A 120,738-nucleotide genomic window follows, 5' to 3' on the forward strand; every position below is an offset into this window, starting at 1 on the left:
ATTCCTTTCACATAAATTCATCTCTTCCCTCATTCTCTCCCATCTAGTTCCAGAGATAAATTTCATTAATGTCCAGCAAGCCAGTGTGACCAACATTTCCCTTTTTCACCTTTCACTGTCTCACAAGAACAAACTGATACACAGATACTCAGTAATTTAAGTACTATTTAAGATGGACTAGGAATCAAAGATTTGACTCTCAAATATTAGGTGAGGAAAAAGGCGTTACATACTCATATATACTTATATGTTATATATATAATATATATAATGTGCTATGTATACATGTTATATGTATAATATATATATGTATAATATATATTATATATATGTATAATATGTATTATATGATATATGATATATCATATATATTATTGGTCCCCATTTATTGCTTTCTGTTGAGTAACATGTTGCCATCAAATTATCATTACATAATTATAACTGAAATCATCAAGGAACAAACTTGGAACTTAGAATTCTGTGGCCCATTGTTTTTAGCAGTTTCTGTTTTCCAAAACTTGGCCAACTCAGATAGCCTTCACAATATTTGTAAAGTAATAACACAAAAATAACTTGAAAATTATATCCAGCCATGGATAAGCAACCCATTATGATTCTCTGCATTCCTTAGCTGTTACTTCATAAAGACAATACAACTGAGTTGTACTTTGTAGCTTATTAAACCAATTCTTAAAATTCTAAAACAATATAGAAGAAGCAGAGAGGGGGAAGAAAGAAGAGAGGAAGGAAAGGGAAGAGAGAGGGACTGAAATCAGAGAGAATGGGGGAGATTATTTCACCAAAATCAATTGAGGAATAAGGAAAAAGAAAGATGTGGGAATGGAAATATACAAGTATGAAGCAAAATAAACACTATTGAGTATATAAAACATGGATCTTTTGGAAGAGGAAAATATTAATGAGTCATGATTAAGAAGAATAGTTACAGGTAGGAAGATAATGTACTTTAAAATTTAAAAAAAGCCCATTAACTCCGCTGCACAGGATAACATGTAGTGACCATGGCTTAAAGGTAACCTGGGAAGGAACATTAAGCGAATAACATTTCCAGTTAACCATTACAGAGCCAAAAGAGGAGCTGTGGCTCAAGTGTAAAGCACTAGCCTTGACCAAATGAATGAATGAATGAATGAATAAACTAACTAAGCGAGAGTAACCAGGCTTTAAGATCAAGACTCAGGACTAGCAACATAAAATAAGTTTTTAGGCAAACGATTAAGAAAGCACAATTCAAAAACTAGTAGCACTTAAAATATATTAGGGAGATGATTGGATAAGTGCAGTGTAAGCATGAAAATCCAAAGATATTGGAACAAAATTCAAATGTAGGTGGCTAAAAATTGTGACTGTACTATCATATGAGAAATGAGTGGGACTCATTTATTCATCAAATTGATTCTAACAATATAAACTAATATCTGATGGAAAAAGAAATGTAGAGTTTATTTGGCCTTCTATGTATTTAATCATACATTTAAGTTTCATCTTCAGGGTTTATTTCTCCTGGCACGTGTTTTGTCCTGAAAACCATGCAGAAAATTTCTATCTGGCCTTAACAATATGATGTAGCACTTGGGAGCAAAAATGCAGCCCAACAGCCCTGCACTGGAAGCCAAGATGGAGAAAACCTCTGTAGCCACCATGACTTTTCCTTTGGCACTGTGGTAGACAGGCAGGAAAGTGAACCAGATACTACAGAACACCAGCATGCTGAAGGTCAGGAACTTGGCTTCATTGAACGTGTCAGGAAGGTTCCTGGCCAGGAAAGCCCCAATGAAGCTGGCCAGGGCCAGAAAAAACAGGTATCCTAAGACACAGTAGAAAGCAGTGAGGGAGCCCTTGTTACACAGGATGATAATGTGGCCATGTTCAGAGTGTACATCTGTGTCAATGAAGGGAGGTGAAGTCCCCAGTCAAAGGACACAGAATGTCACCTGAATCAGAGTACAGATGGGAATGATGAAGTTAGGAGCCCCTGAGAGCAGTAACCACCTCATTCTTCTCCCTGGATAAGTGACCTTGAAGGCCAGAACCACAGTTGCAGTTTTGGCTAAGACAGCAGAAACAGCTACTGTGAATACAACTCCAAATGTGGTTTGCTGTAGAATGCAGGTGGCTGTGTTTGGACGGCCAATAAAGAGCAAGGAACAGAGAAAACAGAAGATGAGGGAGATGAGCAGGATGTAGCTGAGAACTTGGTTATTAGCTTTAACAATGGGGGTGTTCTGATGTTTCACAAAGACTCCAAGAACAATTGCTGTGAGTGTACATAAACAGAGAGCCATGCAGGCCACGGCAATCCCCAACGGCTCTTCATAAGCCAGGAAACTTACAGCTCTTTGGAGGCACTGGTTTCTCTCTGTGTTGGCATACTGATGATCTGGACACTTCAGACAATTCTCCACATCTGGTGAGGAATTCAAATAATCTTTTCAGTACTTAAAAGCAAATTAGAAAATCCCTACATAGAGAAAATTATAACATGTCATTACTTATCAGCATAAAAACAAAAATTCCCGAGTATTACCAGATATGTTCAGTATCATATTTCATATTGTATCTTCATCATATTCCCACACACTTTCCCACTTTCTCTTCTTTTATCCAGTCCTGGGACTTGCTTTGATGGCCTGCGCACTGTCCCTGAGCTTTCTTTGCTCAAGGCTAGCACGCTGTCACTTGAGCCACAGTGCCCCTTTTGGCTCTTTCTATTTATTTGATACTGAGGAATTGAACCCAGGACTTCATGCATGCTAGACAAACTCTCTATGTCTAATCTACTTTCATAATAACTTTATCTTTACGTGTCTAAAACACATTTTCTTTTACCATTTCTATTATCCCTAAATTTTTCCAGACCTCTTCATGTTGCCATAGCTCTTCTCAGCCTTGTGTTCACCACTCACACCTTTCATCGAAAAGTGTGCATCACAGGGTTTGTACTTCCCTCCATGACTCTGGACAATATAACTAAAAGCCCTATACACCTTCCTTGAAGTTGTCATATTGTCTGTCCCGCTTGCTTGTAATGCATGGGGCAACATCAAATCAAATCTCACTTTCAAGCTCTAAAGTCATGCTGTGCACAACCCTTTTGATTGCTTCTTATACATAAAACAATCACATCACTTGCTGTGTAGCAACAATATTTCTGGGCACTAGGAAATAAAAATGTGCAAGATCTCTTTTTTCTTTATTTTCTGAAGTCAATTTTGAAAAAAAAAAAAAAAAAAAAAACAGAGACCTTATCCTTTAACTAGCTTTGCGCTTAATATGATGGGCATTAAACTTACATTAGTGATTACTTGAACAAACATTCATGTGCGAGAGTAAAAAAATTAGTTCTATACATAATTGACAACCTGTGATCTTTTTCAAGAAGCAAGAACCTCTACAGTCACAATTAATTTATGAGTAAAATGGAAGACATTGGTGCTGCAATCCTAATACACACCTTTTGCATTGCATGCTTTGGGGACACTATTAGAGAATATAAATTTCTCCCCAAGTCATGAACTTACCTGTCCCATTAGCTATCTCATTCTCTGAGCAAGGGGTACAATCATAGCAACAAGCACCCTTTTCCTCCTGAGGGGTTTTCCGGAATCCTGGAACACAACTTTCACTGCAGACAGAGTGAGGAGGCTGAAGAAAATCAGATCTGTGTCAGTAACTGCTCAGTCTTTTACCTGACACTCCAAAAATTTCATTTTTTAAAGAACAGGATTATTAAATGTAGCATTTTATGCACATAAATCTGGTCAGTTAATTCAACGTTGGTATAGATTCCACATCATACCACAAACAACTTATTTTCTATCAGCTTGATCTCTATTTAGCCTATTGAACTCTTGAGAAGTGTGAGACCTTTAAAAGTGGATTAATGGTGAGAAAGTAAGTCCTATTTGTCAGAGCTATGGAGTTTCCTAGAATTCATGTCATTATTTGTTATTTCCTGCTATTTGTGAATGATGAGGAGTAAAGAGAAACAAATTTCTTTGAAGCTTGAAAAGTGTGCAGTAACATATTGCATAGGCCTTCTGTTTTAAGGTTATTTGAATACAAAGACTGTCACATTTATACAGTGGCCATGAGGTGAGAATCTTTTTGCTCAGGCTCTTTCACTGATTCATCTCACCAAAGATACCTAAGCAGTAGGCAAGTAATCATTGAATGGAACTTCCACAAGTGGGAGCAAAATAAACCCTTAAAACATATAAAGTGATTGCTCTGATTCTTTGTCACAATGTAGAAACTTGCTAAGAAAAATGCAATTTAATATTCCTAATAAACTTTTACAAACACTCTGCTAAATTTTTTTGGAAATGATCGTCGCACTTGAACTCGTAGTCTGGGCACTGACCTTGAGGTTTTTGTGCTGAAGATTAGCATTTTATTACTTGAGCCAAATCTCCAGTTGAGATTTTTTTATTAATTGAGATATGAGCATATAAGATGATGTTAAGCTAAATGAACCCAAAGATGGGGACATAAGTGGTTTTTTCTTTCTTGCTATTGTTTTTAATGTATTTATAATGTGCTATATGATTTTTGGTTGCTTTGTTATGTTCCTCCCCTATGGTATAGCCCCTGTTTTCACTGTATATAATTTTGGTGACCTGGGTCTTGTATGTACATTTTTCTAATTTGGGGAGTGGAAGGTAAAAAACAAAATGTTCAAATAGGTATACAATTTGACCCATTGTAACAATGAGATGTACAACACACTATGTTGAAAATGAACTTTACAACTTGGTGGGTGATGGGGAAGTTGCGAAGGTGGAGAAGGAATAGATAGTTGGGAAAAACAAAGTAGAATGTAACAGTGCTCGATAGGAAGTGTATTCACTACCTTATTCATGTAACTGTAACCCCTCTGTATACTATTTTTATAATAAAAAACAAAAAAGTCTCATAGAATATTCTACCCAGTTGAGCTTTAAACAAAACTATAATCTTAGATCTGAGGTAGTCATCAACCTGGGTAGATATAATTAGAAGCAAGAGCACCCTCACCCAAGTACTGTTAATGTATTCTATTACTTTTATAACCAACAATCAGTCAATCCAATTTCTTAGGTGGGAAATATTTTAAATGTCCACTACTTGGTTTTTAGTAAGCACATAGGGTATATATTTGTGTGTGCGTGCATGCATGTGTCTGTCTGTCTGTTAGTGTGTGTGTGTGTGTGTGTGTGTATGTGTGCTTGTGCACGCACACGCCAGAACTAAATCTTACAATGTGAGTCTGGGTATCTGAGGTTTGTTGCTTAATGTTAACACTTTAGTGCCTAATCCACAGCACCACTTCAGCTTTATTGATGGTTAATACGAGATTAGTCTCAAAGCATTTCCTGTTAGCACTGTTTTTTAAACATGGTATTCATATCTCAGCCAGCAAAATACCTAGTATTATAGGAGTAAGTTATGGCACCCAACCAGGTATAAATTTTAAGGGTGAAATTTTTTTACTTATATATCCTTAAAATCATTACTGTTGAATCCAACCAACCTCTGTTGTTCCTATGGTCCACTCTACTAGATCTTCAGATAAAGTCAGTTGATGACCATGAAGAGTATATGGAGAAAATTTTCCTACTTTCATCTCAAGTTGAAGACCTTCGGGAAAATTCCAAATGTTCACAATATCATACTCTGCCCCCAATTTCTTTTTCTCATCTAAAATCACTTGATCTCCAGCAGGATTGTGAAACTGGATGTTCTTCAGAAAAGGATGCAGCTAAAAGAGAAATATATGGTGAAATATATCCCAGAGTTAAGAAGGAAAACCTGAACCAAGAAAGGCTCTTGTTTGCCTTAAATTTTTGATTCAGAATTCAAGAATAGTAGAGGCACCTAGTGAGTTGCATAGAAGAAAACCTATCAGAGAATAAAAATATTCTTTCGGAATCCTGGTCACTCAGCAAGGAAATAGAAGGCCTCTCTTCAAGAGAAACCAATTTCATGTAAATAGTCAATAGTGAGAACGTTTTCATTTGCTTACTATAGGTTTCTACATCCACTAGTTTTGTGATCATCTGTAGTATGAACTTGGTAAAAATTTAATAGATAAAATAGAATAAAATTATCTCTTATGAAAAATATACGTAATTATGTGCAGGAGGTCATCATTTACACTTACTTAAGAAATGCAGATTTCAATGGTGATTTTGAAGTCTTCAAAATATTAGCTATAAACATGTTGGTTTATTTGTTACTAAACAGATTTTTAGAAATGTCCTTTTTCATGGCTGCTTTTCTTGAAAAGTACATAAAAACATTCCTAGAGAATCTCACACACAAATGAAGAAGTATAGTATCTTGGGTTTTCAGACAATACAAAAATTATTTAATTTCATAGTGTAAGAACCTCCCTAAAAAGTAACTTTCTTCCTAATGTGTGATGTACAACACAGAAGGCCTTACCTGTGCAGGGGAAGACATTATCCCATTTCTATTTCCCATTGTTTGTGTTTCTGTTTGATAAAGCAGCATATCATGGAGAGCCTGGGCCACAGAATACACAGCATTGTATACACTGTAACTGTCTCCAGACATACTCATGTCAAATATATGCCTAGGCAACCAATCCAAGGACGCATCATGAGGACAGTTCTCCCACAGTACACAGTCAGACACAGAATCTGAGCAATTAAAGGAGAGAAACCATAACCTAGCAAGAAAAAAGTCTTCTGGGTATTTGCACGGGTTAACTGATTTGAGAAAATCTGTGAATCCAGAAACATCTGGGTGATGGTGTGAAAAAACGAGAGGTACAAGGAATGAACCTAGAATGAAATATCTCTTTCTCATGGTTACATCCCACTCTGAGTTCATAATAAAAACTTTGCCTTTAATTAAAAATTGTTCAACACATGTAAATAAATGTCGTAGGAACTCATTATCAGCATACACAATGAAGATATTTGCTGAAGATTTATTTATCTGGTTATAATGTGCCATAATTTTGAAAATATTCGACATGGAATAATTTGGTAATGATAGCTCAAAGGCTACACAAACTCTGTTCTTGGCCATCTCTTCTTTGAATGCAGGAAGAATCCACAAACCATTCTCATCTTGTAAGGTTATCAGTCCCACCCAATTCCAGCTGAAGTGAAGTAATAATAAGACCATGCCATTGGCTATTGAAGTGTCCTTTGGAGCCATTTGATAGAGACCAGGAAACATATTATTGTCACTCAGAGCATGATCAAAAGGCCCAGAGGTCAGCTAAAGGGAATGAGAACAGGATGCTGCAAAAATGAGAAGATTTCCATCCATCCTAATTCCAGTCATGATATATATATCACATAACTATGTGCAATAGTTGGAAGGTAGGTTTTTCATTTAATTTTGGAAGAAATAAATTTAAATTTTTTTAATTATTTGACAATGTATTAATTTGTTTTTACAAAATCTCTTAATCATTGTCCCTGTTTCCATCAACTCCTGTAATCGATATCCACCCCACATATTCACTGACTTTGCTAGTTCCATTTTCACATATATGTGCATTGAATATTATAATATTTTTCTACTACCCATCTCTCCTTTCTCCTCTTCCATATTCCCTGAACACCTAAAAAGCCACCCTCATTGAAGATATGCTTCAGTTGCCTGGTATTTTTATGTACTGTCTCTTTCTCTGAACGGTTACATCATTCAATTCTACCCTGCTATGTACCATAATTTAGTCAGATTGATCATACATATATATATATATACATATCTGAGTGTGGTCCAGATATTTTTAATATTTCATTTTCCTTATTTAGACAAAATATTACATATGAGAGATCATATACTCCTTTCTTTTTCTAAGTCCAATATATTGCATTCAATGTATCTTACACATGAGCCTGCATATATGTGTGTGACTCTGTGTGTGTGTGTGTGTGTTAGTAAAGGGCCAGGAACTCAGGGCCTTATGTAATTCTTGGCTTTTCCCCCCCAAAGTAGCACTCTACCACTTGAACCACACATTACTGCATGATTTTTTCTAATTAATTAGAAATGATTTCTGAGTCACTAGGATTAGAGATGTGGTCCATCAGCATCATGCTCAACATATCTGGACATTTTAAAGTCATTTTCCATTTCCTAATTTCTTAAAGAATCGACATCAATTATAAGGCTTAAAATTCCAAAATAATACCTTTTCTCTATAATGTTTTCATCCCCTTTTTGAAACCCACAGGACTAGAAATATCACATTATCTTTGAGTACATACTCTTTTTTTCCTCTACATTTTAAAATATGCTTTGTATTGTAAAAAATACTGTACATAGGGGGTACAGTTACATGAGTAAGGTAATGAGTACATTTCCAATTGAGCATTGTTACCTCCTCCTCTGTTTTCCCCCTACCATCCCTTCCTTCTCCACCTCCCACACTCCTCCTGTCCACCTTCCTCTCTGCCAAAGTTGTAAAGTTCATTTTCACCAAAGTGTCTTATACATCTCATTGTTACAATGGGTCAACTTGTATCCTTATTTAAGCATTTTGTTATTTCCCTTCCCCTCCATAAATCAAATCTCTTCCTTTTGTCCTCTTCTAACACCTGAGATGGCACTAAAATAGGCATTCTTAATATCTCCCACCGCTCACACTCTCACCTGTGGAAAACTATAGAGGTCCAGCAGTGTCCCAATCTGTGAAGATAATGCTCCTGAAGGTCCTGTAAGTACTGCTATAGACTGGTTGTCTCTCATACAATTATAGTTTGGAAAGTCATATTTCCCAAAAAGGCAAACGAAGGGATTTTCAAATGATGTCCTTGATCCATATTGAACATCATAGATACTAAATCCCAGAGTTAAGTTATGTAAAAGATCAGGGTTTTTGTTGATCTCTTCTATAGCAAAAGCCAAGGCCAAAACACACTGGTAGTTCTTGAAGGTAAACCTGCATAATGAGCATAGAAATTCAGCAGGAGTATTTCAAAATTATGGCTTTTATGGAAGGAATGCTTGCGTTTCTGCTAATAAGTATGGTAAAATATTATGCCCAAGTAGGATGGAATATGAATACAATGTCTTGTGCTTGAATATAGGATTATGTAAAGATATGAAAGGAATTTGTCATGAATTACATTCAGAAACTTAGTTAAGCCAAGAGCTTGCTTTATCTCCACTACCATATACATGCAACATGCACAATTTTTCCATTAGGCATGGAGTAACTTGTGATGAGACACAAAATATTCTGTTGCCTTCACCTTGGGTAAATATGGTAAAACAGGTGGAGACCTGTGTGAAAAGCCTTCTGGTTCAGTCACCCAGTTGCTGTTAAGTGGTTATCTTGCAGGTTGAGCTAACTAACAATTCTTCAACTTAATAGCATCTTTGAGAAGGAAAGCATTATTTAATCAAGATTGCATAGCAAGCTTTGCTCACATACCCAACAAAATCAACAGCTCTTCCTGCAATATCAACCACAACAAAAGCTTAATAACAGGTGAGGTAATTTAGCTGTTATTTATGTAATGAGAACATAGGTAGTCAACCAACTCCAAGGTACTGAATATGGGGAAAGGAGCCTCCAATGTAGGTTATGAGGAAAGAATTGTGAGAAATCTTTACATTGAAATCCCCCATCCAAATCCACCATGAGGAATTACACTAATACTTAATATATTTGCTAGTGTATTTATCTTGAGATATAGAAAAGGAAAAAAACATAAAGTTGTAAAGAGGATAAAAATGCTTTCCTTTCTCTTTTGTGATATGTATGTGCAATGTTAAATCTGTTGTGAGAACATAAAAAAATTAATATAACGAAATCAATGTACATTGTTCAAAGAAGGACACAATGGAGACAACATGAAAATACAAATGATTCAAAATGGAGAGAAATAATCCATGAATATACAAGAAAAATGGCAAGTAAAGCAAGTTTAATTCTTAGAGAAAATGTCCAGGCTATGGGTCAGACAATGAAGGACCTAGAATATAGTTCTAAAATGCTTTAAGAACAGGTTGATTAAAATATGAAAAGAAAGAAAATGTACACAGGACAATTCCTGAGCATGATGAGACTAGAATTATTAGAAGAAGTCATGGCATCTATAAAGATAAAGGTAAATCTATATCGCAGATGAAAAGGAAACTAATAGTACAGATGAAATGAAAGTGTCTTCTCCTGGCAAAAGAATATAAGACACTGATAATTCCTGGGGGAAAAAAAGTAAAGGAGCATGCAAGAATTCGTGGGAGCCGGGTGGGAGGGGGCTGGGCTGGAAGGGGGGGATGGGAAGGAATGGTAAGGGGAAACAAAGGAGGAAGCAACAATGTTTGATAAGAAATGCATTCATTACATTGCCTGTGTAATTGTAACCCCTCTGTAAAGTATATTCACAATAAAAAAAAAAGCAACTAAAAAAAAAGAAATTTAGGAATCAACCAAAAGCCCTACTTTATGATTACATATTCATGAAGGAGGAGAGCAAGCAATAAAAAAAGATAGAAAATATATCTAATGGAATTTTATTAGAAACATTTCTGAGCATGGAAAAATAAAGACACATTCAGTAACAAAGAGTAGTAGAAGCCTAAGCAGTCCAGACCAGAAAAGAGCATGCTATTGCCCATGGAAAGGGTACTGGAAGATATTTGAGAGGAATAATTGATTATTTATGGAGGAAAAGCTGTCAGAATAAATACAAATTTCTCATATGAGATAGTGAAAGGAAGAATGCCTGAAATGATGTATGCCACAGTTTATAGGCAAACATCTACCAACCAAAAACAGTGTACCCAGCAAAATACTCCTTCATAACTAGTGAACAAATATAAAATTGCATAACAAGAATAACTGAAATAATTTTCCTCATCAATCCAGCAATAGAAAAATAGCTAAGGAAATACATATAGAAAATCAATCAGAATGCCATACTGGTGGAAAGAATATTCCTTATTAGAGAACCAGCTAAACATCATAGGAAAAGGTGAGGCACAGCCACCAAGTAGCTGAATAACATGTCAGGGGTTACAAAACACTTCTCAATTCTCAGCATGAATGACCTTAAATCTCCAAATAATTGGAACAGATTAGGGAGTTGGATCAAATAGCAAGACCCATGTATATGCTGTCCACAAGAGACCCATCTTGCCAACTGAAATGAACATTTTCTAATTGAATGCCTGGAATAATATATTTCAAGCAAATGCTCCCATAAACAGGGTGGAGTAGCAATCCTAATACCAGATGAAATAGATTTCAAATTAAAATTAATGGTAATAAACAAAGGAGGGCACTGCAGAAAAATAAATACAAGTCTCCCTCAAGAGCATACAACAATTCTAAATACCCATGCACCAAATACTGGACACCCAACTTCATTAAACAAATACTTTCTAATCTACAACTTATCTAAAAAAATAGATGCAAACACATTGATTGCTGGTGACACCAACATTTCACTGTTGTAGCTGGATAGATCATCCAGGCAAAAATTCTGCACAGGACCATTATACCTAAACAACTGCATTGATAAAATAGAATTACCATATAGCTAGCAAATAATTAACCCAGGAGCATCCGAATATACATTCTTTTCAGCCACTCAAACAACATTCTCCAAACTAGATCATCCGGTAACTCAAAAGGCACATCTGTGCAAATTCATAAAATGTCATGATTCCCTATATCCTGACAGATCATAATGGAAGAAAATTACAATTCAGCAGGCAAAGCTATTACAGAAAATCCTTTAAAACTGGTGACTGAACAACATATTGCAGAATGACCAGAAGGTTATTGATAAGATTAGAAGGTTGATTCTAGTTTTTATGAAGCAATAGATATGAATACTAAAAAAAAAAGTCAGCTACTTTGGGACACAATGAAGGCAGTAGTCAGAAGAAAATCTATACCTCTAAATGCCTACAGAAACAAATTGGAGAAATCACAAATTAATAATTTAATGATAAGCATTAAGTTCCTTGTACAAAAGGAACATGACCAATTCAAAACCACTAAATGGAAACTATAATATTAAAACCGGGGAAGGTTGCTCTGTGGTACAGTGCTTGCCTTGCATGCATGAGATCCTGGGTTTGATTACTCAGCACCACATAAGTAGAAAAACCTGGTAGTGGCCATGTGGGTCAAGTGGTGGAGTGCTGGCCTTGAGCTGAAGAGCTGAGCATCAGTGCCCAGGCCCAGAGTTCAGGCCCTATGGCCGACAAATAAATTAAAACAAGAAGTAAACAAAATAGAGAAGAAAATACCATAGAACGCATAAAAAATGAACAGATTGGTTCTTTGAATAAATTAAAAAATTGAGAGACCCTTAGCAAATCTGAACACAAAAGGAAAAGAACACACAAAATTATAGACAGCATTACATTCAATGGTGAAAAATTAAACCAATTTCCTCTAAAGTCAGGAAGAAGAAACAGATGCTCATTTTCTATTCTTTTTCTATATTGCAGTGGAATTTCTAGCAAGAGAAATAAAGCAAGAGAAAAAAAAGAAGTGGATCCAAATAGGAAATGAGAGCTATAACAATCCCTATTTGTAATTGTTTTCAGGGTACCATGGCATCTATTAGTCAGCCAAACCTTCATGGCTGAGGTGTCAGTTAACAGTTGGTACTAGCAACTTCTTCCCCAAGAAGCCCCTCCTCTGCCACAGAGCTCTAGTGTTTCCCATATTCTCTCCTGCAATACTTTCAGGATGTCTGGTGTTACATTGAGGTGTTTACGGATGGCATAACCCAGTATTGGAAGATACCTATAGCTTCCTTCCCCCAAACTAATCCAAAACTTTCGAAAAGTACAGAATCAAAATTAACCCATTAAAATCAGTAGATTTCTGGTGTGCCAACAATAAGAAGTTTGTGACTAAATTCAGGTAAACCACTTTTTTGTAATAGACTCAAAAAAATTGAAAAGACCCAGGAATTACCTTAACCAAAGATGTGAACAAAACCTGAAGAAAACTTTAACTGTCTGAAAAAATTAAAGCATTTATAAGTAAATGGAATACCTTTTTTTCCCCCGTCGGTTGTGGGGCTTGAGCTCTGGGTTTGGGCACTGTCCCTGCGCTCTTCAGCTCAAGGCAAGCACTCTACTGCTTGAGCCAGAGCACCACTTCCGGTTTTCTAGTGGTTTATTGGAGATAAGAGTCTCACAGAGTTTCTGCCCAGGCTGGCTTTGATTCGTGATCCTCATATCTCAGCCTCGTGAGTAGCTAGAATTACAGGTGTGAACCATTGACGCCAAGCTTAATGGAATAACTTTGATGCTCCTGAATGGGAAGGATTATCATCGTGAACATGGCAGCACTGCTCAGTTATTCTACACATTCAATGCAATGCCCATTGAAATCCCAACAACAATCTTGAGTGATATAGAAGAAATATGAAAATTTTTATGGACGGAAAATCATGACAAAGAGCAAAAATGGTCTTTAACATCAAGAACAGTACTAGGGGAATAACAATATCTATCTTCAAACTCTGAAACAAAGCCTTAGTAAGAAAAGATATTTGGTAGTGACCCATGAAAAGGCCTGAGAACCAATGGAATAGAAGACCCAGAAAGAAACCTGCATATCTATAGCCATCTACTATCTCATAAGGAAACAAAAAACACAAAATGGAAGAACGAAGCCTCTTCAATGAATGGTGCTGGCAGAATTTTGTATACATGAGCAGAAAACTACTAGCATCATTTCCAGATGGATCAGTGATCTCAATGTAAGGCCAGATTCACTAAAGGTATTACAGGAAGAGACGGTGAGACATAAAGGTTACATGATGGATATCACAGATTGAAACATCTTAGTCAAGTTCCAGAATCACAACAAATCAAGGTAAAATCTAGGTAAATTGCATTCACCCCCAAAAATATTTCTGCATGGCAAAGAACACACTTATCAAGATAAATACCTGAGAAAATGGGAGAAAGACTTTCTAACATGTATGACTTAATGTATGATGTTAGAAAACGTCATACATAAAATCTACTCAAAGGTCAAAATTTAAAAAAATACCCTCAATAAACAAATCCTCAAAGAAACAACAACTCTATTCATAAATGGTCTAAAGACATAAAGAGAGATTTCTCCAGTGAACAAATAAGAATTGCCAGTCAATATAGGAAGAGATATTCAAAGTCTCCGGGAATAAAAGGAATGCAAATCAAAAACATACCGAGAGCCCACCACAACCCTATGAGAATGTCCATTATCAAGAAAACTAACAATTTCAGATGCTGGCAGGGATGTGTCAAAAAGGGAGCACTACCACACTCCTCGTGGGAATGTAAACTTGTTCAATCACTCTTGAAAGCAGTATGAATGTTGCTCAAAAGAGTAAACATAGAGCTTCCCTATGACCCAGGATTGCACTCCTAGACATTCAGCCAGTAGAACAAAAACGAAGTTACAGGAAAGCTATCAACCCAATCATGTTTATTAAACATTGTTTACAATAGCTATGATATGGATTCAAAGCACATGCCTGTCAGTGTTGGAATGGATCAAGAGAATGTGAGAGTGTGGTGTATATATAACAAATATCATTATATTTTTTCATGTGAAAGAATGTATGGCTAACTAGATAAAGAAATGGAAATACTTGAAAAGATAATATTAAGGGAAGTAAACCAGATCCAAATTATAGTTTAAATGGTTTACCTCATTTTTATAAATAAAATAAGTTTATTATATATATATATATATACACACACACTATATTCATATATATATATGTACATACATACATACATACATACATATGTGTATATATATGTATATGTATACATATATATGTATATATGTGTACATATATATGTATATAAATGTATATATGTATATAAATATGTGTGCATATATATATATATATACATATATATGCACACTGGATGGTAAAAGACAAAAACTTACACTTGGACATGACAAATTTTACAGGCTTTGAAACACTCACATGGTGAGAGCAAATGTGGATAATCTCAGGAATGATCACATATGCTCAATAGCTATGTTTATATGATCTTAAAAAAGTTTATTAAAGTGCACTCCATAGAATTGGAAACGAGATTTTTGTCGTTTTGCTTTTTGTTTTGTTTCTTTGTTTTCTCCTTTGTCACTCTTTTTATTTCGCTATTGTGTGTAAGATTATCTATTTTACTGAGTGTTAGGGGGGGCACAGACATGGTAGTTGAAGGGGAAAATATTGCAGCAGTTAAACAGAAACTGGGTTGAAAGAAATATACAACTTCTTCTGGAGGGGATGTTAGGGAACTGAGAGAAAATGAGGAAAGAGGTGGCACTATTCAAAAAGAAAAGTACTCATTACCTGACTTAGGTAACTGTAGTCCCTCTGTATATCACCTTTACTAAAACAATTAAACATTGAAAAACAAGAAGTAGAATAAGGCAGTCCATGCAAACGAAATAAAAAACAGCAGTATCTATAACACAACACATAAGATAGACTTTAATGAAAGAATCAAAAAGTGACAGAAATTTTACATCATGATAAAGAGATCAAATTAGCAATATGAAATAATCCTAACTGTTTATTTCACACTACCAGAGCACTAAGCTATAAAATCAGACTGTGAGTTAGTCCTCAATACAACAAGAGCTGAAGATTTCATGGAGACATCTTCCAGGCAAAATTAGGGAGGCATGAGAATTAAATTTCACCCTTGGTAAAATGAGCACCATATACACCAAAAGAATATTTCAGCCAACCTCTATTGAATTATATATGGCTCATCAACATACTGGTCATTCTCCAGAAGAGATGATATGCCAGGATTAAACACTGCCAAGTTTTAATTTTTTGAAAATATATTTAACACACGTGTAGGTCATACTATAGTAATGTGAGAATTTAACAAGCAAAATATGCCCAAACATAAAACCAAAAGACTTTATTTTCCAACAATTATAAAATACTTAAATAATAATTAAAGTATTAAATGTAATTCATTAAAGATTAATGTGTGATAAAGTGAACTTTATGTTTTTTGGCCATGGGGGCTGAACTCTGGCCTGGACGCTGTCCCTCAGCTCTACAGGTCAAGGCTAGTGGCCTACCACTTGAGCCACAGAACCACTTCCGGCTTCTTTTCTGCTTATGTGGTGTAGAGGAATCGAACCCAGGGCCTCATAATTCGAGGCAAGCGCTCTACCACTGAACCAACTTCCCAGCCCAAGTGAACTATTTTTTACGACAAAATATAAGAAATAAAATGATCCTTAGAACAAATGAAAATAACAAGAGCTTACAATAAATCTATGGATATAGAAAATGGACGAAAGAAAAGAATATAACAACCCTGCTTAAATCAAGAGAGAATATTGTGGAAGAACAATTTATCCCGCAACTCAAGGAACTAGATATCCAACCCCCAAATTAGTACAAGGAATAAAATCAAACAGAAAAATAAATAGAGAATAAAAATAGTAGCAATAAGCAATGAATCGAAATCAGCTTGTACAAAAACAAAAGGTTGATAAGACTGAAGTAAAAGTCATGAACAATCATAGCCAAAATAACCACAATCACCCATGTAGACACATATCTCCCAGGATTCTGGATGAGCTGAATCAGTATGGTAAAAAAAATAAAGTCATGTTACAGAAAACCATCTACAGTTTTAGTACAACCTCCATCCCATTCCCTATCATTTCCATCGCAGAAACAGAAGAGTCAAGACTAAATTTTATGAAAAAGGAAATTGCCAATTATCTAGACCTATCTTAAGGCACAAGAACAATACTGCAGTATCACTATCTGTATTTTATACTGAGACAAGTAGCAGAAAAATCACTGTGTTGAAAACCAACAATATATCAATGAAATATAAGGCCCAGAAATAGTTGTAATCAAATACAGTTACCTGATTATTTGAGAAGTTCACAAAAAATGTCTGGCCTGGGAATGGGACCCTAAGAAAGGCATGGCACTGTACAACTGGGTGTCCATTTGTCCAGCAATGAAATTTGACCCTATTCTTCAATCTGTACTTTTTTTCAACTCACAAGTTGATCGCTTACTAATAAGGAATTAGAACTTTACAAGTAATAGAGAAATTGAGAGACAACATAACTTTAATAGAAGTCAAACTGCTCATAAAATAATAGCAAGAATAAGCTCTAAATTTCACTGAGTGGAAGAAAGCTTTTCATTCACAAGTCCCCATATTCCACAGTACAAAACAAAGTAGCCCTGGTTGCATCAAATTAAAATTTTCAGCACAATGGATGAAATAGTGGGATATCCAAATGAATGGTTGAAATTACTGGTACCTATTCATATCACAGAGGATTAATAGCATAGTATAAAACAACTCTAAATTTTAGATACCAGTAGGAAAAATGCAGTTACGGAACAAGCAGATTTGCAGACACATTAAAATTTAAAAACTACAAAGGGAAATCCAATACTGAAAAAAATGTTAAACTATTTGAGCAATCAGAACAGTAAAACTAAAAGATAAAATGAGTTACCCATCAAGCCAGACAAAAATTGCAGTTTCAATTGAGCTAAAATGTATGTGTGCAATGAGGGAATGTAAAATATTAAACTGAACATTTAGGGCCAGAGAAGTTTAAGTTGAATTGGAAGATGGCAGTGTGAGCAGAAGGAATGTGCATTTTTAAATCATAGTATCAAGATATAGTACCTCAGTAATGAGGTGGAGTAATGAGCTGGAGATACATGTTAGAAATATATAGTATTTAAATGTTGCTCCTCTGTGGCAGAAGTTAAGAAGGAGCTATGTCATATATGCTAATTTGTTAATTAATTGAATATCTGCAAGATACAGTAGAAAAAAACATTCTGTGAGGCAAAAACCTGCATATTGGTGCCTTAAAGTGTTCAATTGTGATAGAATGAGTTCATATTTTCAATGCTTATTACTGTCTCTGTTACATTTTCATAATGCTCTGGGAACTAGAGGCTTTCTCATTTTGGTGATGACTTTTCAAATGTAGTCATATGGATAATTTAAATTTCTATTTTTCCTTCATGCACATTTGTACCTGGATCTACCGTTGTACAAAACAAACAAGCTATTTCTTCACAGAGATAGTCTGGAACACAGAAATAGTTTCTGAAAATCATTCCTAAATTTCTTTAGTAGAAAAACCAAAAGAAGGAAGTAATTTTTTTATTTCAAATGTACTATGTATATGGAAATATCACAATGGAACCCATCATAATATGGTTTGTACACATTCATAAACATAGTATTTTTTCTAAAAATTCCCCAAAATTGCATTGTTGGTAATGATGTAGAGAAATCAAAGGTTGAAGATAGCTCTGAATTAAAATTGCCTGTGCTGGTTGCTCAATCCTGAAATTCTAGCCAATCAGGGGTTTGAGACCCATGGATCCTGAGTGAAAGCCAACTTGGGCAGAAAAATCCATGACACATTTATCTCCCCTTAAGCAACGAAAAGACAGAAGTGGTGAGCTCAGAGTTCTAGAGTTCTAGAGAAAGCCAATCAAGGGTGCAAAGCAAGCCAAATACCGGTGCCTCATTCCTGAATTCCTAGCTACACCAGGAAGCTGAAAATGAACAGAAGAAATGAGAAATATGGGAAAGGACAAAGGACATCAGAGAAGGTATAAAATTGGTTAAAAATAGAGTGAGTGACCATAATCTAATTTTATGATATGCAGGGTGGAACTACAATATGAACCTGTGGGTAACATCAGATATCACAGCCTGATATCTAATTGCAGTGGTCCACTTATCCACAATAAATACTTCATGAATAAATATTACTATCTGTTGTCAATATCATGCATAATACTTTACTAAACCAGACTGTAATTCTCTTTATGTCTGTAGATAGCTATGAAACTATACTAGCAAAGTAACAAAAGTAGCCAAACATGTTTTGGGAAATGAAGAGAAGGAAAAACAGCTAACCATGGGTAAATAATGAGGTAAATATTGGTGCTCATGCCTGAAGTCTTAGGCACTTAGGAGCCTGAGATTTCGGGATCATGTTTTGAAGCCATCTTGGACATGGATGTCTGTGAGCCTCTTCTCTCTAATTAATAAACAGAAAGTTCCAGAAGTGTAGCTAGCTTGAACAAAGAAGCTCAGTGACAGTGCCCAGGCCATTAGTGCCTAGGACAAGTACAGAATAAAAAATGATAACCAAACATACTAGTGGCATAGAAGATAAGGACAGATATATTCTATAGTAAGGAAGAGAGTAATTCCTATTGCTGCCATCTCTGCTCCCATGGGTGAGCAGGTAGCTCAGACTTTATTTCTCATACCAGGATTTGGAAAGGAGTACACATGGTAGAGGCAATAAGCATTTCCTCTTGGAGTAGGTATCAAATTGACTGCTAGAGTTCCTTTGAGTGTTGTAGAATCATTTTTCTTTCTTTCTTCCTTTTCTTTCATAGCCATTTATTAGTGATAACTTCGGATAGCGACAAATAGCCAATGATATGGATGTACACAATTAAAGAAGGTCTCATCTTGTATAGATAAAGTTCTCCCATAAGGGACCTTTGATAATGTTTTCTAACACCTCGATATGACATGAAATAGTGAAATAGTGATTAGTTTGAAAGTCACTGTTTGTCTAAAGTGAAAGATAGCAAGAGAGAGAGAGAGAGTGTGTGTGTGTGTCTAAGGGACTGAAATCAGAGACTGGACACTCCTTGAGCTTTTTTGCTCAACACTACCACTCTGTCACTTGAGTCACATCACCACTTCCAGGTTTGGCTGATTAAATGGCGATAAATCTGTCATATATTACCATGCCTGGGCTGACTTCAGACATTGATCCTCAACTTTCAGCCTCCTGCATAGATAGTATTATCCCCATGAGCCAGCAGTCCACAATAAGAATGTGTTTCAGAGACCTTAAGATTAAAGTGATACATAAACAAAATGTCTCAGACGATTTGCCTATGGGAAAGGAAATGTGTCTGTAGTCTTTTAGCACAGAACTCATGAAACTGACTTAATTTGTTTGTAATAATATCACTTCATCAACTCCAGTGAGATCTGGCATGGAATAAAGTAAAGTGAAATGCTGTTTCCCAGGAAACAGGAGTTACATGGAAGGAACCAGATACATTTTCTACCAGCATGCAGAAATTTACTCAACAGTAGATAGAAGAGGAAATAATGAAACTGAGCCATTTCTGGTGCAGTAAGTATGGATTTTCAGGCTAGAAAAGAGACAGTACACTCATCAGTACGCCCGGAGTTCCCTCAGGAGTTGCCTATCCTGACAAAAAAACAGTAAATAAAATTTAACTAATGAGTTACTTACGGCTTATTCTCTTCTTGTCCAGAAACATCACTGCTACTGAGATCTGTTCCTAAAGTGTAGAGGGGGAAAAACCCAGCAATCATCACATCTCCATTCGTGTGCGCTCGCTTCTTCATTGTAGAAAAGCAGTTAGTGCTAGGCAAGGCCCTAACAAGGAGCGGAAGCTGAAGGAGAAAGAATATGAAAGTCAAAAGAGACATTCCTGAAGCATCTGCCAAGCTGAAATCCTGACTGGCCGTGAAGCCAACAGTTTCAGGTATATATACATTCATGTATTTTCGTATATGTGTATATGTGTCTTTTTATTGACAGAGATGACTACTGTAGCCCCCAGTTCTTGGAAAGCTCTTGCAAGTCCCCAGGCAGAAAGGGTAAAACTCCTCCATGGGGCTCTGCATCTGAGACCCTGCATTGAGAAGGAAAACATAAGTTGGAAAACATGTTTACTGATTCCCCTTATTCAGCCCAGTTGCTAAGATTTCCTCTCAGAGTCTCTAGAGGTAAAGTTAACTTTGATATATTTGGTCCAACATCTGTAACAAGAAACTATTTGCATGAAAGCCATTTAGGATGATGTAACTGGATTGCATCAGAGGATGCCTAATCAGGTGCATGGTGAAATGTCCAGAAAAAAAATGTATGCCACTGGGATATCAACAAAAGCTATTAGGACATCACACACAGTGGGTCAGTTCACAAACTCAAGATCCAGAACAGCCACAGAACATTGCTTCTTGATCCAGGCAGGTTTCCATGAGAATTCCATGTGCACAGTCCTCTGCAAATGTACCTACTTACTATTTCCTGGGAAGCAGTGCTGCTGCTGAAAGCAGCAGTGTCATATTGAAGGCTCTGCAAAAAATTTGCTTCTCATGTATTTTGACAAATTCACAGATCAGTTCATCAAAAATATCCTCAATTAAGCAGCCTCAATAAGTCAAGTTCAATGCCCAAATTGAGGTTTACATTTGCATTCTGATATTTCACCTTCACATAGATAATTTTTACTAAACACAATCAAGATGTTTTTTTGACGGTTGTGGGGCTTGAACTATGGGCTTGGGCACTGTTCAGCTCAAGGCGAGCGCTCTACAGCTTGAGCCACAGAGCCACTTACAGTTTTCTAGTGGTTTATTGGAGATAAGATTGTCATGGTCTTTCCTGCCTGGGCTGGCTTTGAACCGTGATCCTCAAATCTCAGCCTACTGAGCAGCTAAGATTACAGGCGTGAACTACCGGCACCAGGCTAAGATGTTATTTTTAATAATGTACTTGTCTGAGAAAACGTGGTAATACAGGAAATTCTTGCTATGTCAAGTATAAATCAATATGAAACCATCTGTCTGTTTTCTACTTGTCATAATGTTAGACCCAAATTCCATGCAGAGACCTCAATAGCAGAGCTACTTCAGGGCGGTGAGCACACTCTGCACAAGGCTGCAGTGTTTCATACACATACATATCACAGTATAAATGAAGCTGAATATGTACTTTAACAAGCAGGAGGAAAAGAAAACCTTTCTCATGAGGTTTCCAGTGGATTTTATATTTGTATACTTTGAAAATACGCGGTACTATATTTTAGCTCCCCTGAGGCTTTATTTATACTTGTACATGTATGTGTAGAGTGAAACTCAGTCTCACAAAAAGTGGCAATGGTTCATGTCGTAAATCTATTAATAGTTTCGTGAGGAAATCACATACATTTCTGTAGTGGTTGCATGAAATGATATTGCCATGAATACGTGCTCCCTTTCACTTCATTCTTGCCATAATTGGTTATTGGTGTTCTCGAAATAGACATTGTCACTGGAATGTGATAAAATTTAATGTCCTTTGGCTTTACATTTCCTTAATGCCAAGGATTTTCAGTGATTTTTTTTTTCGGTCGTGGGGCTTGAACTCTGGGCCTGGGCGCTGTCCCTCAGCTCTGCAGCTCAAGGCGAGCGCTCTACCACTTGAGCTACAGCACCACTTCCTTTCAGTGATTTTTATTAGCCAATTATACTTCTGGATTTGAGAACTATCTTTAACCATATTTGCCAATGTGTTATTTGACATGTTGATTGCTTAAGAGTAGTTTTCTGAGTTTCCTGTATATTCTGCTTATTAATCACTTGCCAGATGTTTAGCAATCTGACTCTATAGGCAATCTATTCACTCTACTAACTTTTCCTTTGTTGTGCTGAAGGTTTTAATTCAATGTAATCCTGTTTGTCAGTACCTGTTCTTTTTTACTGAACTATTTGAAGATTTAATCAGGAAGTTACTGCCTCAACAAAATGATTCACTGATTTTGTTAACTGTAGTGTAGTGTTTTATCTTAAGTTTGAGCTCCAACATTTCTGGGATCTAGAAAAACAATATATGTTCACAATTTAGGGCCTACTGCAATACCCAGCCACAGAAAATGTTTGTAAATGTGGTCATAAGAAGAGAATCTGTGCATGAAATATTTAATAACCACATATGTTACCCTTGTGTATACACATGTTGATCCTTTGTAGCCAGCATATTCCTGCAAGGCTTATAGATTAGAAGCCTACTTACAGCCAGCATTTGTTTCCAGGACACAAAACGGAACATTGTAATTTGACATTCATGTATTTAGTGTTTCTAAGAATGAACCTGGTATTAAATAGTTCAAAACTTGTCCAAATAAACTAATAGGAAAATCAGTGCATTTCTGATCACAATAAGTAAAACAGGAAAGATTTTTACCTGTTATTTGAATAACAGATGCAGCACCTATATATCATTAGAATCATGGCATGTATCTATTACTGATCCCACTTGGGTGTGTCAGAAAAAAAACACTGCACACAGGTGAGCATTTTGTAAGGTTCTCTAGAACTAGACTTCAATCATTGGAATTCATGAAATGATTCAAAATATTAAATCCACCCATCCTCTCCATTTGCTGGAAATTTGTCAATACCAAATAGGCACTAAACTGTCTCTTCAAATTGTAATAACAATTCTATTTATGTGTAGGTGAAGCCTACACATTGGCTATTACCAGCTGTATGTGTTAGGTGACAGAGAGGTGCTAGCTTAGGCTGGTCCTGTGGAGTTTGATGTCCATGGCCGTTGGATCTTTTCTGTGCCTTTATTTCTTTATGAAGAAAACATTCTCTGATCCAGCTTCAATTATTTGATGCATGAGAAATTGAAGAATTATTTATTTATTTATTTTTAAACTTTAATCAAGTCTTTTTATTTTAGGAATATAAACTGGCCCTTCTGCAGTGCTATGGAAGGTATCTTCAACAGTTTAGTACCAATTTTGATGAGAATGGAGCAGATGTGAATCAATTCAAAACTATCTTCTTTCCAAAAGGTTTTGGAGATGAAACTTCTGGACTTACAGTAAGATAAAAGAAGCAGCAAAGATAGCTATGGTTTATGTTAGCTCTGTGTTATGCCCTTAAGTTGTCAGCGTCTGACTATCTTCATTGCTTAGCATGGCATCTGGCCACTTGTTCTAAGTCCTTTGACATATAACTTCAGGCATGGTTAAGAAAATGAACTTACTGAACTTCGTGACACTACTTTGGAGATTGTGTCAATATAACCACCCCCACTACCAGCAGGCACTATTGTTATATACTCATAGCCTCCACAATAATATTTATAGAGGCTTTCAGTTTGTAAAATACTTTGGAAAACATAGTTGATTTTTACAATGACCTTAAGAGTTAAATACTATTACTGCCTTGTTTTACAAAAAAAAAATAAAGCTAGTCAGAATGAATGTAAAAAAATAGCTCTTGATTGCAGATGTTTGTCACAAAAATTTTTATAATTGATTTCTAGCCTTTGGGCATTGCTATCATTAGTTCACCAGCTGAGCACTTCCCATGTGCTAGCTTTAGAAATAAAAGCATTTATATGAATTATCATATTGCAGTCTTAGTATGGTCCTGACTTTTTTTTTAATAGAAGAGTAAAATGAAGTTTACCAGAGATCAAGAAGTCATCCCAGCACCCTCAAAGCCATGGATAGGGCTTAATACTACATGTGCTAAGGGTAGAACCATCTATGGCTTCTTTCTTTTTATTATTATTATATTTTATTTGTGAACATACTGTACAGAGGGGTTACAATTACATGGGCAGGATAATGCGTACATTTCTTACCAAGCATTGCAATGCAATGAAGAATTATTTATGAAGGGACACCAAATTCTGTCTGAAAGGAATATCCCTAACCTACATATATACAGCCCAAGGATGGCTTAAAGCAGAGTGAGAGACTCCAGTCACACAATGCTATCTGTAAGAGACCTGGTTGACATCATATATCACATAGTATGAATCACCTCTGGAGTAACAGCTTGGAGTAACTCCATGCACTGAGCATTGTTTACTGAGGTGATGAGGAAAACACAAGCTCTGCTGGGCTCCAGGCAATTGAGAGTTGGTCATGAACTCTAGAAATCCTATACAGGTTCAGTATTTGTGAAGCTCTCATGGACTCAGCATGATGAAATTAATCCATATTCTGGTTTGAACTTCACACCACAAGAGTTTGTTTTGGTCTGCAGAGATGGTACATTTTTTTCATCATGGTGATATTTGAGATGTGTCCTGGAGGGCAGAGGTATAGAGATTTCTCTATGGGAGAAAGAAGATACAGGAGGGTGGGAAGGTATTGTTTTGAGTTCTGTAACATACCATCATCATGACAGAGAAAGGAGGGTAAGGAATATTCAGAAAAGAGTAGGCTACCAGCCCCCTCTTCCCAGAGTTAAGTGCAACTCCCAACCTTCAGTAACAATTGGGTTTCCAATAATGTCACTGACTAGCAGCCAAAGGGCCTTAGCTTGTGTTGTACTGGTCTTTGAATGGACAGCAGAAGTCACTGATCTCCAGAACTCACAAGGTGATTGTGGCAGATGAGGAGAATTTATAATCATTTTGGACTCAGGTTCCCTCCTATCTACCTCAGTTGCCATCACCTGTATCCTGGTCAGGTGGCAGGATGACTACTGACAGATATCTCAAGGCCTACCTAAAGTGTAGGGAAAGTGTACCTGAATACTGGCTCAACTGAAATTTGTAAGTCCGTCTAAGACCTGGAATGCTGTGCTCTCCTTCCCTTGGCCCAAATGGAGGTCCAAGAGACCTGGAAAGCCAAGCCTGTGGGTTTACATCCTCTAGGTGAAAAAGAGTACATTCGGTCTTGGAGGATTTAGGTCTCCACTGGGAGGAGACTTCCACACTGCCCTTGGGCCAGGAGTAAGAGGATCCTGAACTCAAAAAGAGGAAGTTGAAAAAATTTCTGTATTGAAATTTTCAGATGGAATATTATAAGCAACAAGGTATTTCTTTGTCTTTGTAAAGACTTAAAACAGTAATATAAAGCACCTTGTTCCCTCATGCAGCTCTATACGAGCCCCAATATTCATTCTGGACCAAAGGCCAGAGATGGATTTACCTATATCACTGACTCTGGCACTTAGCCTAGCTATCTCTATCACCTGGTCTTGTCCTAGAGGCTGATGCTGTTTATGAAGCCCTTGTACACAAAAACATCAACAATATCTTTTTCAGAGAAGTAGCTAGTATACTGAGACTATGTATTGTGTTAACCAGTCTACCATCCCCAAGGAAAGTTTTAGAGGTCTCAGCCATTAGCCCCTTTTTAACCACTTGCATTTCTTTCATGTGTTTACATATAGGCACATACTATCTACTGCATGTGAGGGACATGAAAGTTTTGTTTTCCTGAGTATGGCTTAATTCACTTACAACAAGCTGAAAAAAGTTCATAGAATGATTTTTTCCATCTATACATCAAGACAAGAGCCTAATACCCATAAAACACTTAGAGTTTCAAAAATTAAACCCTCAAAAACAAACCTTCACAATTAATATAACCCAATTATTAAATGGGCTAATCACTTAAAGACAGACTTCTCAGAAGAAATAAAACAGAAGGTTCTGATAAGAAATGAAAATGAACAATAGACACATGAAAAACATTCACTATCGCTGGCTACAAAGCACATGCTAATCAAAACTACAAAATTCCAACTCACTCTAAGTAGAATGGTTAATATCAAGAAAATTAACAATAAAAAATACTGGTGAGGACGAGGCCAAAGTGGAACTCTACACTCTTGGTGGCAAAAGAAGCCTGTTCAACCTCTCTGGAAAGTGTCATGGTGATTTCTCAAAAAACTAACCATAGAGTTACCTTATGATCCTGCATTTCCAATAGAACATAAAAAGGACACAGTCAAGCCACAAGCAGAACCATGTTCATTGTAACATTACTTCCCATAGGTAAGATATGGAATCAGCACAGATGTCCCTCAGTGGATGAATGGATCAAGAAACTTTGGTATATTTACACAATGAAACTGGAGTCATATATTAGAAAGAAAGAAATTATACCATTCATGAGGAAATCCTCAATAGCTTTTCTTCAGTTATTTTTTCTGAGATATATTAAGGTCCCAGTTAATTTCTAAGAATAGGACATGTTTGTTATACTTTATAGTTTTTCATTATTTGGCTGGTACTAATTTTTAGATGGGGAGATTTATTTTAGTTCCTTTATTTAATAATTCCAGGGTTGTTAATAAGCATTTTTGGACACCATTAATTAGGATCATCTAAAACCATAATGTTTCAGTGCTTATTTTAAGAAATAGCAGGTGTCTTACAAAATACTCATGTTTCTTTTTATAAGCAAAGAATTCAATTTTCTGTCCAGAGAAAAGAGTCTTGATTTATGTCACCAACTTATGATGATAGCATTGATGAAAAAAAATAGAAGTAAGCCAGGCGCTGGTGGCTCATGCCTGTAATCCTAGCTACTCAGGAGGCTGAGATCTGAGGATCATGTTCAAAGCCAGCCTGGGCAGGATAGTCCGTGAAACTCTTATCTCCAATAAACCACTCTCAAACCGGAAGTGGTGCTGTAGCTCAAGCAGTAGAACTCTCACCTTCAGCTGAAGAGCACAAGGACAGCACCCAAGCCCAGAGTTCAAGCCCCACACTGGACCAAAAAAAAAAAGAAGTATGCACTGCAGATTTCTCTTTTGGAATAATGATACACATTCATTTTCTAGTCCTATCACCTTGTTTTACTCATGGCCCCTTTACCAACAATCATAGTTGACATAACTTTTTCATATAACACCCATAACTCTGCCCCAAGCAAGTGGTAAGAAGCCAGGTGCCAGTGGCCCCAGCCTATATTTCTAGCTATTCAGGCAGCTGAGATGTGAGGATCGTGATTTGAAGCAAGCCTGCGCAGGAAAATCCATAAGACTCTTTTTTTTTTTTTTTTTTTGGGGTCTGGACATGGGGCCTGAACTCTGGGCCTGGGCACTGTCCCTCAGCTCTTCAGCTCAAGGCTAGTGCTCTACCACTTGAGCCACAGCGCCACTTCCGGCTTTTTTCTGTTTGCTTATGTGGTGCTGAGGAATCGAACCCAGGGCCTCATGCATGCAAGGCAAGCACTCTACCACTGAGCCACCTTCCCAGCCCTCCATAAGACTCTTATTTCTAATAAGCTACTCAAAAAGCTGGCTCAAGTAGTAGAGCACTTGGCCTTGTGCAAATGAAGTACAATATGAGGACATATTTATGAGCATTAGACACATACTGTTTGTCAAAAAAGACATGCTGTTATATGAATCTATTTAATTATTGAGACACACAGTAGCTGATGATCGGGGAAAGTTGGAAACCAAGGCTTGGGGCATAGTTGCTACTTGAATGAAAGAGGAAGTAAAATCTGAAAGAAAATATTGTTCTTCCTATGGTTAATTTTATTTCTGATGCAATGAAGATGTAGGTGTAAAACAATCTGTTGTCATAAGCATCTGCAAAATTGTAAAGAAATGAATTACAACAATAAAGTAAAATGCTGGAGAGACAAAGAAGTATTAAATTTATTGCTGGCAAAATTGGTGAAAGAATTCCCCTGTAGAACCCCAATATAAGGACACAAGTGTTTTTCTTTCTTGCTACTCTTTTTAATGTTTTTATCATGTTCTATGTGATTTTTTTTTTGTTTCTTTGATATGTTCTTCCCTCGTGGTATAAGGCCTGTTTTCACTGTATTTGATTCTGGTGCCTTGCATCTTGCACATACATTTTTCTGATTTGGGGAGGGGAAGGGAAATAACAAAATGCTTAAATAAGGATACAGGTTGACCCATTGTGACATTGAGCTATATGAGGCATTATGTGGAAAATGAACTTTACAACTTCAGCTAGGAGTACGGGGGGAGGGCTACAGGATGAGATGGGGAGGTAGGGAGGGAAGGGATGTTAGGGGAAAAACAAAGGAGCAAGTAACAATGCTTGATAGGAAATGTCCTGATTACCTTACCCATGTATCTGTAACCCCTCTGTACAGAAATTTTACAATAAAAACATTTAAAAATACAAATCACAGCATTCAAATTTGTACATGGACATTTGCATTTTGTGAGGCAATTTTCATTTGTGGAACAGGAAAATATTACTTACTTGTTATTTTGTGGGATAAATTAATCTGATATCATGCCAGGCTGGACAAAATACATACCCTATTACAATAATTATTATATGAGTAAATGGCAGAATGCTGAATTCTATGCTGCTGCTTACCAAGCAATATCCTTATTGTTATATCAAGAAAAAAAGAGCAAGCAGTAAAATAAAATTATTGTGATTCCTTGAAGTTTCTAAGTATTTATAAGGGCTTTGTTAAAATTTTACTAACTAATCCGATTAAAACCTCATATGAAAATTTTCTTCCCTATAGCTTTTCAAAAGCATAAGCAACAGAGTTGTTTGGGATCTCTTATTGAGATTCTATATATATTTGTCATTTGATTTAAGAATGGCATGTTCCTAATGAATGAAATGAAAGAATCCAAATGAGATAAAATAATCTTTCAGATTCAAAGCAGTAAAAACCATAAATGTGAGATTAAATACATAAATCAGGTTAACAAATATTATGGCAGCCCCACACATCTGTATTAATTCTGAAGCTTCATAATATTTTTTTGTGGTTCGTGGGGCTTGAAGTCTGGGGCTGGGTGCTGTCCCTCAGCTCTTCAGCACAAGGCCAGCACTCTAGTACTTAAGCCACAGAGCCACTTCCGGTTTTCTGATGGTTAGTTGAAGATTGGAGTTTCATGGACTTTCCTGACCCGGCTGGCTTTTAACCACAATCCTCAGATTTCATCCTCCTGAGTAGCTAGGATTACAGGAGTGACACACCAGCGCCTGGCTAGCTTCATCATTTTTAACTAAAAATTGATTCTGAGAATCAGTGAGACTGAAAGACAGAAGACGGTTTAAATATATAATGGATTGTTGCCTTTATGAAATCAGATTTAATTCTATATAGTCCAATACATGGGTCCTTTTGAACTCCATAAACAATACCTGTCAGTAGTCAAGCGTAGGTGATAGATCCTGTGTGCAACATGTAAAACTGAGGATGAAAGATATGAGTAAGATGTAACTGAGAGCAAGCACCCCAAGAACAATAGCAGTGAGCATGGAGAAGCAAAGAACCAAGAAAGCCAGAGCCAGGCCCTAGGAATCTCCAAAAGCTAGGAACATTTCAATTGTGATAAGTGACTGATTTCTCTGTGTGTTGGCATACTGATGATGTGGACACTTCATACACCAGTTGATATCTGGTTAGAAGTAAAAACTACCACCATATTTGGTGTGTATGAAAAACAGTTCAAAAGTCTACTCAACTGTTACAGTAAAACACCCATGTAACATTAGATTCTGATCTCAGCAGTGAACAGGTTGTCCTAACTATAACCACCTAGACTTCTACTGGCTCACCTTCCGAAATTAATCAATCACTTCTTCAATGCTGAAATCTGCCATCTCTAGAATTGTTTTCCATCTACATCAGCCATGTACACAGCTCCTTATTTTCTTCATAGAACAAGATACATGACTAAAGTCTATCTTCAATCTCCTATTTCTTGAAAACCATCTGTATAGAAAAATGCATTTGGCTGCTTTAGATAACCAATAAAAAATGGTGTATCCTGAACTATGAATGTCTTTCCTTTTAGTTATCATTCCCAAGGATTTATTTCTATTTCTTCATCTTACATGACTAGAGTGTTGTGCATCAACAGACATTCTCATAGCTTTGCTGAAGTAACAACTAGAGCTAACCAACAGGATTGACTTTTACCCATTGCACATCTATTACTACCAGGTTATCTCAAACATTAGAAATGAGAAACGCTGAATATATTAAACACTACATAAAATTCTGCTGTGTTATGTCATTTCAATATTCATTTTGAATGCTGACAACTTGCTACTTTTTTTTTTTTAATTTAATTTTATTTTATTTGAGAACATACTGTACAGAGGGGTTACAATTACATGGGCAGGAAAATGCATACATTTCTTACCAAGCATTGCAGCCTCCTCCTTTGTTTACCCTTCACCTCCCTTCCCAGCCTCCCCCCTCCCCCCCACCCAATCATACCCCCCCTCCCCCCCCCCCCGACATTGTAAAGCTGGTTTTGACATGACATTTTGTACTTCTCATTGTTGCAACAGGTCCACCTGAATCCTTAAACGACTTGTTTGTCCCCGTCTCCTCCACATGTTATACTGACATCAAATATAGTGAAAGCGGGGGTTACACTGTGGGGGAGGGACATACAAAGCAACAAAGAAATAATATTATAAATGCGTTGGAAACACATGCATGAAAAGAAACAAAAACATTAAAATACATATTTGAGGGTTCGTTTTCCTAACATCACTTCTCTGACTTTTCCGCTTGACTCATACCTATACTAGATATTGCAAATAAGGGAAACCATGGGACCTATGTTTCTTTGGGCCTGGCTTACTTCACTTAATATAATTTTTTCCAAGCCTTTCCATTTCCTAACAAATGGGGCAATGTCATTCTTTCTGATGGAGGCGTAGAATTCCATTGTGTATATATACCACATCTTCTTGATCCATTCATCTACTGAGGGGCATCTGGGTTGGTTCCATATCTTAGCTGTGGTAAATAATGCTGCAATAAACATAGTTGTGCTGGTAGCTTTAGTGTGGCCTTGTTTGTGATCATTTGGGTAAATGCCCAAAAGTGGGATTGCTGGGTCATAGGGGAGCTCTATGTGGAGTCTTTTGAGGAACCTCCATACTGCTTTCCAAAGTGGTTGAACAAGTTTACATTCCCACCAACAATGAAGTAAGGTTCCTTTCTGTCCACATCCCCTCCAGCATCTGTTGTTGTTAGAGTTCTTGATTTTTGCTGTTCTAACTGGAGTGAGGTGATATCTCAATGTTGTTTTGATTTGCATTTCTTTTATGGCTAGGGATGTTGAACATTTCTTCATGTGTCTATTGGCCATCCTTCTTTCTTCTTCAGAGAAGCTTCTCTTTAAGTCTTTCGCCCACTTACTTATTGGGCAGTTGTTTCTTTGAGGATTTGTTGTTGGGTGGTTTAATTTTTTGAGTTCCAAGTATATTTTAGATATGAGACCCTTGTCCGTTGTATGGCTAGTAAAGATCTTCTCCCAATCCGTGGGCTTTCTATTGATCTTGCTAGCTATGTCATTTGCCCTGCAGAAGCTCTGCAACCTTATGCAATCCAATTTGTCCAACCGTTCTTTGATTTGACAACTTGCTACTTTAATTCTGACTCAAACCTTGTCCATTTGGAAACTGATCAAATTCTTAAATCATTAAGGCCTATGTCTCACTTTTCAATTTAAAAACTATAATTCAGCTAATGCCATAAATCACACATTTACAACGTAACAGATAGATTAATATCACATACATGATGGAATATGTAAACAAAGCAAAATAAAACTAAACCAATGTTCATCACTCACTGATCCTACACTTCTGATGATACAGAGTAACTACTGCATGGAAATCCTGGAAACGTCACCTCAAACCAGTCAGCTCATAGAGGGTGACTCCAAAATACGCAATGTTCCATTGCTTACAAACAACTCCAGCAAGCAAATTTCAGCACAGGATCTTTCTCCGCCTTTGCTCTAATAAATTTCAAAATAAGTAATACATATCAGTCTTGATAAAGGTACGATGGAATTCTGAAGCTCTGAAAATCTTGAAAAAACTTTCATGGGCCACACAAGACCCTTTGGTAAAGTTTTAAAATTCACGTCATAGATAGGGACACAAAAGAGAATTTTTTCTCACCTCCCCTCCCCAAATCTTTTAGAGTGTAGTAAGAGTACCAAGTCTAACAACATCTATCCAGCCAAAAGTGTTTAAAGGCTTGAAAGTGTATATATCCCTAGAAAATCAAGCTTTTTATTTCTATCCCTCAGTCATATATTTATTTAACTTTTAAAACCCTGGACTTTCAGGGCCCAGAATTCCTAATTAATCTCATAATTGCTGTACAGTCTGCTGTACATTAACTTTGTAGAACTTTGCATGTATTCCAAATACTTTCTCTTACATAAAACTTGTTAAAGACGTTAAAAAGACATTTAACAATGAGATGAAATATATTGTCCTTGGAATTCTCTTAAAATAAAATCTTCAAGTCTACTTCAATCCTTTAATTTTTTGATCTTATAACTAACATAAATTTTCTAATACTACAACCAGGACTCATTTTTGGGTAGCCGTGAGTAGCTGAGTACCCCTACCCTCTGACTTTAAGTACCTGTTCTGATCATTCCTAAAAGCTTTTTTTAAACAGCCCTTCCAAGTAAGACTCTAAGTGCATGTGAATGTAATTACCAATGTAAGAACCCCCAAAATTAGAAGAGACCAGTAAGATGCTTACTGTTAAGCTCAGATGAGCTGCTGGCCAAACAAAACCAAAGGCCTATCACAACAGACAGATAACACTTGTCATCATCTACCCTAGCAATAGCTGAGCCTCATCGCCAAAATTCTTCTTCAAGCTTAAGGTGATTTGCTAAAAGTTCCTTACCAGGGTGCCAACTCCAAGCGGCTAGTGCTGTGGAAACCAGGAGTTGTTTCTGTTAAGCACACTGCCGCCTTCGAATCCATAGAATCTAAAGATAGAATGGAGAATCAGGGGTCCTACTAAAAAGGGCCTCAAGCTTTCACAAAATTAAAGCTGCTTTCTAACGTTGACATTTGGGGACATTGCAGCCTACTGTGGGCAGATGATTTACTGACTCACAGGAGAGGTCCTCCCATATTTGGTGCAAATTTTCTGTCTACTCCTTTGCTACCATCATGTCTTCCTGCAGGATGTGCTGCTCAGTTTCGCCTTCATAGTTTGAAGTTTTTTCAAATTCGGAGTCTAGTTAGCTAATGACGTTTCAAATTCCTGCATTTACACACAAAGAAGAGGATTTTCAAAATGTCTTCAACTTTTGAATACATATCTTAGGGTTCATTTTTCTAACATCACCTTATCTGACCTTTTCTGCTTGACTCATACATATACTAGATATTGCAAATAAGGGAAACCATGGGATCTATGTTTCTTTGGGCTTGGCATACTTCACTTAATATAATGTTTTCCAAGTCTTTCCATTTGCTAAGAAATGGGGCAATGTCATTCTTTCTGATGGAGGCATAGAATTCCATTTTGTATATATACCACATTTTCTTGATCCATTCATCTACTGAGGGGCATCTGGTTGGTTCCATATCTTAGCTATAGTAAATAATGCTGCAATAAACATAGTTGTGCTGGGAGCTTTAGTGTGTTCTTGTTTGTAAACATTTGGGTAAATGCCCAAAAGTGGGATTGCTGGGTCATAGGGGAGCTCTATGTGGAGTCTTTTCAGGAACCTCCATACTGCTTTCCAAAGTGGATGAACAAGTTTACACTCCCACCAACTATGAAGTAAGGTCCCTTCTGTCCACATCCCCTCCAGCATCTGTTGTTGTTAGAGTTCTTGATTTTTGACATTCTAACTGGGGTGAGGTGGTATCTTAACGTTGTTTTGATTTGCATTTCTTTTATGGCTAGGGAGGTTGAGCATTTCTTCATGTGTCTATTGGCCATCCTTCTTTCTTCTTCAGAGAAGTTTCTCTTTAAGTCTTTAGCCCACTTATTTATTGGGCAGTTGTTTCTTTGAGGATTTGTTGTTGGGGGATTTAATTTTTTGAGTTCCAAGTATATTTTAGATATGAGACTCTTGTCTGTTGTATAGCTAGTGAAGATCTTCTCCCAATCCGTGGGTTTTCTATTGATCTTGCTAGCTATGTCTTTTTCCATGCAGAAGCTCTGCAACTTCATGCAATCCGATTTGTTCAACCTTTCTTTGATTTGTTGTGTTTCCGGGTCTCTATTAAGAAAATTTCGGCCTGCGCCAAGGAGACCTAGGGTTTCTCCTATTCCATCCTGTAAGGTTTTCATAGTGTCTGAGTCGACTCCGAGGTCTTTGATCCATTTGGAGATGATTCTGGTGCAGGGTGATAGATAAGGATCTAGCTTTAGTTTTCTACAAGTAGTTAACCAATTTTGCCAGAACCATTTACTGAAGAGGCTGTTGCTTTGTATGTCCCTCCCCCCACAGTATAACCCCTGCTTTCACTGTATTTGATGTCTGTATAATTTGTGGAGGGGAAGGGGAAAAACCAGTCATTTAAATAAGGATACAAGTGGACCCATTGCAACAATGAGAAGTACAAGTTTTCATGTTGAAAATGAACTTTACAACTTTGGGGGGGGGCGGATTGGGTCAGGGGACAGGGGGAGGCTGGGAAGGATGGGAAGGGGAAACAAAGGAGGAGGTTACAATGCTTGATAAGAAATGTACTCATTATATTGCCCATCTCATTGTAACCCCTCTGTACAATATTTTCACAATAAAAAATAAATAAAAATTTTAAAAAATGTCTTCAACTCACGATGCTGCTGTTCCCACAGCTATATGTTAATCCTTTGATTGGAGTCAAGGGGAGGCGAACCAGCCAAGGAGAGAGACCTTAGGAATAAGAAACAGCCCTGGCCTCCTGATGACCTACCTGGGTGGCCAGCTTCAAACCAGCTTCAAAGGAACACTGCATTCTACTCCCCATTTCATTGCCTCAGGTACCTCTCCTATGTTTATACAACTCACTCTGATTAAAGATATAAGTTGACATCCTGATTTAGAGAACAGGGAAGTTAATTCTTAGTTGAAATTTAATAATCTTGCACATATTTATCAGATGATATTCAAATTGACACTTCGTTTTAACAAACCGTGCATTGTTGCTAGGCATCACATATCAATTTTTCTTCTACCAGAGTTATATTTTGGCTTACATTTTTTTTGTTGTTGTTGTTGGTCGTGGGGCTTGAACTCTGGGCCTGGGCGCTGTCCCTCAGCTCTTCAGCTCAAGGCGAGCGCTCTACCACTTGAGCTACAGCACCACTTCCGGTTTTCTGGTGGTTTATTGGAGATAGTCTCACGGTCTCTCCTGCCCGGGCTGGCTTTGAACCGCGATCCTCAGATCTCAGCCTCCTGAGTAGCTAGGATTACAGGCGTGAGCCACCAGCGCCCGGCTTTGGCTTACATTTTAAATGAAAGTGTTTAAAGAATAAAACATTGTCTATAATTAGTACAGATTAATCAGCAAAAAAAAATCTTTTAGCTGTGGAAACATCTTTTGTTGGTTTGTTTTTCTTGGTGGTGACTATCAAACCCAGGGTCTCAGGAAAATTAAGCTATTACTAGTCATACCTGGGCTTTATTTGTTTTCTATGCAATTGTTTTGGCTGTTGATCATGGGGCTTGAACTCTGTGCCTGAACACTGTCCCTCAGCTCTTCAACTCAAGGCTAAGGCTCTACCACTTGAGCCACAGTGCCACGTTCAATTTTCTGAGTCACTTATTGGAGATGAGACTCTCACTGACTTTCCTGCCCAGGCTGGCTTTGAACTGTGATCCTCAGATCTCAGTCTCCTGAGTAGGTATAATTATAGGTGTGAGCCACTAGCACTCGGCCTAAGCACATTTTTCCTGCTGGTTCTAGGGCTAGATCTCAGGTCTGGGCATTAACTCTATCTCTATTACTCGAGCCACATTCTATTTACAATTTTTGGTTGTTAATTGGAGCTAAGCCTCACAGACTTTCCTTCCTTGGACTGGCTTCAAACTTACATTCTCAGATCTCAAATTCCGGAGGTGCTAAGATTCGAGCCAGAGCCACCAGCATCCACATTATGTCACTTTTAAAGCATCTATCAACAATAATAGAAGACAACTATTATTATTTTTTAATTGTGAAAATACTGTACAGAGGGGTTACAATTACATGGGCAAGATAATGAGTACATTTCTTATCAAGCATTGTAGCCTCCTCCTTTGTTTCCCCTTCCCATCCCCTCCCATACGCCCCCTGCCCTCCTACCCTATCCTCCCAGCTCCCCTCCTCCCCCCATGAAAGTTGTAAAGTTCGTTTTCGACATAACGACTTGTACATCTCATTGTTGCAATTATAATTGGTTAACACTTGTAATCCTAGATGCTTAAGAGTCTGAGATTTGTGGTCCATAGTTTAAAGCCGGACTGGTCAGATGAATCAGATTTTGGTTTTCTGTTCATCTGCTGGTCCCGGGACTTAAGTTCAGGGTGTTGGTACTGTCCTTGGGCTTGATTCCCTTAATGCTAATTCTCTACCAATTAAGACACAAAGTGGGAGTTCCGGGAAGATGGCGGAGGAGAAGCTGGAATCTGAACAAGCTCTCGCATAGAAAGCAGTTTTAGAGTTCCAGTGAACAGTCCTAAGCCAGAGAATCACACCAAGTGTGCCATCACAGGACAGAGAGTTAGACAAGAGAGGGGAAGCCAAGACAAGGAGACACATCTGAACGCCTGGCAGCAGCCGCCGCGGCGGCGACCGCAGGGGCGGCCATACCTGAGCGCTCACACAGAGAGTCCGGGACGAAGGAGCCAGACGCAGCGGGCGAGCGGATTCTACTCAACACCAGCAAGAACCGACAAGGAGCGGACATCTTCACCCTGCAGTTTGCAGACCAGAGACAACCCAGGATCCAAGACTCAGCGTGAGTAGAAGCCCGACGTCCTCGCTCCTTCTCAGGGAGCAGAGGAATGAAGGCCACCCCTCCCCCCCAGCACCGGTGATCTCCATCTTGGATACCGACAAAGCTCGGAGGAGCTGCTAGCTCCAACTCAGGCCTTGGAATAAAACGAGTCATTTAACAGGTCACAAGAACTTAACGGCGAAGTGACCTGCCAGACTCAGCTCCATCCAGGGAAAAGTCACCCAGCTCAGGCACCAGCCATTGGAGTGGCTTTCCTCACTGGGTAACCAGAGCCAGAGGCTGCCCCTCCCTCTAGCAGACCTCCACAATCAATTGAAAAACAGAAACCCTTAGAATGGCTCCAGGGTGGGCTCTGTGAATTTTTCACAAAATAGCCCCAGGGAAAAGCTACTGTTTGTTGAAAGGCCTCAACTCTACCAGAACCTAGCCTCATCACCCCTCTTTTGTGATTCTCAAAGCAGATCACCCTCCCATTAAACTAACCTGGGAGGGGGATCTCAAAATCTTGGGTAAAGCAGAGCATTTTTCTGCCTGTTCGAACAAACTGACTTAAGAAACCAATCAAGCCACAGGACCTCAAGCTGACCAGAGACTCCAAGAGGCTGGTTACAGACAAAAGGGAGATACAGGATTCTTCCCACCCCTCCCAAAAAAATAAAAAAAAAAAATCAAAAAACTTTTTTTTCTTCTTTTCTTTTTTTTTTTTTTTTTGGTACCTTATATATATAAAAATTTTTTTTTCCTTTTCTAAAACTTTTATTAATCTTTAATTTTTGCCTTTTTTGAAAAAATAATTGTTTTCCAGTAACTTTTTTTCCCTCTTATAATTTTTATTTTAGGAATACGTGAATGTACGTTTTCCTTTCTTTTCTTGTCTTCTCTCTCTTTTTCTTTCTTTCTTATCTTTTTGTTTTTTTGTCTAGCTCTACTGAACTTCTGATCTTTTTTTTTCTCCCTTTCTTATCCTTTTCACCTTTTCCTTTCTTTTGTTCTTCTGTATGTGACTTAGCTCTTGTCCTGCACATCCTGATAAACCCATAGTTAACTAGTAGACCCTATCCCCCATTGTGTACACACTTAATCCACAAATTTATTACTCAATCCAAAACCTCTGAGACTTAAATTCCTTAATAGCAGTACTACCTCTTTATACCTATATAATATTTTAAGCATTTTTTAAGTTTTTCACATCTCCTCTATCTCCCTCCTGTTTTCTCATTATATTCACATTCCTCTCTAAATAGATGGTCTTTCAATCTCCATAACTATATTAATTTTTACGTTTCTAATTTTTTTTCTGGTCTCTTTTCATTTCCCTTTACCTTTCTTCTTTTTCTCTCCCTCTCTACTTGCATCCTACCCAACCTATTTCCTGCATTGAGATTAGGACATAGTTAACTCTCCCTGTGCCTCCCCACACCAATCTATTGCTAATTTTTAACCACATCTCTCCCTAACCCTAAAAATTTCTGGTTTTCCAAATTCTTCTCTGCAGTTCGAAGCCCATTAACATATAGTTGTTTGATGTTGAATAGATGTATCTGTTGAACTAGATTGTATCTGTAGACTATTGACTGTATAAATGCAAACGTTGGTTGATGGTTGCCTTAAGATAGTGTTCTAGCACAAAACTGGTGCTATTTTCATCTCAAATGGGCAGAGTAAGCCGAAAAAACACAAGAAAAATGGCAAATCCGGGTATCTCAATTCCCAATCTTGATAATCAGGGGTCAGATCAGATAATGAACAATCCAGAGGAGAGTTCCCAAATAGCTCTACAAACACTGGTGGCAAATATGATAAATGAGAAGTTTGACAACTTACAAAGGACTCTGTATGAGCGTGATAGGGAGAGAGAGGAGGCATCCCAAAAGTTTATACAGGAATATCATAAGCGTGAGGAAGCTACTCAAAAAATGATACAGGATTTGCGTGAACAACTTGAGAATACTCAAAGAGAAAGGGAGGAATGGCGTGAGCAGGCTGAGAACACTCAAAGAGAACTGCAGGAATCCCACGAATGGGAGGAAAGAGAACTGCAGGAATCCCACAAACGGGAGGAAGCTAATCAAAGAGTAATTCAGGAATTGAGAGACCAGGTAGAGAACACACAAAGATCAATAAAGGCATTCATGGAATCCATTAACAAAGAGCTGAAGGAAGTCAGGGAGACCACAAAGGGAAGGCTGAATGGAACCCAACAGAAGGAATGGGAGTCCAAAGAAACCATAACCAATCAACTAAGTGATTTGAGAACAAACACTGACCACCAAATTAAGGAAGTAAAGAAATTCATACAAGACCTAAAACAGAGCTTCAACAAAGAACTTGAAGCCATCAAAGCTGACCAATTAGAAGGAAAAGAGATAAAAAACAAAGTAGAGAGTCTTGACAGCAGGTTAGACCATGCAGAAGATCGAATCTCAGGGATTGAAGACAGCCTAGATATTATAGAGAAAAAACATACAACCATCCAAGACAAGTCCAAGAAGTATGATAGATCTATCCAACACCTAGAAGACACCATCAGAAGGCCTAATCTAAGGATAATGGGTGTAGAGGAGCACCTAGAAACAGAAGTTAATGGTCTAGGAAATTTGTTTAACAGGATCCTAGCAGAGAACTTCCCAAACATACAAAAAGATAGGCCTATTCAGATACAAGAAGCTTTTAGAACCCCAAATAGACCAGACCAGAATAGGACATCCCACCGTCACATTATAATCCACACAGGATCAACTCAGACCAAGGAAAAGATCCTTAAAGCTGTCAAGGAGAAAAGGTTAATCACCTATAAAGGGAAACCAATTAGAATCACCTCAGATTTCTCAGCAGAGACAATCAAAGCAAGAAGAGCCTGGAATGATGTATGCCATGCCCTAAAAACAAACAACTATCAACCAAGAATACTGTACCCAGCTAAACTCTCCTTCATAACTGAAGGCCAAATAAAAACCTTCCATAGCAAAGAAAAATTGAAACAATACATCTCCACCAAACCAGCCCTACAAAAGATTCTTAAAGATGTCCTACACATAGAAAACCAACAAGACCGCAACAAAGGCCAAGAAACTGCACCCAAACTGACAATCCAAGAACCATAGGAAGAACCCAGTTTTCGCAGCCCCCAAGAGTGGATAACATGGCAGGAACTCCCAAATACCTCTCAGTCCTATCTCTTAATGTTAACGGACTGAACTCTCCAATTAAGCGACATAGACTGTCTAGTTGGATTAAAAAACAAGACCCTTCTATCTGCTGCCTGCAGGAGTCACATCTTGCCCGTAAAAACAAACACATTTTCATTGTTAAAGGCTGGAACAAAATATACCAAGCAAACGGCCCCCAAAACAGGCGGGAGTTGCAATCTTAATATCAGATAAAATAGACTTCAAATTAAAATTCGTGAGAAGAGATAAAGAAGGTCGCTACATACTAATTAAAGGATCTCTCCTTCAGGAGGATATTACAATTCTAAATATCTATTCGCCAAACAATGGAGCACCCAAATTTATCAAAGAAACACTACTTTCCCTCAAATCCCATATAGATCCAAAGACATTAATTGTTGGGGATTTTAGCACACCACTCTCCCCACTAGATAGATCAACTCGGCAAAAACTCAACAGAGAAACCGCAGATCTAAACAGCTGCATAGATCAACTAGACTTAACAGACATCTACCGAACATTTCACCCAGCAGCATCAGAATACACGTTTTTCTCAGCAGCACATGGAACGTTTTCTAAAATAGACCACATTTTAGGCCACAAAGCAAACTTGTCTAAATTCAGAAACATTGAAGTTATACCTTGCATTCTCTCTGACCACAAGGGAATAAAATTAGAACTCAACACCAAAAGCCACCAAAGAAAGTCCAGTATCACATGGAGGCTGAACAACACACTGCTGAATCAAGAGTGGGTCATGGAAGAGATTAGAAAGGAAATTCAAATGTTCATGCTATTCAACAAAAATGAACACACAAATTACCAGCTCCTCTGGGACACAGCAAAGGCAGTACTCAGAGGCAAGTTTATAGCTCTGAGCTCCTACATCAACAAATTGGAGAAATCTGAAACTAGCAATTTAATGACACATCTAAACCTCCTTGAAAAAGAGCAGCAAGATAAACCCCAATCCAGTAGACTGAAAGAAATAATCAAAATTAAATCAGAATTAAATGAATTAGAATCCAAAAAATCTATAGAAAGAATCAACAAAACAAAGAGTTGGTTCTTCGAAAAACTTAACAAAATTGACAGACCCTTAGCAAATCTTATCAGAAAAAGAAGAGAGCACACCCAAATTAATAAACTCAGAGATGAGAATGGAAACATCACCACGGAAACAACCAAGATTCAGAACATTATAAGGGAATACTTCTCAAAACTTTATGCTAATAAGTTTGAGAACTTGACAGAAATGGACCTTTTCCTAGCAAATATTGACATGCCAAAACTAAACCAAGATGAGTTAAACCAGCTTAACAGGCCCATATCAAGCATTGAAATAGAAACAGCAATAAGAAACCTCCCAGCTAAGAAAAGTCCAGGACCAGATGGTTTTACAGCAGAATTTTACAAGGCCTTCAAAGCAGAGCTCACACCAATACTCCTCCAACTCTTCAATGAAATTGAAAGAGAAAGCTCACTACCGAACACATTCTATGAAGCCATCATAACCCTCATCCCAAAACCAGGCAGGGACTCATCAAAGAAAGAGAACTATAGACCCATTTCTTTGATGAACATTGATGCAAAACTTCTCAACAAAATTTTGGCCAATCGACTTCAACAATTCATCCAAAAAATCATACACCACGATCAAACAGCATTCATTGCAGGGATGCAAAGCTGGTTCAATATACGCAAATCAATTAATATTATTCATCACATCAACAGGAGCAAGAATAAGAACCACCTGGTTATCTCAATAGATGCAGAAAAAGCATTCGACAAGATCCAACACCCCTTTATGATGAAGGTTTTGGAAAAATTAGGAATCCATGGAACATTCCTCAATACAGTAAAGGCTGTATATGACAAACCTACAGCCAGCATTATACTCAATGGTGAAAAACTAAAGCCATTTCCTCTTAACTCAGGAACAAGACAAGGATGCCCACTCTCTCCACTTCTCTTCAATCTAGTATTAGAATGCCTAGCTACAGCAATAAAGGGGATCCAAATAGGGAAAGAAGAAATAAAACTCTCCCTCTTTGCAGATGACATGATCTTGTATTTAAAGAATCCCATAGACTCCACTCCCAAATTACTCAAGCTGATTCAAAACTTTGGCAAAGTAGCAGGTTATAAAATTAACCCCCAAAAGTCAATGGCTTTTCTGTATGCCAACAATGAGAAAAGTGTGGCTGAAATTAGGAAAGCAACTCCATTTGTAATAGCCCCACAAAAAATAAAATACCTAGGAATTAACTTAACTAAAGAAGTGAAGGACCTCTACGATGAAAACTTTAAAATCTTGAAAAAGGAAATCAACACAGAACTTAAAAAATGGCAAAACCTCCCATGCTCCTGGATTGGAAAGATTAACATCGTGAAAATGGCAATACTTCCCAAGGCTATCTACAAATTCAACGCAATACTTATCAAAATTCCACCCTCATTCTTCAAGGAAATAGAAGAGGCAATCCAAAAATTCATATGGAACAATAAAAGACCCCGAATAGCAAAAACGCTCCTGAATGGAAAGAACACTGCTGGAGGAATATCAATACCAAATTTCAAACTCTACTATAAAGCCATAGTAATCAAAACAGCTTGGTATTGGCATAAGAACAGACCTCAGGACCAATGGAATAGAATTCAAAACCCAGAAATGAACCCACAGACCTATAGCCATCTAATCTTCGATAAGGGAGCTAAAACAATAGAATGGAAGAAAGACAACCTCTTCAATAAATGGTGCTGGCAAAATTGGTTAACTACATGTAGAAAACTTAAGCTAGATCCTTATATATCACCCTGCACCGGAATCAACTCCAAATGGATCAAAGACCTCGAACTCAAAGCAGACACTCTGAAAACATTACAGGATGGAATAGGAGAAACCCTGGGTCTCCTTGTCTCAGGCCGAAATTTTCTGAATAGAGACCCGGAAACACAACAAATCAAAGAAAGGTTGGACAAATGGGATTGCATAAAGTTGCAGAGCTTCTGCAGGGCAAATGACATAGCTAGCAAGATCAATAGAAAGCCCACGGATTGGGAGAAGATCTTTACTAGCCATACAACGGACAAGGGTCTCATATCTAAAATATACTTGGAACTCAAAAAATTAAACCCCCCAACAACAAATCCTCAAAGAAACAACTGCCCAATAAATAAGTGGGCGAAAGACTTAAAGAGAAACTTCTCTGAAGAAGAAAGAAGGATGGCCAATAGACACATGAAGAAATGTTCAACATCCCTAGCCATAAAAGAAATGCAAATCAAAACAACATTGAGATATCACCTCACTCCAGTTAGAACGGCAAAAATCAAGAACTCTAACAACAACAGATGCTGGAGGGGATGTGGACAGAAAGGAACCTTACTTCATTGTTGGTGGGAATGTAAACTTGTTCAACCACTTTGGAAAGCAGTATGGAGGTTCCTCAAAAGACTCCACATAGAGCTCCCCTATGACCCAGCAATCCCACTTTTGGGCATTTACCCTAATGTTTACAAACAAGACCACACTAAAGCTACCAGCACAACTATGTTTATTGCAGCATTATTTACCATAGCTAAGATATGGAACCAACCCAGATGCCCCTCAGTAGATGAATGGATCAAGAAGATGTGGTATATATACACAATGGAATTCTATGCCTCCATCAGAAAGAATGACATTGCCCCATTTGTTAGGAAATGGAAAAACTTGGAAAAAATTATATTAAGTGAAGTAAGCCAGGCCCAAAGAAACGTACTTCCCATGGTTTCCCTTATTTGTAATATCTAGTATATGTATGAGTCAAGCGGAAAAGGTCAGATAATGTGATGTCAGGAAAATGAACCCTTAGATGTGTATTTTAATGTTTTTTTTCTTTCATGCATGTGTTTCTAACACATTTATAAGATTATCTCTTTGTTGCTTTGTATGTCCCTCCCCCACAGTATAACCCTTGCTTTCACTATATTTGATGTCAGTATAACTTGTGGAGGAGATGGGGAAAAACCAGTTGTTTAAGGATACAGGTGGACCTGTTGCAACAATGAGAAGTACAAGTTGTCATGTCCAAAACGAACTTTACAACGTTGGTGGGGGGGGGGGGGGAGGGAGAAGGATTGGGATTGGGGGGGAGGGGGGAGGCTGGGAAGGGATGTGAAGGGTAAACAAAGGAGGAGGCTGCAATGCTTGGTAAGAAATGTACGCATTATCCTGCCCATGTAACTGTAACTCCTCTGTACAGTATGTTCACAAATAAAATTAAATTAAAATAAAAAAAAAAGACACAAAGTGCCACTGCCAGCTTTTACTGAGTAGTGTATTGGAGATAAGAGCCTAATGGACTTTTTTGCCCATGCTGGCTTGGAACTTCAGTCCTCAAATCTCAGCCTCTTGATTACCAGATCATAAGTCCTTATCACAAATTAACCAGCAAAAACACAGATTGAATGTGTGGGTTAAGTGGCAAAGTGCCAGCCTTGGGTGGAAAAGAGCTAGTATCAGCACACACACGTACATGATCCCACGTACATGTACTCAATCCCACAAGATGAAAAAAAGATAGAAATAATAGAAGAGAAGATGGACAAAATTAAATACTTTAAATAGTTTTAAAAATAAGTTCCATAGCTGTGTTGTGGATTAAGTGGTAGACTGCTTTCTTCCCATATACCAGGATCTGAGTTCAATCCCCAGTGTTCAAACGAAATCAAAACAACAAAAGCACTGCAAGCACTATCTAACAAATCATACATAACACTATGTAAAAATTAAACATTACAAAAAGTTGAAATATGACTAAAAGGAGAACCATGCCACAATCATTAATGGTAATACTAAATAACAAGACAGTATTGATTCCAATGGAAGCAATCTATACACGGAATGCAATTCCATGAAAAGTCAGAGCTTTTTATAATTCTGAGGCAGGATAGATTACAGAAAGTGACACCTGGTAAATGGCAGTCAGGACTCAGAAAGAATACATTTAAATACATGCAAACATTATCTTTTGTTTCTAAACACAGTCTGAGAATCAACAGGATGCATTCCTCATCTTAATGATAAGAATCTGTTTTATGGCAAAATGCATTTTTCCTGGAAGAAATGCACTAAAGAGTAACGAAATAACTAAGAACTCAGAAATTGTAACACCAAGATTGAAAGTAAAGATAAATAGTTCTCTGCCTGAATTTATTACAGACCTTGCCTTTATCGCTTAAATACCCCCTAGGATATCATTGTGAAGAAAATACATTTTCTGATGGTGGCAGAAAACTTCAGTATCACTGTAAATATTTGCATGTCTTAGACCCCAAGACTAAGAACATATGTAGAATGTTAGATTTGTGTTCCATGGAGAAAATTTCACGGTTAATGAAAGAACATCTTAACCGTACTTTAATATATTCCATTCTTCATTATTACTAAGTAACTCGCATAACATAAAGATAAGCAGGGCTTGATTTTCCACTGGAAAACTACCAATGCTGGGTTTTATGAACTCCTTTTTCCGAACAAGCAAAAGTATAGAGTATGTGAGTATCACCAGTAGGAAGGTAAGTGAAGGTCAACTCTACAATGCTCTGGAAGTGCCTGATCATCTCACCTAGCTGCAGCTCTATGTCCTTTCAAGCATCCTGGAGCTGATTGATCCTCTCCTTATTGCCCAGGTTTGGTGTAGTCCGTAACTCTCCCCAGCCTCTAAGGATAGTTCATGGCTGGTGCTTCACTGCAGAAAATAAATTTCTTTATTGTACAAAAACAAAAATGTGATTGTGTTAAGCCTCTGGTGTAAAAATGTGATTATAGACTAGCATATATTTCCTTCAGAGAATGCCTTAAGTGTTCTATTAGACAAATCTGGTCAGACTCTAGATAAGTATATCCATTCCTGTAAAAACATCTATTTTACTCTGAGAAGGCAATATAAAGTGTCCCTAATATAACTTGCAAGAATCACTTATGAAGAGATAAAATTTTTAGTGTATTGATTGAAAGACTAGAAAAATCAGAAAATTTACTTCATAGGGTAAGAATCTACAAGATAAGAGAATCTGAGAATATTAAGCAAATGACTGGTGACATTTTACTGGTTGATACCATGGTAACTCATAGAGTACATTGTGCAGGTAGGAAAGGACCAATCAAAAGGACAAATGGAAAATACATACAAGTAAGATTATGAGTACATAAATACCGTATCCACTTTCCTGGAAACAGGGGTATCTGGGATGGCACTGACACCTGAGTAGGCACAGAACAGGAAGATGGAAGTCCATTAGGTGAAGAGGAAAAGGTCCTCATGCAGGATTTTCATGTTATAGATGAAGCATTTTTGGGGAGGCACAGCAGGCTCATAAACATGAGCTTCACAGGCCATGGCTGGGGGGTGGGCGGCAGAATCCATCCTTGGCCTGTCTTCTTTTGCACCTGCTATAGCACACATCCAGCTCAATCTGGCACCATATATGAGCATTTGGACAATTGTACACACAGGAACACGACTTTTCAGCTGTGATTCACTCACTTTGGGGGTGGGGGAATCTGGACAATGCAAGCGGCAAAGAGTCGTTTATTAACGAACTCACAAGCACCGACCTCATGCACACTGTTGTAGGGGTGTTAGCAAGAGGCCATGAACAAAGAGTTACAGCACCTTTTATACATTTTAAGGTAGGGACAGGGCACCAGTAGACACTCACAGCAAGTCACTATGCCATGCGGGAAATTTTGTAACACTCTTTGTAAAATGATTGGCATGGGGTGACTCAAGGGGGATGGTTGCTTTGGATGATAAGGGTTAGGGGGAATTCTCATAGTTACAGGCTTGCGATGGGTTGACATTTAGCCTAGTTTGCTGGTCCCGCCAGATAGTCATTATCTCAGGGTCCAGTTCCCAGAGGAGGATCCAGAATATGTGTTTGCCATTGTTCTAGGCTCTGGGAATGTCTGGGGCTTGACGTTAGCAGTTAGTTATCTATCATGGTGGTTACATTCTTTAGAGTTTGTTGACACAGACCTATCTTTATACTTTAACGTTAGCAAAAGCAAGTTACAGAAGCGAAGTCAGCAGTTAGTGACTGCAAAATGGTGAATATAATTCTCAGTTCTTCATTCTCCCCTTGTCTTGGGAACTATGTCAAATCCTTGACTTTTCAGTCATGCCCTTGCTCCGAAATACAACAATACAATGTATTTTTTAAATTTGTTTCAGACTGTCAAAAGTAAATGTACTAATCACATAGGATAGGCATGCTTGCGAACTATCTCCTTATGGCCTCCTGACCTTGATCCTCAAGGTTTTAGCAGAGTTTTTAGCAAGCAAAGGTACAGAAGGGAAAATGGCTGTTAGGTGCTGTCTATATATATTTTTATCTTCTTCATTCCGCCCTTGTCTACAGCATCAGGAACCAATCATGGTCCCCTAATTGGCACAGTCTTTTATATTTACAGTTTAGTATTGGGATTTCAGAACTAATAGACGGACTGCGCTGATTTTTTTTTTTTTACAAAGGACACCAGTCTGTTGAGTATACAAGGTCCAATTGTGACATTAACTGTACCTTACATTTTTTTCCCACCGGTCTTGACTCCGTGTATCACAGTTAGCTTAATTTTATACCAGCTGTATTTGTGAGCTCCAATTTTAAGCCATACTCATACCATTTGCTACATAAACTTTCTGAGGTTTGTCTTCTTTTCTTTTTTCAAACATTTAAAGGCAATCCTTACTTTTCAAATTATCCCAATTCTTTTCTCAAGGCTTTCTTTACCACCCTCTTTCTTTACAATTCCTTGAGCATTTTTGTGGCTGGAGTTTAAAACTGCCCAATTTTTCTTTGGCTTGGGGAACCTTTATTTTAGAACAGGCTTAAGACACCACTGTGATGCAGAAGCTTGCTAGATTTTAAGGCCAAGAGTAGGGCTGGGTCTCATTTACTACCTGCATTGATACTACCATACCAGAGCCAAACTAGGCTGGGACTATACAGTGGATTTCCAGACACTATGCACTGAAGTGTCTAAGGCAAGCAAGCCAGTGATATCCTTGTCCCCAATATCCACTGTGGGAATAGAGAGAGTTTTTGGATATCACCCAAAAGAATGTCCCACAAGATCTTAGATTTAGCAGCTTTCAACCAGGAAGCAGACTCAGGTGATGGAATCAGGCAGGAGTTCCTCCAAGTGACTGTCAGGCCGTCGTTGAACTTTACCCATTAAGGTATACAGCAGCAGCAGCAGCAGGGTCTCTCAGTGGCTCCAAGGGACTGTCACACCTCGTGCTGGGCTGCAAATTCCTACACAGACTGGTTAAGGATACAAGTAATACATAGGCTTGGCAGGCTGTGGCCCCGTTGGTTTTTAAGAACATTTAGACAATAGCCCAGGACAATTTACCAAAATAACAACTTTTTTACTAATCAGATATTTTTGTAAATAGACACAGAAGGCTTAGTCTTGTAATCATCTCTGACAGATGCAGTCTCCACACTTGCACACCTACAACTGTTAACACTATTCTTTTTGCCTTTTTCTAAAAAAAAAATATTATTTTATCCATTTTGCTTCATTTCTCCAAAACTGACTCTGGACCCTTGATCTTAAAAAGGGGGGGTTGATGGATGAAAGTCCATCTTCTGTAACTCCTTCAAGCTGACTTTAGGGCTTTGATCCTACCTAGCCAGAAACCTATAGCCTTAGCCTATTTTACAAAGAGGCTATCAGGGTTAGATGTCATTAAGAACAATATTTAACTTTTGACAATTGCACAGACCTTTTTTCCGGCTACACCAGTGTAGTTTGTTTAGCACTCTTGTTTGTGAAAGCATCTTTCTGGATGACTTAGGAATCTGATCTCTAGTGACCCTAACAATGCCTAAATTACCTTTGCAGGCCTTGAGACAGATATCAATAGAAACACTCTCTCAGGTTTACAAACTTTTTCCCTGAGCAGATGAATTTCATGTAACTGGTGTCAGCTCAAAAGTTACTGCCAATTAGAGCTTTTGGCACATAAAGCGGTTAAGATTTAAACTATCCCCCACACTTTATAACATTAGCTTTTTATTACTATCACAGAGGACTGGCAAGTTCCTGTCCCTTACAGGGTAGATAGTCATTAGGCATGCTTACAAACTATCTTTCCATGACCTCCTGGCTCTGACCAGTTTTGAAGGGTCACACAAAAATACTCTAGGATCTGACATTTCTGCCATCCAAGCAGTGGCTTACTGCCCCTGGATGCTCCTCCATTGTTCTTGTCCCAGGAGTGTCTTCTCCATATTGGGATAAATGCCTCATTGGCATTTCCCTTTAGCTGGTCGCTGGACTTGGACTCGGGGCCTGAGTGCTGTTCCTTAGCTCTCCAGCTCAGGGCCAGCACGCTGCCATTTTGAGTCCCGGACTCGGGGCTTGAATGTTGTCCCCTGACTCTTCAGTCCAGGGCTAGAACTCTGCCACTGTGAGTCCCAAAGCAACTGCTTATTTTTTTTAGCACTCTGCTGGCTGAACAGAGGTGACAGTCTTATAGGAACCTTTTTTTGCCCAGGCTGGCTTCGAATCAGTTTTGGATCAATGAGTCTTACAAAAGGCCATTTTACCCCAATTAAAAGCAACAAGGTGGTCAACATAGAAGTAGCTTTTAAGCATGCTCTTACCTGAAACTTATTAAAAGCCAAAGTTACATCTAACAAACTTGTAACAATCCTCTGTGCTTTGCTCTGGGCTTGCTGGAAACTGTTTTTAAAAAAAAAAAAAAACCTATAAGAGCGAACTAGAATAGCAATTCTTTTGGTAATCCTAATTTTTTCTTCGTGCACTTTGAGGCCAATGTTAAGAACAATTTTACATTTAAATTTTATATTCAAAAATCCAGTCCTAATTTTAAACTTCTTATGAATCTCCTTTAATATTTTATACTTTAGTTTTCATTTGCGTTTTTTTATCTCTTAAAATCTTGAGGCCAAGTGTCACTCATTGTCTCTTAGCTGCTTGTTTTTACACATTAAAACTTTTAAACTCAAATGACAATTTTTCCTTAATGCAAGAATTACAGTCACCATCACTATACCACAAAGCTAGACTTAACACCTTTATAACTTTTAAAAACATCCTAATTGTAGAACATAATTGAAAGTAAGCCACATTATACAAATAACTTTTTAACCCTCTTTTTAAGGCCTTCCTAATTTTAATGTTAACACATCCAAGGGATAGTTTTAGCAATACTAATCAGATCATCACATCACTCAATTTAACCATCATGTTTCCAGTGTCTATCTACATGGAAAAGGGACAGAACAAAGATGGGCCATTTAGCCCCTCCTATGGAATGGGCACGCACCCAATCCAACTCTTTAGGGTTAGATGAATTGCGTTTGTGCCAACTTGCCCTCTTTTACCATGTTTGGACTCTCCAGGGCCTGTCCCACCAACTGTGGACTCCCCCCAGGGTCTGTCCCACCATGCATGACCAGCTGAACTGCACTTCTGCCTGTTCACCCCTCACCCCTAAAGATAGGTCTTCTGTTGATTCTTGAATGAAATACACAGTTTTAGGCAGACAGAACAGGTATGGTCTTTGACAGTGTTAAACTAACCTTTACATTTAAATTTCTAATATTTATCCCCAAATTTTAGCCAAGGGAACTAAATCCCAAACAGCCAATGCATTTTTTGTTAAGCCAGATAACTTGATTACAGTATAAACAGTTTTATGCATTCTCAAATACCAGATTTTCTGTTTTTCAGGTTAAAGAATCCTTAAAAAGTCATTTAAAACACTATGAAGATTCTTTAAATTTTTTGGTAATGTCCAAACCTCATAACCTTTTACGTTTTAAATTTAAACTCACCCAATTGTTACAGCATGCTGACAATTCTTATATTTGAACATGTTGACAAACACACACAAAACACCCACACAGATCTTAAAGCGCACAAAAATCAAAATCAGTTGTATGTACATTATTTAAAGTTTTTAAACAAAAATTCAAGACAGTATTTCTTTTAAACTAGGTACCTTTGTTGGGCTTCATTTTCCCAGAGCTTGCTTGTTTAGCAAGGCAATTTACTAATCAGTCTTTTGAATCCCTGTTGTTGGAGGAGGGCTGGGGAAGGGGGGTCACCTAAAACTAAACTGGCCTGATTTATTATCCAATTATAAGAGCACTTTACAAATTGTTACATTGTCTGGACTAGCTGAAAATCCAAACCAGGCACATAGCCTTCTACACCCTCCCTGCCAGCAGCCTCCACTGGGAGAAGGTGCAGCTTGAGGCTTGTCCATGCCCTGCCTCTTGGTTGCTGTAACACAAGGCAGGGACTTAGCAGGTCTGTGACCAAGCCTAGTGGGAGGCTGGAACTTTTATTCCCCCAGAGATGTTCAAATAAAAAACACAAACACAAATAAACACAAAAACCAAGGATCCACATTTAAAACTGGTACCAATTCTAAAACAGAACTAGACAAGACAACAACAAAAGGCTGAGTTGGGGACTAATGGGCCCCAGTTCATCCCTACCAAAACTCGGTGCTGCTCCCACTCAGTAAGCTGAATCCGAAGTCTGCTGAGTGAGCCTGCCACACTCACCCAGAACTTCCCTACCTCAGAAAACATAAAACGAACACACACACTAAAGTAAACAAAACAAACAAGTGGCCACAAAGACAAAATCAGTTCTCAGTGAATGGGGTGACATCTCACCACTAACCAGGGCACTCGAACCCCCTCTACTCATTCCAGAGAATTTTTCTTTTTAGATTCTTCTGAGATGTCCAATTATACTCAAGTTATACCCCCTCTCTTTTACCTCTTTGAAATAACCAAGCAGGAAGTTGAGAGAAGTAAGTTTGCTTTGTCCTTGCCCCATCTCTGCATCAAGGAGTGTCCAAATTAGTAAACCGAGATGAGAAAGAAAAAGAAGTCAAAATAACACACACACGCCACTTACGGGGGTTGGTAATGTATGCGCACTTGGTCACGCTTTCTGGGGGAGGGGGGGTGCGATCCGGTCCAGGCACTCCTGGAATTCCAAAAAGGTAGATGGACAATTAAGTGAGAAATGCATGCTCTTCCTCCGGTCTAGGGGATCAGTAAGCCCCTCATCCACCGACCCCAGGGCTGCATGCCTAAGATTCAAATTAGAGTTAACAGAAGAAATACACGCACACTCTAGACAGACAGCAAGTGCGTCAGACTGCTGGTCAGACAGTCTGCCCAGAAGGGCTTCCAACCAGAGAGAATCAGGCAATCAGGGGGACTCGAAACCCCTACCTGATCTCGAGGATAGGCCCACCCAGGGGTTCAGGGGACGTCTCCTACTGGCCCCACTGGCAGTCTTATAGCGTGTCCGCCAAGACTCTCTGCCAGCCCCAAGACCACAGCTGCAGGCTTTCACCAATTCCTAAAACATAAAAGTGGCGCCACCAAAAGCTCACCGATCGGTTCCTTTGACGACTCACTATCCCAGTGTCTGGATAGTCTACAATGGAGGGGTTTCCGGCCAATGCACCAAATGTAGTACCCCCCTGTAGATCACCAGAGATCTTGGACAATGCAAGTGGCAAAGAGTCGTTTATTAACAAACTTGCGAGCACGGACCTCTTGCACACCATTGTAGGGGTGTTAGCAAGAGGCCCTGAACAAAGAGTTACAGCACCTTTTATACATTTTAAGGTAGGGACAGGGCACCAGTAGACACTCACAGCAAATCACTATGCCACGCAGGAAATTTTGTAACACTCTTTGTAAAATGATTGGCATGGGGTGACTCAAGGGGGATGGTTGCTTTGGATGATAAGGGTTAGGGGGAATTCTCATAGGCTTGCGATTGGTTGACATTTGGCCTAGTTTGCTGGTCCTGCCAGATAGTCATTATCTCGGGGTCCAGTTCCCGGAGGAGGATCCGGAATATGTGTTAGCCATTGTTCCGGGCTCTGGGAATGTCTGGGGCTTGAGGTCAGTAGTTAGTTATCTATCATGGCGCTTACATTCTTTAGAGTTTGTTGACACAGACCTATCTTTGTAATTTAACGTTAGCAAAAGCAAGTTACGGAAGCGAAGTCAGCAGTTAGTGACTGCAAAATTGTGAATATAATTCTCAGTTCTTCAACCACATGTATCTCCATCTTTCTGATCAGTGTGGGCCCAGATGTGGGAGCCATCCAATGACGACCCCAATTTGAGGTCAGAGAGCCCCCTCCATTAAGCCCCTCTCGTCCCCATTTTTTTTCTCTGCTCCCCCTGTGGGTTATAAAAGAAGTGGGCCCATCCCATCTTCCTGGGCCCTAATAACCCCTGCTAGGCTCCCTCTTCCTACCACCATTCAGCCCACCCCCACCCCATGCCTCTCACCACACGAGCCACCTCTACCCCATTCCTTAGCCCTCCAGTGCCCCACAAATCTTCATTGCATTAGAGATGTGTGGACACACCTGCATAGCCCTAAAAGACGTGATTTCATGGTAATGTTGCCCAGATCCCACCACTCTTCTCCTTCTCCCACACCCTCATTAGCCTGAACCTCACCCCCAACCCAGCCCCACCCTTCTTAGTATAGGTAGGTTCCAGGCTGAGGGGTCATTCTTCCACCAGAGAAGGAAGATAGTTGCTTAGCGTTCAACCCATCTCCCCTCCTGTATGCATTCTGTGATCACCAGTTGCTCCATTTCCCCACATCTGCTGGAGTGATATGAGCTGGGGAAGCTGCTGCCCTCCCTTAACTGGTGCTGCAACTGTTTCAGGGATATGGTCCCTCAGGGCTTCTTTGGCTTCACCAGCCAGCCAACTTGCAGTTTCAAGGTCAGTATGGTGTCAAATGCTGGAGCCATTACCAAAGACCCAGATTCAATGTAAGTTAGCCCTCCTCCTCTCACCCCCCTCGATTTCCCTCTTCTCCATTCTCTCCTCAGGCCCCCCTCAGGAGCCATCCCTGGAGCAGGGCTCTTAAATGTTAAGTGGACCGAGTCCATCTTCCTAGCTCTCTATCCATTGCTAGGATTCCCTCCTGAGTCCCCCTCCCTCCCTACAGTCCTGCCCATCAGCACCCCTAACTCATGTTTCCCCCACCCACACCAAATTGTTTCCCCTGCCTTCCCCAAACCATGCTTCCACATCCCAACTTCCTGGCCCCAAGCTTCCCTTCCCCATTCCCCATCCTGTGCTTCCCCTGCCTCCCACACCCACGCCAGTCCCCCCATCACAGGCCCTCATGGGTGAGGGGGTGTGAATGGGCATGCACATTGGTAGGCAATATGATTGGACTGACCAAGGCAATGCAGTCATTGGAGAAGGGAAGCAGGGAATCAGAGTCTTCCCTGTCTACCATTCCACCTTCCACTGCATCTGCTGGGGCTGGAGCTAAGGTTGCTGCCTCTTCTTCACAATGGGGGACCTCCACTACCCAGGTCAGTGTGGGCCCAGCTGCAGGAGCCATCCCTGGGCAGCCCTGATTCGAGATAAGAGGCCCCAACCGACCTGCCTGTACCCCCTCTCCCTGCCTACCCCTATCCCACCCCAACACCCACCTCTGGCCCTAGCCCCCATGTCCACCACCTGGCTCAGCCCCTCCTGTGTGAAAACATGTATGGGTGAGGGGATGTGCATTTGTCCACACACACAAGACACACAAGTGTTACCAGAATGGTCTAGACCAAGTTGTGATGTTCGCAGGGAAGGGAGACCCTGGCTCAGAGTGTTCCCCACCTCCCCCATCCCCTGGCATTTATGGGATGGAGCTGCAGACCTTGCATCCCTCTCCCCACTGGTGTTATGCCTGTCACAGCCACTAGGGGAGCCTGCGGGACCTTCAGCTTCACCACATGACTTTCCTGTTCAGTGTGCCCAGCAGCAGGAGCCATCCCAAGAGGATCCCAATTCGAGATAAGTGAGCCCCTCTCACCTTCACTCCTTGCTTTTCTGTTTTCTTCTATGACTCCTGTGGGAGGCATTCCAGGTCAGCCCTGTTTTGAATTAAATGAGCCTACACCTCTTCCCAGTCTCCCATACCATCTGCCAGGCCTCCTCCCTCGCCAGGTTGAGCTGGATATGTTCTATAGCAGGTCCAAGAGAAAGAAGGCTGAGGTTTGGGTCTGGCCCACCTCCTCTCTGGACTATGGCCTATTTAGCTGGGGATTATGGGACAAGAGCTGGGGATGCTGCCATACTCACCAACCACTGCTTCAGCTGTAACAAGGAAAGCCCGAAAGCCCCTTCATCTTCGCCTGGTGGATTCCCATCTTTCTGGTCTTCATGTGCTCTGGTGACAATGCCATCCCACATGACCCTGTTTCCAGGTAAGTGGGCCATGTCATCCCTACTTAGAAACTGATCTTGGGTGAGAGACTGTGCATCTGTGTACACACATTCACACAAATATACATGATATCAGTTTGGCCTGGAGGTGCTCTATAAGACCAAGAGAAGGGAGGCCAGATCTTGCAGTTTCTCCTCTCCCCTGCTTTCCTTCTCTACCAACTATGATCTATTTAGCCCAGAGTTATAGGCTACTGCCCTCTCCAACCAATATTTCTCATGCCCATGTTTTGACATAAGTGGGTGCCTTCCACTGAAACATTAAGGGAACAAATCATGGGTGAGAGGTGGTTGTGTGTGCGTCTGTGTACATGTGTTCACTGGAACACACTTAGGTGGAGCCAGGATGGCCTGGCAGGTGCTACATTGGACCCAAGAGGAGGAAGGGCTTGGAGACTGCCTTGAGGTGATGCCCAGTGACTTGTGCTTCACTTTGTGGACTGCCATCTTGCTGGTTGCTCCCGGTAGGCTCATGTACTGATGTCATCCAGATACTCCAATTTTATGGGAAGTGAACACTCTTCCTCCTTTCTGGGAAGAAATCCTTGAGTGTGCTTGTGTGGGTATGTTCTTGTAACTGTGCACACCCAAGTTTGAGGAATGCACTTTTGCCACTCCCTGTTATATTGTGGCCCCAAGGGAAGGAAGGCTACCCTCCCTTTGAGGGTATGGCCTGCATTGCCCTGGGTTATGGGCCTGGAGCCTGAAATGATACTGTCCTTCACAACCAATGCTTCACCGGCTACAGAACAGTGATGCATGACAGAGTGTTTTTCTTCACATTGGGAACTCTCTGCTTCCTGGGTCTAGTTGTCCCAGGTGCATATATTATCTGTGGGTGCTCTCGTTCGATATAAGGGATTCCTCCCCATACCTGAAGTGTGGAAAATCAATTTTGGGGGAGGAGTTTTGTGTATGTGTACACATATGTGGTGCCAGATAGTCCTGGTCACAGGTTATTTGGAACCATGGGAAGGAAGGTCAGGGCTTGGAGACTTCCCTTTGTTCCCAGTTAATGTCTGTGTAGCTCAGGATATTTGGCCTGGAGCTGAAGATTCTAGTACGCTCCTTAAATAGTACTTTTCCTGGCACAGTGAGTTTATGCCCGAGGGTCTCTTATTGTTCACAACCAGGAACAGTGTCTTCCTGATTTGTGTTGGCCAGGGTAGAGTGGCATTGATATAATGTGGTTTTGAGTTAAATGCTTGGGACAGGGGTGAGCATGTGGTGATATGTTCAGAGGAAGGGACTTATGTAGTGCCAGGTAGGCCTGGTTATGGGCTATATTGGACCAGGAGAAGGAGCGCCAGGGCTTGCAGACTGTCCCATGTCCATACCCAGGTAATGTTTGTGTAGCTCTGCATTATTGTTCTATAGCTGGGGGTGCTGCCACCCTCCCTAACTAGTTCTTCACCTGGTGCAGTGAGTTTGTGCCTGATGGGGCCACTTCTTGTTTGCTCCCAGGAACTCTGTCTTCCTGAACTGGTGCCATCTGAGATAGCCCCATTTTTTAACCTAACTTTCTTCTTTCCGTTCTTCCTGAGGGAACTGAATTGTGAGTCAGGTGATGTGTTTCTGTGTATATATACAAGTACACGGATGTGGTGGTAGTTGGGCTAGAGCTCCTCTCTAGTAGGTACTAGAGATGGCAGACTGGAGCTTGGAGGGTATCAACTACTCATTGGGACTGTGTCATTTATCTGGGATTATGTGCTTCCACAGGGAGATCATGCCTAGTGGACAGTTTTTCTTCACCTTACAAACCTCTTCTTCCTGGTGCAAGTTAGCATAGGTGCAGAACCACCCACAGAAGGCCCTGTTTCAAGTTAAGTAGTTCTCCTCCTGCTGTTGTCCTGTGAGAACCAAATTGCAGGTCAGGGATTGTGTGGGTGTATATACACATTCCCTCCAAGGCACGGATGGGATGACAGATTGCCCTGGTCAGGTTCTTTATCAGACCCAAGAGAAGGAAAACCAGGGCTTGGAGAGTGCCCTGTGACTGCTCTAAATGGCCTTGCATTTTGTTGCTGGGGCTATGGCCTGGAACTGTAAATGTGGCTGCCCTCTACAACCTGGGTTTGTCCTACTACAGCAAGGTGGTGTCCCCTTGCCCGTTCTACACCTCAGGGACTACCATCTTTCTGGTCCCTCCTGGTAGGCCCAAGTGCCTGTGTCATCCCAGATACCCAAGTTTGTAGGTAAGTGGGAGTAATCCCTCATTGGTGAGAACCGATCCCTGGGTAGGGTTTTGCAGGTATGAGGTTGTGACTATACATACTCAAGTTTGAGAAAACACACTGGCCCCTTTGTGCTGTATTGTGGCCCTCAGGAAAATAAGTCCAGAGACACATTCTTTTAGACCTCCCTTTCAGGATATGGCCTGTGTTGCCCACCGTTTCAGATTTGGAGCCTGGAATGCTGCTGTATTTCTCAACCTGCGCCTCAAGTACTACAGTGCAGTCATCCACATTGGACTATTTTTGTTCACCTGGGGAACTCCCTGCTTTCGCTTCCAAGTTGGCACAAATGTGGGTACTATTGTTTGTATGCTCTTGTTCCATTAAGTAGATCCACACAGTACCTGAACTATGGGAACCTAACTTTGGGACAGGGATTAATGCCTATCTAACTCGTGGTTATTGGCCTGAATCTGAGGATTCTGCCACCTTCCCCTCTGTAACTAGGTCTTTACCTTCCACAGTGACTTAATTCTGAGGGCTTCTTCTAGTTAACACGGGTGTGGCAGACCATGGGCCAGTGTCATCTAAAGTATCTTTTCAAGGTAAAATTTCCTCCCTTCTGTGGGTACTGAATTGTGGGAGCAGTGATGTAGGCTTATGTACCATGAGTGTAGAGGTAGACTCTAGAGTGAACAAGATGTGTCAGGATGGAGCTTGAAGTGTGTCTATCTCCTTTTCCCACTATAGCCTGTATACTTACATTATGGGCCCAGAGCCTGGGATGCTTCCACCCTTCCTAGTTTTTGTTTTTGTTTTTGTTTTGGTTTTTTTTGTGATGGAGCTTGAACTCTGGGCCTGGGGACTGTTCCTGAGCTCCCCAGCTCAAAGTGAGCATTCATACACTTGGGACACATTGCCACTTGGGGTTTTCTGGCTGTTAATTGGAGATAAGAGTCTTATGGGCTTTCTTGCTTGGGCTGGCTTTGAACCATAATCCTCAGATCTCAGCCTCCTGAGTGCTTGGATTACTGGCATGAACCACTTCTCCACACACACACAATTACCAGTTTTTTAAAATGAGAGCCCTGCCCTTTCTTGCCTTGCTTTCTCAGCTAGCCCAGCTATTTTTTTAGGCACATCTGCAGCACATATATAAAATGGTTTCCAATCAACCTCAGCCGATCTGTTACTCTGGTCCCATGAGATTCTTTTCCCTTGTCTTCCAAAATGTGAACACTTTTAATCGTTCTGTTTCGAAACACGAAAATAAATTACATCAAGACTTACAACCTTCAGCTTTGGGATATACTACTTCGGTTAGCAGGCAGCATACCCATCATTGGACACATCCAGTCATGGGTCCTGAGAATGGGTACATCTATTGGGAAACAGATGTGGAGCACGAGAGGGCTGCTTGTGAATCCTGAAGACCAAAGGGCACAAGATGGTTAGAGGAAGCCCTGCAAACCTTGGTTCTCTATCAGGTGACAGAATGGGGGTGCAGAAAATTTCTTATAAGTATTGACTTTGCTGTTAATTTTACTAAAAACAATAATCTCATTTTGATTCCTGATGACCACCCACAAATACATGCTTGTGTATTTTCCAGGCATGAATTAACCTCAACCCTCCACATCAGAACTGAGGATAACTACTGAGGCACGTTGGACGGTCAGCAGCAGTTACCCTTATAGGATGATTGGCGTATGAAGTCCCTTGTAGTGACTAAGGTAAAAAGATCCCAGGGATCTTTTATTTTGACTTTTTTATTTGACTTTAAAACACTTCCAAAATTGTTTATGAACATAGGTTTCATCACTAGAATAAGTAGCTTCCAGAGTCAACTTCGTTGAAAGACAGTATTTAGATACATTTAACATAAGCAAGCTGGATATGGAGGGCTCCATCTGTAATCCTACCACTCCTAAGGCTGGAGATGAGCATGGTGTACATAATTACCTTGCCCCTAACCCATCTCAAATAAACCAAACCCAAACCACAAAATTACAATAAAAATAAAGGAATGAAAACCCAGAAAATCACGACTGTATAAGGTTTCTTACTCTAGAATAAACTCAGAGATAACTTTTTGTCTAACACACTATTTGGTATAGGTTTACAATTAGTATGGAAACTTTTTGGACTTACAATCACTGTTTTCTTTAATTCTTCCCCAACACACAATTTACATGATTGTTATGTTAGAGGTGTGGTTTACCTTTACCTATATCCAGAAATGAGTGCAATTCCTTTCACATAAATTCATCTCTTCCCTCATTGTCTCCCATCTAGTTCCAGAGATAAATTTCATTAATGTCCAGCAAGTCAGTGTGACCAACATTTCCCTTTTTCACCTTTCACTGTCTCACAAGAACAAACTGATACACAGATACTCAGTAATTTAAGTACTATTTAAGATGGACTAGGAATCAAAGATTTGACTCTCAAATATTAGGTGAGAAAAAAGGCGTTACATACTCATATATACTTATATGTTATATATATAATATATATAATGTGCTATGTATACATGTTATATGTATAATATATATATGTATAATATATATGTATAATATATATTATATATATGTATAATATGTATTATATGATATATGATATATCATATATATTATTGGTCCCCATTTATTGCTTTCTGTTGAGTAACATGTTGCCATCAAATTATCATTACATAATTATAACTGAAATCATCAAGGAACAAACTTGGAACTTAGAATTCTGTGGCCCATTGTTTTTAGCAGTTTCTGTTTTCCAAAACTTGGCCAACTCAGATAGCCTTCACAATATTTGTAAAGTAATAACACAAAAATAACTTGAAAATTATATCCAGCCATGGATAAGCAACCCATTATGATTCTCTGCATTCCTTAGCTGTTACTTCATAAAGACAATACAACTGAGTTGTACTTTGTAGCTTATTAAACCAATTCTTAAAATTCTAAAACAATATAGAAGAAGCAGAGAGGGGGAAGAAAGAAGAGAGGAAGGAAAGGGAAGAGAGAGGGACTGAAATCAGAGAGAATGGGGGAGATTATTTCACCAAAATCAATTGAGGAATAAGGAAAAAGAAAGATGTGTGAATGGAAATATACAAGTATGAAGCAAAATAAACACTATTGAGTATATAAAACATGGATCTTTTGGAAGAGGAAAATATTAATGAGTCATGATTAAGAAGAATAGTTACAGGTAGGAAGATAATGTACTTTAAAATTTAAAAAAAGCCCATTAGCTCCGCTGCACAGGATAACATGTAGTGATCATGGCTTAAAGGTAACCTGGGAAGGAACATTAAGCGAATAACATTTCCAGTTAACCATTACAGAGCCAAAAGAGGAGCTGTGGCTCAAGTGTAAAGCACTAGCCTTGACCAAATGAATGAATGAATGAATGAACGAATAAACTAACTAACTAAGCGAGAGTAACCAGGCTTTAAGATCAAGACTCAGGACTAGCAACATAAAATAAGTTTTTAGGCAAACGATTAAGAAAGCACAATTCAAAAACTAGTAGCAGTTAAAATATATTAGGGAGATGATTGGATAAGTGCAGTGTAAGCATGAAAATCCAAAGATATTGGAACAAAATTCAAATGTAGGTGGCTAAAAATTGTGACTGTACTATCATATGAGAAATGAGTGGGACTCATTTATTCATCAAATTGATTCTAACAATATAAACTAATATCTGATGGAAAAAGAAATGTAGAGTTTATTTGGCCTTCTATGTATTTAATCATACATTTAAGTTTCATCTTCAGGGTTTATTTCTCCTGGCACGTGTTTTGTCCTGAAAACCATGCAGAAAATTTCTATCTGGCCTTAACAATATGATGTAGCACTTGGGAGCAAAAATGCAGCCCAACAGCCCTGCACTGGAAGCCAAGATGGAGAAAACCTCTGTAGCCACCATGACTTTTCCTTTGGCACTGTGGTAGACAGGCAGGAAAGTGAACCAGATACTACAGAACACCAGCATGCTGAAGGTCAGGAACTTGGCTTCATTGAACGTGTCAGGAAGGTTCCTGGCCAGGAAAGCCCCAATGAAGCTGGCCAGGGCCAGAAAAAACAGGTATCCTAAGACACAGTAGAAAGCAGTGAGGGAGCCCTTGTTACACAGGATGATAATGTGGCCATGTTCAGAGTGTACATCTGTGTCAATGAAGGGAGGTGAAGTCCCCAGTCAAAGGACACAGAATGTCACCTGAATCAGAGTACAGATGGGAATGATGAAGTTAGGAGCCCCTGAGAGCAGTAACCACCTCATTCTTCTCCCTGGATAAGTGACCTTGAAGGCCAGAACCACAGTTGCAGTTTTGGCTAAGACAGCAGAAACAGCTACTGTGAATACAACTCCAAATGTGGTTTGCTGTAGAATGCAGGTGGCTGTGTTTGGACGGCCAATAAAGAGCAAGGAACAGAGAAAACAGAAGATGAGGGAGATGAGCAGGATGTAGCTGAGAACTTGGTTATTAGCTTTAACAATGGGGGTGTTCTGATGTTTCACAAAGACTCCAAGAACAATTGCTGTGAGTGTACATAAACAGAGAGCCATGCAGGCCACGGCAATCCCCAACGGCTCTTCATAAGCCAGGAAACTTACAGCTCTTTGGAGGCACTGGTTTCTCTCTGTGTTGGCATACTGATGATCTGGACACTTCAGACAATTCTCCACATCTGGTGAGGAATTCAAATAATCTTTTCAGTACTTAAAAGCAAATTAGAAAATCCCTACATAGAGAAAATTATAACATGTCATTACTTATCAGCATAAAAACAAAAATTCCCGAGTATTACCAGATATGTTCAGTATCATATTTCATATTGTATCTTCATCATATTCCCACACACTTTCCCACTTTCTCTTCTTTTATCCAGTCCTGGGACTTGCTTTGATGGCCTGCGCACTGTCCCTGAGCTTTCTTTGCTCAAGGCTAGCACTCTGTCACTTGAGCCACAGTGCCCCTTCTGGCTCTTTCTATTTATGTGATACTGAGGAATTGAACCCAGGACTTCATGCATGCTAGACAAACTCTCTATGTCTAATCTACATTCACAATAACTTTATCTTTACGTGTCTATAACACATATTATTCCTTACCATTTCTATTATCCCTAAATTTTTCCAGACCTCTTCATGTTGCCATAGCTCTTCTCAGCCTTGTGTTCACCACTCACACCTTTCATCGAAAAGTGTGCATCACAGGGTTTGTACTTCCCTCCATGACTCTGGACAATATAAATAAAAGCCCTATACACCTTCCTTGAAGTTGTCATATTGTCTGTCCCGCTTGCTTGTAATGCATGGGGCAACATCAAATCAAATCTCACTTTCAAGCTCTAAAGTCATGCTGTGCACAACCCTTTTGATTGCTTCTTATACATAAAACAATCACATCACTTGCTGTGTAGCAACAATATTTCTGTGCACTAGGAAATAAAAATGTGCAAGATCTCTTTTTTCTTTATTTTCTGAAGTCAATTTTGAAAAAAAAAAAACAAAACAGAGACCTTATCCTTTAACTAGCTTTGCGCTTAATATGATGGGCATTAAACTTACATTAGTGATTACTTGAACAAACATTCATGTGCGAGAGTAAAAAAATTAGTTCTATACATAATTGACAACCTGTGATCTTTTTCAAGAAGCAAGAACCTCTACAGTCACAATTAATTTATGAGTAAAATGGAAGACATTGGTGCTGCAATCCTAATACACAACTTTTGCATTGCATGGTTTGGGGACACTAATAGAGAATATAAATTTCTCCCCAAGTCATGAACTTACCTGTCCCATTAGCTATCTCATTCTCTGAGCAAGGGGTACAATCATAGCAACAAGCACCCTTTTCCTCCTGAGGGGTTTTCCGGAATCCTGGAACACAACTTTCACTGCAGACAGAGTGAGGAGGCTGAAGAAAATCAGATCTGTGTCAGTAACTGCTCAGTCTTTTACCTGACACTCCAAAAATTTCATTTTTTAAAGAACAGGATTATTAAATGTAGCATTTTATGCACATAAATCTGGTCAGTTAATTCAACGTTGGTATAGATTCCACATCATACCACAAACAACTTATTTTCTATCAGCTTGATCTCTATTTAGCCTATTGAACTCTTGAGAAGTGTGAGACCTTTAAAAGTGGATTAATGGTGAGAAAGTAAGTCCTATTTGTCAGCGCTATGGAGTTTCCTAGAATTCATGTCATTATTTGTTATTTCCTGCTATTTGTGAATGATGAGGAGTAAAGAGAAACAAATTTCTTTGAAGCTTGAAAAATGTGCAGTAACACATTGCATAGGCCTTCTGTTTTAAGGTTATTTGAATACAAAGACTGTCACATTTATACAGTGGCCATGAGGTGAGAATCTTTTTGCTCAGGCTCTTTCACTGATTCATCTCACCAAAGATACCTAAGCAGTAGGCAAGTAATCATTGAATGGAACTTCCACAAGTGGGAGCAAAATAAACCCTTAAAACATATAAAGTGATTGCTCTGATTCTTTGTCACAATGTAGAAACTTGCTAAGAAAAATGCAATTTAATATTCCTAATAAACTTTTACAAACACTCTGCTAAATTTTTTTGGAAATGATCGTCGCACTTGAACTCGTAGTCTGGGCACTGACCTTGAGGTTTTTGTGCTGAAGATTAGCATTTTATTACTTGAGCCAAATCTCCAGTTGAGATTTTTTATTAATTGAGATATGAGCATATAAGATGATGTTAAGCTAAATGAACCCAAAGATGGGGACATAAGTGGTTTTTTCTTTCTTGCTATTGTTTTTAATGTATTTATAATGTGCTATATGATTTTTGGTTTCTTTGTTATGTTCCTCCCCTATGGTATAGCCCCTGTTTTCACTGTATATAATTTTGGTGACCTGGGTCTTGTATGTACATTTTTCTAATTTGGGGAGTGGAAGGTAAAAAACAAAATGTTCAAATAGGTATACAATTTGACCCATTGTAGCAATGAGATGTACAACACACTATGTTGAAAATGAACTTTACAACTTGGTGGGTGATGGGGGAGTTGCGAAGGTGGAGAAGGAATAGATAGTTGGGAAAAACAAAGTAGAATGTAACAGTGCTCGATAGGAAGTGTATTCACTACCTTATTCATGTAACTGTAACCCCTCTGTATACTATTTTTATAATAAAAAACAAAAAAGTCTCATAGAATATTCTACCCAGTTGAGCTTTAAACAAAACTATAATCTTAGATATGAGGTAGTCACCCACCTGGGTAGATATAATTAGAAGCAAGAGCACCCTCACCCAAGTACTGTTAATGTATTCTATTACTTTTATAGCCAACAATCAGTCAATCCAATTTCTTAAGTGGGAAGTATTTTAAATGTCCACTACTTGGTTTTTAGTAAGCACATAGGGTATATATTTGTGTGTGCGTGCATGCATGTGTGTGTCTGTCTGTTAGTATGTGTGTGTGTGTGTGTGTGTGTGTGTGTATGTGTGCTTGCGCACGCACACGCCAGAACTAAATCTTACAATGTGAGTCTGGGTTGGGTATCTGAGGTTTGTTGCTTAATGTTAACACTTTAGTGCCTAATCCACAGCACCACTTCAGCTTTATTGATGGTTAATACGAGATTAGTCTCAAAGCATTTCCTGTTAGCACTGTTTTTTTAAACATGGTATTCATATCTCAGCCAGCAAAATACCTAGTATTATAGGAGTAAGTTACTGGCACCCAACCAGGTATAAATTTTAAGGGTGAAATTTTTTTACTTATATATCCTTAAAATCATTACTGTTGAATCCAACCAACCTCTGTTGTTCCTATGGTCCACTCTACTAGATCTTCAGATAAAGTCAGTTGATGACCATGAAGAGTATATGGAGAAAATTTTCCTACTTTCATCTCAAGTTGAAGACCTTCGGGAAAATTCCAAATGTTCACAATATCATACTCTGCCCCCAATTTCTTTTTCTCATCTAAAATCACTTGATCTCCAGCAGGATTGTGAAACTGGATGTTCTTCAGAAAAGGATGCAGCTAAAAGAGAAATATATGGTGAAATATATCCCAGAGTTAAAAAGGAAAACCTGAACCAAGAAAGGCTCTTGTTTGCCTTAAATTTTTGATTCAGAATTCAAGAATAGTAGAGGCACCTAGTGAGTTGCATAGAAGAAAACCTATCAGAGAATAAAAATATTCTTTCGGAATCCTGGTCACTCAGCAAGGAAATAGAAGGCCTCTCTTCAAGAGAAACCAATTTCATGTAAATAGTCATTAGTGAGAACGTTTTCATTTGCTTACTATAGGTTTCTACATCCACTAGTTTTGTGATCATCTGTAGTATGAACTTGGTAAAAATTTAATAGATAAAATAGAATAAAATTATCTCTTATGAAAAATATACATAATTATGTGCAGGAGGTCATCATTTACACTTACTTAAGAAATGCAGATTTCAATGGTGATTTTGAAGTCTTCAAAATATTAGCTATAAACATGTTGGTTTATTTGTTACTAAACAGATTTTTAGAAATGTCCTTTTTCAGGGCTGCTTTTCTTGAAGAGTACATAAAAACATTCCTAGAGAATCTCACACACAAATGAAGAAGTATAGTATCTTGGGTTTTCAGACAATACAAAAATTATTTAATTTCATAGTGTAAGAACCTCCCTAAAAAGTAACTTTCTTCCTAATGTGTGATGTACAACACAGAAGGCCTTACCTGTGCAGGGAAAGACATTATCCCATTTCTATTTCCCATTGTTTGTGTTTCTGTTTGATAAAGCAGCATATCATGGAGAGCCTGGGCCACAGAATACACAGCATTGTATACACTATAACTGTCTCCAGACATACTCATGTCAAATATATGCCTAGGCAACCAATCCAAGGAGGCATCATGAGGACAGTTCTCCCACTGTACACAGTCAGACACAGAATCCGAGCAATTAAAAGAGAGAAACCATAACCTAGCAAGAAAAAAGTCTTCTGGGTATTTGCACGGGTTAACTGATTTGAGAAAATCTGTGAATCCAGAAACATCTGGGTGATGGTGTGAAAAAACGAGAGGTACAAGGAATGAACCTAGAATGAAATATCTCTTTCTCATGGTTACATCCCACTCTGAGTTCATAATAAAAACTTTGCCTTTTATTAAAAATTGTTCAACACATATAAATAAATGTCGTAGGAACTCATTATCAGCATACACAATGAAGATATTTGCTGAAGATTTATTTATCTGGTTATAATGTGCCATAATTTTGAAAATATTCGACATGGAATTATTTGGTAATGATAGCTCAAAGGCTACACAAACTCTGTTCTTGGCCATCTCTTCTTTCAATGCAGGAAGAATCCACAAACCATTCTCATCTTCTACGGTCATCAGTCCCACCCAATTCCAGCTGAAGTGAAGTAGTAATAAAACCATGGCATTAGCTATTGAAGTGTCCTTTGAAGCCATTTGATAGAGACCAGGAAACATGTTATTGTCACTCAGAGCATGATCAAAAGGCCCAGACGTAAGCTAAAGGGAATGAGAACAGGATGCTGCAAAAATGAGAAGATTTCCATCCATCCTAATTGCAGTCATGATATGTATATCATATAACTATGTGCAATAGTTGGAAGGTAGGTTTTTCATTTAATTTTGGAAGAAACAAATTTAAAATTTTTAAATTATTTGACAATGTATTTATTGGTTTTTACAAAATCTTTTAATCGTTGTCACTGTTTCCATCAACTCCTGTAATCGGTATCTACCCCACATATTCACTGAATTTCCTAGTTCCATTTTCACATATATGTACAGTGAATATTATATTATTTTCTATACCCATCTACTCCTTTCTCCTCTTCCATATTCCCTGAACACCTAAAAAGCCACCCTCATTGAAGATATGCTTCATTTGCCTGGTATTTTTATGTACTGTCTCTTTCTCTGAGTGGTTACATCATTCAATTCTACCCTGATATGTACCATAATTTAGTCAGACTGATCATATATATATATATATATATATATATATATATATTATATATATATATATATATACATATATATAAATATCTGAGTGTGTTATTTTTAGTATTTCATTTTCCTATTTTAGGCAAAACCTTACATATGAGAGATCATATACCTCCTTTCTCTTTCTAAGTCTGACATATTGCATTCAATATATTTTACATATGAACCTGCATATATGTGTGAATGAGTGAGTGTGTGTGTGTGTGTGTGTGTGTGTGTGTGTGTGTGTGTGTGTGTGTTAGTAAAGGGCCAGGGACTCAGTAGTAGTTCTTGGCTTTTTCCCCCAAATGTAGCACTGTACCACTTGAACCACACATTACCGCATGATTGTTTCTAATTAATTAGAAATGATTTCTGAGTCACTAGAATTAGAGATGTGGTCCATCAGCATCATGCTCAACATATCTGGACATTTTAAAGTCATTTTCCATTTCCTGATTTTTTAAAGAGTCAACATCAATTATAAGGCTTAAAATTCTAAAATAATACCTTTTGGCTATAATGTTTTCATCCCCTTTTTAAAACCAACAGGACTATAAATATCACATTATCTTTGAATACATACTCGTTTTTTAAGCTACATTTTAAAATATGTTTTTTATTGTAAAAAATACTGTACATAGGGGGTACAGTTACATGAGTAAAGTAATGAGTACATTTCCAATTGAGCATTGTTACCTCATCCTTTGTTTCCCCCATCAGCCTTTCCCTCCCCACCTCCCACACTCCTCCTGTCCCCCTTCCTCTCTGTCAAAGTTGTAAAGTTCATTTTCACCAAAGTGTCTTATACATCTCATTGTTACAATGGGTCAACTTGTATCCTTATTTAAGCATTTTGTTATTTCCCTTCCCCTCCATAAATCAAGTCTCTTCCTTTTGTCCTCTTCTAACACCTGAGATGGCACAAAATTAGACATTCTTAAGATCTCCCACCCCTCACACTCTCACCTGTGGAAAATTATAGAGGTCCAGCAGTGTCCCAATCTGTGAAGATAATGCTCCTGAAGGTCCTGTGAGTACTGCTATAGACTGGTTGTCTCTCATACAATTATAGTTTGGAAAGTCATATTTCCCAAAGAGGCAAATGAAGGGATTTTTAAATGATGTCCTTGATCCATATTGAACATCATAGATACTAAATCCCAGAGTTAAGTTATGTAAAAGATCAGGGTTTTTGTTGATCTCTTCTATAGCAAAAGCCAAGGCCAAAACACACTGGTAGTTCTTGAAGGTAAACCTGCATAATGAGCATAGAAATTCAACAGGAGTATTTCAAAATTATGGCTTTTATGAAAGGAATGCTTGTGTTTCTGCTAATAAGTATGGTAAAATATTATGCCCAATTAGGATGGAATATGAATACAATGTCTTGTGCTTGAATATAGGGTTATGTAAAGATATGAAAGGAATTTGTCATGAATTACATTCAGAAACTTAGTTAAGCCAAGAGCTTGCTTTATCTCCTCTACAATATACATGCAACATTTTCCATTAGGCATGGAGTAAGTTGTGATGAGACACAAAATATTCTGTTGCCTTCACCTTGGGTAAATATGGTGAAACAGGTGGAGACCTGTGTGAAAAGCCTTCTAGTTCAGTTGCCCAGTTGCTGTTAAATGGTTATATTGCAGGTTGAGCTAACTAACAATTCTTCAATTTAATAGCATCTTTCAGAAGGAAAGCATTATTTAATGAAGATTCTATAGCAAGCTTTGTTCACATACCCAACAAAATCAACAGCTCTTCCTGCAATATCAACCACAACAAAAGCTTAATAACAGGTGAGGTAATTTAACTGTTATTTATGTAATGAGAACATAGGTAGTCAACCAACTCCAAGGTACTGAATATGGGGAAAGGAGCCTCCAATGTAGGTAATGAGGAAAGAATTGTGAGAAATCTTTACATTGAAATCCACCATCCAAATCCACCATAAGGAATTACACTAATATTTAATATATTTGCTAGTGTATTTATCTTGAGATATAGAAAAGGAAAAAACATAAAGTTGTAAAGAGGATAAAAATGCTTTCCTTTCTCTTTTGTGATATGTATGTGCAAGGTTTAATCTGCGTGTTAGAACATTAAAAATTAATGTTATGAAATCAATGTACATTTTTCAAAGAATGACACAATGGAGACAACATACAAATGGAGACACAATGGAGACAAAATACAAATGATTCAAAATGGAGAGAAAGAATCCATGAAAATACAAGAAAATGGCAAATAAAGCAAGATTAATTCTTAGAGAAAATGTCCAGGCTATAGGTCAGACAATGAAGGACCTAGAATATCGCTGTAAAATGCTTTAAGAACAGGTTGATGAAAATATGAAAAGAAAGAAAATATACACAGGACAATTCCTGAGCATGATGAGACTAGGTAAAGCTTATTAGAAGAAGTCATGGCATCTACAAAGATAAAGGTAAATCTATATTGCAGATGAAAAGGAAACTAATAGTACAGATGAAATGAAAGTGTCTTCTCCTGGCAAAAGAATATAAGACACTGATAATTCCTGGGGGGGGGGGGGAAGTAAAGGAGCGTGCAAGAAATTTAGGGGAAAATGGACTTTACGACTTTGGCATGGGGGCGGGGTGGGAGGGGCGGGGCTGGGTGTGGGGGAGATGGGAAAGAATGGTAAGGGGAAACAAAGGAGGAGGCAACAATGCTTGCTAAGAAGTGCATTCACTTAATATAATTTTTTACAAGTCTTTCCATTTCCTAACAAATGGGGCAATGTCATTCTTTCTGATGTAGGCATAGAATTCCATTGTGTATATATACCATCCCATGATTTCCCTTATTTGCAATATCTGTATATGTATGAGTCAAGCAGAAAAGGTCAGATAAGGTGATGTTAGGAAAATGAACCCTAAGATATGTATTTTTAGTGTTTTTTCTTTCATGCATTTGTTTCTAACGCAATTATAAGATTATTTTTTGTTGCTTTGTATGTCCCTTCCCCACAGTATAACCCCTGCTTTCACTGTATTTGATGTCGGTATAATTTGTGGAGGGGAAGGGGAAAAACAAGTCGTTTAAATAAGGATACAGGTGGACCTGTTGCAACAATAAGTACAAGTTTTCATGTCAAAAACGAATTTACAACCTGGGGGGGGGGAAAGATTGGGGGGGACGGAGAATGGGAAGGGATGTGAAGGGTAAACAAAGTAGGAGGCTACAATGCTTGATAAGAAATGTACTCACTATCTTGCCCATGTAATTGAACCCCTCTGTACAGTATTTCACAATAAAAACAATCAAAAAAAGAAGTGCATTCATTACCTTGACCATGTAATTGTCACCCCTCTGTACAGTGTATTCACAATAAAAAAGCAACTAAAAAAAAAGAAAATTTAGGAATCAACCAAAAGCCCTAATTTAAGATTACATATTCACGAAGGAGGAGAGCGAGCAATAAAAAAAAAGATAGAAAATATATCTAAAGGAATTTTATTAGAAAAATAAATGAGCATGGAAAAATAAAGACCCATTCAGGAACAGGGAGTAATAGAAGCCCAAACAGTACAGACCACAAAAGAGCATGCTATTGCCCATGGAAAGGGTACTGGAAGATATTAGAGAGGAATAATTGATTATATATGAAGGAAAAGCTGTCAGAATAAATACAACTTTCTAATATGGGACAGTGAAAGGAAGAAGAGGCTGAAATGATGTATGCCACAGTTTATAGGCAAACATCTACCAACCAAAAACAGTGTACCCAGCAAAATACTCCTTCATAACTAGTGAACAAATATAAAATTGCATAACAAGAATAACTGAAATAATTTTCCTCACCAATCCAGCAATAGAAAAATAGCTAAGGAAATACATATAGAAAATCAATCAGAATGCCATAGTGGTGGAGAGACTATTCCTTATTAGAGAGACAGCTAAACATTATAGGAAAAGATGAGGCACAGCCACCAAGCAGGTGGACAACGTATCAGGGGTTACAAAACACTTCTCAATTCTTAGCATTAATGGCCTTAAATCTCCAAATAATTGGAACAGATTAGAGAATTGAATCAAATAGCAAGACCCATGTATGTGCTGTCCACAAGAGACACATCTTGCCAACAAAAATGAACATTTTCTAATTGAATGCCTGCAATAATATATTTCAAGCAAATGCTCCCATAAACAGGGTGGAGTAGCAATCCTAATACCAGATGAAATAGATTTCAAAATAAAATTAATGGTAATAAACAAAGGAGGGCACTGCAGAAAAATAAATACAACTCTCCCTCAAGAGCATATAACAATTCTAAATACCCATGCACCAAATACTGGACACCCAATTTCATTAAACAAATACCTATTAATCTAAAACTTATCTAAAAACATAGATGCAAGCACATTGATTGTCGGTGACATCAACATTTCACTGTTGTAGCTGGATAAATCATCCAGGCAAAAATTCTGCATAGGACCATTATACCTAAACAACTGCATTGATAAAATAGAATTATCATAAAACTAGTAAATAATTAACCCAGGAGCATCCGAATATACATTCTTTTCAGCCACTCAAACAACATTCTCCAAACTAGATCATCCTGTAACTCAAGCACATCTGTGCAAATTCGAAAAAAAGTCATGATTTCCTACATGCTGACAGATCATAATGGAAGAAAATTACAACTCAGCAGGAAAAGCTATTACAGAAAATCCCTTAAAACTGGTGACTGAACAACATATTGAAGAATGACCAGAAGGTTATTGATAAGATTAGAAGGTTGATTTTATTTTTTATGAAGCAACAGATATGAATACTAAAAAAAAAAAAATCAGCTACTTTGGGACACAATGAAGGCAGTAGTCAGAAGAAAATCTATACCTCTAAATGCCTACAGAAACAAATTGGAGAAATCACAAATTAATAATTTAATGATAAGCATTAAGTTCCTTGTACAAAAGGAACATGACCAAGTCAAAACCACTAAATGGAAACAATAAAATTAAAATCAGGGACTGGGAAGGTAGCTCAGTGGTACAGTGCTTGCCTTCCATGCATGAGACCCTGGGTTTGATTCCTCAGCACCACATAAGTAGAAAAACCTGGAAGTTGCCATGTGGGTCAAGTGGTGGAATGCTGGCCTTGAGCTGAAGAGCTGAGCATCAGTGCCCAGGCCCAGAGTTCAGGCCCTAAGGCCGACAAAAAAATTAAAATAAGAAGTAAACAAAATAGAGAAGAAAATACCATAGAACGTATAAAAAATGAACAGACTGGTTCTTTGAGTAAATTAAAATATTGAGAGACCCTTAGCAAATCTGAACACAAAAGGGAAAGAATACACAAAATTATAGACAGCATTACATTCAATGGTGAAAAATTAAACCAATTTCCTCTAAAGTCAAGAAGAAGAAACAGATGCTCATTTTCTCTTCCTTTTCTATGTTGCAGTGGAATTTCTAGCAAAAGAAATAAAGCAAGAGAAAAAATGAAGTGGATCCAAATAGGAAATGAGAGGTATAACAATCCCTATTTGCAATTTTTTTTCAGGGGACCAAGACATCTATTAGTCAGCCAAACCTTCATGGCTGAGGTGCCAGTTAACACTTGGTACTAACAACTTCTTTCCCAAGATGCCCCTCCTCTGCCACAGAGCTCTAGTGTTTCCCATATTCTCTCCTGCAATACTTTCAGGATGTCTGGTGTTACATTGAGGTGTTTACGGATGGCATAACCCAGTATTGGAAGATACCTATAGCTTCCTCCCCCAAACTAATCCAAAACTTTCGAAAAGTACATAATAAAAGTTAACCCATTAAAATCAGTAGATTTCTGGTGTGCCAACAACGAGAAGTCTGTGACTAAATTCAGGTAAACCACATAGACTCAAACCACATAGACTCAAAAAATTGAAAAGACCCAGGAATTACCTTAACCACTTTAAATGTCTGAAAAAATTAAAGCATTTATAAGCAAATGGAAAATCTTTTTTTTTCTCGGTCGTGGGGCTTGAACTCTGGGTGTGGGCACTCTCCCTGCGCTCTTTAGCTCAAAGCAAGCACTCTACTGCTTGAGCCACAGCACCACTTCCGGTTTTCTAGTGGTTTATTGGAGATAAGAGTCTCACAGAATTTCTGCCCAGGCTGGCTTTGATTAGTGATCCTCATATCTCAGCCTCCTGAGTAGCTAGGATTACATGTCTGAGCCATCGACGCAAAGCTTAATGGAATAACTTTGATGCTCCTGAATGGGAAGGATTATCATCGTGAACATGGCAGCACTGCCCAGTTATTCTACACATTCAATGCAATGTCCATTAAAATCCCAACAACATCTTGAGTGATACATAAGAAATATGAAAATTTTTATGGAAAAATCAAGACAAAGAGCAAAAATGGTCTTTAACATCAAGAACAGTACTAGGGGAATAACAATAACTATCTTCAAACTCTGAGACAAAGCCTTAGTAAGAAAAGATATTTGGTAGTGACCCATGAAAAGGCCTGAGAACCAACGGAATAGAAGACCCAGAAAGAAACCTGCATATCTATAGCCATCTACTATCTCATAAGGAAACAAAAAACACAAAATGGAAGAAAGAAGCCTCTTCAATGAATGGTGCTGGCAGAATTTTGTATACATGAGCAGAAAACTACTAGCATCATTTCCAGATGGATCAGTGATCTCAATGTAAGGCCAGATTCACTAAAGGTATTACAGGAAGAGACTGTGAGACATAAAGGTTACAGGATGGATATCACAGATTGAAACATCTTAGTCAAGTTCCAGAATCACAACAAATCAAGGTAAAATCTAGGTAAATTGCATTCACCCCCAAAAATATTTCTGCATGGCAAAGAACATACTTATCAATATAAATACCTGAGAATATGGGAGAAAGACTTTCTAACATGTATGACTTAATGTATGATGTTAGAAAATGTCATACATAAAATCTACTCAAAGGTCAAAATTTAAAAAAATACCCTCAATAAACAAATCCTCAAAGAAACAACAACTCTATTATTTATAAATGGCTTAAAGACATAAAGAGAGATTTCTCCAAAGAACAAATAAGAATAAATATATGAAGAGATATTCAAAGTCTCTGGGCACAAAAGGAATGCAAATCAAAAACCATACTGAGATTCCACCACAACCAAATGAGAATGTCCATTAGCAAGAAAACTAACAATATCAGATGTTGGCAGGATTAAACAGCTGGGAAGTTTTAATTTTTTGAAAATATATTTAACACATGTGCAGGTCATACTATAGTAATGATAGAATTTGACAAGCAAAATATGCCCAAACATAAAACCAAAGGACTTAATTTTCCAACAATTATAAAATACTTAAATAATAATTAAAGTATTAAATGTAATTAATTAAAGATTAATGTGTGATAAAGTGAACTTTATGTTTTTGGTCATGGGGGCTGAACTCTGGCCTGGACGCTGTCCCTCAGCTCTTCAGTTCAAGGCTAGTGGCCTACCACTTGAGCCACAGAACCACTTCTGGCTTTTTTTCTGCTTATGTGGTGTAGAGGATACAAACCCAGGGCCTCATGCTTCGAAGCAATCGCTCTACCACTGAACCAACTTGCCAGCCCAAGTGAACTGTTTTTAAGACAAAATATAAGAAATAAAACGATCCTTAGAACAAATGAAAATGACAAGAGCTTACAATAAATCTATGAATATAGAAAATGGATGAAAGAAAGGAATATAACAACCCTGCTTAAATCAAGAGAGAATATTGTGGAAGAACAACTTATCCTGCAACTCAAGGAACTAGATATCCAACTACCAAATTAGTACAGGAATATAATCAAACAGAATAATATATAGAGAATAAAAATAGTAACAATAAGCAATGAATCAAAATCAGCTTGTACAAAAACAAAAGGTTGATAAGACAAGTAAAAGTCATGAACAAGGGGTGGGAAGGTGGCTCATTGGTAAAGCGCTTGCCTTGCATGCATGAGGCCCTGGGTGGATTCCTCAACACCACATAAGCAAAAAGAAAAAAGCCGGAAGTGGCGTTGTGGCTCAAGTGGTAGAGCGCTAGCCTTGAGCTGAAGAGCTGAAGGACAACACCCAGGCCCAGAGTTCAGGCTCCACGACCGGACCCCCCCCCCCAAAAAAAGTCATGAACAATCACAGCAGAAATAACCACAATAACCCATATGGACACACAGCTCCCAGGATTCTGGATGAGCTAAATATGTATTGTGAAAAAAGTCATGTTACAGAAAACCATCTACAGTTTTAGTACAGCCTCCATCCCATTTCCTATCAATTCCATTGCAGAAAGAGAAGAGTCAAGACTAAATTTTATGAAAAAGGAAATTGTCAATTATCTAGACCTATCTTAAGGCACAAGAACAACTCTGTAGTATCACTACAACTATCTTTATTTTATACTAAGAAGACAAGTAGCAGAAAAATCACTCTGTTGAAAACAGACAATATATCAATGAAATATAAGGCCCAGAAATAGTTGTAATCAAATACAGTTACATGATTCTTTGAGAAGTTCACAAAAAATGTCTGGCCTGGGAATGGGACCCTAAGAAAGGCATGGCACTGTAAAACTGGGTGTCCATTTGTCCAACAATGAAATTTGACCTATTCTTCAATCTGTACTCTTTTTCAACTCACAAGTTGATTGCTTATTAATAAGAGATTAGAACTTTACAAGCAATAGAGAAATCGAGGGACAACATAACTTTAATAGAAGTCAAACTGCTCATAAAATAATAGCAAGAATAAGCTCTAAATTTCACTGAGTGGCAGAAAGCTTTTCATTCACAAGTCCCCATATTCCACCCAACACTACAAAACAAAGTAGCTGTGGTTGTATCCATTTGAAAATTTTCAGCACAATGGATGAAACAGTGGGATATCCAAATGAATGGTTGAAATTACTGGTACCTATTTATTTCACAGAGGATTAATAGCATAGTATAAAACAACTCTAAAATTTAAATACCAGTAGGAAAAATGCAGTTAAGGAACAAGCAGATGAGCAGACACATTAAAATTTAAAAATTACAAAGGGAAAACCAATACTGAAAAAAATGTTAAACTATTTGACCAATCAGAACAGTAAAAATAAAAGATAAAGTGAGTTACCCATCAAGCCTGACAAAAATTGCAGTTTCAATTGAGCTACAAAATGTATGTGTGCAATGATTGAATGTAAAATATTAAACTGAACATTTAGGGCCAGAGAAGTTTAAATTGAATTGGAAGATGGCAGTGTGGGCAGAAGGAATGTGCATTTTTAAATCATGGTATCAAGATATAATACCTCAGTAATGAGGTGTGAGCTGGAGATACATGTTAGAAATATTGTATTTAAATGTTGCTCCTCTGTGGCAGAAGTTAAGGAGGAGCTATGTCATATATGCTAATTTGTTAATTAATTAAATATCTGCAACATACAGTAGAAAAATACACTCTGTGAGGCAAGCACCTGCATATTAGTGCCTAAGTGTTCTATTTTGATAGAATGAGTTCATATTTTCAGTGCTTATTACTGTCTCAGTTACATTTTCATAATGCCCTGGGAACTAGAGGCTTTCTCATTTTGGTGATGACTTTTCAAATGTAGTCATGTGGATAATTTAAATTCCTATTTATCTTTCATGCACATTTGCACCTGGATCTATCTTTGTACAAAACAAACAAGCTATTTCTTCACAGAGATAGTCTGGAACACAGAAATAGTTTCTGAAAATCATTCCTGAATTTCTTTAGTAGAAAAACCAAAAGGAGGAAGTAACTTTTTTTATTTCAAATGTACTATGTGTATGGAAATATCACAATGGAACCCATCATAATATGGTTTGTACACATTCATAAACAAAGTATTATTTCTAAAAATTCTCCAAAATTGTATTGTTGGTAATGATGTAGAGAAATCGAAGGATGAAGATAGCTCTGAATTAAAATTGCCTATGCTGGTTGCTCAATCCTGAAATTCTAGCCAATCAGGGGTCTGAGACCCATGGGTCCTGAGTGAAAGCCAACTTGGGCAGAAAAGTCCATGACACATTTATCTCCCCTTAAGCAACAAAAAGACAGAAGTAGTGAGTTCTACAGAAGGCCAATCAAGGGTGCAAAGCAAGCCAAACACCAGTGCCTCATTCTTGTAATCCTAGCTACATCAGGAAGCTGAAAATGAACAGAAGAAATGAGAAATATGGGAAAGGACAAAGGACATCGGAGAAGGTAAAAAAATGGTTAAAAATAGTGTGAGTGACCATAATCTAATTTTGTGATATGTAGGGTGGAACTAAAATATGAACCAGTGAGAAACATCATGGTAGCATCAGATATCACAGCCTGATATCTAATTGCAGTGGTCCACTTATCTACAATAAATACTTCATGAATAAATATTACTATCTGTTGTCAATATCATGCAATAATACTTTACTAACCCAGACTGTAATTCTCTTTATGTCTGTAGATAGCTATGAAACTATATTAGCAAAGTAACAAAAGTAGCCAAACATGTTTTGGGAAATGAAGAGAAGGAAAATCAGCTAACCATGGGTAAATAATGAGGTAAATACTGGTGCCTCATGCCTGCAGTCTTAGGCACTTAGGAGCCTGAGATTTCAGGATCATGTTTTGAAGCCATCTTGGACATGGATGTCTGTGAGCCTCTTCTCTCTAATTAATAAACAGAAAGTTCCAGAAGTGTAGCTAGCTTGAACGAAGAAGCTCAGTGACAGTGCCCAGGCCATTAGTGCCTAGGACAAGTACAGAATAAAAAATGATAACCAAACATACTAGTGGCATAGAAAATAAGGACAGATATATTCTATAGTAAGGAAGAGAGTAATTCCTATTGCTGCCATCTCTGCTTCCATGGGTGAGCAGGTATTTCAGACTTTATTTCTCATACCAGGATTTGGAAAGGAGTACACATGATAGAGGCAATAAGCATTTCCTCTTGGAGTAGGTATCAAATTGACTGCTAGAGTTCCTTTCAGTGTTGTAGAATCATTTTTCTTTCTTTTTTCTTTTCTTTCACAGCCATTTATTAGTGATAACTTCGGGTAGAGAAAATAGACAATGATATGGATGTACACAAGTAAAGAAGGTCTCATCTTGTATAGATAAAGTTCTCCCATAAGGGACCTTTCATAGTGTTTTCTAACACCTCGATATAACATGAAATAATGAAACAGTGCTTAGTTTGAAAGTCACTGTTTGTCTAAAGTGAAAGATAGCAAGAGAGAGAGAGAGTGTGTGTGTGTCTCTAAGGGACTGAAATCAGAGACTGGACACAGTCCTTGAGCTTTTTTGCTCAATAATACCACTGTCACTTGAGTCACATCACCGCTTCCAGGTTTGGCTGATTAAATGGCGATAAATCTGTCATATATTTCCATGCCTGGGCTGACTTCAAACATTGATCCTCAGCTTTCAGCCTCCTGAATAGATAGTATTACCATGAGCCAGCAGTCCACAATAAGAATGTGTTTCAGAGACCTCAAGATTAAAGTGATACATAAACAAAACGTCTGAGACAATTTGCCTATTGGAAAGGAAATGTGTCTGTAGTCTTTTAGCACAGAACTCATGAAACTGACTCAATTTGTTTGTAATAATATCACTTCATCAACTCCAGTGAGATCTGGCATGGAATAAATACAGGAGTAAAGTGAAATACTGTTTCCCCAGGAAAGAGGAGTTACATGGAAGGAAACCAGATACATTTTCTACCAGCATGCAGAAATTTACTCAACAGTAAATAGAAGAGGAAATAATGAAACTGAGCCATTTCTGGTGCAGTAAGTATGGATTTTCAGAGTAGAAAGAGACGGTACACTCATCAGTACACCCGGAGTTCCCTCAGCAGTTGCCTATCCTGACAAAAAAACAGTAAATAAAATTTAACTGATGAGTTACTTACGGCTTATTCTCTTCTTGTCCAGAAACTTCACTGTTACTGAGATCTGTTCCTAAAGTGTAGAGGGGGAAAAACCCAGCAATCATCACATCTCCATTCGTGTGTGCTCGCTTCTTCATTGTAGAAAAGCAGTTAGTGCTAAGCAAGGCCCTAACAAGGAGCAGAAGCTGAAGGAGAAAGAATATGAAAGTCAAAAGAGACATTCCTGAAGCATCTGCCAAGCTGAAATCCTGACTGGCCGTGAGGCCAACAGTTTCAGGTATATATACATTCATGTATTTTCATATATGTGTATATGTGTCTTTTTATTGACAGAGATGAATACGGTAGAGCACAGTTCTTGGAAATCTCTTGCAAGTCCCCAGGCAGAATGGGTAAAACTCCTCTGTGGGGCTCTGCATCTGAGACCCTGCATTGAGAAGGAAAACATAAGTTGGAAAACATGTTTACAGATTCCCCTTGTTGAACCAAGTTGCTATGATTTTCTCCAAGACCACAAATAGTGAGTCTCTAGGGATAAAGTTAACTTTGATATATTTGGTCCAACATCTGTAACAAGAAACTATTTGCATGAAAGCCATTTAGGATGATGCAACTGGATTGCATCAGAAGATGCCTAATCAGGTGCATGGTGAAATGGCCAGAAAAAAAATGTATGCCACTGGGATATCAACAAAAGCTATTAGGACATCACACATAGTGGGTCAGTTCACCAACTCAAGATCCAGAACAGCCACAGAACATTGCTTCTTGATCCAGGCAGGTTTCCATGAGAATTCCATGTGCACAGTCCTCTGCAAATGTACCTATTCCCTGGGAAGCAGTGCTGCTGCTGAAACCAGCAGCCTCATATTGAAGGCTCTGCAAAAAATTGTTTCTCATGTATTTTGACAAATTCACAGATCAGTTCATCAAAAATATCCTCAATTAAACAGCCTCAATAAGTCAAGTTCAATGCCCAAATTGAGGTTTACATTTGCATTCTGATATTTCACCTTCACACAGATAATTTTTACTAAATACAATCAAGATTTTTTTTGACGGTTGTGGGGCTTGAACTATGGGCTTGGGCACTGTTCAGCTCAAGGCGAGCGCTCTACATCTTGAGCCACAGAGCCACTTACAGTTTTCTAGTGGTTTATTGGAGATAAGATTGTCATGGTCTTTCCTGCCTGGGCTGGCTTTGAACCGTGATCCTCAAATCTCAGCCTACTGAACAGCTAAGATTACAGGCGTGAACTACCGGCACCAGGCTAAGATATTATTTTTAATAATGTACTTGTCTGAGAAAACGTGGTAATACAGGAAATTCTTGCTATGTCAAGTATAAATCAATATGAAACCATCTGTCTGTTTTCTACTTGTCATAATGTTAGACCCAAATTCCATGCAGAGACCTCAATAGCAGAGCTACTTCAGGGCGGTGAGCACACTCTGCACAAGGCTGCAGTGTTTCATACACATACATATCACAGTATAAATGAAGCTGAATATGTACTTTAACAAGCAGGAGGAAAAGAAAACCTTTCTCATGAGGTTTCCAGTGGATTTTATATTTGTATACTTTGAAAATACTCGGTACTATATTTTAGCTCCCCTGAGGCTTTATTTATACTTGTACATGTATGTGTAGAGTGAAACTCAGTCTCACAAAAAGTGGCAATGGTTCATGTCGTAAATCTATTAATAGTTTCGTGAGGAAATCACATACATTTCTGTAGTGGTTGCATGAAATGATATTGCCATGAATACGTGCTCCCTTTCACTTCATTCTTGCCATAATTGGTTATTGGTGTTCTCGAAATAGACATTGTCACTGGAATGTGATAAAATTTAATGTCCTTTGGCTTTACATTTCCTTAATGCCAAGGATTTTCAGTGATTTTTTTTTTTCGGTCGTGGGGCTTGAACTCTGGGCCTGGGCGCTGTCCCTCAGCTCTGCAGCTCAAGGCGAGCGCTCTACCACTTGAGCTACAGCACCACTTCCTTTCAGTGATTTTTATTAGCCAATTATACTTCTGGATTTGAGAACTATCTTTAACCATATTTGCCAATGTGTTATTTGACATGTTGATTGCTTAAGAGTAGTTTTCTGAGTTTCCTGTATATTCTGCTTATTAATCACTTGCCAGATGTTTAGCAATCTGACTCTATAGGCAATCTATTCACTCTACTAACTTTTCCTTTGTTGTGCTGAAGGTTTTAATTCAATGTAATCCTCTTTGTCAGTACCTGTTCTTTTTTACTGAACTATTTGAAGATTTAATCAGGAAGTTACTGCCTCAACAAAATGATTCACTGATTTTGTTAACTGTAGTGTAGTGTTTTATCTTAAGTTTGAGCTCCAACATTTCTGGGATCTAGAAAAACAATATATGTTCACAATTTAGGGCCTACTGCAATACCCAGCCACAGAAAATGTTTGTAAATGTGGTCATAAGAAGAGAATCTGTGCATGAAATATTTAATAACCACATATGTTACCCTTGTATATACACATGTTGATCCTTTGTAGCCAGCATATTCCTGCAAGGCTTATAGATTAGAAGCCTACTTACAGCCAGCATTTGTTTCCAGGACACAAAACGGAACATTGTAATTTGACATTCATGTATTTAGTGTTTCTAAGAATGAACCTGGTATTAAATAGTTCAAAACTTGTCCAAATAAACTAATAGGAAAATCAGTGCATTTCTGATCACAATAAGTAAAACAGGAAAGATTTTTACCTGTTATTTGAATAACAGATGCAGCACCTATATATCGTTAGAATCATGGCATGTATCTATTACTGATCCCACTTGGGTGTGTCAGAAAAAAAACACTGCACACAGGTGAGCATTTTGCAAGGTTCTCTAGAACTAGACTTCAATCATTGGAATTCATGAAATGATTCAAAATATTAAATCCACCCATCCTCTCCATTTGCTGGAAATTTGTCAATACCAAATAGGCACTAAACTGTCTCTTCAAATTGTAATAACAATTCTATTTATGTGTAGGTGAAGCCTACACATTGGCTATTACCAGCTGTATGTGTTAGGTGACAGAGAGGTGCTAGCTTAGGCTGGTCCTGTGGAGTTTGATGTCCATGGCCGTTGGATCTTTTCTGTGCCTTTATTTCTTTATGAAGAAAACATTCTCTGATCCAGCTTCAATTATTTGATGCATGAGAAATTGAAGAATTATTTATTTATTTATTTTTAAACTTTAATCAAGTCTTTTTATTTTAGGAATATAAACTGGCCCTTCTGCAGTGCTATGGAAGGTATCTTCAACAGTTTAGTACCAATTTTGATGAGAATGGAGCAGATGTGTATCAATTCAAAACTATCTTCTTTCCAAAAGGTTTTGGAGATGAAACTTCTGGACTTACAGTAAGATGAAAGAAGCAGCAAAGATAGCTATGGTTTATGTTAGCTCTGTGTTATGCCCTTAAGTTGTCAGCGTCTGACTATCTTCATTGCTTAGCATGGCATCTGGCCACTTGTTCTAAGTCCTTTGACATATAACTTCAGGCATGGCTAAGAAAAACTTACTGAACTTTGTGACACTATTTTGGAGATTGTGTCAATATAACCACCCCCACTACCAGCAGGCACTATTGTTATATACTCATAGCCTCCACAATAATATTTATAGAGGCTTTCAGTTTGTAAAATACTTTGGAAAACATAGTTGATTTTTACAATGACCTTAAGAGTTAAATACTATTACTGCCTTGTTTTACAAAAAAAAAAAATAAAGCTAATCAGAATGAATGTAAAAAAATAGCTCTTGATTGCAGATGTTTGTCACAAAAATTTTTATAATTGATTTCTAGCCTTTGGGCATTGCTATCATTAGTTCAGCAGCTGAGCACTTCCCATGTGCTAGCTTTAGAAATAAAAGCATTTATATGAATTATCATATTGCAGTCTTAGTATGGTCCTGACTTTTTTTAATAGAAGAGTAAAATGAAGTTTACCAGAGATCAAGAAGTCATCCCAGCACCCTCAAAGCCATGGATAGGGCTTAATACTACATGTGCTAAGGGTAGAACCATCTATGGCTTCTTTCTTTTTATTATTATTATATTTTATTTGTGAACATACTGTACAGAGGGGTTACAATTACATGGGCAGGATAATGCGTACATTTCTTACCAAGCATTGCAATGCAATGAAGAATTATTTATGAAGGGACACCAAATTCTGTCTGAAAGGAATATCCCTAACCTACATATATACAGCCCAAGGATGGCTTAAAGCAGAGCGAGAGACTCCAGTCACACAATGCTATCTTTAAGAGAACTGGTTGACATCATATATCACATAGTATGAATCACCTCTGGAGTAACAGCTTGGAGTAACTCCATGCACTGAGCATTGTTTACTGAGGTGATGAGGAAAACACAAGCTCTGCTGGGCTCCAGGCAATTGAGAGTTGGTCATGAACTCTAGAAATCCTATACAGGTTCAGTATTTGTGAAGCTCTCATGGACTCAGCATGATGAAATTAATCCATATTCTGGTTTGAACTTCACACCACAAGAGTTTGTTTTGGTCTGCAGAGATGGTACATTTTTTTCATCATGGTGATATTTGGGATGTGTCCTGGGGGGCAGAGGTATAGGGATTTCTCTATGGGAGAAAGAAGATACAGGAGGGTAGGTATTGTTTTGAGTTCTGTAACATACCATCATCATGACAGAGAAAGGAGGGTAAGGAATATTCAGAAAAGAGTAGGCTACCAGCCCCCTCTTCCCAGAGTTAAGTGCAACTCCCAACCTTCAGTAACAATTGGGTTTCCAATAATGTCACTGACTAGCAGCCAAAGGGCCTTAGCTTGTGTTGTACTGGTCTTTGAATGGACAGCAGAAGTCACTGATCTCCAGAACTCACAAGGTGATTGTGGCAGATGAGGAGAATTTATAATCATTTTGGACTCAGGTTCCCTCCTATCTACCTCAGTTGCCATCACCTGTATCCTGGTCAGGTGGCAGGATGACTACTGACAGATATCTCAATGCCTACCTAAAGTGTAGGGAAAGTGTACCTGAATACTGGCTCAACTGAAATTTGTAAGTCCGTCTAAGACCTGGAATGCTGTGCTCTCCTTCCCTTGGCCCAAATGGAGGTCCAAGAGACCTGGAAAGCCAAGCCTGTGGGTTTACATCCTCTAGGTGAAAAAGAGTACATTCGGTCTTGGAGGATTTAGGTCTCCACTGGGAGGAGACTTCCACACTGCCCTTGGGCCAGGAGTAAGAGGATCCTGAACTCAAAAAGAGGAAGTTGAAAAAATTTCTGTATTGAAATTTTCAGATGGAATATTATAAGCAACAAGGTATTTCTTTGTCTTTGTAAAGACTTAAAACAGTAATATAAAGCACCTTGTTCCCTCATGCAGCTCTATACGAGCCCCAATATTCATTCTGGACCAAAGGCCAGAGATGGATTTACCTATATCACTGACTCTGGCACTTAGCCTAGCTATCTCTATCACCTGGTCTTGTCCTAGAGGCTGATGCTGTTTATGAAGCCCTTGTACACAAAAACATCAACAATATCTTTTTCAGAGAAGTAGCTAGTATACTGAGACTATGTATTGTGTTAACCAGTCTACCATCCCCAAGGAAAGTTTTAGAGGTCTCAGCCATTAGCCCCTTTTTAACCACTTGCATTTCTTTCATGTGTTTACATATAGGCACATACTATCTACTGCATGTGAGGGACATGAAAGTTTTGTTTTCCTGAGTATGGCTTAATTCACTTACAACAAGCTGAAAAAAGTTCATAGAAGGATTTTGTCCATCTATACATCAAGACAAGAGCCTAATATCCATAAAACACTTAGAGTTTCAAAAATTAAACCCTCAAAAACAAACCTTCACAATTAATATAACCCAATTATTAAATGGGCTAATCACTTAAAGACAGACTTCTCAGAAGAAATAAAACAGAAGGCTTCTGATAAGAAATGAAAATGAACAATAGACACATGAAAAACATTCAGTATCTCTGGCTACAAAGCACATGCTAATCAAAACTACAAAATTCCAACTCACCCTAAGTAGAATGGTTAATATCAAGAAAATTAACAATAAAAAATACTGGTGAGGACGAAGCCAAAGTGGAACTCTACACTCTTTGTGGCAAAAGAAGCCTGTTCAACCTCTCTGGAAAGTGTCATGGTGATTTCTCAAAAAACTAACTATAGAGTTACCTTATGATCCTGCATTTCCAATAGAACATAAAAAGGACACAGTCAAGCCACAAGCAGAACCATGTTCATTGTAACATTACTTCCCATAGGTAAGATATGGAATCAGCACAGATGTCCCTCAGTGGATGAATGGATCAAGAAAATTTGGTATATTTACACAATGAAACTGGAGTCATCCATTAGAAAGAAAGAAATTATACCATTCATGAGGAAATCCTCAATAGCTTTTCCTCAGTTATTATTTCTGAGATTTATTAAGGTCCCAGTTAATTTCTAAGAATAGGACATGTTTGTTATACTTTATAGTTTTTCATTATTTGGCTGATATTAATTTTTGGATGGGGAGATTTATTTTAGTTCCTTTATTTAATAACTCCAGGGTTGTTAACAAGCATTTTTGGACACCATTAATTAGGCTCATCTAAAACCATAATTTTCAGTGCTTATTTTAAGAAATAGCAGGTGTCTTACAAAATATTCATGTTTCTTTTTATAAGCAAAGAATTCAATTTTCTGTCCAGAGAAAAGAGTCTTGATTTATGTCACCAACTTATGATGATAGCATTGATGAAAAAATATAGAAGTAAGCCAGGTGCTGGTGGCTCATGCCTGTAATCCTAGCTACTCAGGAGGCTGAGATCTGAGGATCATGTTCAAAGCCAGCCTGGGCAGGATAGTCCGTGAAACTCTTATCTCCAATAAACCACTCTCAAACCGGAAGTGGTGCTGTAGCTCAAGCAGTAGAGCTCTCACCTTGAGCTGAAGAGCACAAGGACAGCACCCAAGCCCAGAGTTCAAGCCCCACACTGGACCAAAAAAAAAAAAAGAAGTATGCACTGCAGATTTCTCTTTTGGAATAATGATACACATTCATTTTCTAGTCCCATCACCTTGTTTTACTCATGGCCCCTTTACCAACAATCATAGTTAACATACCTTTTTCATATAACACCCATAACTCTGCCCCAAGCAAGTGGTAAGAAGCCAGGTGCCAGTGGCCCCAGCCTATATTTCTAGCTATTCAGGCAGCTGAGATGTGAGGATCGTGATTTGAAGCAAGCCTGGGCAGGAAAATCCATAAGACTCTTTTTTTTTTTTTTTTTGGGTCTGGACATGGGGCCTGAACTCTGGGCCTGGGCACTGTCCCTCAGCTCTTCAGGTCAAGGCTAGTGCTCTACCACTTGAGCCACAGCGCCACTTCCGGCTTTTTTCTGTTTGCTTATGTGGTGCTGAGGAATCGAACCCAGGGCCTCATGCATGCAAGGCAAGCACTCTACCACTGAGCCACCTTCCCAGCCCTCCATAAGACTCTTATTTCTAATAAGCTACTCAAAAAGCTGGCTCAAGTAGTAGAGCACTTGGCCTTGTGCAAATGAAGTACAATATGAGGACATATTTATGAGCATTAGACACATACTGTTTGTCAAAAAAGACATGCTGTTATATGAATCTATTTAATTATTGAGACACACAGTAGCTGATGATCGGGGAAAGTTGGAAACCAAGGCTTGGGGCATAGTTGCTACTTGAATGAAAGAGGAAGTAAAATCTGAAAGAAAATATTGTTCTTCCTATGTTTAATTTTATTTCTGATGCAATGAAGATGTAGGTGTAAAACAATCTGTTGTCATAAGCATCTGCAAAATTGTAAAGAAATGAATTACAACAATAAAGTAAAATGCTGGAGAGACAAAGAAGTATTAAATTTATTGCTGCCAAAATTGGTGAAAGAATTCCCCTGTAGAACCCCAATATAAGAACACAAGTGTTTTTCTTTCTTGCTACTCTTTTTAATGTTTTTATCATGTTCTATGTGATTTTTTTTTGTTTCTTTGATATGTTCTTCCCTCGTGGTATAACCCCTGTTTTCACTGTATTTGATTCTGGTGCCTTGCATCTTGCACATACATTTTTCTGATTTGGGGAGGGGAAGGGAAATAACAAAATGCTTAAATAAGGATACAGGTTGACCCATTGTGACATTGAGCTATATGAGGCATTATGTGGAAAATGAACTTTACAACTTCAGCTAGGAGTACGGGGGAGGGCTACAGGATGAGATGGGGAGGTAGGGAGGGAAGGGATGTTAGGGGAAAAACAAAGGAGCAAGTAACAATGCTTGATAGGAAATGTCCTGATTACCTTACCCATGTATCTGTAACCCCTCTGTACAGAAGTTTTGCAATAAAAACATTTAAAAATACAAATCACAGCATTCAAATTTGTACTTGGACATTTGCATTTTGTGAGGCAATTTTCATTTTTGGAACAGGAAAATATTACTTACTTGTTATTTTGTGGGATAAATTAATCTGATATCATGCCAGGCTGGACAAAATACATACCCTATTACAATAATTATTATATGAGTAAATGGCAGAATGCTGAATTCTATGCTGCTGCTTACCAAGCAATATCCTTATTGTTATATCAAGAAAAAAAGAGCAAGCAGGAAAATAAAATTATTGTGATTCCTTGAAGTTTCTAAGTATTTATAAGGGCTTTGTTAAAATTTAACTAACTAATCTGATTAAAACCTCATATGAAAATTTTCTTCCCTATAGCTTTTCAAAAGCATAAGCAACAGAGTTGTTTGGGATCTCTTATTGAGATTCTATATATTTGTCATTTGATTTAAGAATGGCATGTTCCTAATGAATGAAATGAAAGAATCCAAATGAGATAAAATAATCTTTCAGATTCAAAGCAGTAAAAACCATAAATGTGAGATTAAATACATAAATCAGGTTAACAAATATTATGGGAGCCCCACACATCTGTATTAATTCTGAAGCTTCATAATATTTTTTTTGTGGTTCGTGGGGCTTGAAGTCTGGGGCTGGGTGCTGTCCCTCAGCTCTTCAGCACAAGGCCAGCACTCTAGTACTTAAGCCACAGGGCCACTTCCGGTTTTCTGATGATTAGTTGAAGATTGGAGTTTCATGGACTTTCCTGCCCCGGCTGGCTTTTAACCACAATCCTCAGATTTCATCCTCCTGAGTAGCTAGGATTACAGGAGTGACACACCAGCGCCTGGCTAGCTTCATCATTTTTAACTAAAAATTGATTCTGAGAATCAGTGAGACTGAAAGACAGAAGATGGTTTAAATATATAATGGATTGTTGCCTTTATGAAATCAGATTTAATTCTATATAGTCAAATACATGGGTCCTTTTGAACTCCATACACAATACCTGTAAGTAGTCAAGCGTAGGTGAAAGATCCTGTGTGCAACATGTAAAACTGAGGATGAAAAATATGAGTAAGATGTAACTGAGAGCAAACACCCCAAGAACAATAGCAGTGAGCATGGAGAAGCAAAGAACCAAGAAAGCCAGAGCCAGGCCCTAGGAATCTCCAAAAGATAGGAAAATTTCAATTGTGATAAGTGACTGATTTCTCTGTGTGTTGGCATACTGATGATGTGGAGACTTCATATACCAGTTGATAACTGGTTAGGAGTAAAAACTACCACCATATTTGGTGTGGATGAAAAATAGTTCCAAAGTCTATTCAACTGTTACAGTAAAACACCCATGTAACATTAGATTCTGATCTCAGCAGTGAACAGGTTGTCTTAAGTATACCCACCTGGACTACTACTGGCTCACCTTCCGAAATTAATCAATCACTTCTTCAATGCTGAAATCTGCCATCTCTAGAATTGTTTTCCATCTACATCAGTCATGTACACAGCTCCTTATTTTCTGCATGGAACAAGATACATGACTAAAGTCTATCTTCAATCTCCTATTTGCTGAAAACCATCTTCATATAAAAATGCATTTGGCTGCTCTAGATAACCAATAAAAATGGTGTATCCTGGACTATGAATGTCTTTCCTTTTAGTTATCATTCCCAAGGATTTATTTCTATTTCTTCATCTTACATGACTAGAGTGTTGTGCATCAACAGACATTCTCATAGCTTTGCTGAAGTAACAACTAGAGCTAACCAACAGGATTGACTTTTACCCATTGCACATCTATTACTACCAGGTTATACCAAACATTAGAAATGAGAAACGCTGAATATATTAAACACTACATAAAATTCTGCTGTGTTATGTCATTTCAATATTCATTTTGAATGCTGACAACTTGCTACTTTTTTTTTTTTAATTTAATTTTATTTTATTTGAGAACATACTGTACAGAGGGGTTACAATTACATGGGCAGGAAAATGCATACATTTCTTACCAAGCATTGCAGCCTCCTCCTTTGTTTACCCTTCACCTCCCTTCCCAGCCACCCCCCTCCCCCCCACCCAATCATACCCCCCCTTCCCCCCCCCCGACATTGTAAAGCTGGTTTTGACATGACATTTTGTACTTCTCATTGTTGCAACAGGTCCACCTGAATCCTTAAACGACTTGTTTGTCCCCGTCTCCTCCACATGTTATACTGACATCAAATATAGTGAAAGCGGGGGTTACACTGTGGGGGAGGGACATACAAAGCAACAAAGAAATAATCTTATAAATGCGTTAGAAACACATGCATGAAAAGAAACAAAAACATTAAAATACATATTTGAGGGTTCGTTTTCCTAACATCACTTCTCTGACTTTTCCGCTTGACTCATACCTATACTAGATATTGCAAATAAGGGAAACCATGGGACCTATGTTTCTTTGGGCCTGGCTTACTTCACTTAATATAATTTTTTCCAAGCCTTTCCATTTCCTAACAAATGGGGCAATGTCATTCTTTCTGATGGAGGCATAGAATTCCATTGTGTATATATACCACATCTTCTTGATCCATTCATCTACTGAGGGGCATCTGGGTTGGTTCCATATCTTAGCTATGGTAAATAATGCTGCGATAAACATAGTTGTGCTGGTAGCTTTAGTGTGGTCTTTTTTGTAAACATTAGGGTAAATGCCCAAAAGTGGGTTTGCTGGGTCATAGGGGAGCTCTATGTGGAGTCTTTTGAGGAACCTCCATACTGCTTTCCAAAGTGGTTGAACAAGTTTACATTCCCACCAACAATGAAGTAAGGTTCCTTTCTGTCCACATCCCCTCCAGCATCTGTTGTTGTTAGAGTTCTTGATTTTTGCTGTTCTAACTGGAGTGAGGTGATATCTCAATGTTGTTTTGATTTGCATTTCTTTTATGGCTAGGGATGTTGAACATTTCTTCATGTGTCTATTGGCCATCCTTCTTTCTTCTTCAGAGAAGCTTCTCTTTAAGTCTTTCGCCCACTTACTTATTGGGCAGTTGTTTCTTTGAGGATTTGTTGTTGGGTGGTTTAATTTTTTGAGTTCCAAGTATATTTTAGATATGAGACCCTTGTCCGTTGTATGGCTAGTAAAGATCTTCTCCCAATCCGTGGGCTTTCTATTGATCTTGCTAGCTATGTCATTTGCCCTGCAGAAGCTCTGCAACCTTATGCAATCCAATTTGTCCAACCATTCTTTGATTTGACAACTTGCTACTTTAATTCTGACTCAAACCTTGTCCATTTGGAAACTGATCAAATTCTTAAATCATTAAGGCCTATGTCTCACTTTTCAATTTAAAAACTATAATTCAGCTAATGCCATAAATCACACATTTACAACGTAACAGATAGATTAATATCACATACATGATGGAATATGTAAACAAAGCAAAATAAAACTAAACCAATGTTCATCACTCACTGATCCTACACTTCTGATGATACAGAGTAACTACTGCATGGAAATCCTGGAAACGTCACCTCAAACCAGTCAGCTCATAGAGGGTGACTCCAAAATACGCAATGTTCTATTGCTTACAAACAACTCCAGCAAGCAAATTTCAGCACAGGATCTTTCTCCGCCTTTGCTCTAATAAATTTCAAAATAAGTAATACAAATCAGTCTTGATAAAGGTACGATGGAATTCTGAAGCTCTGAAAATCTTGAAAAAACTTTCAGGGGCCACACAAGACCCTTTGGTAAAGTTTTAAAATTCACGTCATAGATAGGGACACAAAAGAGAAGTTTTTCTCACCTCCCCTCCCCAAATCTTTTAGAGTGTAGTAAGAGTACCAAATCTAACAACATCTATCCAGCCAAAAGTGTTTAAAGGCTTGAAAGTGTATATATCCCTAGAAAATCAAGCTTTTTATTTCTATCCCTCAGTCATATATTTATTTAACTTTTAAAACCCTGGACTTTCAGGGCCCAGAATTCCTAATTAATCTCATAATTGCTGTACAGTCTGCTGTACATTAACTTTGTAGAACTTTGCATGTATTCCAAATACTTTCTCTTACATAAAACTTGTTAAAGACGTTAAAAAGACATTTAACAATGAGATGAAATATATTGTCCTTGGAATTCTCTTAAAATAAAATCTTTAAGACTACTTCAATCCTTTAATTTTTTGATCTTATAACTAACATAAATTTTCTAATACTACAACCAGGACTCATTTTTGGGTAGCCGTGAGTAGCTGAGTACCCCTACCCTCTGACTTTAAGTACCTGTTCTGATCATTCCTAAAAGCTTTTTTTAAACAGCCCTTCCAAGTAAGACTCTAAGTGCATGTGAATGTAATTACCAATGTAAGAACCCCCAAAATTAGAAGAGACCAGTAAGATGCTTACTGTTAAGCTCAGATGAGCTGCTGGCCAAACAAAACCAAAGGCCTATCACAACAGACAGATAACACTTGTCATCATCTACCCTAGCAATAGCTGAGCCTCATCCCCAAAATTCTTCTTCAAGCTTAAGGTGATTTGCTAAAAGTTCCTTACCAGGGTGCCAACTCCAAGCGGCTAGTGCTGTGGAAACCAGGAGTTGTTTCTGTTAAGCACACTGCCGCCTTCGAATCCATAGAATCTAAAGATAGAATGGAGAATCAGGGGTCCTACTAAAAAGGGCCTCAAGCTTTCACAAAATTAAAGCTGCTTTCTAACGTTGACATTTGGGGACATTGCAGCCTACTGTGGGCAGATGATTTACTGACTCACAGGAGAGGTCCTCCCATATTTGGTGCAAATTTTCTGTCTACTCCTTTGCTACCATCATGTCTTCCTGCAGGATGTGCTGCTCAGTTTCGCCTTCATAGTTTGAAGTTTTTTCAAATTCGGAGTCTAGTTAGCTAATGACGTTTCAAATTCCTGCATTTACACACAAAGAAGAGGATTTTCAAAATGTCTTCAACTTTTGAATACATATCTTAGGGTTCATTTTTCTAACATCACCTTATCTGACCTTTTCTGCTTGACTCATACATATACTAGATATTGCAAATAAGGGAAACCATGGGATCTATGTTTCTTTGGGCTTGGCATACTTCACTTAATATAATGTTTTCCAAGTCTTTCCATTTGCTAAGAAATGGGGCAATGTCATTCTTTCTGATGGAGGCATAGAATTCCATTTTGTATATATACCACATTTTCTTGATCCATTCATCTACTGAGGGGCATCTGGTTGGTTCCATATCTTAGCTATAGTAAATAATGCTGCAATAAACATAGTTGTGCTGGGAGCTTTAGTGTGTTCTTGTTTGTAAACATTTGGGTAAATGCCCAAAAGTGGGATTGCTGGGTCATAGGGGAGCTCTATGTGGAGTCTTTTCAGGAACCTCCATACTGCTTTCCAAAGTGGATGAACAAGTTTACACTCCCACCAACTATGAAGTAAGGTCCCTTCTGTCCACATCCCCTCCAGCATCTGTTGTTGTTAGAGTTCTTGATTTTTGACATTCTAACTGGGGTGAGGTGGTATCTTAACGTTGTTTTGATTTGCATTTCTTTTATGGCTAGGGAGGTTGAGCATTTCTTCATGTGTCTATTGGCCATCCTTCTTTCTTCTTCAGAGAAGTTTCTCTTTAAGTCTTTAGCCCACTTATTTATTGGGCAGTTGTTTCTTTGAGGATTTGTTGTTGGGGGATTTAATTTTTTGAGTTCCAAGTATATTTTAGATATGAGACTCTTGTCTGTTGTATAGCTAGTGAAGATCTTCTCCCAATCCGTGGGTTTTCTATTGATCTTGCTAGCTATGTCTTTTTCCATGCAGAAGCTCTGCAACTTCATGCAATCCGATTTGTTCAACCTTTCTTTGATTTGTTGTGTTTCCGGGTCTCTATTAAGAAAATTTCGGCCTGCGCCAAGGAGACCTAGGGTTTCTCCTATTCCATCCTGTAAGGTTTTCATAGTGTCTGAGTCGACTCCGAGGTCTTTGATCCATTTGGAGATGATTCTGGTGCAGGGTGATAGATAAGGATCTAGCTTTAGTTTTCTACAAGTAGTTAACCAATTTTGTCAGAACCATTTACTGAAGAGGCTGTTGCTTTGTATGTCCCTCCCCCCACAGTATAACCCCTGCTTTCACTGTATTTGATGTCTGTATAATTTGTGGAGGGGAAGGGGAAAAACCAGTCATTTAAATAAGGATACAAGTGGACCCATTGCAACAATGAGAAGTACAAGTTTTCATGTTGAAAATGAACTTTACAACTTTGGGGGGGGGGGGGGCGGATTGGGTCAGGGGACAGGGGGAGGCTGGGAAGGATGGGAAGGGGAAACAAAGGAGGAGGTTACAATGCTTGATAAGAAATGTACTCATTATATTGCCCATCTCATTGTAACCCCTCTGTACAATATTTTCACAATAAAAAATAAATAAAAATTTTAAAAAATGTCTTCAACTCACGATGCTGCTGTTCCCACAGCTATATGTTAATCCTTTGATTGGAGTCAAGGGGAGGCGAACCAGCCAAGGAGAGAGACCTTAGGAATAAGAAACAGCCCTGGCCTCCTGATGACCTACCTGGGTGGCCAGCTTCAAACCAGCTTCAAAGGAACACTGCATTCTACTCCCCATTTCATTGCCTCAGGTACCTCTCCTATGTTTATACAACTCACTCTGATTAAAGATATAAGTTGACATCCTGATTTAGAGAACAGGGAAGTTAATTCTTAGTTGAAATTTAATAATCTTGCACATATTTATCAGATGATATTCAAATTGACACTTCGTTTTAACAAACCGTGCATTGTTGCTAGGCATCACATATCAATTTTTCTTCTACCAGAGTTATATTTTGGCTTACATTTTTTTTGTTGTTGTTGTTGGTCGTGGGGCTTGAACTCTGGGCCTGGGCGCTGTCCCTCAGCTCTTCAGCTCAAGGCGAGCGCTCTACCACTTGAGCTACAGCACCACTTCCGGTTTTCTGGTGGTTTATTGGAGATAGTCTCACGGTCTCTCCTGCCCGGGCTGGCTTTGAACCGCGATCCTCAGATCTCAGCCTCCTGAGTAGCTAGGATTACAGGCGTGAGCCACCAGCGCCCGGCTTTGGCTTACATTTTAAATGAAAGTGTTTAAAGAATAAAACATTGTCTATAATTAGTACAGATTAATCAGCAAAAAAAAATCTTTTAGCTGTGGAAACATCTTTTGTTGGTTTGTTTTTCTTGGTGGTGACTATCAAACCCAGGGTCTCAGGAAAATTAAGCTATTACTAGTCATACCTGGGCTTTATTTGTTTTCTATGCAATTGTTTTGGCTGTTGATCATGGGGCTTGAACTCTGTGCCTGAACACTGTCCCTCAGCTCTTCAACTCAAGGCTAAGGCTCTACCACTTGAGCCACAGTGCCACGTTCAATTTTCTGAGTCACTTATTGGAGATGAGACTCTCACTGACTTTCCTGCCCAGGCTGGCTTTGAACTGTGATCCTCAGATCTCAGTCTCCTGAGTAGGTATAATTATAGGTGTGAGCCACTAGCACTCGGCCTAAGCACATTTTTCCTGCTGGTTCTAGGGCTAGATCTCAGGTCTGGGCATTAACTCTATCTCTATTACTCAAGCCACATTCTATTTACAATTTTTGGTTGTTAATTGGAGCTAAGCCTCACAGACTTTCCTTCCTTGGACTAGCTTCAAACTTACATTCTCAGATCTCAAATTCCGGAGGTGCTAAGATTCGAGCCAGAGCCACCAGCATCCACATTATGTCACTTTTAAAGCATCTATCAACGATAATAGAAGACAACTATTATTATTTTTTAATTGTGAAAATACTGTACAGAGGGGTTACAATTACATGGGCAAGATAATGAGTACATTTCTTATCAAGCATTGTAGCCTCCTCCTTTGTTTCCCCTTCCCATCCCCTCCCATACGCCCCCTGCCCTCCTACCCTATCCTCCCAGCTCCCCTCCTCCCCCCATGAAAGTTGTAAAGTTCGTTTTCGACATAACGACTTGTACATCTCATTGTTGCAATTATAATTGGTTAACACTTGTAATCCTAGATGCTTAAGAGTCTGAGATTTGTGGTCCATAGTTTAAAGCCGGACTGGTCAGATGAATCAGATTTTGGTTTTCTGTTCATCTGCTGGTCCCGGGACTTAAGTTCAGGGTGTTGGTACTGTCCTTGGGCTTGATTCCCTTAATGCTAATTCTCTACCAATTAAGACACAAAGTGGGAGTTCCGGGAAGATGGCGGAGGAGAAGCTGGAATCTGAACAAGCTCTCGCATAGAAAGCAGTTTTAGAGTTCCAGTGAACAGTCCTAAGCCAGAGAATCACACCAAGTGTGCCATCACAGGACAGAGAGTTAGACAAGAGAGGGGAAGCCAAGACAAGGAGACACATCTGAACGCCTGGCAGCAGCCGCCGCGGCGGCGACCGCAGGGGCGGCCATACCTGAGCGCTCACACAGAGAGTCCGGGACGAAGGAGCCAGACGCAGCGGGCGAGCGGATTCTACTCAACACCAGCAAGAACCGACAAGGAGCGGACATCTTCACCCTGCAGTTTGCAGACCAGAGACAACCCAGGATCCAAGACTCGGCGTGAGTAGAAGCCCGACGTCCTCACTCCTTCTCAGGGAGCAGAGGAATGAAGGCCACCCCTCCCCCCCAGCACCGGTGATCTCCATCTTGGATACCGACAAAGCTCGGAGGAGCGGCTAGCTCCAACTCAGGCCTTGGAATAAAACGAGTCATTTAACAGGTCACAAGAACTTAATGGCGAAGTGACCTGCCAGACTCAGCTCCATCCAGGGAAAAGTCACCCAGCTCAGGCACCAGCCATTGGAGTGGCTTTCCTCACTGGGTAACCAGAGCCAGAGGCTGCCCCTCCCTCTAGCAGCCTCCACAATCAATTGAAAAACAGAAACCCTTAGAATGGCTCCAGGGTGGGCTCTGTGAATTTTTCACAAAATAGCCCCAGGGAAAAGCTACTGTTTGTTGAAAGGCCTCAACTCTACCAGAACCTAGCCTCATCACCCCTCTTTTGTGATTCTCAAAGCAGATCACCCTCCCATTAAACTAACCTGGGAGGGGGATCTCAAAATCTTGGGTAAAGCAGAGCATTTTTCTGCCTGTTGGAACAAACTGACTTAAGAAACCAATCAAGCCACAGGACCTCAAGCTGACCAGAGACTCCAACAAGAGGCTGGTTACAGACAAAAGGGAGATACAGGATTCTTCCCACCCCTCCCAACAAAATCAAAAAAAAAAAATCAAAGAACTTTTTTTTTTTTTTTTTTTGGTACCTTATATATATAAAAATTTTTTTTTCCTTTTCTAAAACTTTTATTAATCTTTAATTTTTGCCTTTTTTGAAAAAATAATTGTTTTCCAGTAACTTTTTTTCCCTCTTATAATTTTTATTTTAGGAATACGTGAATGTACGTTTTCCTTTCTTTTCTTGTCTTCTCTCTCTTTTTCTTTCTTTCTTATCTTTTTGTTTTTTTGTCTAGCTCTACTGAACTTCTGATCTTTTTTTTTCTCCCTTTCTTATCCTTTTCATCTTTTCCTTTCTTTTGTTCTTCTGTATGTGACTTAGCTCTTGTCCTGCACATCCTGATAAACCCATAGTTGACTAATAGACCCTATCCCCCATTGTGTACACACTTAATCCACAAATTTATTACTCAATCCAAAACCTCTGAGACTTAAATTCCTTAATAGCAGTACTACCTCTTTATACCTATATAATATTTTAAGCATTTTTTAAGTTTTTCACATCTCCTCTATCTCCCTCCTGTTTTCTCATTATATTCACATTCCTCTCTAAATAGATGGTCTTTCAATCTCCATAACTATATTAATTTTTACGTTTCTAATTTTTTTTTCTGGTCTCTTTTCATTTCCCTTTACCTTTCTTCTTTTTCTCTCCCTCTCTACTTGCATCCTACCCAACCTATTTCCTGCATTGAGATTAGGACATAGTTAACTCTCCCTGTGCCTCCCCACACCAATCTATTCCTAATTTTTACCCACATCTCTCCCTAACCCTAAAAATTTCTGGTTTTCCAAATTCTTCTCTGCAGTTCGAAGCCCATTAACATATAGTTGTTTGATGTTGAATAGATGTATCTGTTGAACTAGATTGTATCTGTAGACTATTGACTGTATAAATGCAAACGTTGGTTGATGGTTGCCTTAAGATAGTGTTCTAGCACAAAACTGGTGCTATTTTCATCTCAAATGGGCAGAGTAAGCCGAAAAAACACAAGAAAAATGGCAAATCCGGGTATCTCAATTCCCAATCTTGATAATCAGGGGTCAGATCAGATAATGAACAATCCAGAGGAGAGTTCCCAAATAGCTCTACAAACACTGGTGGCAAATATGATAAATGAGAAGTTTGACAACTTACAAAGGACTCTGTATGAGCGTGATAGGGAGAGAGAGGAGGCATCCCAAAAGTTTATACAGGAATATCATAAGCGTGAGGAAGCTACTCAAAAACTGATACAGGATTTGCGTGAACAACTTGAGAATACTCAAAGAGAAAGGGAGGAATGGCGTGAGCAGGCTGAGAACACTCAAAGAGAACTGCAGGAATCCCACGAACGGGAGGAAAGAGAACTGCAGGAATCCCACAAACGGGAGGAAGCTAATCAAAGAGTAATTCAGGAATTGAGAGACCAGGTAGAGAACACACAAAGATCAGTAAAGGCATTCATGGAATCCATTAACAAAGAGCTGAAGGAAGTCAGGGAGACCACAAAGGGAAGGCTGAATGGAACCCAACAGAAGGAATGGGAGTCCAAAGAAACCATAACCAATCAACTAAGTGATTTGAGAACAAACACTGACCACCAAATTAAGGAAGTAAAGAAATTCATACAAGACCTAAAACAGAGCTTCAACAAAGAACTTGAAGCCATCAAAGCTGACCAATTAGAAGGAAAAGAGATAAAAAACAAAGTAGAGAGTCTTGACAGCAGGTTAGACCATGCAGAAGATCGAATCTCAGGGATTGAAGACAGCCTAGATATTATAGAGAAAGAACATACAACCATCCAAGACAAGTCCAAGAAGTATGATAGATCTATCCAACACCTAGAAGACACCATCAGAAGGCCTAATCTAAGGATAATGGGTGTAGAGGAGCACCTAGAAACAGAAGTTAATGGTCTAGGAAATTTGTTTAACAGGATCCTAGCAGAGAACTTCCCAAACATACAAAAAGATAGGCCTATTCAGATACAAGAAGCTTTTAGAACCCCAAATAGACCAGACCAGAATAGGACATCCCACCGTCACATTATAATCCACACAGGATCAACTCAGACCAAGGAAAAGATCCTTAAAGCTGTCAAGGAGAAAAGGTTAATCACCTATAAAGGGAAACCAATTAGAATCACCTCAGATTTCTTAGCAGAGACAATAAAAGCAAGAAGAGCCTGGAATAATGTATGCCATGCCCTAAAAACAAACAACTATCAACCAAGAATACTGTACCCAGCTAAACTCTCCTTCATAACTGAAGGCCAAATAAAAACCTTCCATAGCAAAGAAAAATTGAAACAATACATCTCCACCAAACCAGCCCTACAAAAGATTCTTAAAGATGTCCTACACATAGAAAACCAACAAGACCGCAACAAAGGCCAAGAAACTGCACCCAAACTGAGAATCCAAGAACCATAGGAAGAACCTAGTTTTCGCAGCCCCCAAGAAGGTGGATAACATGGCAGGAACTCCCAAATACCTCTCAGTCCTATCTCTTAATGTTAACGGACTGAACTCTCCAATTAAGCGACATAGACTGTCTAGTTGGATTAAAAAACAAGACCCTTCTATCTGCTGCCTGCAGGAGTCACATCTTGCCCGTAAAAACAAACACATTTTCAATGTTAAAGGCTGGAACAAAATATACCAAGCAAACGGCCCCCATAAACAGGCGGGAGTTGCAATCTTAATATCAGATAAAATAGACTTCAAATTGAAATTCGTGAGAAGAGATAAAGAAGGTCGCTACATACTAATTAAAGGATCTCTCCTTCAGGAGGATATTACAATTCTAAATATCTATTCGCCAAACAATGGAGCACCCAAATTTATCAAAGAAACACTACTTTCCCTCAAATCCCATATAGATCCAAAGACATTAATTGTTGGGGATTTTAGCACACCACTCTCCCCACTAGATAGATCAACTCGGCAAAAACTCAACAGAGAAACCGCAGATCTAAACAGCTGCATAGATCAACTAGACTTAACAGACATCTACCGAACATTTCACCCAGCAGCATCAGAATACACGTTTTTCTCAGCAGCACATGGAACGTTTTCTAAAATAGACCACATTTTAGGCCACAAAGCAAACTTGTCTAAATTCAGAAACATTGAAGTTATACCTTGCATTCTCTCTGACCACAAGGGAATAAAATTAGAACTCAACACCAAAAGCCACCAAAGAAAGTCCAGTATCACATGGAGGCTGAACAACACACTGCTGAATCAAGAGTGGGTCATGGAAGAGATTAGAAAGGAAATTCAAATGTTCATGCTATTCAACAAAAATGAACACACAAATTACCACCTCCTCTGGGACACAGCAAAGGCAGTACTCAGAGGCAAGTTTATAGCTCTGAGCTCCTACATCAACAAATTGGAGAAATCTGAAACTAGCAATTTAATGACACATCTAAAACTCCTTGAAAAAGAGCAGCAAGATAAACCCCAATCCAGTAGACTGAAAGAAATAATCAAAATTAAATCAGAATTAAATGAATTAGAATCCAAAAAAACTATAGAAAGAATCAACAAAACAAAGAGTTGGTTCTTCGAAAAACTTAACAAAATTGACAGACCCTTAGCAAATCTTATCAGAAAAAGAAGAGAGCACACCCAAATTAATAAACTCAGAGATGAGAATGGAAACATCACCACGGAAACAACCAAGATTCAGAACATTATAAGGGAATACTTCTCAAAACTTTATGCTAATAAGTTTGAGAACTTGACAGAAATGGACCTTTCCTAGCAAATATTGACATGCCAAAACTAAACCAAGATGAGTTAAACCAGCTTAACAGGCCCATATCAAGCATTGAAATAGAAACAGCAATAAGAGACCTCCCAGCTAAGAAAAGTCCAGGACCAGATGGTTTTACAGCAGAATTTTACAAGGCCTTCAAAGCAGAGCTCACACCAATCCTCCTCCAACTCTTCAATGAAATTGAAAGAGAAAGCTCACTACCGAACACATTCTATGAAGCCATCATAACCCTCATCCCAAAACCAGGCAGGGACTCATCAAAGAAAGAGAACTATAGACCCATTTCTTTGATGAACGTTGATGCAAACTTCTCAACAAAATTTTGGCCAATCGACTTCAACAATTCATCCAAAAAATCATACACCACAATCAAACAGGATTCATTTCAGCTATGCAAAGCTGGTTCAATATACGCAAATCAATTAATATTATTCATCACATCAACAGGAGCAAGAATAAGAACCACCTGGTTATCTCAATAGATGCAGAAAAAGCATTCGACAAGATCCAACACCCCTTTATGATGAAGGTTTTGGAAAAATTAGGAATCCATGGAACATTCCTCAATACAATAAAGGCTGTATATGACAAACCTACAGCCAGCATTATACTCAATGGTGAAAAACTAAAGCCATTTCCTCTTAACTCAGGAACAAGACAAGGATGCCCACTCACTCCACTTCTCTTCAATCTAGTATTAGAATGCCTAGCTACAGCAATAAGACAAGATGCAGACATAAAGGGGATCCAAATAGGGAAAGAAGAAATAAAACTCTCCCTCTTTGCAGATGACATGATCTTGTATTTAAAGAATCCCATAGACTCCACTCCCAAATTACTCAAGCTGATTCAAAACTTTGGCAAAGTAGCAGGTTATAAAGTTAACCCCCAAAAATCAATGGCTTTTCTGTATGCCAACAATGAGAAAAGTGTGGCTGAAATTAGGAAAGCAACTCCATTTGTAATAGCCCCACAAAAAATAAAATACCTAGGAATTAACTTAACTAAAGAAGTGAAGGACCTCTATGATGAAAACTTTAAAACCTTGAAAAAGGAAATCAACACAGAACTTAAAAAATGGCAAAACCTCCCATGCTCCTGGATTGAAAAGATTAACATCGTGAAAATGGCAATACTTCCCAAGGCTAGCTACAAATTCAACGCAATACCTATCAAAATTCCACCCTCATTCTTCAAGGAAATAGAAGAGGCAATCCAAAAATTCATATGGAACAATAAAAGACCCCGAATAGCAAAAACGCTCCTGAATGGAAAGAACACTGCTGGAGGAATATCAATACCAAATTTCAAACTCTACTATAACGCCACAGTAATCAAAACAGCTTGGTATTGGCATAAGAACAGACCTCAGGACCAATGGAATAGAATTGAAAACCCAGAAATGAACCCACAGACCTATAGCCATCTAATCTTCGATAAGGGAGCTAAAACAATAGAATGGAAGAAAGACAACCTCTTCAATAAATGGTGCTGGCAAAATTGGTTAACTACATGTAGGAAACTTAAGCTAGATCCTTATATATCACCCTGCACCGGAATCAACTCCAAATGGATCAAAGACCTTGAACTCAAAGCAGACACTCTGAAAACATTACAGGATGGAATAGGAGAAACCCTGGGTCTCCTTGGCTCAGGCCGAAATTTTCTGAATAGAGACCCGGAAACACAACAAATCAAAGAAAGGTTGGACAAATGGGATTGCATAAAGTTGCAGAGCTTCTGCAGGGCAAATGACATAGCTAGCAAGATTAATAGAAAGCCCACGGATTGGGAGAAGATCTTTACTAGCCATACAACGGACAAGGGTTTCATATCTAAAATATACTTGGAACTCAAAAAATTAAACCCCCCAACAACAAATCCTCAAAGAAACAACTGCCCAATAAATAAGTGGGCGAAAGACTTAAAGAGAAACTTCTCTGAAGAAGAAAGAAGGATGGCCAATAGACACATGAAGAAATGTTCAACATCCCTAGCCATAAAAGAAATGCAAATCAAAACAACATTGAGATATCACCTCACTCCAGTTAGAACGGCAAAAATCAAGAACTCTAACAACAACAGATGCTGGAGGGGATGTGGACAGAAAGGAACCTTACTTCATTGTTGGTGGGAATGTAAACTTGTTCAACCACTTTGGAAAGCAGTATGGAGGTTCCTCAAAAGACTCCACATAGAGCTCCCCTATGACCCAGCAATCCCACTTTTGGGCATTTACCCAAATGATCACAAACAAGGCCACACTAAAGCTACCAGCACAACTATGTTTATCGCAGCATTATTTACCATAGCTAAGATATGGAACCAACCCAGATGCTCCTCAGTAGATGAATGGATCAAGAAGATGTGGTATATATACACAATGGAATTCTATGCCTCCATCAGAAAGAATGACATTGCCCCATTTGTTAGGAAATGGAAAAACTTGGAAAAAATTATATTAAGTGAAGTAAGCCAGGCCCAAAGAAACGTAGGTCCCATGGTTTCCCTTATTTGTAATATCTAGTATATGTATGAGTCAAGCGGAAAAGGTCAGATAATGTGATGTCAGGAAAATGAACCCTTAGATGTGTATTTTAATGTTTTTTTTTCTTTCATGCATGTGTTTCTAACACATTTATAAGATTATCTCTTTGTTGCTTTGTATGTCCCTCCCCCACAGTATAACCCTTGCTTTCACTATATTTGATGTCAGTATAACTTGTGGAGGAGATGGGGAAAAACCAGTTGTTTAAGGATACAGGTGGACCTGTTGCAACAATGAGAAGTACAAGTTGTCATGTCCAAAACCAACTTTACAACGTTGGTGGGGGGGGGGGAGGGAGAAGTATTGGGATTGGGGGGGAGGGGGGAGGCTGGGAAGGGATGTGAAGGGTAAACAAAGGAGGAGGCTGCAATGCTTGGTAAGAAATGTACGCATTATCCTGCCCATGTAACTGTAACTCCTCTGTACAGTATGTTCACAAATAAAATTAAATTAAAATTAAAAAAAAAAAGACACAAAGTGCCACTGCCAGCTTTTACTGAGTAGTGTATTGGAGATAAGAGCCTAATGGACTTTTTTGCCCATGCTGGCTTGGAACTTCAGTCCTCAAATCTCAGCCTCTTGATTACCAGATCATAAGTCCTTATCACAAATTAACCAGCAAAAACACAGATTGAATGTGTGGGTTAAGTGGCAAAGTGCCAGCCTTGGGTGGAAAAGAGCTAGTATCAGCACACACACGTACATGATCCCACGTACATGTACTCAATCCCACAAGATGAAAAAAAGATAGAAATAATAGAAGAGAAGATGGACAAAATTAAATACTTTAAATAGTTTTAAAAATAAGTTCCATAGCTGTGTTGTGGATTAAGTGGTAGACTGCTTTCTTCCCATATACCAGGATCTGAGTTCAATCCCCAGTGTTCAAACGAAATCAAAACAACAAAAGCACTGCAAGCACTATCTAACAAATCATACATAACACTATGTAAAAATTAAACATTACAAAAAGTTGAAATATGACTAAAAGGAGAACCATGCCACAATCATTAATGGTAATACTAAATAACAAGACAGTATTGATTCCAATGGAAGCAATCTATACACGGAATGCAATTCCATGAAAAGTCAGAGCTTTTTATAATTCTGAGGCAGGATAGATTACAGAAAGTGAGACCTGGTAAATGGCAGTCAGGACTCAGAAAGAATACATTTAAATACATGCAAACATTATCTTTTGTTTCTACACAGTCTGAGAATCAACAGGATGCATTCCTCATCTTAATGATAAGAATCTGTTTTATGGCAAAATGCATTTTTCCTGGAAGAAATGCACTAAAGAGTAACGAAATAACTAAGAACTCAGAAATTGTAACACCAAGATTGAAAGTAAAGATAAATAGTTCTCTGCCTGAATTTATTACAGACCTTGCCTTTATCGCTTAAATACCCCCTAGGATATCATTGTGAAGAAAATAGATTTTCTGATGGTGGCAGAAAACTTCAGTATCACTGTAAATATTTGCATGTCTTAGACCCCAAGACTAAGAACATATGTAGAATGTTAGATTTGTGTTCCATGGAGAAAATTTCACGGTTAATGAAAGAACATCTTAACCGTACTTTAATATATTCCATTCTTCATTATTACTAAGTAACTCGCATAACATAAAGATAAGCAGGGCTTGATTTTCCACTGGAAAACTACCAATGCTGGGTTTTATGAACTCCTTTTTCCGAACAAACAAAAGTATAGAGTATGTGAGTATCACCAGTAGGAAGGTAAGTGAAGGTCAACTCTACAATGCTCTGGAAGTGCCTGATCATCTCACCTAGCTGCAGCTCTATGTCCTTTCAAGCATCCTGGAGCTGATTGATCCTCTCCTTATTGCCCAGGTTTGGTGTAGTCCGTAACTCTCCCCAGCCTCTAAGGATAGTTCATGGCTGGTGCTTCACTGCAGAAAATAAATTTCTTTATTGTACAAAAACAAAAATGTGATTGTGTTAAGCCTCTGGTGTAAAAATGTGATTATAGACTAGCATATATTTCCTTCAGAGAATGCCTTAAGTGTTCTATTAGACAAATCTGGTCAGACTCTAGATAAGTATATCCATTCCTGTAAAAACATCTATTTTACTCTGAGAAGACAATATAAAGTGTCCCTAATATAACTTGCAAGAATCACTTATGAAGAGATAAAATTTTTAGTGTATTGATTGAAAGACTAGAAAAATCAGAAAATTTACTTCATAGGGTAAGAATCTACAAGATAAGAGAATCTGAGAATATTAAGCAAATGACTGGTGACATTTTACTGGTTGATACCATGGTAACTCATAGAGTACATTGTGCAGGTAGGAAAGGACCAATCAAAAGGACAAATGGAAAATACATACAAGTAAGATTATGAGTACATAAATACCATATCCACTTACCTGGAAACAGGGGTATCTGGGATGGCACTGACACCTGAGTAGGCACAGAACAGGAAGATGGAAGTCCACTAGGTGAAGAGGAAAAGGTCCTCATGTAGGATTTTCATGTTATAGATGAAGCATTTTTGGGGAGGCACAGCAGGCTCATAACCATGAGCTTCACAGGCCATGGCTGGGGGGTGGGCGGCAGACTCCATCCTTGGCCTGTCTTCTTTTGCACCTGCTATAGCACACATCCAGCTCAATCTGGCACCATATATGAGCATTTGGACAATTGTACACACAGGAACACGACATTTCAGCTGTGATTCACTCACTTTGGGGGTGGGGGAATCTGGACAATGCAAGCGGCAAAGAGTCGTTTATTAACGAACTCACAAGCACCGACCTCATGCACACCGTTGTAGGGGTGTTAGCAAGAGGCCATGAACAAAGAGTTACAGCACCTTTTATACATTTTAAGGTAGGGGCAGGGCACCAGTAGACACTCACAGCAAGTCACTATGCCATGCGGGAAATTTTGTAACACTCTTTGTAAAATGATTGGCATGGGGTGACTCAAGGGGGATGGTTGCTTTGGATGATAAGGGTTAGGGGGAATTCTCATAGTTACAGGCTTGCGATGGGTTGACATTTAGCCTAGTTTGCTGGTCCCGCCAGATAGTCATTATCTCAGGGTCCAGTTCCCAGAGGAGGATCCAGAATATGTGTTAGCCATTGTTCTAGGCTCTGGGAATGTCTGGGGCTTGAAGTTAGCAGTTAGTTATCTATCATGGTGGTTACATTCTTTAGAGTTTGTTGACACAGACCTATCTTTATACTTTAACGTTAGCAAAAGCAAGTTACAGAAGCGAAGTCAGCAGTTAGTGACTGTAAAATGGTGAATATAATTCTCAGTTCTTCATTCTCCCCTTGTCTTGTGAACTATGTCAAATCCTTGATTTTCAGTCATGCCCTTGCTCCGAAATACAACAATACAATGTATTTTTTAAATTTGTTTCAGACTGTCAAAAGTAAATGTACTAATCACATAGGATAGGCATGCTTGCGAACTATCTCCTTATGGCCTCCTGACCTTGATCCTCAAGGTTTTAGCAGAGTTTTTAGCAAGCAAAGGTACAGAAGGGAAAATGGCTGTTAGGTGCTGTCTATATATATTTTTATCTTCTTCATTCCGCCCTTGTCTACAGCATCAGGAACCAATCATGGTCCCCTAATTTTATATTTACAGTTTATATTTACAGTTTTTTTTATATTTACAGTTTAGTATTTTATATTTATATTTTATATTTACAGTTTAGTATTGGGATTTCAGAACTAATAGACGGACTGCGCTGATTTTTTTTTTACAAAGGACACCAGTCTGTTGAGTATACAAGGTCCAATTGTGACATTAACTGTACCTTACATTTTTTTCCCACCGGTCTTGACTCCGTGTATCACAGTTAGCTTAATTTTATACCAGCTGTATTTGTGAGCTCCAATTTTAAGCCATACTCATACCATTTGCTACATAAACTTTCTGAGGTTTGTCTTCTTTTCTTTTTTCAAACATTTAAAGGCAATCCTTACTTTTCAAATTATCCCAATTCTTTTCTCAAGGCTTTCTTTACCACCCACTTTCTTTACAATTCCTTGAGCATTTTTGTGGCTGGAGTTTAAAACTGCCCAATTTTTCTTTGGCTTGAGGAACCTTTATTTTAGAACAGGCTTAAGACACCACTGTGATGCAGAAGCTTGCTAGATTTTAAGGCCAAGAGTAGGGCTGGGTCTCATTTACTACCTGCATTGATACTACCATACCAGAGCCAAACTAGGCTGGGACTATACAGTGGATTTCCAGACACTATGCACTGAAGTGTCTAAGGCAAGCAAGCCAGTGATATCCTTGTCCCCAATATCCACTGTGGGAATAGAGAGAGTTTTTGGATATCACCCAAAAGAATGTCCCACAAGATCTTAGATTTAGCAGCTTTCAACCAGGAAGCAGACTCAGGTGATGGAATCAGGCAGGAGTTCCTCCAAGTGACTGTCAGGCCGTCATTGAACTTTACCCATTAAGGTATACAGCAGCAGCAGCAGCAGGGTCTCTCAGTGGCTCCAAGGGACTGTCACACCTCGTGCTGGGCTGCAAATTCCTACACAGACTGGTTAAGGATACAAGTAATACATAGGCTTGGCAGGCTGTGGCCCCGTTGGTTTTTAAGAACATTTAGACAATAGCCCAGGACAATTTACCAAAATAACAACTTTTTTACTAATCAGATATTTTTGTAAATAGACACAGAAGGCTTAGTCTTGTAATCATCTCTGACAGATGCAGTCTCCACACTTGCACACCTACAACTGTTAACACTATTCTTTTTGCCTTTTTCTAAAAAAAAAATATTATTTTATCCATTTTGCTTCATTTCTCCAAAACTGACTCTGGACCCTTGATCTTAAAAAGGGGGGGTTGATGGATGAAAGTCCATCTTCTGTAACTCCTTCAAGCTGACTTTAGGGCTTTGATCCTACCTAGCCAGAAACCTATAGCCTTAGCCTATTTTACAAAGAGGCTATCAGGGTTAGATGTCATTAAGAACAATATTTAACTTTTGACAACTGCACAGACCTTTTTTCCGGCTACACCAGTGTAGTTTGTTTAGCACTCTTGTTTGTGAAAGCATCTTTCTGGATGACTTAGGAATGTGATCTCTAGTGACCCTAACAATGCCTAAATTACCTTTGCAGGCCTTGAGACAGATATCAATAGAAACACTCTCTCAGGTTTACAAACGTTTTTCCTGAGCAGATGAATTTCATGTAACTGGTGTCAGCTCAAAAGTTACTGCCAATTAGAGCTTTTGGCACATAAAGCGGTTAAGATTTAAACTATCCCCCACACTTTATAACATTAGCTTTTTATTACTATCACAGAGGACTGGCAAGTTCCTGTCCCTTACAGGGTAGATAGTCATTAGGCATGCTTACAAACTATCTTTCCATGACCTCCTGGCTCTGACCAGTTTTGAAGGGTCACACAAAAATACTCTAGGATCTGACATTTCTGCCATCCAAGCAGTGGCTTACTGCCCCTGGATGCTCCTCCATTGTTCTTGTCCCAGGAGTGTCTTCTCCATATTGGGATAAATGCCTCATTGGCATTTCCCTTTAGCTGGTCGCTGGACTTGGACTCGGGGCCTGAGTGCTGTTCCTTAGCTCTCCAGCTCAGGGCCAGCACACTGCCATTTTGAGTCCCGGACTCGGGGCTTGAATGTTGTCCCCTGACTCTTCAGTCCAGGGCTAGAACTCTGCCACTGTGAGTCCCAAAGCAACTGCTTATTTTTTTTAGCACTCTGCTGGCTGAACAGAGGTGACAGTCTTATAGGAACCTTTTTTTGCCCGGGCTGGCTTCGAATCAGTTTTGGATCAATGAGTCTTACAAAAGGCCCTTTTACCCCAATTAAAAGCAACAAGGTGGTCAACATAGAAGTAGCTTTTAAGCATGCTCTTACCTGAAACTTATTAAAAGCCAAAGTTACATCTAACAAACTTGTAAGAATCCTCTGTGCTTTGCTCTGGGCTTGCTGGAAACTGTTTTTAAAAAAAAAAAAAACCTATAAGAGCGAACTAGAATAGCAATTCTTTTGGTAATCCTAATTTTTTCTTCGTGCACTTTGAGGCCAATGTTAAGAACAATTTTACATTTAAATTTTATATTCAAAAATCCAGTCCTAATTTTAAACTTCTTATGAATCTCCTTTAATATTTTATACTTTAGTTTTCATTTGCGTTTTTTTATCTCTTAAAATCTTGAGGCCAAGTGTCACTCATTGTCTCTTAGCTGCTTGTTTTTACACATTAAAACTTTTAAACTCAAATGACAATTTTTCCTTAATGCAAGAATTACAGTCACCATCACTATACCACAAAGCTAGACTTAACACCTTTATAACTTTTAAAAACATCCTAATTGTAGAACATAATTGAAAGTAAGCCACATTATACAAATAACTTTTTAACCCTCTTTTTAAGGCCTTCCTAATTTTAATGTTAACACATCCAAGGGATAGTTTTAGCAATACTAATCAGATCATCACATCACTCAATTTAACCATCATGTTTCCAGTGTCTATCTACATGGAAAAGGGACAGAACAAAGATGGGCCATTTGGCCCCTCCTATGGAATGGGCACGCACCCAATCCAACTCTTTAGGGTTAGATGAATTGCGTTTGTGCCAACTTGCCCTCTTTTACCATGTTTGGACTCTCCAGGGCCTGTCCCACCAACTGTGGACTCCCCCCAGGGTCTGTCCCACCATGCATGACCAGCTGAACTGCACTTCTGCCTGTTCACCCCTCACCCCTAAAGATAGGTCTTCTGTTGATTCTTGAATGAAATACACAGTTTTAGGCAGACAGAACAGGTATGGTCTTTGACAGTGTTAAACTAACCTTTACATTTAAATTTCTAATATTTATCCCCAAATTTTAGCCAAGGGAACTAAATCCCAAACAGCCAATGCATTTTTTGTTAAGCCAGATAACTTGATTACAGTATAAACAGTTTTATGCATTCTCAAATACCAGATTTTCTGTTTTTCAGGTTAAAGAATCCTTAAAAAGTCATTTAAAACACTATGAAGATTCTTTAAATTTTTTGGTAATGTCCAAACCTCATAACCTTTTACGTTTTAAATTTAAACTCACCCAATTGTTACAGCATGCTGACAATTCTTATATTTGAACATGTTGACAAACACACACAAAACACCCACACAGATCTTAAAGCGCACAAAAATCAAAATCAGTTGTATGTACATTATTTAAAGTTTTTAAACAAAAATTCAAGACAGTATTTCTTTTAAACTAGGTACCTTTGTTGGGCTTCATTTTCCCAGAGCTTGCTTGTTTAGCAAGGCAATTTACTAATCAGTCTTTTGAATCCCTGTTGTTGGAGGAGGGCTGGGGAAGGGGGTCACCTAAAACTAAACTGGCCTGATTTATTATCCAATTATAAGAGCACTTTACAAATTGTTACATTGTCTGGACTAGCTGAAAATCCAAACCAGGCACATAGCCTTCTACACCCTCCCTGCCAGCAGCCTCCACTGGGAGAAGGTGCAGCTTGAGGCTTGTCCATGCCCTGCCTCTTGGTTGCTGTAACACAAGGCAGGGACTTAGCAGGTCTGTGACCAAGCCTAGTGGGAGGCTGGAACTTTTATTCCCCCAGAGATGTTCAAATAAAAAACACAAACACAAATAAACACAAAAACCAAGGATCCACATTTAAAACTGGTACCAATTCTAAAACAGAACTAGACAAGACAACAACAAAAGGCTGAGTTGGGGACTAATGGGCCCCAGTTCATCCCTACCAAAACTCGGTGCTGCTCCCACTCAGTAAGCTGAATCCGAAGTCTGCTGAGTGAGCCTGCCACACTCACCAGGAACTTCCCTACCTCAGAAAACATAAAACGAACACACACACTAAAGTAAACAAAACAAACAAGTGGCCACAAAGACAAAATCAGTTCTCAGTGAATGGGGTGACATCTCACCACTAACCAGGGCACTCGAACCCCCTCTACTCATTCCAGAGAATTTTTCTTTTTAGATTCTTCTGAGATTTCCAATTATACTCAAGTTATACCCCCTCTCTTTTACCTCTTTGAAATAACCAAGCAGGAAGTTGAGAGAAGTAAGTTTGCTTTGTCCTTGCCCCATCTCTGCATCAAGGAGTGTCCAAATTAGTAAACCGAGATGAGAAAGAAAAAGAAGTCAAAATTACACACACACGCCACTTACAGGGGTTGGTAATGTATGCGCACTTGGTCACGCTTTCTGGGGGAGGGGGGGTGCGATCCGGTCCAGGCACTCCTGGAATTCCAAAAAGGTAGATGGACAATTAAGTGAGAAATGCATGCTCTTCCTCCGGTCTAGGGGATCAGTAAGCCCCTCATCCACCGACCCCAGGGCTGCATGCCTAAGATTCAAATTAGAGTTAACAGAAGAAATACACGCACACTCTAGACAGACAGCAAGTGCGTCAGACTGCTGGTCAGACAGTCTGCCCAGAAGGGCTTCCAACCAGAGAGAATCAGGCAATCAGGGGGACTCGAAACCCCTACCTGATCTCGAGGATAGCCCCACCCAGGGGTTCAGGGGACGTCTCCTACTGGCCCCACTGGCAGTCTTATAGCGTGTCCGCCAAGACTCTCTGCCAGCCCCAAGACCACAGCTGCAGGCTTTCACCAATTCCTAAAACATAAAAGTGGCGCCACCAAAAGCTCACCGATCGGTTCCTTTGACGACTCACTATCTGAGTGTCTGGATAGTCTACAATGGAGGGGTTTCCGGCCAATGCACCAAATGTAGTACCCCCCTGTAGATCACCAGAGATCTTGGACAATGCAAGTGGCAAAGAGTCGTTTATTAACAAACTTGCGAGCACGGACCTCTTGCACACCGTTGTAGGGGTGTTAGCAAGAGGCCCTGAACAAAGAGTTACAGCACCTTTTATACATTTTAAGGTAGGGACAGGGCACCAGTAGACACTCACAGCAAATCACTATGCCACGCAGGAAATTTTGTAACACTCTTTGTAAAATGATTGGCATGGGGTGACTCAAGGGGGATGGTTGCTTTGAATGATAAGGGTTAGGGGGAATTCTCATAGGCTTGCGATTGGTTGACATTTGGCCTAGTTTGCTGGTCCTGCCAGATAGTCATTATCTCGGGGTCCAGTTCCCGGAGGAGGATCCGGAATATGTGTTAGCCATTGTTCCGGGCTCTGGGAATGTCTGGGGCTTGAGGTCAGTAGTTAGTTATCTATCATGGCGCTTACATTCTTTAGAGTTTGTTGACACAGGCCTATCTTTGTAATTTAATGTTAGCAAAAGCAAGTTACGGAAGCGAAGACAGCAGTTTGTGACTGCAAAATGGTGAATATAATTCTCAGTTCTTCAACCACATGTATCTCCATCTTTCTGATCAGTGTGGGCCCAGATGTGGGAGCCATCCAATGACGACCCCAATTTGAGGTCAGAGAGCCCCCTCCATTAAACCCCTCTCGTCCCCATTTTTTTTCTCTGCTCCCCCTGTGGGTTATAAAAGAAGTGGGCCCATCCCATCTTCCTGGGCCCTAATAACCCCTGCTAGGCTCCCTCTTCCTACCACCATTCAGCCCACCCCCACCCCATGCCTCTCACCACACGAGCCACCTCTACCCCATTCCTTAGCCCTCCAGTGCCCCACAAATCTTCATTGCATTAGAGATGTGTGGACACACCTGCATAGCCCTAAAAGACGTGATTTCATGGTAATGTTGCCCAGATCCCACAACTCTTCTCCTTCTCCCACACCCTCATTAGCCTGAACCTCACCCCCAACCCAGCCCCACCCTTCTTAGTATAGGTAGGTTCCAGGCTGAGGGGTCATTCTTCCACCAGAGAAGGAAGATAGTTGCTTAGCGTTCAACCCATCTCCCCTCCTGTATGCATTCTGTGATCACCAGTTGCTCCATTTCCCCACATCTGCTGGAGTGATATGAGCTGGGGAAGCTGCTGCCCTCCTTAACTGGTGCTGCAACTGTTTCAGGGATATGGTCCCTCAGGGCTTCTTTGGCTTCACCAGCCAGCCAACTTGCAGTTTCAAGGTCAGTATGGTGTCAAATGCTGGAGCCATTACCAAAGACCCAGATTCAATGTAAGTTAGCCCTCCTCCTCTCACTCCCCTCGATTTCCGTCTTCTCCATTCTCTCCTCAGGCCCCCCTCAGGAGCCATCCCTGGAGCAGGGCTCTTAAATGTTAAGTGGACCGAATCCCTCTTCCTAGCTCTCTATCCATTGCTAGGATTCTCTCCTGAGTCCCCCTCCCTCCCTTCAGTCCTGCCCATCAGCACCCCTAACTCATGTTTCCCCCACCCACACCAAATTGTTTCCCCTGCCTTCCCCAAACCATGCTTCCACATCCCAACTTCCTGGCCCCAAGCTTCCCTTCCCCATTCCCCATCCTGTGCTTCCCCTGCCTCCCACACCCACGCCAGTCCCCCCATCACAGGCCCTCATGGGTGAGGGGGTGTGAATGGGCATGCACATTGGTAGGCAATATGATTGGACTGACCAAGGCAATGCAGTCATTGGAGAAGGGAAGCAGGGAATCAGAGTCTTCCCTGTCTACCATTCCACCTTCCACTGCATCTGCTGGGGCTGGAGCTAAGGTTGCTGCCTCTTCTTCACAATGGGGGACCTCCACTACCCAGGTCAGTGTGGGCCCAGCTGCAGGAGCCATCCCTGGGCAGCCCTGATTCGAGATAAGAGGCCCCAACCGACCTGCCTGGACCCCCTCTCCCTGCCTACCCCTATCCCACCCCAACACCCACCTCTGGCCCTAGCCCCCATGTCCACCACCTGGCTCAGCCCCTCCTATGGAAAAACATGTATGGGTGAGGGGATGTGCATTTGTCTACACACATGACACACAAGTGTTACCAGACTGGTCTAGACCAAGTTGTGATGGTCGCAGAGAAGGGAGACCCTGGCTCAGAGTGTTCCCCACCTCCCCCATCCCCTGGCATTTATGGGATGGAGCTGCAGACCTTGCATCCCTCTCTCAACTGGTGTTATGCCTGCCACAGCCACTAGGGGAGCCTGCGGGACCTTCAGCTTCACCACATGACTTTCCTGTTCAGTGTGCCCAGCAGCAGGAGCCATCCTAATAGGATCCCAACTCGAGATAAGTGAGCCCTCCTCACCTTCACTCCTTGCTTTTCTGTTTTCTTCTATGATTCCTGTGGGAGGCATTCCAGGTCAGCCCTGTTTTGAATTAAATGAGCCTACACCTCTTCCCAGTCTCCCATACCATCTGCCAGGCCTCCTCCCTTTCCAGGTTGAGCTGGATATGTTCTATAGCAGGTCCAAGAGAAAGAAGGCTGAGGTTTGGGTCTGGCCCACCTCCTCTCTGGACTATAGCCTATTTAGCTGGGGATTATGGGACAAGAGCTGGGGATGCTGCCATACTCACCAACCACTGCTTCAGCTGTAACAAGGAAAGCCCGAAAGCCCCTTCATCTTCGCCTGGTGGATTCCCATCTTTCTGGTCTTCATGTGCTCTGGTGACAATGCCATCCCACATGACCCTGTTTCCAGGTAAGTGGGCCATGTCATCCCTACTTAGAAACTGATCTTGGGTGAGAGACTGTGCATCTGTGTACACACATTCCGCACAAGTATACATGACATCAGTTTGGCCTGGAGGTGCTCTATAAGACCAAGAGAAGGGAGGCCAGATCTTGCAGTTTCTCCTCTCCCCTGCTTTCCTTCTCTACCAACTATGATCTATTTAGCCCAGAGTTATAGGCTACTGCCCTCTCCAACCAATATTTCTCATGCCCATGTTTTGACATAAGTGGGTGCCTTCCACTGAAACATTAAGGGAACAAATCATGGGTGAGAGGTGGTTGTGTGTGCGTCTGTGTACATGTGTTCACTGGAACACACTTAGGTGGAGCCAGGATGGCCTGGCAGGTGCTACATTGGACCCAAGAGGAGGAAGGGCTTGGAGACTGCCTTGAGGTGGTGCCCAGTGACTTGTGCTTCACTTTGTGGACTGCCATCTTGCTGGTTGCTCCCGGTAGGCTCATGTACTGATGTCATCCAGATACTCCAATTTTATGGGAAGTGAACACTCTTCCTCCTTTCTGGGAAGAAATCCTTGAGTGTGCTTGTGTGGGTATGTTCTTGTAACTGTGCACACCCAAGTTTGAGGAATGCACTTTTGCCACTCCCTGTTATATTGTGGCCCCAAGGGAAGGAAGGCTACCCTCCCTTTGAGGGTATGGCCTGCATTGCCCTGGGTTATGGGCCTGGAGCCTGAAATGATACTGTCCTTCACAACCAATGCTTCACCGGCTACAGAACAGTGATGAATGACAGACTGTTTTTCTTCACATTGGGAACTCTCTGCTTCCTGGTCCTAGTTGTCCCAGGTGCATATATTATCTGTGGGTGCTCTTGTTCAATATAAGGGATTCCTCTCCATACCTGAAGTGTGGAAAATCAATTTTGGGGGAGGAGTTTTGTGTATGTGTACACATATGTGGTGCCAGATAGTCCTGGTCACAGGTTATTTTGAACCATGGGAAGGAAGGTCAGGGCTTGGAGACTTCCCTTTGTTCCCAGTTAATGTCTGTGTAGCTCAGGATATTTGGCCTGGAGCTGAAGATTCTAGTACACTCCTTAAATAGTACTTTTCCTGACACAGTGAGTTTATGCCCGAGGGTCTCTTATTGTTCACAACCAGGAACAGTGTCTTCCTGATTTGTGTTGGCCAGGGTACAGTGGCATTGATATAATGTGGTTTTGAGTTAAATGCTTGGGACAGGGGTGAGCATGTGGTGATATGTTCAGAGGAAGGGACTTATGTAGTGCCAGGTAGGCCTGGTTATTGGCTATATTGGACCAGGAGAAGGAGCGCCAGGGCTTGCAGACTGTCCCATGTCCATACCCAGGTAATGTTTGTGTAGCTATGCATTATTGTTCTATAGCTGGGGGTGCTGCCACCCTCCCTAACTAGTTCTTCATCTGGTGCAGTGAGTTTGTGCCTGATGGGGCCACTTCTTGTTTGATCCCAGGAACTCTGTCTTCCTGAACTGGTGCCATCTGAGATAGCCCCATTTTTTAACCTAAATTTCTTCTTTCCGTTCTTCCTGAGGGAACTGAATTGTGAGTCAGGTGATGTGTTTCTGTGTATATATACAAGTACACGGATGTGGTGGTAGTTGGGCTAGAGCTCCTCTCTAGTAGGTACTAGAGATGGCAGACTGGAGCTTGGAGGGTATCAACTACTCATTGGGACTGTGTCATTTATCTGGGATTATGTGCTTCCACAGGGAGATCATGCCTAGTGGACAGTTTTTCTTCACCTTACAAACCTCTTCTTCCTGGTGCAAGTTAGCATAGGTGCAGAACCACCCACAGAAGGCCCTGTTTCAAGTTAAGTAGTTCTCCTCCTGCTGTTGTCCTGTGAGAACCAAATTGCAGGTCAGGGATTGTGTGGGTGTATATACACATTCCCTCCAAGGCACGGATGGGATGAAGATTGCCCTGGTCAGGTTCTTTATCAGACCCAAGAGAAGGAAAACCAGGGCTTGGAGAGTGCCCTGTGACTGCTCTAAATGGCCTTGCATTTTGTTGCTGGGGCTATGGCCTGGAACTGTGAATGTGGCTGCCCTCTACAACCTATGTTTGTCCTACTACAGCAAGGTGGTGTCCCCTTGCCTGTTCTACACCACGGGGCCTACCATCTTTCTGGTCCCTCCTGGTAGGCCCAAGTGCCTGTGTCATCCCAGATACCCAAGTTTGTAGGTAAGTGGGAGTAATCCCTCATTGGTGAGAACCGATCCCTGGGTAGGGTTTTGCAGGTATGAGGTTGTGACTGTACATACTCAAGTTTGAGAAAACACACTGGCCCCTTTGTGCTGTATTGTGGCCCTCAGGAAAATAAGTCCAGAGACACATTCTTTTAGACCTCCCTTTCAGGATATGGCCTGTGTTGCCCACCGTTTCAGATTTGGAGCCTGGAATGCTGCTGTATTTCTCAACCTGCGCTTCAAGTACTACAGTGCAGTCATCCACAATGGACTATTTTTGTTCACCTGGGGAACTCCCTGCTTTCGCTTCCAAGTTGGCACAAATGTGGGTACTATTGTTTGTATGCTCTTGTTCCATTAAGTAGATCCACACAGTACCTGAACTATGGGAACCTAACTTTGGGACAGGGATTAATGCCTATCTAACTCGTGGTTATTGGCCTGAATCTGAGGATTCTGCCACCCTCCCCCTCTGTAACTAGGTCTTTACCTTCCACAGTGACTTAATTCTGAGGGCTTCTTCTAGTTAACACGGGTGTGGCAGACCATGGGCCAGTGTCATCTAAAGTATCTTTTCAAGGTAAAATTTGCTCCCTTCTGTGGGTACTGAATTGTGGGAGCAGTGATGTAGGCTTATGTACCACGAGTGTAGAGGTAGACTCTAGAGTGAACAAGATGTGTCAGGATGGAGCTTGAAGTGTGTCTATCTCCTTTTCCCACTATAGCCTGTATACTTACATTATGGGCCCAGAGCCTGGGATGCTGCCACCCTTCCTAGTTTTTGTTTTTGTTTTTGTTTTGGGTTTTTTTGTGATGGAGCTTGAACTCCGGGCCTGGGGACTGTTCCTGAGCTCCCCAGCTCAAAGTGAGCATTCACACACTTGGGACACATTGCCACTTGGGGTTTTCTGGCTGTTAATTGGAGATAAGAGTCTTATGAGCTTTCTTGCTTGGGCTGGCTTTGAACCATAATCCTCAGATCTCAGCCTCCTGAGTGCTTGGATTACTGGCATGAACCACTTCTCCACACACACACAATTACCAGTTTTTTTAAAATGAGAGCCCTGCCCTTTCTTGCCTTGCTTTCTCAGCTAGCCCAGCTATTTTTTTAGGCACATCTGCAGCACATATATAAAATGGTTTCCAATCAACCTCAGCCGATCTGTTACTCTGGTCCCATGAGATTCTTTTCCCTTGTCTTCCAAAATGTGAACACTTTTAATCATTCCGTTTCGAAACACGAAAATAAATTACATCAAGACTTACAACCTTCAGCTTTGGGATATACTACTTGGGTTAGCAGGCAGCATACCCATCATTGGACACATCCAGTCATGGGTCCTGAGAGTGGGTACATCTATTGGGAAACAGACGTGGAGCACTAGAGGGCTGCTTGTGAATCTTGAAGACCCAAGGGCACAAGATGGTTAGAGGAAGCCCTGCAAACCTTGGTTCTCAGGTGACAGAATGGAGGTGCAGAAAATTTCTTATAAGTATTGACTTTGCTGTTAATTTTACTAAAAACAATAATCTCATTTTGATTCCTGATGACCACCCACAAATACATGCTTGTGTATTTTCCAGGCATGAATTAACCTCAACCCTCCACATCAGAACTGAGGATAACTATTGAGGCACGTTGGACGGTCAGCAGCAGTTACCCTTATAGGATGATTGGCGTATGAAGTCCCTTGTAGTGACTAAGGTAAAAAGATCCCAGGGATCTTTTATTTTGACTTTTTTATTTGACTTTAAAACACTTCCAAAATTGTTTATGAACATAGGTTTCATCACTAGAATAAGTAGCTTCCAGAGTCAACTTCGTTGAAAGACAGTATTTAGATATATTTAACATAAGCAAGCTGGATATGGAGGGCCCCATCTGTAATCCTACCACTCCTAAGGCTGGAGATGAGCATGGTGTACATGATTACCTTGCCCCTAACCCATCTCAAATAAACCAAACCCAAACCACAAAATTACAATAAAAATAAAGGAATGAAAACCCAGAAAATCACGACTGTATAAGGTTTCTTACTCTAGAAAAAACTCAGAGATAACTTTTTGTCTAGCACACTATTTGGTATAGGTTTACAATTAGTATGGAAACTTTTTGGACTTACAATCACTGTTTTCTTTAATTCTTCCCCAACACACAATTTACATGATTGTTATGTTAGAGGTGTGGTTTACCTTTACATATATCCAGAAATGAATGCAATTCCTTTCACATAAATTCATCTCTTCCCTCATTCTCTCCCATCTAGTTCCAGAGATAAATTTCATTAATGTCCAGCAAGCCAGTGTGACCAACATTTCCCTTTTTCACCTTTCACTGTCTCACAAGAACAAACTGATACACAGATACTCAGTAATTTAAGTACTATTTAAGATGGACTAGGAATCAAAGATTTGACTCTCAAATATTAGGTGAGAAAAAAGGTGTTACATACTCATATATACTTATATGTTATATATATAATATATATAATGTGCTATGTATACATGTTATATGTATAATATATATATGTATAATATATATTATATATGTATAATATGTATTATATGATATATGATATATCATATATATTATTGGTCCCCATTTATTGCTTTCTGTTGAGTAACATGTTGCCATCAAATTATCATTGCATAATTATAACTGAAATCATCAAGGAACAAACTTGGAACTTAGAATTCTGTGGCCCATTGTTTTTAGCAGTTTCTGTTTTCCAAAACTTGGCCAACTCAGATAGCCTTCACAATATTTGTAAAGTAATAACACAAAAATAACTTGAAAATTATATCCAGCCATGGATAAGCAACCCATTATGATTCTCTGCATTCCTTAGCTGTTACTTCATAAAGACAATACAACTGAGTTGTACTTTGTAGCTTATTAAACCAATTCTTAAAATTCTAAAACAATATAGAAGAAGCAGAGAGGGGGAAGAAAGAAGAGAGGAAGGAAAGGGAAGAGAGAGGGACTGAAATCAGAGAGAATGGGGGAGATTATTTCACCAAAATCAATTGAGGAATAAGGAAAAAGAAAGATGTGTGAATGGAAATATACAAGTATGAAGCAAAATAAACACTATTGAGTATATAAAACATGGAACTTTTGGAAGAG

At 39.2% G+C, this 120,738-nt stretch overlaps 2 pseudogenes; both read right to left on the reverse strand.

The window, feature by feature from the left end:
• Positions 1 to 1,508: 1,508 nt before the first annotated feature.
• LOC122122903 lies at positions 1,509 to 55,768 on the reverse strand (annotated as a pseudogene).
• Positions 55,769 to 61,728: 5,960 nt separating this feature from the next.
• Positions 61,729 to 115,402, reverse strand: LOC122122904 (annotated as a pseudogene).
• Between the last annotated feature and the right edge of the window lie 5,336 nt (positions 115,403 to 120,738).

The sequence above is a fragment of the Dipodomys spectabilis genome, unplaced genomic scaffold, assembly GCF_019054845.1.
Source record: "Dipodomys spectabilis isolate Male_0828 unplaced genomic scaffold, ASM1905484v1 ptg000216l, whole genome shotgun sequence".
Classification (NCBI taxonomy): Eukaryota; Metazoa; Chordata; class Mammalia; order Rodentia; family Heteromyidae; genus Dipodomys; species Dipodomys spectabilis.